General features: G+C 46.1%; 1 protein-coding gene, 1 non-coding gene and 4 pseudogenes across 2 annotated transcripts; 3 read left to right on the plus strand and 3 right to left on the minus strand.

Annotated features, from left to right (window-relative positions):
• The first annotated feature begins 2,999 nt into the window (after window positions 1–2,999).
• LOC138930767 (olfactory receptor 10R2-like) lies at window positions 3,000–4,958 on the plus strand (annotated as a pseudogene).
• Window positions 4,959–9,544: 4,586 nt separating this feature from the next.
• On the minus strand, window positions 9,545–13,313 carry LOC138929968 (synaptophysin-like protein 1; annotated as a pseudogene).
• A 27,988-nt stretch (window positions 13,314–41,301) lies between these two features.
• LOC138930338 (protein PRRC2B-like) lies at window positions 41,302–64,427 on the minus strand (annotated as a pseudogene).
• Window positions 42,697–42,782, minus strand: LOC138438460 (small nucleolar RNA SNORD62). Its single transcript, XR_011256388.2, has one exon. It is a non-coding gene; the product is annotated as a small nucleolar RNA SNORD62 (small nucleolar RNA).
• A 15,344-nt stretch (window positions 64,428–79,771) lies between the features above and the next one.
• On the plus strand, window positions 79,772–84,656 carry LOC138930768 (histone-lysine N-methyltransferase PRDM7-like; annotated as a pseudogene).
• Window positions 84,657–92,572: 7,916 nt separating this feature from the next.
• On the plus strand, window positions 92,573–94,068 carry LOC138930339 (small integral membrane protein 13). The gene has a single exon (XM_070290365.1). It carries the CDS (start codon window positions 92,581–92,583, stop codon window positions 92,842–92,844), a length of 264 nt encoding a protein of 87 aa, XP_070146466.1. The 5' UTR covers window positions 92,573–92,580; the 3' UTR covers window positions 92,845–94,068.
• The last annotated feature ends 50,111 nt before the right edge of the window (window positions 94,069–144,179 follow it).

Genomic DNA, 144,179 nt, shown 5'->3' on the forward strand with positions numbered 1-144,179 from the left:
CACTGTTTATAATAGCCAGGACATGGAAACAACCTAGATGTCCATCAGCAGATGAATGGATAAGAAAGCTGTGGTACATATACACAATGGAGTATTACTCAGCCGTTAAAAATAATACATTTGAATCAGTTCTGATGAGATGGATGAAACTGGAGCTGATTATACAGAGTGAAGTAAGCCAGAAAGAAAAACACCAATACAGTATACTAACACATATATATGGAATTTAGAAAGATGGCAATGATGACCCTGTATGCAAGACAGCAAAAAAAGACACAGATGTGTATAATGGACTTTTGGACTCAGAGGGAGAGGGAGAGGGTGGGATGATTTGGGAGAATGGCATTGAAACATGTATACTATCATGTAAGAATCGAATCACCAGTCTATGTCCAATGCAGGATACAGCATGCTTGGGGCTGGTGCACGGGGATGACCCAGAGGGATGTTGTGGGGAGGGAGGTGGGAGGGGGGTTCATGTTTGGGATCGCATGTACACCCATGGTGTATTCATGTCAATGTATGGCAAAACCAATACAGTATTGTAAAGTAAAATAAAGTAAAAATAAAAATTTAAAATAAAACAAAGCAGTTCCCAAAGGCCTGCAGTCCTGTCATGGGAAAAAAAAGAGTGCCAGTGACTGGGTGTGGCAAAGCCAGAGCCAAGGGTCTGAGTCCAAGGAAGAGAAGTGAGAACCCAGAAATATGGCCTCACTCAGACTGTTGGCAGAGAGGGAAGCTGGGCTGGGCTGTGCACTCTACCAGGCAGGGACTTAGTGTGGTTTTCCAGGAAGAGCTGGTGGCGGGGCTGGGAGCAGGGAAGGCACCATCTAGGGAAGACTTCATGATCACCTGCTCTGCACTGACAAGTGGGCAAACAGCCCTCCAGGGACCCGTCCAAATTAGAGACTCTAGATGCTCTTTGGATCAATTAAAAAAAAAAAAAAAAAGAACAGTCAGTGTAACAGGCAAGTGTCTGAAAAACTAGCATGACAAGCACTGTAGATAGCCAAGCAAAACTACTGGCAAGATGGCTTTTCAGGTTTCAGTGGACCTAATACAGTGGCCCCAGTCGAAATGGTACCTAAGTGAGCTCCTGTCCTTGAAGTGACACCTCCATTTCCACGAGGCCTTTAACTCCTGTTCATTTTCAATGTCTTGGTTCTCTAATTGTTCAGCAATCTTATTCTCTCTTCTTCTGTGAGAAAGGGATGCACAGGAAGAAATCAAAGGCTAAACACAAGCCTTCCTACTTGAAATATGGGTCCTACTAGGGGAATAAAGAAGAAAACATGTCTCCCAAAGTCCCAGAAGGTGCCTGGTTCTTCCCACATTCAGGACACAAACCAGCTAAAGCCACTGTCATGTGAGTTCTTGTCCCTGTGAGTTCTTGTCCCTATTTCTGTCCTGTTAGCTTCCCCTTGACCGGGCCCACCTCTTTGCCTTCTGTTCTTCTCACTCTACATCCTCCCCAGACAATCATGAGCTCCACACGCCCAGTATGTCAAAGATTCCCTGATCTCACTTTACATGACCTCCAGCATATATTTTGGGTACGTACTCCATGTCCACTTGGTCCTAACTGTACAGGATGCAGAAATGAGCAACAAGCTTTTAGTCAACAATTCTTTATCAATAATACTAATATGTGCCAGCTGCTATTTGTGAGGCTAACTATGGCATCATCCTTGCCATCATGGATCTCACAGGCTGTTGGGGTAGCCAGAAAAAGAATCCAAGAATTACAAGACTCAGTGGTGAATAATATGGTTGAGGAAGCCTGGAGCACTGTGGGAAGCTAGGGGGGCAATTAAGTCAGCCCAGGGCTCAGAAAAGGGTGACATATAAGTTGGGGCAGCTGAAACAGGAGAAGTAGAAACTCCTGCTGGTGATGCTTCTTCCTCTCTGGATATCCTGTTCACAGGATGCAGGATTTTGGGAGTTTGGGGGAGTGGTAAGGTAGGGACAACATAGCCGATGCACAAAGTCAAAGTGTCTTTAAGATCAACTCACTGGACCTTACATTCTACAGGAATTCCCTATAGTGCCAATGACGCTGTCGGCCCAGTGTTTAAACCTAAGTTTAAGTAACACCCGATTCAGCCCCTTTCATTTTGTGATGAGGCTTCTGACTTCAGAAGTTGAGAGTATTCAGGATCACATGGTGCAAGATGACAACTAGAACTTAGATCCCTTGGCTCCTAGCTGAATGCAGTTTATCTTGGTTGTAAATTAAAATGGCCATATTTCCACAGCATTACTGGAATTCTGGGGACTGCCTTCTAATCCTGTTTAAAAATGACAGAGGAAACCTGTCACACTGCTTCATAGCATCACTTTATATTTTAAAATGCTTATTAGCTGGCTTCCCCGGTAGTTCAGCTGGTAAAGAATCCACCTGCAATGCAGGAGACTCCAGTTTGATTCCTGGGTGGGGAAGATCTGCTGGAGAAGGAATAGGCTACCCACTCCAGTATTCTTGGGCTTCCCTGGTGGCCCAGCTGGTAAAGAATCTGCCTGTAGTGCAGGAGATCTCGGTTTGGTCCCTGGGTTGGGAAGATCCCCTGGACAAGAGAAAAGCTACCCACTCCAGTATTCTGGCCTGGAGAATTCCATGGACTGTGCAGTCCATGGGGTCACAAAGAGTTGGACACAACTGAGCCACTTTCACTTTAAAGTAACAACCTCAGTTCCCAATCCCTTCAATGAGACAACCCTTCAAAATGTAGCCAGAAGGAGGACTATCAATATTGTCTATTAAAAACTACTTCATACATAGATTTTACTCATCTTGGTTCATTTCTGTAATAACAGGCAAAGTGATGTCACATCAGAGTGAGCATGCCTTTGCTCTCAGTGAACAGAAGGCAGAAGTCCAAAAGCTCATAGAATGAGGACAACGGCCATCTATGGAAAGGACTCCAGGGGCTCCCATGACTTATTGGATTGCTAGAAAGCTGACTTTTCCAGCCCAAGAGCTCTATAAATGAGAATATAGGATGGTCCTACTGCAGAGAAACCTCACCTTAAGCTCTGAGTTTATTATCTTGGGCTTTGGGGATCTGGCTGACCTACAAATCTTCATTTTTGGACTCTTTCTAATCATGCATCTTGTCACCCTAGCAGGACACATGACTATTGTGCTTATCACCCTCTTTGACTCATACCTCCAGACTCCCACATATTTCTTCCTCCACAACCTGTCCACCATTGAAATCTGCTATATATTGGTCATCGTCCCCAACATGCTGGCCAATTTCATGTCCGGGAGCCAGTGGATGCCCTTCCTGGGCTGTGCCCTGCAAATGCATCTCTTCATTTCACTGGGTGGAGCAGTGTTTCCTCCTGGCCGTAATGGCCTATGACCAATTTGTGGCCATCTGCAAGCCCTTTCACTACACACTCATTGTCACCAGGATTGTGCGTGTGCAGATGCTGGCTCTAGCATGCATCAGCAGCTTTGCACTCTCACTCACCCTCACCAAACTCATATTCCTCCTGCCCTTTTGTCAGTCCCACAAGATCAATCATTTCTTCTGTGACATCTCTGCTGTGCTATTCCTGACCTGCTCAGACACACAGGCCAATGAGATTGCAGTCTTCCTTGTTTGCCTGCTCATCCTGTTGATACCCTTCCTGCTGATCCTGCTCTTCTATGGGTTCATTATCACTGCCATCCTCAGAATCCACTCAGCTGAGGGCAGGAGCAAAGCCTTCTCCACCTGTGCTGGGCTGGTCTCCCTTCTGCACTACGGCTGTGCAATATTCACCTACATTCGCCCCAGATCATGCTACACCCCAGAACAGGACAAAACTGTGTCCTTAATCTACACCAACGTCACTCCCATGCTTTACCTTATGACCTATAGTCAGAGGAATAAGGAAGTCAAGGGTGCCCTCAAGAGACTCCTGGAGAGACATGACCAGACCAGGTGGTGGTCCCATGCAGGGGGACAGGGAACTGAGGTCCACATGCAAGAGCCCGTTTGGTCATCTCACTGCACCCCTTGCAGCTCTGTGCCTCCTCCTGAGGGCTGTTCTGAGGTTCTTCAGGTGCCTGGACCTTACCGTGCCCTTTCCTGTGGTCAGAGATGGAACAAACCCTAATGCTTTCTTAGATGGGGTGGCTCTGGGGTGTTAGTGAATGTTTGGCCAAAAGACTAAAATAAAGCAAATTATTTTACTACCATGGTTACAAGCTATTACTTCATAGGAAGGAGTGATTCATCCCACCACCAAGCCTAGGAACACTCATGTGCTGTTAGAAGGGTAAGGAGGGAAAGGATCTGGGTCTTTGATGACCCTTCATTGGCCAACTCAACCACCACAATGAGTGCCTGCCTGTAGCCTTTAGGTTCAGTCAACAATACACTTGCTGACGGTTTAACCACCCCACAAAGCATTCCTCACTGAACCCCCCCAAAGTCCCCATAAGCATCCATTATTGCCAACTTTGCCTGCCCTCCTTAGTTCATGGCTCCTACCACCCCCTGATGATTCCTAGGTGATGACCCCATTTCCTGCCCCAAAGGGGCCCTCAGAGTCACCAGAGAGCACTTCTCAGTGGGAGTGGCAGATCTTGGAGGGCAGGAACCATGTGGGTAATTGTTCCTCATGTCCAGTCCTACTTGCTTCATGGCCTGTGCCAAGGCCACTGCAAGTCACTGAGAGAAGATGGAGGTAACAGGGGAAGATCCACTAAAGGCTCTGCCAAAAGAGCTGATAGACCATTGACAGTTCAGTGCTATTAATGCTGTGCAGAAAGAGAGGCCAGTGTTGTTATTCAATGGGGGTGATACTATTCCACACCTCCTAGGACTGCAACGAGGATGGCATGGGACAACACACGGAGGTGGCCTTGGCAAGCAGGGCACCACATCAGTGGTGTTGAGAACTACCACATCCTCCTGTGGTACCCCGGCCTCTCACATTGCCCTGCCCAATTCCCCAGGAGCTGAGCTTCCTTCTGTGCCCTGAGACCTGAAGAAGGTCAGAGCCTGGAGGGGCAGGGTGGGATAACATTCTGAGATCCTTGCAGGAACCCTGATGATGATTCTAGGTTGATCGAAGGAAAGGTGAGGTGATCACTAATTTCAATCTCTGTGCACATAGGACAGAAGTGAAAGAGAGAGAGAGACAGCAGCCAAGAAAACCTCTGCATTGCAACCGTACTCAGGCCCTGTGCTTCAGGGCCCTGTGACTCCCCTTTAATTAGACAAACTTAAAGAGATGCCTCTTATCTTTTCAAGAAATATTATTTCTCACCCATAAATCCTTCCTTATTTTCGAAATAATCCAGTGAAATGTTGACAAGTGTTGAAGCTGGGTGAAACATAGCTAGTTTTTTTTTTTTAATACTGTCCTCTCTCCTTGTGTGTAAATGTGAAAAGTCCATAATGAAGACTTTAGAGAAGTTAAGGTACCGACTAGTCTCCTCTGCCCAAGCAGTCCCCTTGCTGAGAAAGCCTCACCTACTGTCAGCATTCATCTCCCCTTCACTTTAAGGCACAGCTCAGATGCCTCTTAGTTCTGGACCTCTTTTTAATAACCAACTCAGTCCAGTTCATGCTTAAGACAATGGAACATCTCTGACGGGATGACAGCCTTGGGTTGCTGACCATGACCTTGCTGGGTGTGCAAGGAAGGCAGGACAGCCCCAACCCAGGTATTCATATGCATGCACACACGTACATACACATGGCCTTCAATGGGCAGGGGTGCAAAGATAGGGGGTTCCACCACTTCCAGGCAATGAAATGGGGGTCTGGCAGCACGGGGGGGGTGGCCCAGGAAGGAAGGAGAACCTCTCTTGGGTGGGACAGGATAGGGTGTGGGTCTATAGGGGTTGAGGGAGATCCTAGGTGATGTGATAATAACCCATTGACCTTCCCATTAGAGGAGGGGTTCCGAGAGAGCAGGGGTACAAGAATCTATCAGGTAAATGATGCCACACTGGTAAAAGGCAGCCTAGGGTGAGTGCCTAGGGATACTTCAGGGTATTGATTAGATGAACAGGCTTCCCGGGTGGCTCAGTGGTAAAGAATCTGCCTGCCAATGCAGGAGATGCAGGACATGTGGATTTGCTCCCTGGGTCAGGAAGATCTCCTAGGCGAGGAAATGGCAACCCACTCCAGTATTCTTGCCTGGAGAATTCTATGGACAGAGAAGCCTGGTGGATTGCAGTTCAGGGGGTTGCCAAGAGTCAGATACAACTTAATGACTGAACATGATTAGATAGATGGCAGTGGAGAGAGTAGGAGGCTGTGGAAAAAGACTGTCATTGGAACAATAAAGGAAGAAGAGCGAAGCATTGGAAAGTGGTAGAAATAGAGTGAGGTCAGCTGGGGCTGGCTGGGTCCAGGTCCTACAGGACACATGGATTTAGGTGTCTGCACTGACTTGAAGCTCAGAAATTCAAGAAAGATGTTCAGTATCTGGCAAAGAGATCCTTGCTGATTCAACAATCAACTTCCTTGAATTTATACACTCAGGCCCTATCACCACTTAGCCTTAGTCATAAAAGATAATGCCTAACCTGTTTCAAATATATTTACTCTATTCCAAACAAGTCTTCTTCTCTGATTCAAAAAGGTGCAGGCCTTGACTGATAACCACCCAGAAGTGTCTGTGCCAGGTGGGTTTGTGATGTGCTGGGCCATGTGAACACAGCCTGGTGTGGGTGCGTGGTTTCTGTGTTTACCCACACATGTGCATGTATACACATGAAGTAAAAGAGCAAAAGATGCTCGCGTGATAGTGATGAAACACTGCTGAAGCAAACTCTCACTTGTCCTCTAGAGGAACACCTGTCCAGGTGCGATGAGCATTATGCATGCAACTTAGAAAGGATTGCTTTTTGGCAGCAGCTCAAAGTGACAAAGGCAGGCAGAGCTGTGCCACCTTGCCCCCCCCCCAATGGTTAGCCCGGGCCCCAAGGCTCAGGGAGAGAGAGACATCATGATGGAGCTTCTAATTGCTTCAAGAAAAGGTGCTAATTAGCAGCACTTTCAAAGGAAACATCAACCTCAAATGATTTAAACAGGCTAACTAAAACTGGCAAAATAGGTCACTTGGGGACTAATTAAAATTTTTTCTAAATAATATCTGACTATGCTTCTTAATTTTTTTATTACAAATGTAACCCACAGTCACTGTCAGAGACAGAGAAAATATAGGCAAGTGTAGAAAAGAAAAAAAAAAGAAAAGAAAAGCAATCATCCCACTGCTAAAGATAACCATGATGAAAATGGCGGTATATGTGAGGATGAAATGACCTCTTTTGTGCTTATTACTGAGCACAATGCCTGGAACATGGTGAGTCAGTCAGTTTAGTCACTCAGTCATGTCCTACTCTTTGTGACCCCACGGACTGCAGCACACCAGGCCTCGCTGTCCAGCACCCACTCCCAGAGCTTGCTCAAACTCATGTCCATTGAGTCACTGATGCCACGCAACCATCTCACCCTCTGTCGTTTCCTTCTTCACCTGCCTTCAACCTTTCCCAGCATCAGGGCCTTTTCTAGTGAGTCAGTTCTTCACCATCAGAGGGCCAATGTATTGGAGTTTCAGCTTCAGCATCAGTCCTTCCAATGAATATTCAGGACTGATTTCCTTGAGGATTGACAGGTTTGATCTTCTCGCAGTCCAAGGGGCTCTCAGGAGTCTTCTTCAACACCACAGTTCAAAAGCATCAATTCTTCAGCACTCAGCCTTCTTTATGGTCCAACTCTCACATCTATACATGACTACTGGAAAAACCACAGTTCTGACTAAATGGACCTTTGCTGGCAAAGTAATGTCTCTGCTTTTTAATATGCTCTCTAATTTGGTCATACTGTTGATACTGTTCATGGGGTTCTCAAGGCAAGAATACTGAAGTGGCTTGCCATTCCTTTCTCCAGTGGACCACATTCTGTCAGAACTCTCCACCATGACCCTTTAGTCTTGGGAGGCTGCACACAGCATGGCTCATAGTTTCACTGAGTTAGACAAGGCTGCAGTCCATGTGATCAAATTGGCTAGTTTTCTGTGACTGTGGTTTTCAGTCTGTTTGCCCTCTAATGGAGAAGGATATGAGGCTTGTGGAAGCTTCCTGATGGGAGAGAATGACTGAGGGGGAAATTGGGTCGACTGAAAGATGAATCCCCCAGGTCAGTAGGTGCCCAATCTGCTACTGGAGATCAGTGGAGATAACTCCAGAAAGGAGGAAGAGATGGAGTCAAAGCAAAACCAACACCCAGCTGTGGATGTGACTGGTGTTGGAAGTAAAGTCCAATGCTGTAAAGAGCCATGTTGCATAGGAACCTGGAATGTTCCTATGAATAAAGGAAAACTGGAAGTGGTCAAAAAGGAGATGGCAAGAGTGAACATCGACATTTTAAGAAGTAGGGAACTAAAATGGACTAGAATTGAATTTAACTCAGATGACCTTTATATCTACTACTGTGGGCAAGAATCCCTTAAAAAATAGAGTAGCCATCACAGTCAAAAAAAAAAAAAAAAAGAGTCCAAAATGCGGTACTTGGATGCAGTCTCAAAAACGACAGAATGATCTTTGTTCATTTCCAAGACAAACCACTCAATATCACAGTAATCCAAGTCTATGCCCCGACCAGTAATGCTGAAGAAGCTGAAGTTGAATGGTTCTATGAAGACCTACAAGACCTTTTAGAACTAACACCCAAAAAAGATGTCCTTTTCATTACAGAGGACTGGAATGCAAAAGTAGGAAGTCAAGGGATACCTGGAGTAACAGGTAAATTTGGCCTTGGATTACAGAATGAAGCAGGGCAAAGGCTAACAGAGTTTTGCCAAGAGAAAGCACTGGTCATCGTAAACACCTTCTTCCAACAACACAAGAGAAGATCCAACTAGTCCATCCTAAAGGATATCAGTCCTGAATATTCATTGGAAGGACTGATGTTGAAGCTGAAATTCCAGTATTTGGCCACCTGATGTGAAGAACTGACTGATTAGAAAAGACCCTGACCCTGGGAAAGATTGAAGGTGGGAAGACAAGGGGCTAACAGAGGATGAGATGGTTGGATGGAATCCCTGACTCAATAGACATGAGTTTGAGTAAACTCCCAGAGTTGGTGATGGACAGGGAGGCCTGGCATGTTGCAGTCCATGGGGTTGCAAAGAGTCAGACATGACTGAGCAACTGAACTGAGTTTATGTTCCAGTAGAGATTTTCTTACTAGTATGATATGACAATAAAACTGTTTTCTGAGTGAAGATGTACATTAAGGCTTAAGGTGTAAACACTTTGGAGGGAAAACAATGTAGTGAAGAATTTACTGTTCATTTAAAAATGTATATCATCTCATAATAGGTCCCTGAATTTTCAAATTCACATGTGAGAATACATTTACATCTTGAATTTGTAGGAAAGGCACAAGTTTTATGTAAAAAAGCAGCAAAATTTTAAACCCATCAATTTATTGAAAAAATGATTACTTTTTTAAGAAACAAAAAATGCTTCTTAAGATGTTGACAACAGGTCATGGTATAGACACTTATTTCATAGAGTGGACTTCTCCCTTCAATTATATTCCAGTTGGAGGAGGAATCCCTCCTTGAGAAGTTGAATTATTTGATGGACTGTGAAAGCTGGTCTCCTTATACACAAACCATGCATTGTCTCCACAAAGTCTCATATTCAGAAAGCCAAAAATCTCAGATACATTTAGGGATCCCATACTAGTCAAGCCATGGCTGCACTGGTGCAGGAAGGTCTAGAGGAGCTATCCCACATTGAAGGTCAGGAAGGGCGGTGGTGAGGAGATAACCCCTCATCCAAGGTAAGGAGCAGCAGCTGCGCTTTGCTGGAGCAGCTGTGAAGAGATACCCCACGCCCAAAGGAAGAGAAACCCAAGTAAGATGGTAGGTGTTGCAAGAGGGCATCAGAGGGCAGACACACTGAAACCATACTCACAGAAAACTAGTCAATCTAATCACACTAGGTCCACAGCCTTGTCTAATTCAATGAAACTAAGCCATGCCCGTGGGGCAACCCAAGACGGGCGGGTCATAGTGGAGAGGTCTGACAGAATGTGGTCCACTGGATAAGGGAATGGCAAACCACTTCAGTATTCTTGCCTTGAGAACCCCATGAACAGTAGGAAAAGGCAAAATGATAGGATACTGAAAGAGGAACTCCCCAGGTCAGTAGGTGCCCAATATGCTACTGGAGATCAGTGGAGAAATAACTCCAGAAAGAATGAAGGGATGGAGCCAAAGCAAAAACAATACCCAGTTGTGGATATGACTGGTGAGAGAAGCAGGATCTGATGCTGTGAAGAGCAATATTGCATAGGAACCTGGAATGTCAGGTCCATGAATCAAGGCAAATTGGAAGTGGTCAAACAGGAGATGGCAAGGGTGAACGTCAACATTCTAGGAATCAGTGAACTAAAATGGACTGGAATGGGTGAATTTAACTCAGATGACCATTATATCTACTACTGTGGGCAGGAATCCCTCAGAAGAAATGGAGTAGCCATCATGGTCAACAAAAGAGTCTGAAAGGCAGTACTTGGATGCAGTCTCAAAAACGACAGAATGATCTCTGTTTGTTTCCAAGGCAAACCACTCAATATCACAGTAATCCAAGTCTATGCCCCGACTAGTAATGCTGAAGAAGCTGAAGTTGAACAGTTCTATGAAGACTACAAGACCTTTTAGAACTAACACCCCAAAAAGATGTCCTTTTCATTATAGGGGACTGGAATGCAAAAGTAGGAAGTCAAGAAACACCTGGAGTAACAGGCAAATTTGGCCTTGGGATGCGGAATGTAGCAGGGCAAAGACTAATAGAGTTTTGCCAAGAAAATGCACTGGTCATAGCAAACACCCTCTTCCAACAACACAAGAGAAGACTCTACACAAGGACATCACCAGATGGTCAACACCAAAATCAGATTGATTATATTCTTTGCAGCCAAAGATGGAGAAGGTCTACACAGTCAGCAAAAACAAGACCAGGAGCTGACTGTGGCTCAGATCATGAACTCCTTATTGCCAAATTCAGATTCAAATTGAAGAAAGTAGCGAAAACCACTAGACCATTCAGGTATGACCTAAATCAAATCCCTTATGATTATACAGTGGAAGTGACAAATAGATTTAAGGGCCTAGATCTGATAGATAGAGTGCCTGATGAACTATGGACAGAGGTTTGTGACATTGTACAGGAGACAGGGATCAAGACCATCCCCATGGAAAAGAAATGCAAAAAGCAAAATGGCTATCTGGATAGGCCTTACAAATAGCTGAGAAAAGAAGAGAAGCGAAAAGCAAAGGAGAAAAGGCAAGATATAAGCATCTGAATGCAGAGTTCCAAAGAATAGCAAGAAGAGATAAGAAAGCCTTCTTCAGCAATCAATGCAAAGAAACAGAGGAAACGAATAGATTGGGAAAACTAGAGATCTCTTCAAGAAAATCAGAGATACCAAGGGAACATTTCATGCAAAGATGGGCTCGATAAAGGACAGAAATGGTATGGACCTAACAGAAGCAGAAGATATTAAAAAGAGGTGGCAAAAATACACAGAACTGTACAAAAAGGATCTTCACAACCTGGATAATCAGGATGGTGTGATCACTCATCTAGAGCCAGACATCCTGGAATGTGAAGTCAAGTGAGCCTTAGAAAGCATCACTATGAACAAAGCTAGTGGAGGTGATGGAATTCCAGTTGAGCTATTTCAAATCCTGAAAGATGATGCTGTGAAAGTGCTGCACTCAATATGCCAGCAAATTTGGAAAACTCACCAGTGGCCACAGGACCGGAAAAGGTCACTTTTCACTCCAATCCCAAAGAAAGGCAATGCCAAAGAATGCTCAAACTACCGCATAATTGCACTCATCTCACATGCTAGTAAAGTAATGCTCAAAATTCTCCAAGCCAGGCTTCAGCAATACGTGAACCGTGAACTTCCAGATGTTCAAGGTAATTTTAGAAAAGGCAGAGGAACCAGAGATCAAATTGCCAACATCCGCCGGATCATGGAAAAAGCAAGAGAGTTCCAGAAAAACATCTATTTCTGCTTTATTGACTATGCCAAAGTCTTTGACTGTGTGGATCACAATATACTGTGGAAAATTTTGAGAGACATGGGAAAACCAGACCACCTGACCTGCCTCTTGAGAAATCTGTATGCAGGTCAGGAAGCAACAGTTAGAACTGGACATGGAACAACAGACTGGTGCCAAAGAGAAAAAGCAGTACATCAAGGCTGTATATTGTCACTCTGCTTATTTAACTTACATGCAGAGTACATCATGAGAAAAGCTGGGCTGGAAGAAACACAAGCTGGAATCAAGATTGAAGGGGGAAATATCAATAACCTCAGATATGCAGATGACATCACCCTTATGGCAGAAAGTGAAGAGGAACTAAAAAGCCTCTTGATGAAAGTGAAAGAGGAGAGTGAAAAAGTTGGCTTAAAGCTCAACATTCAGAAAACGAAGATCATGGCATCTGGTCCCATCACATCATGGGAAATAGATGGGGAAACATTGGAAACAGTGTCAGACTTTATTTTGGGGGGTTCCAAAATCACTGCAAATGGTGACCGCAGCCATGAAATTAAAAGACGCTTACTCCTTGGAAGAAAAGCTATGACCAACCTAGATAGCATATTCAAAAGCAGAGATATTACTTTGCCAACTAAGGTCCGTCTAGTCAAGGTTATGGTTTTTCCTGTGGTCATGTATGGATGTGAGAGTTGGACTGTGAAGAAGGCTGAGTGCCAAAGAATTGATGCTTTTGAACTGTGGTGTTGGAGAAAACTCTTGAGAGTCCCTTGGACTGCAAGGAGATCCAACCAGTCCATTCTGAAGGAGATCAGCCCTGGGATTTCTTTGAAAGGAATGATGCTGAAGCTGAAACTCCAGTACTTTGGCCACCTCACGCGAAGAGTTGACTCATTGGAAAAGACTCTGATGCTGTGAGGGATTGGGGGCCGGAGGAGAAGGGGTCGACAGAAGTTGAGATGGCTGGATGGCATCACGGACTCTATGGACATGAGTGAGTGAACTCCGAGTGTTGGTGATGGACAGGGAGGCCTGGCGTGCTGTGATTCATGGGGTCGCAAAGAGTCGGACACGACTGAGCGACTGAACTGAACTGAACTGAATACTAGTCACAGAGACAAAAAGACACATCACTTCATGAAGATTACAAGGCTTAAGTTCCTGGACAATATAGTGACTGGTAGCTATTTTAGTATCTTTAAGAGCTGTAACCCAAGCTGAAGTGCACACCAACCACAAAAAGTGTCAACAATAGTAACTACAAAGTCAGTCATGGAAAGCTTTCGACTATCATGATGCAGGTTTGTTTAACCAACATAGAGCAGAAGAGCAGCAATGCAGTACAGGAAGACAAAGACTACAAAAGTAACACAGAACTGTGTGGAAGAGTAATCTCCAATAAAGACGTAATTTTACCAATCGACATTATAGACATTTACACCTTGAGGTGTCTGAAACAATGCTTCATTCAAGGTGAATGGATAACTAAAAGTAGCTGGAATCATTCTAGTCTCAGGAAGAGACCCTAGAGAGTCTAGAGTTGTTCTCGTCTCTAGTCTTCAGGCACAAGACCCTTGAATTTCTGTTTTACCCTTACAACCTCCACAGGTAGCAAAGGCAAAGATAGAAGCATTCCACTCAAGTAGTTTGATGAAGCCCAGAGGCTCCTTGAGTGTGTTGAGTTTGAGCTGGAAGGAGGAGATCCTCTGAGGGAAGGAAGGAAAGCATCTTAGGACAGTGGGGTGGCAGAGGGGGACCAACCACACAGAGCTCCGCAGCCATGCTGGAAATGACATCTTTATTGCTATGTTTGCAGCAGCTTTTAGCACAGTAAGGGTGTCCCCACTGGACCCTGGCCCTCACCCAGCCCCACCCATCCAGCCCATGTCAGGGTGTGAGGGAAGGCCTCCAAGGGCCCCCTCAGCCATCTCGAGACTGGATGTGACAGACACGTGGGGTTCAGTGAACCTGCCACATGGATTTGAGATGTGGAAAGGGCATCAGCCTGAAGCTCTCATGTAGGAGCCACACCCATGCGGGTGCCCACCTCAGGTCTCTGCAGTGGTGGTGCCCATCCCAGAGGGCAGGGTGGGGGCCAGCATGAGCAGGCCAGGTAGGCAGCCCAAGATCCCCACTATAATGCATCAGTTGACCCTGCTGACTTGTGGGCAGAGGGTTATAGGGAAAGAGATATACACTTACTCCAGTCCTGCCATCACCCTTGGCTGTACCTTGCCTATTGACTTGACTCATCCAGGCCCCCAGAGAGCCACACGACTTTGTTCCTGGGAAGGGTGAACCCACGAAGGCTGTACCAGCAGAGGGCCAAGAAACTGGGGGTGTCCCAGAGGTCACTGCCCCTTCTGCAGCCCTTGGGTCCAGCCAGTCCCTCCCATGCTTCTGGGGGGCCATAGGAGGCCCACAGTCTAGAGTCCCTGTGGTCTGTGTGCCCAGAGCCCCATGACATCCCCATGACATCCCCAGTGAGTCCAACAGCAGTCCCTGCTTCCCTCCCCAGGCGAGCAGGCATAGCCCACTCTGAATCCCTGGCCTCATGCGTCCAGAGTGGGGCCCTACATATGTGCCCACACACACATACACACATGCCCATATGCATGCACCTGAACCATGCACTCTCTCTCGTGCACACACACATGTTCATGCACCTGATGACAAACTCTCACGCACACACACAGACACACTGATGTGCAACACCAGAGCATGTGCTTGCTTTCTCTTTCACACACATGCCCATGACCATGTGAAAGCACCTGCACACACATGCACATGCCTATGTGCATGCACCTCCACATACACATGCACACCCATATGTGCATGCACCTGTATACACACTGTCTCACACAGGCACACACCCATGCACTGGCACGTGTGCATGGGCACTCTCTCTCAGGCAGACACACGGACACACATGCTCACACACCCATGTGCATGTACCTGCCCATGCACTCACGCACATAGAAGCACATACACACACATGAGCTACGTGTGGGACACTAGATGGACACACTGGCCCTGACCCAGGGGTGCCCGACTCCCCTCCAGAAGTCAATGACAAGGACCTGAGCTCAGCAGGATGCTCACCCATGAGCATGCCCAGGTTGGCAGCAGTGCAGTCTTGGAGGTGCAAAGGGACCAGGGTTCACTTGGGGTTTGCAGGCTCAGACCAGAAATAGTCATGTGCACTGAGGAGTGGGGTAGGGTCTGTTTGGGCATTCGCACTGAGGAGCTGCTCCCACACTAAGGGTGTAGCGCCACCCAGAGGCCTCACGACAGCTAAGCCATTTATCAGGTTTCTGAACCTTAGGCAAGGCTGACTTAGAGGGCACAGACCACGTGGGTGTCTCTGCACGCACATTGGGGTGACACGGCACATGAACACTTGAAGCTTCAGCAGGGGATGCCCATTGTTTGTGGGAACCAATCGTGAGGTAAGACCAGGATTTGTTTGTGCAGGCGCTCTGCTGATGCTGAGTTGCCTTGCACTATAGGGCTGGGTTCTGTAGGGAGGGTTCAAGACACACGGTGGAGGAGCCACGAGGGCAGACGATGAAGATGCAGTTGCCATGGCCTTTGCAGCAGGCACAGCACGTGAGGACCATGGCATGCCATGTGGTGCTGGTGGCCGAGATGGCCCTGACGACCCAGCTGGCCCTGGTGATGCCCTGAAGTCCCTGGTGGCACTGGCGATCTGGCTGAACCCAGAGGCCCCAGCACTGTAGGAGAGTCAGATGGCATAGCCAGTGACATTCCGCAGATCCCAGGAGCACCCCACACTCCTGGGCCTGGTGGAGATGCTGCACCCGGAACCAGAGTTCTGAGTAACCGACCTCTCCAGTTGTATCCTATTCCAGGAGCCCCAGTTGGCTGGGCAGCCTTGGGGGTCAGGGTGTGGGCTAGGGGTGGTTTGGGGGGTTGCAGGTGGCAGGGCCTAAAGTGTAAGAGGAGGGTACTCTGGGGGGGGGGGGCTGGATGGTATGGGTCAGGGGTTGTCTGGCTGCCTGGGGATGATGGTGAAGAAAAGCAACCTGAAGGGATCCAGAAGGTTGGGCAGTGATATACAGGGTGTCTGGCGGTGGCCTTGTGGGAGAAGGCGGGGCTCTGTGAACAGGGAGCCTGATGAACAGGCAAAATGACTAGTGTGGATGGTGGTGAGGTAAAGCAACCTGAAGGGATCCAGAGGGTCAGGCGGTGATATCCAGGGTGTCTGATGGCAGCCTTGTGGGAGAAGGCGGTTCTCCGTGAGCAGGGAGCCTGAGGTACAGGCAAAATGACTAGTGTGGATGGTGCCTTAACCGTATCTCCACCAGCAGCCTCATTGTGCCTTTTGCATCACTCACTCAGGCAAAGATCGCCTGCAACTTCCTGTCTCAAAGTACTCCACTGCGGGCACCAGTTCAGAAGGAGCTCAGTGTTAATGGCCATCTGTTGGTTCTGTCAGTTCTAAAGGGGGCCGGGGCTAGGGAAGGCATGGTGGGTGGTGGCCAAGGCCAGTCTTGGCCCAGGAGGAGACGAATGTGGGTTAAGCCTAAAAGAAAAGTGTGGTGCTCTGGGCTTATCAGTGTGCGGGGACAGAGGGAGGATATGCTTCTCTTCTCCTCCGCGGAGACTTGAATTTCATGTTACCTCCCTTTTAGCCGATTGCCTGCTGAAGACCATGGCCTTCTCCAGACGTCCATCACCTTCTGTCTGGACCAGCTTTCCCTGGTGATGTGGACCTTGCAGCACTTTGTGGCCCCCTTTTTGCTAAGCCTCAGCACGGAAAAGGAGCTTAAACCTAGCCTATCTGCCCTAGCTTCAAGTGTCCTTCCTCAAGGCATTGCTTTCTGCAGTAATTTCACTGGGCTTCATCTTGTGCCTGTGGTGTTCCTTGGGGGCTCAGGGTCCACATAGTTTGTTTGGTGATTGTTAACTGCAGAAAGTAAAACTGAGCTGTTTCTGACTTTACTTTTACCTTCTGCACTTCCTCATACTGCATGTATCTTTCAGTAGGAGGAGAGGTTCTGCGATCCAGGTATTCAAGGAGTACAACATAAGTGAAGACACTGTAAGAAGTGGGAGAATAGTTTCCTTTGTTGTGCAGAAGCTTTTAATTTTAATTAGGTCCCATTTGTTTATTTTTGCTTTTATTTCTGATATTCTAGGAGGTGGGTCATAGAAGATCTTGCTGTGGTTTATGTTGGAGAGTGTTTTACCTATGTTTTCCTCTAGGAGTTTAATAGTTTCTGGTCTTTTATTTATATCTTTAATCCATTTTGAGTTTATTTTTGTGTATGGTGTTAGAAAGTGTTCTAGTTTCGTTCTTTTACAAGTGGTTGACCAGTTTTCCCAGCACCACTTGTTAAAGAGATTGTCTTTATGCCATTGTATATTCTTGCCTTCTTTGTTGAAGATCAGGTGTCCAGAGGTGTGTGGATTTATCTCTGGGCTTTCTATTTTGTTCCATTGATCTACATTTCTATCTTTGTGCCAGTACCATACTGTTTTGATGACTGTAACTTTGTAGTAGAGCCTGAAGTCAGGGAGGTTGATTCCTCCAGTTCCATTCTTCTTTCTCAAGATTGCTTTGGCTATTCAAGGTTTCTTGTATTTCCATACAAATTGTGAAATAATTGTTTTCTAGTTCTCTGAAAAATACCGTTGGTAGCTTGATAGGGATTGTGTTGAATCTATAGACTGCTTTGGGTACTCATTTTTACTATATTGATTCTTTTGATCCATGAACATGATATATTTCTCCATCTATTTGTGTCCTCTTTGATTTCTTTCATCAGTGTTTTATATTTTTCTATACATAGGTCTTTTGTTTCTTTAGGTAGATATATTCCTAAGTATTTTATTTTTTTCATTGCAATGGTGAATGGAATTGTTTCCTTAATTTCTGTTTCTGTTTTCTCAGTGTTAGTGTATAGGAATGCAAGGGATTTCTGTGTTAATTTTATATCCTGCAACTTTACTGTATTCATTGATTAGCTCTGGTAATTTTTTGGTGGAGTCTTTAGGGTTTTCTATGTAGAGGATCATGTCATCTGCAAATAGTGAGAATTTTACTTCTTCTATTTCAATCTGGATTCCTTTTATTCCTTTTTCTGCTCTGATTGCTGTGGCCAAAACTTCCAAAACTATGTTGAATAGTAGTGGTGAGAGTGGGCACCCTTGTCTTGTTCCTGACTTTAGGGGAAATGCTTCCAATTTTTCACAGTTGAGGATGTTTGCTGTGGGTTTGTCATATATAGCTTTTATTATGTTGAGGTATGTAATTTCTATTCCTGCTTTCTGGAGGGTTTTATCATAAATGGATGTTTAATTTTGTCAAAGCCTTTCTCTGCATCTATTGAGACAATCATATGGTTTTTATGTTTCAATTTGTTAATGTGGTGTATTACATTGATTGATTTGTGAATATTGAAGAATCTTTGCATCCCTTGAATAAAGCACACTCAGTTATGATGTATGATCTTTTTAATATGTTGTTGGATTCTGATTGCTAGAATTTTGTTAAGGATTATTGCATCTATGTTCATCAGTGATATTGGCTTGTAGTTTTCTTTTTTTGTGGCATGTTTGTCAGATTTTATTATTAGGGTGATGGTGGCCTCATAGAATGAGCTTGGAAGTTTACCTTCCTCTGCAATTTTCTGGAAGAGTTTGAATAGGATAGCTGTTCAGTTCAGTTCAGTTCAGTCGCTCAGTAGTGTCCGACCCTTTGTGACCCCATGAATCATAGCACACAGGCCTCCCTGTCCATTATCAACTCCTGGAGTTCACTCAGACTCACGTCCATTGATGTCATCCAGCCATCTCATCCTCTGTCGTCCCCTTCTCCTCCTGCCCCCAATCCCTCCCAGCATCAAAATCTTTTCCAATGAGTCAACTCTTCGCATGAGGTGGCCAAAGTACTGGAGTTTCAGCTTCAGCATCATTCCTTCCAAAGAAATCCCAGGGCTGATCTCCTTCAGAATGGACTGGTTGGATCTCCTTGCAGTCCAAGGGACTCTCAAGAGTCTTCTCCAGCACCACAGTTTAAAAGCATCAATTCTTTGGTGTTCAGTCTTCTTCATAGTCCAACTCTCACATCCATACATGACCACAGGAAAAACCATAGTCTTGACTAGACAGACCTTAGTAGGCAAAGTAATGTCTCTGCTTTTTAATATACTATCTAGGTTGGTAGTTCTCTAAATTTTTGGTAGAATTCAGCTGTGAAGCCGTCTGGTCCTGGGCTTTTGTTTTTTGGAAGATTTCTGATGACAGTTTCAATTTCCATATTTGTAATGGATCTGTTAAGATTTTCTATTTCTTCCTGATTCAATTTTGGAAAGTTGTACTTTTCTAAGAATTTGTCCATTTCTTCCAAGTTGTCCATTTTATTTGCATATAGTTGCTGATAATAGTCTCTTATGATCTTTTGTATTTCTGTATTGTCTGCTGTGATCTCTTCATTTTCATTTCTAATTTTGTTGATTTGATTTTTCTCCCTTTGTTTCTTGATGAGTCTGGTTAATGGTTTGTCAATTTTATTTAACTTCTCAAAGAACCAGCTTTTGGTTTTGTTGATTTTTGCTATGGTCTCCTATTTTTCTTTAGCATTTATTTCTGCCCTAATTTTTAAGATTTCTTTCCTTCTATGAAAAAGACACGTGTATCCCAATGTTCATCGCAGCACTGTTTATAATAGCCAGGACATGGACTCAACCTAGATCTCCATCAGCAGATAAATGGATAAGAAAGCTGTGGTACATATACATGATGGAATATTACTCAACCATTAAAAAGAATACATTTGAATCAGTTCTAATGAACTGGTTGAAACTGGAGCCTATTATACAGAGTGAAGTAAGCCAGAAAGTAAAACATCAATACAGTATACTAATGCATATATGTGTCATTTAGAAAGTTGGTAACTATAACCCTGTATGCGAGACAGCAAAAGAGACACAGATGTATTGAACAGTCTTTTGGACTCTGTGGGAGAGGGCGAGGGTAGTATGATATGTGAGAAGGGCATTGAAATATGTAAATTATCATATGTGAAATGAATCGCCAGTCCAGGTTTGAAGCATGATACAGGGTTCTTGAGGCTGGTGCACTGGGATGACCTAGAGGGATGGGATGGGGAGGGAGGTGGGAGGGGGTTCAGGATGGGAAACACATGTACACCCATGGCAGATTCAAGTCAATGTATGGCAAAACCAATACAATATTGTAAAGGAAAATAAATAAACAGAAATTTAAAAAAAAAGACTCAAACATCACCTCCACCACAGTCTTCCCAGCATCCCCAAGGAGAGGTATACTTCCTCCTGGATTTCTGGCACAGTTCTTGATTTATACCATCAGTGGGACATTTCCATGGTCTCTGTGTGTATCAGTTTATATATATTATTATTTGTTTGAGCACAATACTTCTCTGATCCCTTCATATTCATTGTGTGCCTGGAACTCACTATAGCCAATAAATGATCATGAGTGAATTTTAAAAAAAGAAGTGGGAGAATAAGAAAGTTGTGTACTGCCATTCAGTATTGATTTTGGAATATTTTCTCAGTTTTATAGTTACATTTATACATAAAATACCAGAATGTTGTTGTTTTCAGTCTCTTAAGTTGTGTCCAGTCAACTGTTTGCAACCCCATGGACTGTAGCACACCAGGCTCTGAGACACACTGTCTCCTGGAATTTGCTCAAATTCATGTCCACTGAGTTGCTGGTGCTATCTAACCATCTCATCTTCTATGGTCCCCTTCTCCTTTTGCCTTCAATCTTTTTCAGCATCATGGTCTTTTCTAATGAGTCAGCTTTTTGCATCTGCTGGCCGAAGTGTTGAAGCTTCTGCTTCAGTATCAGTCCTTCCAATGAATATTCAGGACTGATTTCCTTTGGGATTGACTGCTTTGATCTCCTTGCAGTCCAAGGCTCTCTCAAGAGTATCCTTGTATCCTGAAACCTTGATAAACTCACTAACTAATTGTAATAGCTCTTTTGTAGATCCCGTTGAACTTCCTACTTAAGACAATCATTTTGTCTGTAAATAAATGCACATTTCTTTCTTCCTTTCTAGTTTATGCATTTTAACTGATTTTTGTTAAGATGATATCTCCAACACTTTGGCCACCTGATATGAAGAGCCAACTCATTGGCAAAGACACTGATGCTGGGAAAGATTGAAGGCAGGAAGAGAAGGGAACGACAGAGGATGAGATGTTTGGATGGTATGATGACTGAATGGACATGAGTTTAAGCAAGTTCCGGGAGATGGTGAAGGACAGGGAAGCCTGGAGGGCTGCAGTCCATGGGGTCCCAAAGAGTTAGACATGACTGAGTGGCTGAACAACAACACACTGATTTCTGTCATAATGGATAAGACTTTCCTGCTTCTTTGCCTCCTGGTAATTTTAGATTGGATGTGAAGCAATATCAAATTTCCCTTCCATGCTTGATATTTTTCTATTCCTAAACTTATTCTTAAGCTTTATTCTCGAATCCTGTTAAGTTGCTTAGAAACAGTTTGATCCTTTTGATCTTACTTTTTAAGATGGGCTCTGTAGGAACAGAGCATATCTTAGTGTAGGATGAACTTCATTAACTGAAATCTTCAATGTCTGAGGAGGCTATAGCTGGAAACAGGGGCTCTTTAAAAGTTTTATTTATGAAGATTCTTTATTTTTGGCTGTGCCACGTGTTGTTAACTGTGTGCAGGTTTTCTGTACTTGGAGCCAGAGGGGGCTACTCTCTAATTGCTGTTTTCAGGTTTCTCATTACAGAGGCTTCTCTTGTAGAGGAACACGGACTCTAGATTGTGGTGAGCTCAGTAGTTGTGGCACACAAGCTTAGTTGCCCTGGGCATGTGGGATCTTCCTGGCCTGGGGATTGAACCTATGTGCCCTCAATTGGCATGCAGACTCTATACCACTGGATCACCAGGAAGCCACTGGAAGCCAAAACGAGGATGCTTATACAGTATCAGAGTGGTAGTAAAATCTGAACCCTTATACAGTATCAGAGTGGTAGTAAAATCTATCTGGACATTTGATTGGCACTTTCTATTACATTTTAAGATGCACATATCCTTTGACCCTCTTTCCTATGTATCATAGGAAAATTCTTGTATATATGAGCAAGGCAAAATCGACCACAGTATTATTTAATGCATTGTTTGGTCATTGTGAAAAATTGGTAGAATGTAAATACAGGGGGAAATGTTGAGTAAAATCCATGGTGAGTTCATCCTGCTGGAATAACATATGACAATCAGAGAGCAAACCAGATAGCTGGGAACTAATACTGAAAGAGATGAAAGCAAATTGCAGAATTCTGGGTCTGGCATATTCCTGTCTTTCAGTACATTCCAACCATATGAACATGTTGGGCAGTGCAAAGTATAACCTCCCAGAATGAGCACCCCTTAACTGCCAAAGTCATCACTGGACATTAGGGGAAAATATCAATATTTAGATTTCCACGTTGATTAAATATCTTCATAAAGAATCATGACTTTTGAAATGATTTTGCTTTGGAAAATAATGGCCTGCTCCATTTCCCCCTTGAAAAAAACACTTACTTAGAAACTTTAATTCAGCAAAGATTTGTGAGGGAACGTTGGGAAGAGGACTCCCCCAAAAGTGGATGTGGACCCCCAGAGTCAGGGGACAGAAGCTGATAAGAGGGTCTGCAGCAGGGCCCATGCTCCCATCAATGGAGAATCTTTCCTATCTCGCTTTAAAAAAATAACATTAGAAATTCATTTTGAATTTGATGAAAAGTCTATACCACCGTCGAGGACATCAATGGATTTAATCACCTGGCATCCATTTTCCTTCTCTTGGTTCTGGTATCCTCCTGTCACCCTGGGAAATCACCCCTTTCCTTTTCTCTCACCCATTATGTTTATGATAGAGTTGACTTCACCTCTGATTCCAGGAGTGGGCAGGTGGCTCAGCCAGGCCAGTCGGAACACTGCTTTCCTCCAGCTGTGTTGATATCATCCAACCAGTGACAGTTTGAGAGCTGTGGGGGAGGCAGGCTGGCAAGGGACAGAGGGGGAGCTGGAGCAAGAAGGCAGATCTCAGGGAACCAAATGCTGGATCCAGCCTTGCCTGAAGACAGAAACTACCTCTGTACTTTGTAGTTATACAGACCCAGAAATTCTCCCTTTGGCTTAAACCAAGGTGGTTTTTGTTGTTGTTGTTGATTTATTCCTTTTTTCACTTGCAATAACAAAGTATTCACTATTATTGAATTGAGGTACCACAGTTTTGTGTATTACTTAATTTTCTTGCTAAGGGATTGGCTCTTAGCTAAGAAACCACCAACCATATTGTATAAAAGGAGACAAATGAGAGTTTTTGTGGGTAAATCACCAAAGCGGGAGTGGTGAGTTTACAGGGGATGGGCAAAACCTTGAGAAAGGGCACTGGGGTCAACTCTTCCTAGACAATGCTCCCCAATCTGGCCCCGAATTGTGAAGCCAGTTCACCAGGGGGATGCGACTGTCGTCTGATTCTCCTTTCTTTAGTCAGCAAACTTGGAATCATTCAGCTACTTTCACCCCATTCATGGACTGCTGAAGCTGCTAGTTTGCTTTAATACCTGTCAGGTCTTGTAATTACTTCTTTCCAAACCCTCCAGCTGGCTCCCTCTCAGTCACAGTTGAAGCCACAGCCTTTCAGTGGCCTGAAAAGTCCTATGTGGTCCAGCCTGCATCTTTTCTGGCTTCATAACTTCTCATTTGCAGTACCACTTTTCCTAGTTGGATTGAGACACACAGGGCTCCTTGCCCTTTATGAAACATTGAGGTACATTTAAGAAAACTTGTCACAAAAATGTGTGTGTAAAAGCCATGGGAGAAATTGAAGAAGACCTAAAAACGCAGAGATAGATCACATGCATGTTCTTAAATCATGTCTGCTGAGAAAAACTGATACTGTTCAGGGCTCAATATACCCCAAACTCATCTGTAGAGTCCATCAAAATGCCAGCAATTATTTTTGTAGAAATTGATGACCTGATTTCTTAAACAAATATTTTCTTTCTTTATTTCACTACATCGAATCTTATTTGGGGAATGTGAAAACTTCACTGTGTCATGCAGGATATTTTGTTGCAGTGCACAGACACTCCAGTCACGATGCCCAGTCTCAGTAGTTGCTCCACTGCATGTAGGATCTTAGTTCTCTGACCAGAGATCAAAGCAATGTCCCCTGCATTGTAAGGCAGATTCTTTTTTTTTAAATATTCATTTGTTTGTTTGTTTATGTAATTTTGGCTGTGCTGGGTCTTTGCTGCTGCACACATGGGGTTTTTCTATTTGTGGTGAGTAGGGGCTACGCTCTAGTTGCAGCAGATAAGCTTCTCATTGCGATGACTTCTCTTGTTACAGAGCACAGGGTCTAGGTGCTCTGGCTTCAGTACTTGCAGCTGGCAGGCTCTAGAGCACAGGCTCAGGGGTTGTGGTGCTTAGGCTTAGTTGCCTTGCACCTTGTGGTCTCTTCCTGGAGCAGGGATTGAATCTGTGCCCCCTGCATTGGCAAGTAGAGTCTCAACCACTGGACAACCAGAGAAATCCCTGATGAGCTGATACTGAAATTTATGTGAGAAGAGAAGCCTGATGATAGCCCGAACAATTGTGGCTCTGCACAAAGTGAAAAGACTAACACAGCCTAATTTCATAACTTACTCTACATGTCCAGTACTGGAGCTGCAGATTCATGGGACAAGACTGACAGTCCAGAAGCATTTCCAGACATATATATGTGGTCAGTGGCTATTCGGCAGAGGAGTCTAGATAATTCAATGGAGGGGGGTTAGTCTTTTGTTGAACAAATGGTTGTGGAATATCCGTATGTGGAAAAACAAACCTCCATTGCCTTGTGTACTTACCTTCAGACACTCACAAAATTATGTTCAAACACTCAGAGCTCTACAGGCAAAAGCTAAAAGGATAAAAAATTAAGGACTCAGATGAGAACTTTGTGACCTTTCAGTAGGGAAGTCTTTCATGTATGAAGTCAATATCAATAAGTATGTAAAACAATACAAATAATATGAACCCAGACTTGATGAATCAAAAATATCGGTCAGATTATATCACTACTCTGTTGATAATTATATGAGTTTCCTGGGGCTTCCATCATAAAGTACCAAAAGGAGATGCCTTCAGACAAGAGAAATTTATTCTCTCACAGTTCAGGAGGCCAGGAGTCTGAGACTGTGGTGTTGGCAGGGCTGATTCTTTCTGGTGGCACCGAGGGAGTCAGTTCCAGGCCTCTCTCATAGCTTCTGGTGGTGGCCTTCAGCGTCTGGCCTTCTCTGCCTTGTAGACGTTTCACTCCAACTCTTCCTCTGTCTTCACACAGCCTCTGTGTGTGTGTATATTCAAATGGCTTTCTTATAAACGTAACAGTCATTGGATTGTGTCCACTGTAATGCTGTGTGACCTCAACTAAGTATAACTGCAAAACCCTAATTTCAAATCAAGTCAATCCACAGGCTCCAAGGGTTTGGACTTCAAAATCTTTTTTTTTTTTTTCTGGGTGACACAATTCAACACACGGCACCCTCCACCACCTCCCACTTCACTGTGAGCACAAGCCCTCAGCATATCCCCTGAGACCTCCACATCCACTCCCTGTCAGCTCTCAGCCCCCTGTCCTGCTGCTCTTCTCTTCACCCACTCTGTTCCAGCCACACTGGTCTCCTCATGCTCCCAAACCTCCCTCAAGTCCTCACTCAGTCTCTGCTTCACAACGAAGCTGACCCCGACCACTTGGTTGAAAATGGGAAACCACTTCTTCAAGTGCCCCCTCACCTTTCTCTTGTTGCACTTACTACCAGAGTTCTCACCATCTTCCCATGGGTTACATAGTGTAGTTGTTTTTTGGTTTCTTTTCTTCACATTTTTTATTTTTTTATTGAAGGATAATTGCTTTATAGAATTTTGTTGTTTTCTGTCAAACCCCTTCATGAATCAGCCATAGGTAGACATATATACCCTCCCTTTTGAACTTCCCTCCCATCTCCCTCCTCATCCCACCCCTCTAGGTTAATACAGAGCCCCTGTTTGAGTTTCCTGAGCCATACAGCAAATTCCCATTGGCTATCTATTTTTCACATGATTATATACGTTTCCGTGTTATTCTTTCCATACATCTGACCCTCTAATCCCCTCTCCCCATGTCCAAAACTTTAATCTCTATCTGTTTCTCAGTTGCTGCCCTGTAAATAAATTGTTCAGTACCATTTTTCTAGATCCCGTATGTGTGTGTGTATATATATATATGTACACATATGTGTGTTTATATGTACATATATATATATACACACATATATATGTTAAAATATGATATTTCTCTTTCTCTTTCTGACTTACTTCACTCTGTATAATAGGTTCTAGGTTCATCCAAATTAGAATTAGAACTGACTCAAAGGCATTCCTTTTTATTGCTGACTAATATTCCATTGTATATGTTTACCCCAATTTCTTTATCCATTTGATGGACATCTAGGTTCCTTCCATGTTCTAGCTATTGTAAATGGTTGCAATGAATGATGGGATACATGTGTCTTTTTCAATTTTGCTCTCTTCAGGGTATATGCCTAGGAGTGGGATTGCCGGGTCATATGGTGGTTTTATTCCTAGTTTTTAAAAGAATCTCCATACTGTCTTCCATAGTAGCTATATCAATTACAACAGTGCAATAGTGTTCCCTTTCTCCACACCCTCTCCAGCATTTATTGTCTGTAGCCTTTTTGATGATGGCCATTCTGACTGGTGTGAGGTGATATCTCATTGTAGTGTTGATTTGCATTTCTCTAATAATGAGTGATGTTGAGCATCTTTTCATGTGTTTGCTAGCCACCTGTATGTTTTCTTTGGAAAAGTGTCTGTTAAGGTCTTTTTTCCCACTTTTTGGTTGGGTTGTTTGTTTTTTTGGTATTGAGTTGTATGAGCTGCTTATATATTTTGTAAATTAATCCTTTGTCAGTTGTTTCATTTGTTATTATTTTCTCCCACTCTGAGGGGTGTCTTTTCAATTTGCTTAGTGTTTCCTTTGCTATGCAAAAGCTTTTAAGTTTAATCAGGTCCCACTTGCTTACTTTGTTTTTATTTCCATTACTCTAGGAGGTGGATCATAGAGGATCTTGCTTTGATTTATGTCATTGAGTGTTCTGCCTATGTTTTCCTCTAAGAGTTTTATAGTTTCTGGTCTTCCATTTAGTTCTTTAATACATTTTGAGTTTATCTTTGTGTGTGGTGTTAGGAAGTGTTCTAATTTCATTCTTTTACATGTAGCTGTCAAGTTTTCCCAGTGTCATTTATTGAAGAGGCTGTCTTTGCCCCATTGTATATTCTTACCTCCCTTGCAAAAAATAAGGTACCTATAGGTGCATGGGCTTATTTCTGGGCTTTCTATTTTGTTCCATTGGTCTATATTTCTGTTTTTGTGCCAGTACCATACTGTCTTAACAACTGTATCTTTGTAGTATAATCTGAAGTCAGGAAGGTTGATTCCACCAACTCCATTGCTTTCTCAAGAGTGCTTTGGCTACTTGGGGTCTTTTGTAATTCCATATGAATTGTGAAATTTTTTGTTCTAGTCCTGTGAATGTAAAGTAATTAACCTCCAATTAAAATAAATAAATTTATATCTAAAAAATGTCATTCATAATTTGATAGGGATTGCATTGAATCTGTAGATTGCACTTGGTAGTATAGCAATTTTCACAATATGGATTCTTCCTACCCAGGAAACATCTGTTTCTATCATCTTTGATTTCTTTCATTAGTGTCTTATAATTTTCTGTGTGCACTTCTTTTGTCTCCTTAGGTAAGTTTATTCCTAGATATTTCTTTCTGTTTCAATGATGAATGGGATTGATTCCTTAATTTCTCTTTCTAATTTTCTATTGCTAGTATATAGAAATGCAAGTGATTTCTGTGTATTGATTTTGTATCTTGCTACTTTGCTAAATTCACTGATTAGTTCTAGTAATTTTCTGATACTGTCTTTAGGATTTTCTGTGTACATTATCTTGACATCAGCAAACAGCGAGAGCTTTACTTCTTTTCTGATCTGAATTCCTTTTATTTCTTTTTCTTCTCTGATTGCTGTCACTAAGACTTCCAAAGCTATGTTGAATAATATTGGTGAAAGTGGACATCCTTGTCTTGTTCCTCATCTTAAGGGGAATGCTTTCAGTTTTTCACCATTGAGAATAATGTTTGCTTTAAGCTTATAATATATAGCCTTTATTATGTTATGGTAGGTTCCTTCTATGCCCATTTTTTGAAGAATTTTCATCATAAATGGGTGCTGAATTTTTTCAAAATCTTTTTCTACATCTACTGAGATTATCATATGGTTTTTATCTTTAAATTTGTTATTGTGGTGTATCACATTGATTTATTTGCATATTTTGAAGAATCCTTGCAACCCTAGAATAAACCCAAGTTGATCATAGTGTATGAGCTTTTTGATGTGTTGCTGAATTCTGTTTGCTAAAATTTTGTTGAGGATTTTTGCATTTATGTTCATCAGTGATACTGGCCTATAGATTTCTTTTTTGTGCTGTGCCTTCCAGGGGATGTGTGTCCCTGTCCAGGCTATCTGTGGTGGCAGCAAGGATTGTCTGATTCTCATTCCATTTAGGCTGCCACAGATCAGCTGTTTCACTCCCAGCATTAAACGTTTCTCCTCTGACTCAGATAATTGCCCTGATGTGGGGATCAGGCCCATGCATCAGTTCCCCCACCCACTGAGAGCAGTTCTAATCATACTAACACTTGTTTTTCCCCCAGTTCTTTCATCCTACTGAGTTTTGCGTGGTTCTATATACTCTTTTCTGCTGGTCAGGTACTCCTGTCTGTTCTCAGTTGGTGTTCTTCATGCACTTCTGAGTCTGAAGGTGTATTCCTGATGTATCCATGGAGAGAGATGTACTCCTTGTCCACCTACTCCTCCACCATCTGGTTCTCCCTCATTTTTTTTTCATCTCTTGACAGTCTCTCCTGGCTAGCCTGTAACCTACATAGAGACCTAGAATGGTGTCCAGCAAAAATGTTGCCCAAGTTATCAAATAAATAAAGCTACTATAAAAATTTTAAGAAAATATCCTTGTGAGTGTGGAGTGGAGGAGTACTTCCTAAACATTGTTTTCAAACCATGACAGATTAATATCAAGAATATACTGATATTTTTCATATCCTGCTGATCATCGAGAAGATAACTGCAACTGTAATTTGTAGAAATTGGCAAGGATACAAATAGGTTAGTTATAGAAGAGGAAACCCGCAAAGGTCGCAGGATATGGTAGGAGTGGAGATGGGTGCAGCCATAGCAGAGAGCAGCCAGGCATGACTGAATCCAGTGAAGCCTGCACATCCCTGAACTCCAGCGTTTCTGCACCTGAGAAACTGTGACCATTCCCCTCAGTGGGAGTTTATGAGGGTGTCCTCATGGTGTCATCTGTGGAGGTGTGAGTCAGAGCCACCTAGACGTCCCACTGACTCTCCTTCTACCCTAAGGTCAGACCCTCAGATGGGTCTGTTTAATTCATGAGTTTCCACTTGTGTATGGATGACAGCAGAAGTCAACATGCTAGACCCTTGCTCGGTGCATTCTTTGGGCTTTCCTCACCCATGTCTGACCAAAGTGTCCACACCTACTCTACTACCCATGTGAATCTGCTTCTGCCCTAACATGATTTTCTCCAGGGATTATGGTGAACCCCATTAATATCTGCTAAACCAACAACTAAAACTGTAAAAATGCCTGTTTGTGGCTCCCACTTCGTAGCACCCACAGGGGAACCTGGGATAGAGAGCTCAGTTAGTTGTCTGTAAGTGACTACGAGGCTTTACTTCCCATTTGGCTTTTGTATAGGTTCCCTAGTCCATCTCTGCACCGCTTTTTAGTCAGAGAAGCTGACCTGCTCTCTTCTCCTCCTGTTGATTTTATTTATTTATTTTTGCATGTGCTGGGTCTTCCTTGCTGCGCACAGGCTTTCTCTAGTTGTAGGGAGTGGAGGCTACTCTCTAGTTGCTGGGCACCAGATTCTCATCGTGGTGGCTTCTCTTATATTGCAGAACATGGGCTTGAGCGCACAGGCTCAGTAGTTGTGGGGCAAGGGGTCAGTTGCTCCGTGGCATGTTGGATCTTCCCTGACCAGGATTTGAAGCAGTGTCCCTTGAATTAACAGGTGGATTCTTGTCCACTGAACCCCCAGGGAAGTCCTCATCATGTTTTATCTTGCTCTGTCCTGAAGTGTAGCCACTTCTCTAACCTCTGCTTTCTTCTGGATTAAAAGTATATGTGTATATGTATGTGTGGGCACAATCTTGTCTGAGTCTTTGTGACCCACAGGCTATAGCCCACAAGTCTCCTCTGTCCACGGAATTTTCCAGGCAAGAATACTAGAGTGGCTTCCCATTTCCTTCTCCAGGGGATCTTCACCACCAGGGCTGGAACCTGTCTGTTGCATCCCTTGCTTTGGCAGGCAGATTCTTTACCACTAGCGCCACCTGTCTTTCGAAAGCCCAAAAGAAAGTGTGTGGCTTTATAAATTAGACCACCTGAATCATTTCCTCTACAAGGAGTTCACTGACACCATCCACTCATGCCTGCTGCCGGTCCTTTCCCACTCTTTTCAAACAGGTCCAGCTTAGCATCTGCAACCTTTGACACATTCCCCTTGACATCTGTTTCAACCCAAATATAAGCTTTATTACTGATGAATCTGATTGGGAACAACGTGGCCTGGGCAGCTTTTGTTGTTTTTTAGTCGCCCAGTCCTGTGTGACTCTTTGTGACCCCATGGATTGCAGCATGCCAGGCCTCCCTGTCCCTCACCATATTCTGGAGTTTGCCCAAGTTCATGTTCATTGCATCCCTGATGCCGCCCAGCCATCTCATCCCCTGACACCCTCTTCTCCTCTGCCCTCAAACTTTCCCAGTATCAGGGACTTTTCCAGTGAGTCAACTGTTCCCATAGATGACCAAAATATTGGAGCTTCTGGTTCAGCATCCATCCTTCCAGTGAATATTCGGATTGATTTCCTTTAAGATTGACTGGTTTGATCTTCCTGCTGTCCATGGGACTTTCAAGAGTCCTCTCCAGCACCACAGTTAGAAGGCACAGATTCTTTGGTGCTCTGACTTCTTTACGGCCCAAATCTCACAACCATGTGTAATCACTTGAAAGACCATAGCCTTGACTCTATGAACCTTTGCCGCAGAGTGATGTCTCTGCTTTTCAACACCCTGTCTAGTTTTGTCATCACTTTCCTGCCAAGAAGCAATCATCCTGTGATTTCATGGCTGCAGTCACCATCCACGGTGATTCTGAAGCCCAAGAAGAGAAAATCTGTCACTACTTCCACCTTTTCCCCTTCTATTTGCCATGCAGTAATGGGGCCAGATGCCATGATCTTTTTTTTTTTTAATGATCTTTGTTTTTTAAATATTTAGTCTTAAGCCAGCTCTTTCATGCTCCTCCTTCACCCTCATCAAGAGGCTCTTAAGTTCCTCTTCACTTTCTGCCATTAGAGTGGTATCATCCATGTATCTGAGGTTGTTGATGTTTCTCCCACCTATCTTGATCCTTGCTTGTAACTCATTCAGCCTGGGATTTCTCAAGATGTTCTCAGCATATAGATTAAACAAACAGGGTGACAGAAGACAGCCCTGTCATACTCCTTTCTCAATCTTGACCTACCAGTTGTTCTATATAGGGTTCTGTTTCCTTTTGACCCGCACCCAGGATTCTCAGGAGACAGGTAGTATGGTCTGCTATTCCCATCTCTCTAAGAGCGTTCCATAATTTTTCATTGTCCACACAGTCAAAGGCTTTAGCCTAGTTGAGGAACAGTATGAGATGGTTTTCTGAACTTCACTTGATTTCTATATAATCCAGTGATTTTTGGCAATTTGATGTCTAGTTTCCTCTTCCTTTTCTCAATCCAGCTTGGACATCTCGAAGTTCTTGTTTCGCACAATGTTGAAGCCGAGTATGCAAGATTTTAAGCATGACCTTACTAGCATGGGAAATGAGTGCAATTGTCTGATGGTTAGCACATTCTTTGGTACTAACTATACCCTTCTTGGCAATTGGGATGAGGATTGATCTTTTCCAGTCCCATGGTCTTGCAGATTTCCTGACATAATGAATGAAATCCTTGACGGCATCCTCCTTTAGGGATTTGCCAAGTTCTGCTGGAATTTCATCACATCCACTAGCTTTTTTAACATCAGTGCTTCTTGGGCAGCTGAACAAAGTCAATTTGTTGACCTCCCCCAGATGGCTGCCTGGGCATGGCTGCCCTGGGGGAAACATGGTCTCCAAGGACTGACCCACTTGCCCAGGCTGCTGCCTCCCACTGTCAGGTTCCTTCCCTGTCCCACTCTGATATGTGTGACAGACCCATTTTCTTTCACACAGTCTCTCACATTTACTTTCTCATGCCGAGTCAGATTATCTGTCACATGCACTCTTTCTGTAATATTCCTGCATCACTCTGTAATGCTTTGTCCATCACACGTATTCTCTCTCACACCTTATCTCTCTTAGAATGTATCTCTGACACTCTGCCACACACTCCCTCTGTCATGGTTTCTGCCTCTTTCGTCACACACTGTCCTTTTAAATTCCTGTCCCAATCACACATTCACTCTGTCACACTCACTCAAAAGCATTCGCCTGTCACGGTGGTAAACTCTCTGTGAAACTCATTCTATCATACATTCTCTTTCCTTCATAGTTCTGTCACTGTGCCACTCAAATTATTTGCCATTGTCATTATCCTTTGCAGATCTCACCATTCAGACCCAACTTAAGTCCAGTGCTTGATGGAGCACTGCAGTCATCATAGTTTTGAGACATCCAGAAACCAAAATGCACAAGACTTTTATTCACTGGTTTTGGTGAGAGATTGGGTGTGTGTGATTTGTTTGGAGGAGACCTGCATCACGGGAGACAGGACACCGACATGGCCATACTGTCTGAAAACTGACATGATGGATGAACACATGGAAAGCAGCTGAAACAGCGCGTGGACCATAGGAAGTGCCAGCTATCACTCCAGTCAAACAGCACAGGTATAGATGTGGAGTAGGCAGAGGGGGGATGTCGGTGGCTCGTGTGGCTTGGCCCCTTGCCCTCGACTGGCATCTTAGTCTAGTGAGACCCTTCTGTGGCATACATTGGAGAAATCAAAGTTGCTTTGTGAAACTAGCTTTAGGACGTGAGCCTGGAAAGCTGTCACTTGTGTCTCAGTGGCGTCTCTGTGGACACTTGGCGGGGTCCATTCCATGCCATCTGGGCGAGCACTGGAGGGGCCCGAGTGTGCAGGCACATTGCGGGCACCTGAAAGCTGCGTGGCTTTATGAGGGAGCAGAGTCCCTCCAGCCCCACGGGCTTTCCATAGCGGCCCATGGGTAGCCGGGCAGGCTGGGCAGTAACCAATCTGGTGCGAGGAGGCGCCCTGAGGCGTGTCTGCACAGGCGCACTTTTGCCGTCCTTACGCAGAAGAGGAGGGACTTCCTGCGGAGCTCAGTTTTTCTGCCAGTTGTGTTGGCGTCTGAGGGCGTCGTGTGGCAGCCATGCAGGCATCGGGTAGTGGCACAGGTGGTGCTGAAGGTGAGGGCTCAGGCCGCAGTGGTTACCGGGCCCCATTACGCCGCCGGGGTGGGCCTGGCAGAGAAAGAGCGCTGATGGAAGCTGCTAGAGCTCTTCTCCGGAGTGAGCGGGCACCAGGTGCCCCAGGACCTGGTGGAGATGTAGCACCTGTGGCTGTAAGGCCTAGACCTGGAGAGGTGGTGCTGTATCCTTTCATGGAGCTTCCCTAGGCACGGTCAGTGATATGGTGGTGGGAAACATGCCAGCCCCGTGAGGAAGGGATAGAAGGGAGCACGGGGGCAATCCAGGGCAGTAGGACTGGGCAGCCTGGCAGGGAATGGGGTTGTCAAGGCGTGAGGAGCCTGGAGGGTGGGGAAGATGGACCAAAGGGTTAGGGAGGCAGCTCAGGGTGGTCTCAGGTGGTGGTTGGAAGCATGGGCATCCTGGGGTAAAAACGGACCGCTGAGGTGTGAGGAAGCCTGAGAAACCAGCAAATTTAGTAATGGATGGTGCCTTAACCATGTCTCTCCCAGCACACTCAGAGTGCCTTTCCAGTCCCCACTGGAGGCATATTTGGCTCGCAGATCTCTGCTCCCAGATACCCAACGCCACCAAGGAATTATTCGAAAGGAATTTGTAGTGAATGGCAGTGACCTGATTGTGTCAGTTCCAGATGAGTTTGCCTTGGGGGGTGGGGGGTAGACGTCGGGTGCTGTGGTGTCAGCTCCCTCTTAAGAGTGCTATAATGGACACTGAGGGGCTTGGTATAAGGAGGGGGGCTGGTACCCTGGACTTACAGGAACAAACTCCCATTTAACCTGATTTTCCCCGGTTTTAGTAGATGGAGTGCTGAAGACCTTGCTTTCATCCGACTTTCCATCAACCCGTTCCTCGATCAGCTTTTCCAAAACCTAGGCTGAGGAAAGGAGCTGAAGCCTAACCTTGTGTCCTCTACTCGGCAGCGATAGGGAATTCATACTCAAGAGTCATTGCCACTTTGTTATTTGAGTCTAAGTTTTTGCCTGTAGTGGCCTTTGGTCTCTCTTGGTTCACTTGTTTTGTTTCCCTGCTGCTTGAGGAGTGGGATGCTTCACTGTTTATTATAGCAGAAAATAAAGCTAAGCTACTTTATGTGCCTCAGTTTCTTTTCAGCTAATGCGCTTCTAGATTTAAAAAAAAAAATTTATATTTGTTCTTGTGTTAGAGGGAAGGTTCTGAAATTCAGTTATTCCAGTAGGACAAGGTAATTCAAAACTAATTAGGAAAATGAAATTAGAGCCCTATGTTCAGCACTAAATATGGTCAATATTAAACAATATTTTCTAGTTGTACTTGAGCATTAAATTTATAAAAGCATGTAATATTCATTTAAGTCACTCAGTCGTGTCCAACTCTTTGGGACCCCATGGACTGCAGCACGTCAGGCCTCCTTGTCCATCACCAACTCCCTGAGCCTGCTCAAACTCATGCCCATCGAGTTGGTGATGCCATCCAACCATCTCATCCTCAGTCATCCCCTCTTGTCTTCTATCAAGTTTAGCATTAAAGATTTTCCTGATTTTTTTAATTTAATATACTACCTTTTCCACTTCCTAAAAGCTCTTCAAAAATGTGTTATTGAATAGATATAAGATGCATCATAATGTAATTATTGGGAACTTCCCAAGCAGTCCAGTGGTTAAGACTTTGCACTTCCAGTGCAAGGGCTGCAGTTTCAATCCCTGGTAGCAGAACTAAGACCCCACATGCTATGTGGCGTGGCCAAAAAATTAAAATCGGGTTATTAAATAAAAACAACAGCAATAATAATGTAATTATTGAACATTTAAGTTGTTTACAATTTTTTCATTACTGTGGTTAATGATTCAGTGGAATTCGTGTATATAATTCTTTCCATTAATGGTTATTTCCTTAAAGTTTTAACATATTCCAAAAGTTAGAAATATTGACCTAAATGATTCTCTATTCCTTTTTTAAGACTCTTGATCACAGGGAATTCTGTCGTGGTCCAGTGGTCAGGACTCCAGGCTTCCACTGCAGGAGGCATGGCTTTGGTCCCATGGTGGGAAACTAAGATCCTACAAGCCGTGAAATGCAACAAAACAAAACAAAAGAGAGAAAACAGACTCTCCTCAAAAAAAGAAAAAAAAGACTCTTGATCACAATTTCTTTTCAGAAAATATATCTACTACCAGATTTCTGGTTGCCCAACATCTTTGTCACAACTGGCTTGATTTCCTACTAAAATAAAAAACTTAGTTTGTATGAGGAGACAAAACATCTAGGCACACTAAAATAAAAATTTTGTGGCCAACTGTACTTATTTCAAGTCAGTGAAGAAAAGTGCTGGGACAATTAGTTAAGTGATTGCGTGTGGGGAGTTAGCTGTCTCTTCATGTATCTTTTATCCTATAATCTTGCTAAATTTGATTAGTTCTTGTCAATATTTTGTAGGTTCCATTTGATTTTCTGCATAGGCAATCATGTTGTCTGCGGATAGTTTTACTTTTTCCTTTCCAATTGAGATGCCTTTTATCAATTGATTTCTCTCCTCATAATGGTTTGGATATTTCTCATTCTTGGCATACTCTTTTCCTTGGGTGCTGGGTGTATTTTTCCCTAGGTATATTCCACAACTTTTAAAAATGTAATCTTATTTACTTACTTAGAAACACTTTGATCCTGTTGAGTCTTGCCTTAAGGGTTGATCAGTGGGAGTTTGAGACAAGATCCCTTTGAGTACTGTATATGATGTCACCTGAATGGCAAGTTTCTGCTATGGCTCCAGCAGACTCTCTGGAGAGAGAGGTTTTCTCTCATGCAGGGTTCTCTCCTCCCTCTGCCGCCCTCTCCTCTCTGGTCTGCCACCTGCCAGCTCCAACAGCCTCTGCTCTGCGATCCCCCCTCGACATCCAGGGGGCCGGCAGGACATGCCCTTGGCAGTCTGTGTAGACAGCAAACTGGGGCAGCTGCACAGCTTGTTTCTTCCATGTCTCAGCTCCCAAAGATCACTGCTTATCCTCCCTGGCCTGATGCCCAGTTTTTTTACAGCCTGAGCTTCATATATTTTGGCCGGTTTTAAAGGGATCTTTGAGGCCAGTGGCGGGGCAGAGCCGCTCCTGTTCCTCCATAAGCATGAACAGAGTCTGCCGTGACAGAACCCAGAGAGCTCTGCCCCTGTGGGCTGGAGGGAGGCAGGTGCTGCTGCTGGGGATGGTGGCAATGGTGTTAAAGCACCTCTAGTGGTTACAGTGATCCTTCCTTTCAAAATGTAAGCCAGATATGTCTCCCCTGTTCAGTTCCCTTCACTGGCTTTATTCTCACTCAGAATATAAGCCAGAGGTCCTTATAATGACAATAAAGGCCCCACATTCTCATCTGTGAATCCCCATTACCTCTGTACCCCCTCTGCTATGCTCACTCTTGTTCACTCCATGCCGACCACACTGGCTTCTTGGCTGTACCCTCAACATTTCAGGTTTTTTGAGGGATTAGTGCTTTTGCATAGTCTGTTCTCCCTGCCTTGACTTAATTCTCAAATATAGCTCCTGGCCACCTCCGTCATCTCCGAGTCTGCCCATGTCTCATCTTCTCACCTGCCTTCCTCCTGCGACCACCCTCCTGACAGCCCGGTGGGCAGTCAATCGTCTTCATGCTGTTGTTTCCCACACCGCTCAACCCCTTCTATAATACAGTATAATTTACAAATTTGTTTTACTTCCTGCCTCTTCCCGATAGAGGTAACCACTATTCTAACTTCTATCACCATAGAGTGTGAAAATGAATTAAAAGTCATATTGAAGAACAAAAACAAAAGTGGAAATATTTAAAATTTCAAGACAGATATAAAACAATTAGGTTGTGTTATTTTGTGTGAAAGTAAACAGAGGCTAAAACTCATTGAAATAAGAGGTTTTGACCATGAGAACACAGTGCTGGACAGAAGTAAATGAAGGGACACGTCCCATGGATTTCCCTGCCTTCCCCACAGAGGTCTCCCAGGAAGCGATGTCTGTGTGTGGTGCCAGAGTGGGGTCGGGTTCACGACTGGCCTTGTGGAGTTCCAGTGACTGGCAGCCTTGATTGGAAAGGCCACCCTGTCCCTTAGGCTCTCCAATGCCCCATCTGCCATCAGTGAGGTGCCTATGTGGGAGGGGCCTGTGCCTCAGCTCTGCTCTCTCCCATTGGGCCCCATGCTCCAGACTGCATAGTGCCACTCTGTATCAGAAAATAAAAACTAAATTTATAAAAACAAATGGCACAATTAAAGAAATTATTAATGCAATTTAAGATCAAAGAAAATAAAGTAGAAAGCTGGAAACTTAGGGAGGTGCCTGGTGGAGTAAGAGGCCAAAGCTCAAGGGGCCTGGGCTCAGAGACCTTCAGGTTAGGTTTCCTGGCCCTTGCTTCTCAGGTTAGCCTTGTGGGCCAACATACCCTTCTTTAGATTGGGGGCTTGGTCTGGAGTGTCAGGAAAAACCATTTGTGGTCTTTGACCAGGGTGAGGAAGTTCACATGGCTTTCCCTCCTTTCTCTCAGCACCAGGATTCCCCTTGGCTGTGGGGTCTGTGTCTTTTGCTTGGTTCCCTGAAACCCAAACCCTGGCTACTCTGGTTGTGTCTGCCTTACATCGTGGCCTAGAGACACTGCTGACCCGGCACCCAGGGCAGCTGGGAGCATCAGCCATGGGGAAAAGAGGGGTGAGGAACAAGAGACCCCTGCTGTGGGGAGGCAGGCTGGGTGCTGTTGCCTTCTAATGTCAGTATTGAAGGTCACCTTATCTGTGGTATCTGGCTGGGCCGTTGATTTTACTGTCAACTACTGATGCAAGTTTCTGAACCAGAAAAAAAGCCATCGTTTGGGTGACCAGAAACAGTGCTTGTTACAGCCACCTGCTGAATGGCTTGCAGTGAAGTAACATGGATGTGGGGCATTCCATGTGCGTCAGGTTAGGCCTGTTGTACTTGAAAACAGCATGAAAGTCTATTTTCAACACTCAGCCTTCAAAACATGTTCTGAGTTTTTATCAGAGGTCAGTACTTAAAACAAATAAGAGGACACTTAGGTCATGATTCTTCCTTATGACCTTTATTAATGCCAGCAATGAAATAGTAAAAACACAATGAATTTTTCAAAATGGCACGATTTTGTCCCATTCACAGGCTCCAGGGATTAGGACTTCAACATCTTTTTCTGGGGGACACAATCCAACCCACAGCCACCCTCCACTACCTCCCACTTCACTCTGAGCACAAGCCCTCAGCATGTGCCCTGAGGCCTCCACATCCAGGTCCTGTCAGCTCTCGGCCCCCTGTCCTGCTGCTCTCCTCTTCACCCACTCTGCTCCAGCCACACTGGTCTCACAATCCCAAACCTGCCTCAAGTCTTCACTCCATCTCTGCTTCACAACAAAGCCAACCCTGACCACCCAGTTGAAAATGGAAAAACACTCCTCTCTAAGCACTCCCTCTCTTTTCTCCTGCTGCATTTCTGGCCAGACATCTCATCACCTTTCCACAGGTTACACTGTGCAGGTTTTTTCTCATTTCTTGACAGTCTCTCCAAGCTGGACTGGAACCTCCACGGAGGCCTGGAAAAGTGTCCAGCAAAAACTGTTCCTTGAGTTACTGAATAAATAAAGCTACTATAGAAACTGTAAGAAAATATCCTTGTGAGCTAGGAGTGGGGAAGTACTTCTAAATGTTGTTTTAAGCCCATAACAGATTAAATCAAGAATATACTAATATATTCAATATCCTGCTGAGCATCAAGAATATAACTACAATTCTGATTTGTGGAAATGGGCAAAGGATACAAATATGCTAGTTACAGAAGAGAAAACCCACAAAGTTCGCGGAATATGGTAGGAGTGGAGATGGGCGCAGCATGCCAGGGAGCAGCCTGGCAAGATTGAATCCAGTGAAGCCTGCACATCCCTGAACTCCAGCATTTCTGCTCCTAGGAAACTGTGACCAGTCCCCTAAGTGGGGGTATATGAAGGTGTCCTCACGGTGTCGCCTGTGGAGGCGGGAGTCAGAGCCACCTAAACGACCCACTGACTCTCCTTCTGCTCTAATGTCAGACCCTCAGGTGGGCCTGGTTAATTCATGAGCTTCCACTTGTGGTATGGAGGACAACAGAAGCCAACACGCTAGACCTTTGCTTGGTACATTCTTCGTTCTTTGGGCTTTCCTCACACATGTCTGACCAGAGTGTCCACACCTACTGTACGTACCCATGTGACTCTGGTTCTGCCCTGACATGTTTTTCTCCAGGGATGATGGCGAAAACCTATTAATATCTGCTAAACCTACAACTAAAACTGTAACAACGTCTGCTCTTGGCTCCCCATTTATAGCACCGAGAGGGGAGCCTGGGACAAAGAGCTCATTTAGTTGTCTGTAAGCGACTGTGAGGTTTTACTTTCCACGTGGCTTTTGAACATGATCCCTAGCCCAGCTCAGCACTGCCCTTTACTCGGAGAAGCTGGCCTGCTCTCCTCTCATCATGTTGACTTTAATTATATATTTTGGCCTGTGCTTAGTGTTTGTTGATGCGCATGTGCTTTCTCTAGTTGTGGCCAGTGGCATCTACATTCTAGTTGCTGAGCACAGGTTTCTCATCATGGTGGCTTCTCTGATTGCAGAACATGGGCTCTAGAGCACAGCCTCATTAGTTGCAGAGCATGGGCTCAGTTGCTCTGTGGCATGTTGGATCTTCCCAGACCAGGCATCAAAGCAGTATCCTTTGCATTGACAGGTGGATTTCTGTCCAGGGAACCCCCAGGGAAGTCCTCCTCATGTTTTATCTTGCTCTGTCCTGAACTGTAACCACTCCTCTAACCTCTGCTTTCTCCTGGATTAAAAGTGTATATATGTGTGTGTGCTCAATTGCGTCTGACTCTTTGCTACCCATGAACTGGACCCTGCCTGGCTCCTCTGTCCACGGAATTTTCCAGGCAAGAATACTGGAATGGGTTCCCATTTCCTTCTCCAGGGGATCTTCCCCACCCAGGGATTGAAACTGTGTCCATTGCTTCTCTTGCATTGGCAGGCGGATTCTGTATCACTAGCTCCACCTGTCTTTTGAAAGCCCCAAAGAAAGTATCTGTGAAAGCCAGAAGGATGGTCGGGTCAGGTAAGCGGCTGAACTGGTTGTTCTCACCTCAGACCACAGAGCACTCTCTCCCACATGAGCTGTCGGCTTAGCCCCAGGGTTTCTGACTCAGAGGCCTGGGATGGGGCCTGGGAACCTGCATTTACAACAAGCTCCTAGATGCTGCTGCTGCTAGTCTAGGGACCCCAGTTTGAAGATCACCAGATTAAGCAGACACACAGGCTGTACAAGGCACAGGAAAACCTGTGTGAAGCCAAAAGCACAGGACAGACACATTGAGAGAGCAGGCCAAGGGCAGCAAAGAGGGAAAGCAGAGAGGGAGGCAGGAGGACACAGGGACAAAAGACAAGGCTGGGCCCATGGTCTCTAACACACCACAGCTCACCCTCTACCCCCACCCCCATCCCCCATGGACATGCTCACAACAACAGGTGGACAAGGGAACATCCCCACAGGCTGTGAAGGCTAGAACCCCTGGGGGCAAGCCGCAAAGACCCCCCCCCAAACCCAGGTATCTCACCTGAAGGGCTGTAAGGAGCTGAAGATCTCCTGAGACTGGGAGACGGGCAGCCCTCCCCTCTGTCCCAGCTGGGCTTGAGCTTGCAGAGACGTGGGAAGGGAAATTGGGATCTGCTGGGCAGTGGCAGCCTGCAAACAGAGAGGCAGATGGGTCACCACACTGCCTTGCAAGCTGTTTCTCACACCCCATCACTGACACCCCTTCACCTCCACTCTGGTCTTTCTCCCTGAGGCATCCAACACTGCCCACAAAGCAAACTCAACACAGCCTACCTACACTTCCTTCCTTCTCAGGAGAGAGCAGAGAACTGGCAGCAAGCAACCCCAAACCAGCACTACAACCATCCCTACACTGGACCCTGCACAGTGGGACAAATGAGCCCGAGCTCCACCCCCAACAGAGGTGGGTTCAGAAACAGAACAGTGGATGGAAAACACCATGGACAGAGGAATACATGTGGTATGACCCAGTTATGAGACCTTGCAGAACCAAAAGACATAATGTTTAAGAATACTCTCTGAAAAGATCAGGACAGGCCATGTCCTCTGCCCCTGGGGCAGCCCTTCACCCTGGGCTCTGCAGGTACAGGGGTTGGTGGGCACAGGATCCCCTGTGGAAGGCCCAACAGCAGCTTCAGGAGGGAGAGTCCCCCACACGCGGCCCCTGGCAGCACAGCAGTGTGCCCACTATGCATGAACACAGACACCTGCTCACTTCTACAACTACCTCTTTCTAACGCATCCATGCCTGGGAGTCTAGGCCTTTCTTCTCTTCATCAGAAGGATACCAGATCCCAAAGAGAATTCTGATTCAGTAAATTGCCTGGCTAGGGTGCAGGAGGGAGAGCATCAAGAAAGGAAAGCTAGGCAGTCCAGAGCACTCAGCTCCATCCCTCCCTCCTCGGCTCTCACATTTTCACTCAGGAAACACTGACTGGCTGCCATAACATGCCAGATACGCTGGCAGTAATGTGAGGGGTGCAAAACATGAGACAGGCCGTGAACAGGTACATGAAGCAGCCAATCACGCCCTGTGCTGCAGCCTCCCCTCTATTCCTGGGTCACCTGTCTCCCTGGCATCACCTGTTGGTAACTCTGCTGCTGAGGTATGGTCTGAGGAATCAGCCAGGGCTGCCTCACAAACACATGGCCATCCAGGTAGAGGTGTCAGATGGCTGCCTGTAACAGAATTCGAGGCAGGGGAACAGGATCCAGTCTCACTGTCCCAGAAGGTCCTCCAAAGCAGTGAGGGGAGGGAACATGGCAGAGTTGGCCCTGGGCTCCTGTGCAGCCCAGAGCCCAGGGGGGAGGGGCCACTGCAGCCAGCCTTCCCCTCTCACCCACCACCCCACACACCCAGGAAGGGCTCGGTTATAAAGGAGGCTGCCATCGTCTCTGAGTCACGGTCTTCTTCATCTCCCTGCTATTGAGTCCACAGTGGAGAGTCAGAAGGATCTGCTGGAATCATATCACTGAAACACTGGCAGCTGGGCCCCCTGAATCCCCACAGGCTCCTTTGGCCACTGACACCGTGATGAGGACAGTGACCATTGGGGTAAAACTGGCTCCTGCTTATTGAGGCTCAGTTGATACAAACCCTTCCTGGATGTGAGCTCATCTCATCAGCGTGGTGACCCCACATGGGGCCATCACGACCCTGTGCTATTTCACAGAGTAAAGGGCAAGGCTCAGACAACTGCTCATGTGACAGAGTCTCTGCTGGGACATCTCTGCAGGAGGCGAGAGAGCCCTGCGGAGGTCACAGAGTCCTGTTGCCTCCCAGGGTCAGAAGCTGAAAGCAGCAAGTGACAGAGACCGGAGCACATAGGAACCCATGGCCCCCAGCCAAGAACACTCTCCTTAGGTCAAGGGGGGGTGAGGCCTGAGGGCTACAAACCCATGTTTCCCTCAAGGGAATGGAGAAGGATCCCTGAACTGGACCAGGGGAGAGGTAACTGGAAGGGTTGCATAAGGTGCAACCGAGGCCCTGGGCACAGGGGGCATGGAGACTCCACTGAAGGAGCTATAGCTGACCCCGCTGGAGGCCCCCCACCCCCTGCCAGAGGATGGCGGCTGCAGGCCTGAGCTGGTGCCTCCTGGCGAGCTCTGCTCCAGCAAGCTGGGCAAGTTTTCCCAAGCCTTGTGCACAGACTCCATCTTTGGATGCCAGGAGGTGGGGGGAGATGGAAGTTACCGGCTGGAAGGCAGCAGGTGGCACAAAGCTAAGTCCAGGAGTGGAAGGAAGGGGTTCCTTGAGTGGGGGTCTGCTTGCTCTTGCCCCCTCACAAGCCAGGCCCCGAGTTACCTTCAGAGTGAGGTTGGCAGTGGGGAAGGACATGTTGGAGAGGCTGATGGCTCTCTGGATGTGGTGGTAATGCTGCAGGATGGGGATGCTGGGGGGTGAGCCCAGCCTAGAGGGAAGGACACAGTGGGACACCTGAAGCGGGGGGGGTCCACACCTGCTCCTGCCCGGACCCAGCCTTCCAGCAGGGCTGCTGTGTTTCAGCAACAGAAGCACAGCTATCGGCCTGCACGCAGGCCCCACTGCATGGCATGGAGGTCCCAGTTCCTGTCTCAACCCCTTCCCCCAAACTGTGAAAAATAAGCCCTGGAAAGATGCTCAGAAATACAACTTTAGACCCTCTTCCTGAAGTGTCCCGTGCCTACCTGCAGGTCATGGGGTTTCTGGGAAACCACAGAGTAAAGAAACTTGTTTACTTAAATTAGTGCAGCATTCTCAAACATGCATGACCGTGGAACCCGGAAAGTTTTGAATCAGAAAGTGTCAGATACACCAGACCTTAGTGAAAGGTCAGGGCAAGGTCAGGATGAAAGGTCAGGGTGAGGTCAGGATGAAAGGTCAGGGCAAGGTCAGGCATGTCGGGACATGTCCCGGCAGAGGGCGCTGCAGACAAGCCCTGGAGACGGGCCGGCAACCAAGCCGACCAATCAGGAGCCGACACGAAGCCCTTGCCGTCCAATCAGGAACCGACACGGAGCCCTTGGACACCAATCACCGCTGAGCCCGAGTTTTCTTCCTTATATGGGAGCCCCTGCCCGGGCTATAAAACCCTTCCCCACCCTCACAGACTCCGCAGACTCCCTTTACCCCCGCAGACTCCCTTTACCCCACAGACTCCCTTTGCTTCGCAGACCTCCCTCGCTCCCTTGCTTACCCGCCCCGGGAGTTCTGCCCGAGAGCGACCACCCAATAAAAGGCCCTGATCAATGGTCTATAGGGGTGGCTCCTTCTTCCCACGGCGTTTCTTACATCTGGCGCCCAACATGGGGCTCGAGGTGAGGGCTTCCGGCACTCGCCGTAGAGGCCCCCTCGAGCTCCACCACCGTGGTAGCCGCCCCAGACCCAGGCGGCTGACCAACCCCCCAGATGGCAGGATACGGGGTAAGTCCCTTCGGCTTTGGAGCCCGCCCTCCCTGGCGACCACTTCCTAGGACCCAGTAATGGGTGCGCACTTACTGGGCCCTCCCGGTCACCAGCTCGTGAGGGAGACGTCCCGAACGGCTGTACGGACCCTCCGGCTTCGGCCTTCCTCAGTCCCTCAGCAAAGGAGGAAGACGTTCTGAACGGCTGTGCGGATCCCCGGCTTCCCTTGGCACCCGAAGACGTTCGGGCAGCGGGGGTTAGTCTCCGTTTGGTGATCGCCATGGGATCGACGGCCTCCAAACCCGATCCCCAATATTCCACCCCCTTAGAGGGCCTGCTGGCTAACCTGTGGACCCTAAAACTAAAGGGATACATCCGCCATATTGGCTCACAATGGCCAGCCACAGGGACATTTGACTTTGACGTCCTCTGAGATTTAGATAACTACTGCCAGAGAACAGGAAAATGGTCAGAGGCCCCCTATGTTCAGGCCTTTTGGGCGTTGCGCTCTCGCCCCACCCTGTGCACCACATGCACTCCCCGCCAAATCCTGCTTATCCTGGCTCCCCCTATTCCACCCTCCCGGGCCAAACCAGCTCCTCCCATCTCTGAGTCCTCTGCTTTCCTTGTTCCCCCGGAAGATCTGGTGGCCCCTCCTCCCTATACCTCTCCCACGGCCCTTACCCCTTCCACTCCGGTTTCTGCTACCTCTCCCTCCACTCCAGACTCTCCTACCTCCGCTCCCGCCCCCGAGACTCCACCACCGGTCCCGGATCCTCCGGCCCTTAACCCTATCTTGTGTCCTCCTCTTCCCCCCGTCACTCCCTCCCCTTCCCCGGTTAGCTCCCACACTCGCTCCCACAGCAACCCTCCGGGAGCCTCCCTTCCCCCTCCCCCAGCCCCGCTACTCCTTCTCTGACAAGTAGCCGGAGCTGAGGGTCTAGCCCAAGTCCATGTCCCCTTCTCCCTCCAAGACTTAGCACAGATTGAGGCCAAACTGGGTTCCTTCTCCTCCAACCCCGCTCAGTACATCAAGCAGTTTACTGACCCGCGCCTACACCTTGACATGGCAGGACATGTATGTCATCCTGGGGTCTACCACCACCCCCGAGGAGAGGCAGGCCATCTGGACGGCAGCCAAGGCTCAGGCCGACCAGCGGCACTATGCCAACCCCTCCCCCGAGCGCCCCCCAGGGGCTCAGGCGGTTCCTGACACTGACCCTGATTGGAACTACCAGGAGAGGGGTGGCGGCCAGCTGCGAGTACGCTATATGATCGAGTGTATCCTCAACGGGATGGAAACGTCCTCTCACAAGGTTGTAAACCTCCTCAAACTAGATGAGGTGACCCAGGGGCCCGACGAAAACCCAGCCATGTTCCTTAATCGGCTGACCGAGGCCCTCGTCCAATACACCAGGCTATCACCTGAGTTCCCTATCAGGGCGGCCACCTTAGCCAATCGTTTTATTTCCCAGTCTGCCCCCGATATCCAGAAAAAGTTGGCCAAGGCCGAGGACGGCCCTCAGACCCCTATCCGAGACCTGGTAAAAATGGCTTTTAAGGTCTACCATGCCCGCGAGGAAACTGCTGAGGCCAGCCGAAAGGCAAGGCTCAAGCAAAAGGCCGAATTTCAGGCAAGCCTCCTAAACCAGCAAACCCAGGCCTTGGTAGCGGCCCTGCGGCCGGCAGCGGGCTCGGGGCCCCAAAACCCCCCTCTGGGGGTCTGCTTCAGGTGCGGCCAAGAAGGGCACTGGGCCAGGATGTGCCCCAATCCACGACCTCCTTCCAAGCCATGCCTGTTGTGCAAACGACGAGGACACTGGGCTAGTGACTGTCCCCAGGCCTCTCGGGCCTCGACCTCTAGGGGCTGGGGACCAGAGCGCCCCAGGGAGACCTCCTGCCCTCCTTCGGCTTTGGAGCTGCTGAACTTCGACAGTGACTGATGCCGCCCAGACTCGGGGACCCCAATAACCCAAGCCGAGCCCAGGGTAACGCTCCAGGTAGCGGGTAAGTCCATCAATTTCCTACCTATTCGGCCCTTTCCTCTTTCGGAGGCATTTTACGTCGGTTTCGGTTATGGGCATTGACGGCCAACCCTCGTGTCCGCTCCAAACCCAACCACTATCCTGTCGGTTAGATTCCTGTCTATTTACCCACTCCTTTCTGGTCATCCCCTCCTGCCCTACTCCTCTTTTGGGAAGAGATATACTGGCTAAGCTGAAGGCCACTCTTCAGTTAGCTCCAGGGTCGGCTCCCACATCAGGGGCCTTCCTAATGCTACTGGTTGACCCTCCAACCCCTTCTGTTAATCCTGAGGTCTGGGACACCCGAGTCCCGGGTGGCTCGGCACCACCCTCTAGTCCTCATCCAGCTAAGGGGCCCCACCTGTTTCCCAGCCCGGTCCCAGTTTCCTTTGTCTACTCGCAACCTCAGAGGGCTAAAGCCCATCATCGACCGTCTCATGGGACAGGGTCTCCTGGTCCCCACGACCTCCCCCTGTAACACGCCCATTCTCCCTGTTCAGAAGGCTTCAGGAGACTACCGGCTAGTGCAGGATCTCCGCCTGATCAACGCGGCGGTGATCCCTGCCCATCCACTTGTCCCTAACCCCTACACCCTCCTTTCTTCCATACCTCCTCAGACCTCCCATTTCACAGGGATGCCTTTTTACCATCCCACTTCACCCACATGCCCAGACATCGAACCTACCGCTATCTGCTGGTCTTGGTGGACACCTTTTCAGGATGGGTTGAGGCCTTCCCCACAGCCCGGGAGACGGCAGCGGCAGTGGCGGAGGTCTTGACGGCCCATCTCATTCCCAGATTTGGGTTGCCAAATTCTCTCCAGTCTGACAATGGGCCTGCATTTATCTCGCAGATCTCTCAGCAGGTGGCTGCGGCCCTAGGTATTGGCTGTCATCTTCACATCCCCTATCGGCCCCAATCATGAGGCAAGGTAGAGCGGGTGAACGGCATCATCAAGACACATCTGACCAAGACAGCCGCAGTTCTGAGGCAAGCCTGTCTTGGGTCGACCTCCTTCCTCTGGCGCTCACTCGCATTCGCACCACACCACACTCCAAAACAGGTTTGACCCCTTTTGAACTGCTCTACGGCAGGCCCTATCTCCTGACTCACCTCCCCGAGAGAGAGGCTCCCCCACTCGCGGGATACCTCCCCCTCTTCTCCCTCCTACTATCCTTGCTGAGGGAACACGCAGACCGGGTCCTGCCGCAACCGACAGACGACGCAGGGCCCACCCGGCCTCTAGCACCAGGAGATCAGGTACTGCTGAAAACCCTGAGTCCCCGCCCACTACAGCCTCGCTGGACGGGACCCCATACTGTAATCCTCACCACGCCTACAGCTGCCAAACTCCTAGTACACGAGCCCTGGTACCACCTGACCCAACTTAGACAAGCTCCCCCAGGTCTCCCAGAAACAGGGATGGCCCCGGGAAGACATTAGGGAGAGCAACTGAGAGAGAGGACAGAAGGAGTAGGACAAAGAGGAAGGGAGACGAGGGAAGGAGAGAACAAGGGGGAAGAGAGCAAGAGTAGAGAGGAAGTGAGAGAAAGCAAAAGAAAGTCAGAGAAAGGAAAGAGAAGAGTTGAAGAGTGAAAAGAAGAGAAGGCAAAAGAAAGTAGGAAAGAGAGATAGAGTGGCGGAGAAAGGGGAAGGAAGGAAGAAGGATAAAGACTGAAACTGAAAGAGTGAGAGACGAGAGACAGAAAGGAATTAGAGAGTGTGACAGAAGGGAAAGGAAAGAGAAAAGAGAGACAGAATCGAAGGAAAAGAGAGAGATGGAGAGAATCCGAAGGATTGGTCCCCCACTCTTTGACTGTCCCTAGCCCTCACGTACCTGACCACCTGCTTCCTACTCCTGGAGTGCTATTCCCTTGGGACACCCTGACCTGGTTACCAGCTCCATCCTCACGGAACCGCCGAGGCTGGTTATCCACCACACCCCTTTTCACCCCAACCTCGGAACAATGTGGGGCTCTCTACTCTGGGTTGTTCTGGGGGATACTGGGGGGTCCTGGAGGAAGGGGGACACACCAACCAAAACCCCCACCAGTCCTTTCAGATCACTTGGGTGCTCCGGAATGGACTGACTGGCGAGGTACTCAATTTGACCACTAGAATTCACCCCCCTAATACATGGTGGCCAGATCTGTATTTCAACCTCAAAGACCTTATAAAGACTTCTTGGTCAGCGACCCGGACCAGAAACTTTGGGTTCTGGGCATGTCCGGGACACCTAAAGACACATAATTGGGAGACTTGTGGAGGACTGCAACATTATTTCTGTTGGTCCTAGAGCTGTGTCACCTCCAATGATGGGAGATGGAGATGGGAGGTCGGGAACCGGGACCTAGTCAATTTCTCGTTTGTCCGACCCTATCGCGGGATTGCTCAGGTGAAAGTAATGCTCAACCAGGAAGCGGCTAAACTGGAGAGGTCTTGGGTATCCGGGCTATCATGGGGCTTCCAACTCTATGCTGAGTGGTTTGAAGCAAAGCCAGGGGGAATTCTGGTTGTTAGTCAGACAATAGAACCTGTTCAGGCCCATGCTGTGGGGCCCAACCAGGTTATTGCACCTCCCCGCCCCTCACCACGGGGGACAAACGCCACAAATGTTTTGACTTCACCTACCCTCACACCCTCCATTCAGCTGACCCGGACTGACCCGCTAGAGACCCAGGAACCCCTGTGGGCCTTAGTCAAAGAAACTTACAAGGCCCTCAACCACTCCAATCCTAACGCGACCCAATCCTGCTGGCTCTGCTACACCCTACATCCACCTTACTACGAGGCCGTGGGCTTAAATGCTACCTACAACTTATCCATTCTGTCCAACCCACCGCAGTGTTCTTGGGGAGACCGCAAGGTGGGCCTTACCATGAGAGAAGTATGGGGTTCGGGGACCTGCTTAGGCACGGTCCCTACGGATAAACAAACCTTGTGCTCCCAGACTGGCGATGATACCAACTTTGCCAATAAGACCTACGTCATACCTGACACTGGGGGATGGTGGGTGTGCTCACAGACTGGGCTAACGCCCTGTCTCCACTTGGCTGTCTTCAACCAGAGCAGGGAATTCTGTGTCATGGTAGCGGTAGTGCCCAAGATTACATACCATCCAGAAGAGGTCCTCTACAACTTTTGGGACCAAAACACCCCAGCTCCTAGACATAAGAGGGAGCCCGTTACAGCTATTACCCTGGCAACGCTGTTCGCCCTGGGAGCAGCTGGGACAGGCATGGGCATTGCTTCCCTGACCACACAACATCAGGGCTTCATCACCCTGAGGGCCGCAATTGACGAAGACATCACCCACATAGAAAAGTCCATGACGGCCCTAGAAAAGTCCCTGACTTCCCTTTCCGAAGTGGTATTACAAAACCGCAGAGGACTAGACCTGGTCTTTTTGCAGCAGGGGGGCCTCTGTGCAGCCCTCAGAGAAGAATGCTGTTTCTACGCTGATCATACTGGGGTGGTTCGTGAGTCCATGGCTAAAGTAAGAGAGGGATTAGAGCGCAGGAGGAGAGAGAGGGAGGCTCAGCAGGGCTGGTTCGAATCCTGGTTCCAGAGCTTCCAGAGCTCCCCTTGACTGACAACTTTGCTATCTTCCCTAGTGGGACCGATCATCATTCTCCTGCTGCTCCTGACTTTCGGGCCCTGTATCCCAAACAAGCTTTTGGCCTTCATCAAACAACGGCTCGACATGATCCAGCTGATGGTACACCGACAACAGTACCAAGGGCTTCCAACAAGCACTCCATGGCAAGATTAACGGCAGACGCCCCCTGTCATCCTGGCCGTACCCTACCACTTGTCGCCCCTGTTCAGTAGGAAGTAGCCAGAGAGAGTCTGCGCCCCTTGTCCTATATCAAAAAGGCCGGGATGAAAGGTCAGGGCAAGGTCAGGATGAAAGGTCAGGGCGAGGTCAGGACGAAAGGTCAGGGCGAGGTCAGGATGAAAGGTCAGGGCGAGGTCAGGCATGTCAGGACATGTCCCGGCAGAGGGCGCTGCAGACAAGCCCCGGAGACGGGCCGGCAACCAAGCCGACCAATCAGGAGCCGACACGAAGCCCTCGCTGTCCAATCAGGAACCGACATGGAGCCCTTGGACACCAATCACCGCTGAGCCCGCATTTTCTTCCTTATATGGGAGCCCCTGCCTGGGCTATAAAACCCTTCCCCACCCTCACAGACTCCGCAGACTCCCTTTACCCCGCAGACTCCCTTTGCTTCACAGACCCCCCCTTGCTCCCTTGCTTACCCGCCCCCGGGAGTTCTGCCCGAGAGCGACCGCCCAATAAAAGGCCCTGATCAACGGTCTATAGGGGTGGCTCCTTCTTCCCGCGGCGTTTCTTACACTTAGGAGTTACACCACTCCATTTTAAGTTCACAAAATCAGGGCGTGGAACAACTTGCCACGGGTGTGTAACTAGCTAGAGACCACCAAGACACAAACTAACCCTCCCAACCCCAGGGCCACATTGACAAAGCTCACTTCACCCAGGGCCTGCTGGCAAAGGGACCACAAAGCTGGGCAACAGAAGCATAGATTTACGTTACTGGCCAATGTGTCCTGAAGTCTGACAACTGGAATCCCCCCCAGAGGCAGAGCCGGGTTGCAAGCTGAAATCAGAGTCCTGTAAAAAAAAGGGGGGGGGGAACAAAACCCACAGAAATCACCCTGGCTCGCCCTCTGGCAGAGACACACATGAAGTAGACCCATAGCCTTAGCAACCAAAAAAAAAAAAAAATACAGTATGGGACTTCCTTGGTGGTCCAGGAGCTAAGACTCCAGGATCCCAATGCAGGGGGCCTGACGACCCCTGGTCAGGGAATTAGATGCCACAACTCAGATCAAAGACTCCATGTGACACAGCTAAGACCTAGCACAGTCACATAAGTAAATATTTAAAAATAAATAAAGCAGTATTCACCATGTGAACAAAATGGCCAGCTGTTTCCTGACAGCTCCCAAGCAAGGCGGCCATCCCCTTCTTTGCCTGACTTCCTGCTTGGTCTGAGAGCTTGCCTGGCGTTGGCAGGGAGACAGAGGACCAGCCCATAGCAGTGGCTCGCCCACAACACCACCCCACAACATCCCTTGCAGTGTTGCCAGCACCTACCACCCTGCTCCTCCAGGAAAGGCCCCTCCTTCCTCTCCAAGCACCAAAAAGAGGGGTTAGGGAAGTGGGTAAAAGAAACATTTCAAGCCTCACCGTCGGACTGACTCCAAATTCAATGGGTGGCACCAGCAGCACAGAACCCACATGAATCTCCACCCTGTTAACAGGGAGAACCATAGCCCCCTGCAGCCGTTTGCCCCCTCCAAGCCCTTTTTCAGAGAGCACTCATTGCCAATGGGTCCCAGTCTGTGCTCCTTGCTCTGTCCCGAACCTTGTTCTGAATCCTTGACAGAAAAGCAAAAAGGAGTGACACACAGCCTGGAGTGACCCTGACCTCTAGCTTCCAAGGAACCTGGAGCCAGAAAAGAAGACAAACCAGCCGTTCTGCCTAGCCTGGCCCCTGAGAGCCGGGCTCCAGATTACCTTTGGCTCTGACTGCTTTTGAGTTTGCTCCTTGTGGCTATTGGCCTTGGGCTCCAGGCCAGGCCCACTTGCGTCCTCGGGCTTCAGGGTGCCACATGGGGAGCTGCGCTGTGAGGAGGTCGCTGAGGACTCTCAGGACTCAGTGCTCAGGTCAACACCACTGTCTCCCTGGCTGCTGTTAAAGCCCTGCTATGCAGGAGAAGGCAATGGCACCCCACTCCAGTACTCTTGCCTGGAAAATCCCATGGACGGAGGAGCCTGGTAGGCTGCAGTCCATGGGGTCGCACAGAGTTGGACATGACTGAAGCGACTTAGCAGCAGCAGCAGCATGCAGGACACACAGCCAGTCAGCAACTGAGTCCTGCAGAGCGAGACCTGGGGCATGACATGTCTCCTGGCCGGAGTCCGAGATCACAGGTACATGTGGGCCCCTGCACTGTGAGCATGACCAGACGCCAAGGACCCAGGGTGGGTACTCCCTGGCCATCCCATCCTGGCACCTCCCCCAGACCTGAAAGCAAGACTGGAGACCAGTGATGAGCCAGGCTCACCACTTGGCCAGGGAGAGCATGAGCGGGCCACTAGGACGGCCCTGGACAGTGAGCAGATGCTTGGTGCCTGGGGGCCACTCACCTCAGCAGAGCCAGGCTTGGTGCTGGTGAAGGCAGTGGCAGCTTTGGTCCAGGAGTCACTGGTCGAAGCCTGAAGGGGGAGGGCTGCGAGGAGAAAGACAGAGTCAGGATATCAGAGGAACAACCAAGCTAGAAACATGGCCCCGGGCAGCTCACACAAACTCAAGTCTCCAAACCACCTCCATCCTCAGTCAGACACCTTCACTCGACTTCCCAGCATCCCCAGAAACATTTCCATAAATGAACTTCCCATGAATTCATGGATGAGGAGCTCCCGGAAAACATGCCAGCAACTTCTCACTCACAGGGATTAGAATTCTTTATCACTACCTCTGCTGTGGTAAAGCTTTTTTCACATAAGCCAACTATTTATTTCTACAAATTGGCACCTCCCTACAAGTCTTTGAATGAGTTAAAGACTTATTACTCAACTGTTGTTAGCTCAACCATTCTTGAGAATCCAACAAAAGTCACAGACCCTGTGTGTGTGCAGAAAACCTCCTGAGCTCTTTTCCAAGATCCAGAGCCCTTCTGAAGCCATCCACACACCCCTGGTCTGAGCAACCACAAGACACTGCACAATCCAGGAGCAAAAGCCTTGATAGCCAAGGGCGACTCCTGAGTTGGTCCACTTGCTTGACCATCCTGGCAGGTACATATCTTTGGACATTTGCACTGTGACACCCACCACTCTCACAAAACCAAACTGACTGATACCAAAGTTTACTGAAAGACTACTGTACTTTCAATCAGAGTTGACTACTTCCCAATATTACATTGAAATGTTTAGAATCAAGGTTTTAATCAGAAACATGAAGACAGGCCGTGTGGTAAAACTAAGAGAACCAGGCTCAGAACCCAGGGTTCTGTCATGTGGCTCCAGGGTTGTCACTCACTCTGGAAGTCTCAGCTGCTTTGAATAAAAGAGCTAGAAATGGATGATTTCACCAAGTTCCCACTGCCTGCTCTGCAGGGCCTTGTCTAAAGCAGGAACTCAAGAAGAATCTGCTCAATTAAAATGGTTTCCTATTTTAAAATGAAAGATTACCAGAAAAATACCATTGGATAAGAAATTCTTTTAACTTTAGGGAAACAGAGATTTTCTACAAATTAAGGGCCACCCTAGTCTGGTTTCAAGTCTAACATTTGGGGAGGGGTTAACAGAAGCTTCCTTCTGGCAAGGAAAGGGCGCACAGCATAGATGGTAAAGCTCTGGACTCCTGTTCTCTGGACTCTCTGTCGTCTGCTGTTTGCCCTCAAGGTAAGAAGAAAGGATAGCTGATGTGGGCGAAAATCAAGCCAACTACTGAGCGACATCAGCCAAGTGGGGTGGGAACCACTCTTTCCCATCACCAGATGTGGAATGCTCTGCTCACCACCACACTTCATGCAGGGAAATTCTCACACTGTTTAGAGGCTGCAGCGGCACGTGGCGCTCAGATGGCATTAATCCCAGACGCAGCAGAGGAAGCCAGGAAACAGGCAATGGTGTGTCTATGCTCATGGCCCCAAGGCAGAATCCTCCCTGAGAAGGGCCGCAAGCCTGGGAGGCAGCCCGAGCCTTGGGGTCCGAACACAAGCTCCTACCCTGACTGCTGCTCTCCCAGATCTCTGTGCCCAGGCTGCTGCCAGGCATAGGCCTGTCGCCCTGCTCCAGATACAGGTTGTTCTGCTTCTTCGCAAACTGAGAGGAATTCGAGAGAAAAGACTTTGGCTTTTGACAGGAACCTATGGAAAAGAAGGTGATGGGGTCCAGCCTCGATGGCAGACGTGAAAAATGAGCTCCCCCCAAGAGGACGACCCTGGGCTCCAAAACCACACCTGAAAACTGCTCCAGAGAATTTACAAACCATCGGTTAAAACCTCCACCATGCGGGAACTGCAGTGCCAACCAAACCACCCCTGGAAGTGCCCAGTGGGCTGTGATCTGAGACCACAGTAGAAGGAGGCTGGACTTCAGGGGCTAACAGAGGTCTACGTCCTGCTCAGCCCATTTCAGCTGGTGTCAACAAGGACCAGTCACCCTCTGAGAGCAGGGAAATCATACCATCTACCCCAGGGAGCACAGGGACAATGGACTCTGAGAGGCAGTGCCTGGGAGGCAGAGCCTGGCTTGTAGCATGCCATTCTTCCTCTCTCAGCCCAGGCAGAATTCAGAACATTCTGACTCTGCAGGCTACAAATCTCTGCATCCCAGCCCCCTTGCATCATGCCCCATACCTGGAGGGCTTGCTCCTTCTTTTGCCTCTCCTCCTCCAGCAGGCGGTGCTGCTTCTTGGTCAGGATCTCAATGAAGTCTTTGCCCACCAGAGCCCACCTTACTCTCCTCCCCAGGGCTGTATCCACAATTTTCAATGATGGCATCTGAACCAAGATTCACAAGGAAGGGCAATGGTTCCTTTTACTGCAAGCTAAGAATAACCTAACCCTACAGACACCTAAATATAAGCATTGAGTCAACTCAAAAGGCCAGGAGTTTAGCTGGCTTGGGCCTCAGCATATTCACTATCACCAGGGTCTAGGAAACCCAGAGAGGATTTCTACACCTTTCTCATAACCTTTTAATGCACTGTTATCTCGAACCAAACAGGCTACAGTGAAGAAAACAGGCCTCAGAGACCAACACACCTGAGGCCCAGCTCCACTCCTAACCAGCTGTGTGACCCTGGACATACCACTTAACTTCTCTGGGCCTCAGCTTCCCATCTTTAAAACTGGGACACTGCAGGGCTGTTATGGGGGTGCAGCAGGGCTGTGAGCAACATGAGGGCATGAATCCTTTCTGTTTTGCTCTTAATCCAGTACATGCTCAGAACCTAAGATATTCAGTGAAAGGACAAAATCAGCAACCCATGGCAGTGGCCATGACCCACCTCATTTTGCCTGGATCCTTCTTCCCCTGAAGATTTGAGCTGATACCCATGTCCGTAGTTCAGGTCAAATGGTTTCACGGTCTCTCTCTGCTCTCCTGACCTCTGGGTGACCAGCTTGGCCTCCTTCTCTGCCTTCTCACAGGGGGCTTCGGTGACACCAGAGGCAGCACAGGCTGCCCACTCTAGCGTGTAGTGGCCGCTCCCACTGCCGCAGCCAAGACCTCCAGGAAAGGCCTCGTCTGGGGACCTAGAGAGGAAGGAGGATCTTGTCAGCTCAGAAATGGCTCAAGAAGAAGCCGCATATGTGCACAGCACACACACAAGCTCAGCCCGTCTGTCATTTCCTCCTGATGTCCCCTCCACCCAGAGGAAGGGGTGGCTGGTGACATGCTGTTGTGAGCCTGTGGGGAAGCTGCCCCAGAGCACTGCTCCTGCAAAGCCCATGGGGAAGCTGCTCTGTCCTCACCCCCTCCCCCAGCTAGTACTCCTATCCTTTCTCTTTGCCTAGTAACCCAGTAGAGCTACAGAAAAGAGATAAGGGGTGAGACTTAGAACTGGGCCACAGAGGGAGCCCAGGCCTCGCTCACTGCCAGTCCCCTGGGGCAGAAACCAGAAGTAAAGCCAGGTCTTGTCATCTGGGGCCTAGAAAGCATCTCTAGATCCACACCTACAAGAATCCACATTCTCCTGTGGCATCTTGTGAACTACAGGCAAGGCCTCTGTGCCCTGAACTCTTGAGGAGGCCGGGAAGTGGGAAAATTGTCTTCTTTGGCACCTGGGTGGGGCCTGAGCAGCATCAGGGATGTGGGCTGCATGAGCTCTGCCCCTATCCTGATCGCAGGCCAGCTGTGGGCAGTGAGCAGATGCCGAGCACAGGGCACCCACCCCAAAGCCTTGGGTTTGAGTGCCCCAAGGCACTCTTGGGGCCTAAGCAGCCACCCATGGCCCCTGCTTACTGCCTGGATATCACCAAATGTGTGTGGGGTAATCCCCAGAGTGGGGTTGCTTGTCTTTTGTGGAGAAGCAAAGGCTCTCAGGGAAGATCTCTCTCTGCAGGGCCAGGAGACCAGCAATGCCCCAGTGAAGAAACAGCCTGGCAGCAATCGGGGGCTGAGAAGTATGGTGAACCGACAAGTGCTCACCAGGTGCCATACACAGAGAGCAACCACAACCCTGTGGTGGTGGCCCCTTGGCTGGACTCGGAGGAGACATATGGAGACTGAACTCTTGAGACCGGTACTGGAACAGCAACTTCAGGGGGACTACCCGGATGGTGACTCTAGTCTCAGTTCTGAAGCCACAGTAATATGCCACAAGAGTAGACAGCAGGGTGAGAGCCAATGATGGAGGTGCTCACACATGATAGCCTTGGCGGGCGGTCACCCCTGGAACACTATGAGAGGGAAGGAGTTGGGGCAGGCCCTGACACATGGCAGGACAACATGCGTGAGGTGCTGCTGGAAAACACCGCTAACAGAACCATAGCAACAGAAAAGGACCCAAGACTCTGCTTCTGGTTTTCCTTTTGGCTTTCAAAGACATCCCGTTCTGATGACTCTCATAGTGGGAAGAAGTGTCACCGCCACCTAGCCCAACAGACTTCTCCCCAAACCCTCCTGGCTCCAGCTTCCGGCTCAGGCTGTCCACCAGGGGTCTCTGGCCCAAGAAGGTCCGCTTGGCCAGCTCCTTCTTCTCACCTGCGCTTACCCCAGGGGTCGCCATCAGCCTGGGAGTCCAGCTCAGGCTGTCCCTCCACTCCCGCCTCTCGCTGAAGTCGCTGCTCTCAGGGGACTTTCAGCCCATGCCGATGTTCCTGTCCCCAGGGTAGGGACTGGGATGGCCTGGCCACTGGTTGGCCAGCAGGGGTGGCTCATCCTTTGGCCCCCACGGGTCCTGGGCCTCCCATTCCCGTCAGAGTTGGTGGAAGTGGCAGGGCTTGTCCTGGTGCGGAGGCCGCCTTTGCCTGAAGGGCCAGTTTTCGGCATTTTCAGAATCTGCTGCTGGTCATCTTGGAAGAAGGCCCTCTTGGCTTCCACACAGCCATTCTTGAAGCCCCGGGAGCCCAAGGCATCAGGGCGTCTATAGGTGTCTGGGATGTAGTCTCTGTCTAAGGGCCACCGGGCCCCACATGCAGGCTCCTTCCAGGAGGCACCAGGACCCCGACTCAATCAAGGGGCCACCTCCTTCGCTGCAAAGTTTCTCTGGCCGTACACACAGTTGCTCAGCCACAGGGGCAGGGCACGCCTGAAGGCCTGGGGGCCTCAGTTATTGGCCTCAGGCCCACCGTTGTCCTTGGGGTGCATCCTGCCAGACCAGCAGGACTCCCTGAAGTCGCCCTTCCTTCCCGTGGCCTCCTCCCACTCTGGGAGCATGCCCTTATCCCCGGACTCAGTGCCTCGCTGCTGCTGCTGCCACTTGGAAAGCTCTTCCTACTCAGAGTCCTTGCTGTGGGTCTCGCTGGTGAACCTCCACTGGGGCTTGTCCTGGGGGAAGTCATCCAGTGGCTCAAACTCCTGCAGACCTCAGCCCTGGCCACTCCTCTGGCTTCCACTGTAGAGGCCCAGCACCCCGAAGATGCCACCCCTCCACAGGCTGCTACCAGTGGGCTGTCAGTGGAAGGTCAACCCTCAGAACCCATGGCTATGGCTGCGGGCTGACCCCCGGGCCCCAAAGCCTTGCTTCTCATCAATGAAGATCCAGTTATTCCTCCTGGTCATGAGTGGGTGGCTGGACTCCCTGAAGGATCTGGCCTCTGGGGCCCCACCAGGGTTGTTCTCCCCCTCGGGATGGCTGGCCTTATGGTCCGAGCTGGAACAGACTGAGCCCTGGTCCTCTGAGGTGGCTGGGCCCACACTGGCCAGCACGGGGTCATTCTTTTGGTCCTCGTCCTCAGCCACTTCATGGACAGGCCCCATCTCCTGGGACAGCTGGGTGCTCCCTTCTGCCAGCTCACCTTACTTTCACAGGAATGAGCCATAACACATGCACTCAACCCCACCCCGTGGCCCTGCCCCAAGGTTCTGTGGGATTTGCCTCTGACCCCAGGATTCCTCCTGGGCCTTCAGTCACCATCAGAGCCTCTCACATGAAAGCACCCAACCATCCTCGTCTCACTCTCCTTCCCCAGAGCACACTGGTCCATCCCAAGGCACCCCTTCCCTGAGGGCAGTGTCTCCCAGGACAGGGCCTCCTCCCAGAGTTCATCTCACTGAGGACTGAGATTCCTCCTTCAGCTGCAGGGCAGCAGGACCAAACAATGCCTCACCTGACATGCACGCCCATGGCCAAATTGTCGCTGGATTTCAGGTGGGTCAGCGAGTAGCCCTTGCTCTGCAAGGCCATGTAACCCTAGGGGCTCCACACAGGGGCGGGATCAATGGCAGTCACCTTCCTTTCCAGCAGCGGGGCACACAGCACTGGTCCTCAGCATAACAGCCGGTCCCACTGAGGGAATCCAGGGGCTTTATGGATTTCATCAATCCTGAAGGAAGCAATCAGCCAATCATTCACCTCATTCAGCAAGCCATGGGCCGCCCACAGGCCCAGAGGAGACAAGCTGCCCTGACCATCATGCAGATGCAGCACCCCACCTGCTTCACTCACAGAACCTCTGAAGGCACACAACACAATCTGAAAGGCCTGTTCAAAGACCTTGGAGGTCCAATCTTAGTTCCCAATGAAGAGTCCCTATGTTGAAGCGAAGAGTCCCTGTGTTCAAGAGTATAAGAAACTGGCAAATGGAAACAGGACACAACCAACTAGAGAGCTCATGGCTGGTGGCAGAAAGCTAAGGGGTCAGGCAGCTAGCAGTGGGAGATGCCCGAGGGTCTTTTGCACAGACACAGGAAAGATGAGCTACACTCCAGGAAGTCCACACACACCAAGGAGCCAGCATCTGTTTGCCTCCAAACCCTGCAAGAAGATTCGGAAAGGGGTCTGGGCTTCAGCTCTGCTTGTTTCTGCCCCTGAGTTTACAGTGATATACCACATTCTATCCAGGGAAGGGGAGAAGGGAGACACAGATGACACTCAACTTTTAACTTGCCCAAGGAGACAGGGATACACTGACATCTCAGTCCAATCAGATACAAATCAGCCGGGGAGACAGCACCCCCCACCAGGGCCCGTCTGTACACTTCTTCCTGATGGGATGCTGTAGACAACAGTAAAGGTCTCCCATTGGGCCAGAGTCTGTGTAGAAAAGAGGGTCTGATTTTTCAGATACTTCACAAAGCTAATTACTGGCTGCCAATGTTTTTGTGCCCATTTTTAAAGCTGAGATAATCTGATCAGGAAAATGGTTCTGCATCAGGCCAGTAGTTTCAGTTTTGGAGTGCTCTGTCCAAATGTGATCAATATATGACTCCAGCACAAAGGTAGTCTGAGTCATGTGGTGGTGAGGACCCTCTCTGGAATCCTAAAATTACACACCAGTTACTAAGTATTGATTACGAGGTATGCAGAACTGTTCAGCACTACACAGACCTATTTTTGGCAATATGGCAGCTCATATTACCTGAAAAAAACCTCTTGTCACAAAAACGCTGGACAAAACATATTACACATTTCACTTGCAGAGCTCTGCTCCCCCAAAACCAGGAAACTCCCAGGGAGCTGAAACCACAGCCATGGGTAAGAGCCATGGGCCAGAGGCATGAGCAAGGGCTCCCTAGAGGGGAACCAGGGACACATCTGTCAGATGCAGAAATCTATAGGTGTGCTCCTAAACACCGACCCCTCACCCTCCTGACAAGAGATGGGGCTTCTCTGCACAAGGCAGAGAGCTATAGCTGAGGTGCTGCTTACACAAAGACCCTCAAAGGGCTATGTGTTCAATTTTAAGACAAAAAAAAAACCTCATGCTCTTTAGGAGAGGGAGATGACTGAGCTAGTGTCCTAGCCAGGGCCAGGGCAGGGAAAACAGTCCCCTGTGAGGAATTCATGGCCACATGCCAGCTTTCATGCAGGCTTGGGGGCAGCAGAGTGGAGTTCAGATTTACACTCCTAGAATTCTCCAGAAACTTCCTGAGGTACAATAAAAGGTAGTTCTAGGCGGGCAGAGGAAAACATAGAGCCACCCTGGAAGGATACACTGTCAAAGAAAGCTACACAGAATCCCCAAGGTAAGAATAGCTCTGCTGGAAATGAACTCATGAGTCAAAACCCCCAGAACATTGCAGGGAAAGCAATCCACCACAAGTCCACAGCAAGTTCATAGGATCGTGCACTGTCCCCAAGAACTTCAAACAGATCAAAATGTTAAACACCAGAGAATTACTGTTTACATTATTAAAAGCATAAAAGAAAGAATTGAAAACTCACAAAAATGCAAGACACAAGAATAAAAATCTGAGGGGAAAAGTCTAGTAATAAAAATACAGTCACTGAAATTAAAAACCCCCTGGACAGTAAAAACAAATAAAAACAGCAGATTAGACACAGTTGGAGATAACATGGAATTAGAAAATATTTCTAAGCATTTTCCCAGAAGGTACCACATAAATCAGCTCTCATATATTCAAGAGACTTGGAGGCAAAGTGAGAAGTATCATGATGCAGATATTTGTATAGCACAATAAGTACAAATAATCTAAGTGGATGACCTAGGAAGAAAGGATACAAGAATGAAAAAAGGGAAATAGTTAGCATGATAATTATAAGAGAAACTCCCAGAAGGGATGAAAGCCATACAACCTTAGATTTGAGCACCATGAATTTTAAGCAGAATAAAGTAAGGATAGATATAGATACATGCTTAGACACAGCAGTTTGAGAAAGAACTACAGGAGACCAAAGACAGAGAGATCTTAAAGTAACACAAACCAGATACAGGAGCCACAAGAAAAGGAATACTATCTTCACAGTCCTAAAAGAAAGTAACTGCAAACCTAGAGTTCTATACCAGCTACACTATTGTTCAAGAGAAAGGCAGTCGTAGGTGAAAAATAGTGCTCAGTCGTTCAGTCGTGTCGAACTCTTTGTGGCCCCATGGACTATAGCCAGTCAGGCTCCTCTGTCTATGGGATTTCACAGGCAAGAATACTGGAGAGGGGTACCATTTTCTCATCCAGGGGATCTTCTAGACCCAGGAATGGAATCCATGTCTCCTGCATTTTCAGGTGAATTCTTTACTACTGGCACCACCTGGGAAGCCCATGAGAAGAATATGTATTGCCAAAAAAGTTTCCTAGAGGCCTTGACAGAATGTACCTTCTGAAAAAATTAAATGGAACCCAGATGGAAGGATAAGCAGCAAAGAAACTAGTGAACATACAGGCAGATCTGAACAAGCATAGACTGAATAAAAGAACAAAGATAATAATTTGGTAAGAATCAAAACAAGGGAAAAATTAAAATTCCAGACAAAAATTACAAGACTCATGAATTAGAGCTCAGGTTCAGGGTAAATTGATAAGCCTTTGTTAAGTCAAGGCTGCTTGTTAGAATTTAACCTAACCACTCACAGTAGAAACAGAATGTAGAAGGAAAACAAACAAAAAGAATCAGAAAACTTGACACTCCCTCCCTCAATCCAAGGGGAACAACTTTGGCAACTAAAGTCACAGATGCTCAATGTGGGTACCTTAAATGTACAAAGATATTCTCCTCCAAAAAGGGCTCAGGCTGACAATAAAAAGTTAGGGAAAAAAGATACCACACGAAGACTAATTGAAAGAAAATTGGAATGAAATTATGATCAGATAAAGTAGACATTAAAGGTAGAAAACCCAAGTAACAAATGTGCTATACAAAGATATAAGAAACAAGATGCAGTCATCCCAAGCCTATACACTTCCAGGCAGGTAAAACAACAACTGACAGGTTTATAGCATTTGACAAATTCACAATCATAGTGGAAAATGTTCACACACCTCTTAGTAACTTATCAAAGGGATAAAAAAGTGTGATGATATTTGTATAGCACAGTTAGCAAGCACAATTTAACAGACCATGTCCAATAGGAGAATACATTCTTTTCAAGCCCCTGAGTGAAGTTTGATCTGCCACTTGTTAAAAATAAAGTTTTACTGGAAAGCAACCACACCCATTCACTTACTATTGTCTGTAGCTGTTTCTGTTCTACAACAGCAAAACTGGAGTAGCGAGTTCATTGACTAAACTATTTATTATCTGGTATTAATAGAAAATAATTATGACTGCTGGTCTATATCATACAGACCATGATATATGACCAAAAGGCAGCCACAGTAGAAATTAGCATCATATGGGTGATATTAAAACTCTGTATTTGGAAATTTTACAACGTACCATTAAAAATCACTCAAAATCAGACTAATATTTAGAACTGAACAATAATAAAAATGTTATTTTAAAATTCAGTGGTTCATAAACTCAGGTGAGACATAAATACATCAGAAAACTCAGAAACTAGTGATCTAATTAAGCATCCAACATAATTGGATAAATAACAAAATAATTTCAGTGGAAAAAATGAGGGGAGGCAGAAATTAATGAAATAAAAACCAAATAAAAGACAGGAATTGAGAACCTCAAAAGATACATTTTTAAAAATGACATTTAAAAAATGACATTTGACAAACCTTGGGAAAGACTAATCAAGGAAAAGAAAGAACACAAAGAACACTAAAGAATGGAAAGAGGGACAAAACTACATGGCAGAGATACGAAAATTAATTAAGAATATTTATGATTCATAATCTTAAAGTCTCTTCCTAACAATTCTTTGGGAGAGGTACTATTATACCCTCACTTTGCAAACAAGGAAGTTAAAGCTCAGAATGGATATGTGAGTTGCAAAGAGGTCATACTGGAATCCTGGTGGGGTCTGTCTGCCTCCCAAGGCAACGCCCTTGACCACACCACATATCCTGGCCTTCCACCGCACCTTGGTGATTACCCGAGGAATGCAGGGCCTAGGGGTAGAAATCCACTGGGGCCTGAGTGGGCGGGATCCATGGGTCCATGTAGAAGCCCAGTATCTGGGGGTGGTGCGGGTAGAAGGTGTGCTACGGGTGGGATGGCAGAGGGTATACTGGCTGCCAGTGCTGCATCTTGTACAGCTGCTCCTGGCAGAGACAGAGACCTGGCTGCACAGGTGCTGCAGAGCAGACAGTCTGCGGTGCACGCACATACACTCTTCCAGGAAAAACCCACCCAGACAGAAGACCAGAGGGGGGAGGCCCCAGTGTATGCATGACAACGTTCAGGCTCAGGCCCTCTCCCAGGACGGATGCATGGTCATGCCATTGTCACATGGGACCCTGGGGCTCCCCCACTACACACAGTAGCTTGGATGCTCACACAGATCAAAGGCTCTCTTGGTGCTGACACGTGACCAGCACACCTCCAAGAGAAACTCTCCCCAATGCTCCTCCCCGCTCCCAGCCCCCACTGCCTCTTCAATCCACTCTCCACACTCCGATGCCCTGACCATGGCGGGAGTCTTCCTGGGTTCTCCACAGCTCTCCATCTAACAGCTGGAATCCCACAGGGATCTACAGGGTTCTGCAGGTCCTGACCCAACTGCCTCTCCAGCATAACCTCCCATGACTGCCCTGGTCTCCAGTCCACATACCTGCCTGCCCACCTGCTTCAGGCCTTGGAAACATGCTAGGCCATCTCTTCCCTGGGCCCCAAACCCACTCACCCACACCCCTCCTTCAGGTTTCAGCCTAAAGAGCACTTCCTTTGGGAAGCCTGACACAGGTTCTAAGAAAGATCAGGTCCCCTGTTCTCGGCTCTCACTGCACTGGTGTTTCTCCTGTGGTTTCTCCTGTGGCCTCCCTCCCTACATCAGGAGATTGTGTGCCAAGTTCACTGCAGTCCACTCACCTGTACCACTGGATGTGGTGCAGAAAAAGTTCATTGCATAAATGGATGAACATAACACATCGATAGAGTATTAAAACTCAAGGACCTAGACCTAGTGAGGGTTCATTTCAGACCCTGGTCCACAGCACCCCTGGGGCTTCCCTCACAAGTGCATCCTGAACCAGCATCCTGGCTGGACATAGGTGCCATCAAACAAGCAGGACAGCTGACCTAGCACATCCTATCTTACCAGCCTGCCGGCTCAACTCCAGCCTGCGCTGGGTTCCCTGGGTGGCTCACCGGTGCTCACAGCACCTCTTAGGAGCACTTGACACTCAGTAAGCAGAGCTCTCCCAGGATCTGCCCACAGCTCTTCCTCCTGTTTAGACCCCAGGTCCCCAGGGGAAGCTGACCAGTCTGTTTGCCAGACTCCCTCAGGCTACTGTGGCACGTTCAGACTTCCTCCTACTCTTCAGGAAGGATTTACCTGTCACTGCCCATCCCTACCTTCCCAAGAAGACTTCCCTAGAGCAGCTGGTATGACTGTGTCTGGCTGGAGTGACTCCAGAGATCTCTCCAGTCGGCAATAAATCTTCACCAAACCAAGGAGTGAGCATGGTGCCTGCTTACAGTACAAAACTACAACAGCACAATGAATGTACATAACTCTCTAGAACACAGGCCACAGTGGGCCTCTGGAATGCTTCCTAAGAACCCAAGAAAAATAGGGTCTGGGGAGAAGGTTGTAAAGGCATCTTTAAAAAATTCTGGGGAAAGGTGGAAACTTTGACCTGTTTCCTCAGGGCACCCACACTTTGGAACATTTTTGTTAGGTAGTTAGAATAGGAAAAAGGAGTCCAGAATGGTGGTGGCTAAAAGACAAGGAAGGGAAAAGCCCATGAAATAGAACAAAGGAAGGTCTGAGGACCAGAGTGAGGATCTCAGGTAGAACAAAGAGCACTCCTGGCTTGCCCAATTTACACAGGGCAGGCCCAGGGGAAGCAAAAACATACAAAACAAGGAGCCAAAGGCTGGGGGTCGTGCTCTCTCCTGCATGCTCTCTCTCTTTCTCTTTCTCTCTCTCTCTCTCTCTCTCTCTCTCTCTCTCTCTCTCTCTCTCTCTCTCTCTCTCTCTCTCTCTCTCTTCTCTTCACGTCTTTTGGCTCAGCATGCTCTCATGCCTCCAGGATGTACTTTCCTTTTATTTTCTAAATAAAACTGAGCTGTAACACAGAGCTGTTAACTCTGATCTGTCTGAGAGCTATAACACAGTTTGTCCCAGAGCTGTGACATGCCAAGGGCTTTAAGGTCCATCACTTCAAAATTTTGTTGTAAGGAGACAGAACTCCCCTGACTTCCCTGCTGTCTCAGATGGTAAAGTGTCTGCCTACAATGCGGGAGACCAGGGTTCAATCCTTGGGTTGGGAAGATCTCCGGGAGAAGGAAATGGCAACCCACTTCAGTATTCTTGCCTGGAAAATCCCATGGACAGAGGAGCCTGGGGTCGCAAAGAGTTGGACATGACTGAGCACTTTCTTTTCTGACAATTTTTGACTGCTAACAATAATTTACCAGACTTCCCTGGGGGTCCAGTGTTTAAGAATACACCTTTCAATGCAGGAGATGTGGATTTGATCCCTGGTCAGGGAACTAAGATCCCACATGCCACAGGGCACCTAAGCCCATGCTCTGCAACCGGAGAAGCTGATGTGCCACCACAGGGACCCAGCACAGCCAAAACAGAGAGAGAAAGACTCAATATTTTAAAAACATTGAGGGAACACCAAGAAAGATACTACTGGACTGCTTATAAACTAGTCTACCTGCATCGAAGAACCCCTCACTGCCATGCAGAATGTCAGGGCGTCATTCCTTCTGCTTCACACTGACCTGTCCAATGCCCCACACAGCTAGATAAGCAGCACTGTTAGGACCAGAATCTAAAGCTGTTTGACACGAAACCTACAAACCTCTGCCCTTAAGTCAAAGCCAACATGCCTCTCTAGTGCTCTCCACACAGCCCCCAGGCCTCTTTCTCCTGTGGAGACTCCAGGGTGGGATTGCTGTCAGTGTGAAGAGTAGCCACGTTGTATAACTCTGAATGAAAAAACCACTCAGACACCACCGACCATTCATTTCAACACTAGACAACCTGGCCCGTAAACTACCAACAATGGTTTTCATTCAGAGGATGAATTACCTGGAGAAATGAAAGGCCGGGGCTGATCTCCAAGGCTCCCACTCTCCACCTCCTTGCTGGCAACTGGGGTACAGGAGGGTGCATGTTGTTTGCTTTAATTGAAGGGGCCTGGGAGATGGAGGGGCAGGTCTGTTTACCATATGGGCTAAGCATCTCCTGTTTACCTGCTGCTGCTGGTGCTGGAACCTGCAGGGAGTGACTTTTGCTACTTGCTGAATGCCTGCTCAGGGGACCCAGCCTCCCTGGGTCCCTCCTCACTGCTGCCGCTCTTAGCCACTGCTGGAGGAGCTGTGGGGGTGTCTTCTGAAAATGTGCTGGTGGTCTCCTGAGCAGAGAACTCAGGGGAGCCTACAGAACAAGTAAGTGGACAAGCGGCCAGGTGAGCTCATGGAAGCTTGGCTGAGTGAGTATTGAATGGCAAATGCTTTTTCTTGTTGGCATATACTTTCCACTGCTAAACTATTTGCATCCCCAAACCTCGGCACTGGGCTAACACTTCCTATGCCCAAACTCAAAGACTCCCCCGGCCCCCCACCATCACAGATGAGAAAATGAAGGGTGGAGAGATCAGCTGAATTGCCTGAAGTCGCATGGTCAGGAGTAGAGCTGGGATGTAATTCCAGGTGGGAGAGAGAGTCTATTAAAATGGACCCAGCACAACAGAGCAGTTGGGGCCTCAATGAGAGACCATGTGCCCCCACCTCCACCCATAGCCATGTGAGTCAGGCTGGCCAGGCAGCCCCTCTGAGGATGACAGCCACACCTACGCCATGGGGCTTCTGTGAGCATTAAGTGGGCCAGTCCACAGAGTGCACTTCAAACGGAACGCTCCCCACAGTCCCTGAGACTGTGCCCCTTGGAATCCCCTGCTGTCTTCCCCATCCCAGCATTGCATTCTTTTTTCCAGCTTTATTATAATTGATGTTTGCATTCTTAAGAAATCTACTGCAGAGAGCAAACACCAGTGCAAAGCCTGGGGTTGACAGCAGCTTCCCAGAGGAATGCTGATGGGCAGGGCGGGTGTAAAGGAGCAGGGGACACACCCCACACCCAGACCCACTCTGCACCCTGCTGTCCACTCCCTGACTCTCTACTTCCCCCTCAGTGAGTCCCTACTCTGGGCCCAGGCTTCACTTAGACGTCAGTGACACGACATGACATTTACAGAAGGACCAGAGTCTGAGTTCCTTGGCCAGAAGGGCACAGACGACCACCAGGTCACCGGTACGCCCTCCATCTTAGAAGCTTTCAGTGACTAAAACTATCATCTGGCCCATGAGGTTTCAAAGTGATTATATATAAAAACAAACAACATCAACAAAAAAAAAAAACACATCTCTAAAAATATCTCTTTGAGGTATTTTATCTACTTTTGAGTCTCTCGTTGATTGTTAGTTACTAGACAACCACCAGGGTGCCAATGATGCAGTGTGAAAACCTCTCAATTCTGGGAAGATTTCTCACTGATTTGCAGGAAGTGAGGCTGCAGGCAGAATATGCAGCAGTACAAAGGATGGGCCGGGTCCCTGGACCTCAGGCGCTGGAAGTCTAATGACATATGACTGGCAGAAAAACAGACAACTTCTTGTTTTGAGCGATAGCTACACAGATGAATGTAACTGTCAAAAGTCATCAGACATAAAAAACCAAGATCTGTGACTTTTCTTATATTTCAGTTGTTATCGTTCAGTCGCTAAGTCTTGTATGACTCTTCTGCAACCCCGTGGACTATAAGGTTCAAGAAAAAGGCTGCCACTGGTTTAGAATAGTGCTCAGTCACTCAGTTGTGTCCGACTCTTTGCGGCCCTATGGACTGTAGCCCACCAGGCTCCTCTGGCCATAAGTATTTCCCAAGCAAGAATACTGGAGTGAGTTGCCATTTCCTTTTCCATGGGATAGTCCCGACCCAGGGATCAAACCCATGTCTCCTGCATTGGCAGGTGGGCTCTTTACCAGTGAGAAGCCAGGGAAGCCCTTTATGTAAAGTACCCCTCCATAAAAGCAGTAACTAACAGTGACTGTAGACAGTGACTTTTCTCCTAAAAACTAACTTGTCATAATCCAGAAACAATTACTACAAGATTATAAATGTCTAATTTAGAGGCACAAAGGTAATTTTTACATAATATAATTGGGGCAAAGTGTGTACTCTCCTGTGTTGCCACGACTGCTGCCATCTGTCCAGGCACCGACGGTAATGCCCATGTACTGTCTCACTGCGAGATTCCACCAAGACACATCTCACCCCCTGGTGCTCAGGATACCTTGCAGATGATCCCTAAGGCACACCCCGATTATTCCCTTCAGAATTTCCCGGAAATGAAATACCAGAATCAAAGGGTATGTGAATATCATCAAGACTACAGGTGTGCCTTTCAAAACTGCCTGAAGTGAGCTATCATCTTATAAACTAAATGTTCTGTAAAACATTTAAGCTATGACAATCTTTTCCAAAATTTGGATTCATGAAATGATAAGAGATTTTATCTTTGTCCAGTCTAGATAATAATAAAAACACTCAAGATAATTCAGTGTTCTTAGGATTAGATGGCTGGATGGTATCACTGACTTGATGAACACGAGTCTGAGTGAACCCTGGGAGTTGGTGATGGGCAGGGAAGCTGGGCGTGCTATGATTCATAGGGTCGCAAAGAGTTGGACATGACTGAACGACTGAACTGAACTGAACTGAACTGATGCACAGATCAAAGTAAGAAAAAAAAAACCTTCTTTTGAATACTTAGCAATCAAATATGTGAATGAAATCTGAGTTAATTGCAAGATAATTTATAAGAGCTGTACTGTGTGTATTTTCACTTTTGTGTCCCCTGTACTGAGCACAGTGCTTAGTGTGATATATGATATGTGCTCAGCACAAAAGACTCAAGATAAAGGGCATTTCCACTTTAGAGGAAGGTGTGGAACAGGAGTCCTTTATATAGCAAAGTGCACTGAAAATGACAAGTCTGCCAAGTTTATTTAAATTAATGCCTTCCCCTCCACAGCTCTGCCCTTCCTGCTCAGTTCCATCCCAAAGTCACGCAATGTGGCAGAACCAGGCCGTCACCTGGTGCTGGGGGGTCAGACAGCTCAGGGCAGGTGGTCAGAGCCCTCAGGGCAGGTGAGCAGGGTGTTCACATGGAGACGCGGCTGATTAGGAAGGTAAAACCCAATCAAGTGGGGTGAGGAAGGAACTTCTAGAAGAGAGGGCTCAGCAGGGAAATTTAGGGCCTCCAGGAGAGGGCGAGCTGACATCTGAGGGGCTGAGGAGGGCACTTGTGCAAGGCAGACTGTGAGGGTAGAAATACGGAGACTAGGGAGATAATGGGAAACAGCCAGAATGAAGAGTATGTGTGTGTGTGTCTCACATGTGTGTGTTTCTCACAAACATACATTCTCTAACTCTGTGTGTGTGTGTCTGTGTGAGTGTCGCTCTCCCACTTGTGCGTGTGTCTCTCTCTCCAATACATACATTCCCTAACTGTCTAGGGAAAAGGCCAGAAGCAGTGGCACTCCTGGTGCCCATGTACTGGTTTATAAGTGTCATTAAAGGCTGACTCCAAGGCCAACGTTAGGTAAGGACAAAATGAGCTTGGAAAAGCTTGTTCTACCAGAAAGCAAGGAATCCCTCAAAAAATAATAGAGCCATGTGAAAAGCACAAGGCTGCAAGCCTGAAGCTCCCAAACCAAAGACAGCCTGAACATCCAAAGAAACAATTAATATTAATTAATTAATAAAAATTAATTAATTAACTAAAAATTTGACGAGAAACAGGATATTCATAGTCTTAAAGTAACTATCTGCAAAACTGCTATCAATTACGAATCTGAAGTGCATGTGAAAGCTCCATGTTGTGAAACCCAGTAGCTACCACCTCAATCCTGAGATCAAAGTAAGGCTGTCACAGCAGGCAGAGAGGGACCAGGTTCACTCATGTGGGAGCAATGAGAAGAGTCAATGCCAGTTCTGAGAGACTCTAGCCAAAAAAGGGAAGCCTTGAACCTTACCACAAGGAAGCTCCAGACAAACCCGACTTGAGGCACACTGCACAAAGCAGTTGGCTTCTGATCTTCAGAGCTTCAACCTCAGGAAAGTTAAGCAAAGGCTGAGGGACGCTGAAGGACGCCTGACCCTGACCCAGATTCCTGTGCATCAAGACCATCAACTGGACAGTGGGGACAGTGGGACAGGGTCTGAGGACAAGATGGCAGTGGTATGTCAATGCTAGCTTCTAGACTTGACTGTGCTTACCTAAGAGGCGTCCTGTGGTGACAGAGCCTGATCAGACTAGCAACTTACTCTTCAAATAGCTCAGGAAAAAATATTATGTGTATTACACCAAGTTTTCTGTAAGTTTGTGACTGCTCTTGAAATCTGAAAAGAATAATTTGTAACTCTAAAAAACAAGAGGGACTTCCTTGGGACTTCCCTGGAGGTCCAGTTGTTAATACTCTGCACTTCCAATGCAGGGGGCTGGAGTTCAGTCTCTGGGCAGGGAACTAGATCCTACATGCTGCACAGTGCATTCAAAAAATAAACAAACAAACAAAAAAGGAGGGAGGTTCAAGAGTGAGGGGACATATATATACCTATGATTGATTCAGAAATAGGGAAAAAAAAAACAAGACAATACTGTAAAGCAAATATCCTCCAATTTAAAATAGCTTAGAAAAAGAGAGAGAGAAATGTCCACTTAGAATTTTTTCAGAAAACCGACCAGCCCACTGAACTCAGTGAAACCTAATTGAATGTCTATCTGAAAGAGTCAGACTCTGTAGTGACCAGGTACACACCACATTGAGTCCCCAAGCTGGCCACTACTCAGTGTTCTCTGAGCAGGCTGAGACTCCTCCTGCACTCCCCTACCCGTGATGGGCTCCTGAAAATTCCCTGGCTCCAACCCTTCCTGTTCATTGTAAATGCACAAAACAGCCTTTCAGGTGACCTGCTGGAGTCTCTGCCTTGGATCTCTGGTCAACTGAACTTGGAAAGGGCTTGTGTGTGTACTCACACACATGCCTGTCCCCCACCTAAGTGGGCACAGAATCCCCCCCACTCCCCTGTGCCCATGGGACCTGGTAGTCAGGGCCTGAAGCCCAAGTGTGCAGCTTCCTGGAAGGCAGCTCAGGTTCTGGCACCTTCTGGATGACACAGGCCATGCTTCCTGTTTCACTTCAGTATTTTCCTTCCTCTTGGGTGCACTTGGCATCAGCACCGTCTGCAGAGCTCAAGGACAACTGCCGCTGCCTCCTGGGGTCCCAACTGTTCCTAGAAGGAATCACAAAGTGCTGGTTTTCCTGGTTGGCCCAGGCACAGTCTCATCTTCCCGGTCAGACCATTAGGAATTCTAAAATTAGCTTCTACAAACCGATTTCCTTCATAAAAGATCCACCCCACACCCCCTTTAGGAGTGAGAAGACATGCCCCAAGCACCTACACAGCAACCACTTTACCAGTCACTCAGGCGTGTCACTCTTTGGGACTCAATGGTTGGCAGCACTCCAAGCCTCCCTGTCCATCACCAACCCCCAGAGTCCATACAAAATCATGTCCATTGAGTCAGTAATGCCATCCAACCATCTCATCCTCTGTTGTCCCCTTCTCCTCCTGCCCTCAGTCTTTCCGAGCATAAATGGTCTTTTCAAATGAGGTAGCTCTTCGCATCAGGTGGCCAAAGTATTGGAGTCTCAGCTTCAACATCAGTCCTTCCAATGAACACACAGGACTGATCTCCTTTAGGATGGACTGGTTGGATCCCCTTGCAGTCCAAGGGACTCTCAAGAGTCTTCTCCAACACCACAGTTCAAAAGCATCAATTCTTCGGTGCTAAATTTTCTTTATACCCCAACTCTCACATCCATAAATGACTACTGGAAAAACCATAGCCTTGACTAGACGGACCTTTGTTGACAAAGTAATGTCTCTGCTTTTTAATATGCTGTCTATGTTGGTCTTAACTTTTCTTCCAAGGAGCAAATGTCTTTTAATTTCATGGCTGCAATCAACATTCGCAGTGATTTCGGAGCCAAAAAAAATAAATAAATAAATAAAGTCAGCCACTGTTTCCACTGTTTCCCCATCTATTTGCCATGAAGTGATGGGACTGGATGCCATGATCTTACTTTTCTGAATGTTGAGCTTTAAGCCAACTTTTTCACTCTCCTCTTTCACTTTCATCAAGAGGCTCTTCAGTTCTTCTTCACTTTCTGTCATAAGGGTGCTGTCATCTGCATATCTGAGGTTATTGATATTTCTCCCGGCAATCTTGTTTCTAGCTTGTACTTCCTCCAGCCCAGTGCTTCTCATGATGCCCTCTGCATAGAAGTTAAATAATCAGGATGACAATATGCAGCCTTAAAGTACTCCTTTTCCTATTTGGAACCAGTGTGTTGTTCCATGTCCGGTTCTAACTGTTGCTTCCTGACCTGCATACAGGTTTCTCTTTACCAAGTCAGCCCTAAACACAGAGCTCCAGGCAGGATGCCTCACACCCATTTCTTCATCTACTGCAAAAACAAACAAAGAAAAACTCCTCTACTTCCTCCATTTTAAATGATTGGTTACTGAGCCTCCAGGATGTTCGGAAGCTGTTCACAAGAAACAGCTAGCAGAGTTGAACCCAGGACTCCCACTGCAGGGCTTTCTGTCTATGCCAAAGCCCCATCCCTTTGCTGAACAAATGTCCCTCACAACAGCAGAAGGTGGTTTGCTGTGTGATGCACTAGAAAGAGCAAGAGGAGCAATGCACACACTGCATGGAGGAGGAGGAGACAGATGCCCAAGAGAGGCTATGGGAAGGCTCACTGAGTAGTGCTCACTTTAAAAGGCTGCAGTATAAACAAAGGCTCTGCGACAAAACACATGTGCATCTACTCGCACCTCTTCGACTGCAAAAGCGGTGCCCAAAATCCCAGCATGAGTACAGAGAAAGCCAGGGAATCAGGCCTAGCTAATAGATCTGCTCCTGTGTGCATGTGCACATGCACACACACAAGCGCGAATGCTCCAGAGGTAGACAGAGATGAGGCAGGTGAGGAGGGTCAGGAGACCAGAGACAGGGCAGCGACTGCCAGTGCCTCCTGACAGCACACCAAGAGATGTGGTGACCACAAAAGGTCCCTTTCCCTTCCAGGAAAGACCTGAGTCTATCGAAGACAATGAATAAGACACCAGTTGAGGGTGACAGGGAAGGAGGGACCAGCCGGCCAGGCTCTGGATGGTACAGGAAAGAAAGAATGTGGGTCCCACTGGCCCCTAAGACCCTGTAGCAGGTCAGTGCACTATGGACAAGGGCCAGCCTCATTGAATGGTTAGGCCCTGTCCATTCAGGACACCCTCTCTGGACTCCAGGTGGAGGTGCTGCTGCCCCCAGTGCCCACCTGGGTCTCAGAAGGTGGAAGAGACACTGGGTTGTCCTTTCCACCTCCTGCCCAGAGAATGACAAAGGCCAATTCCCAAAAGTCAGAGCAGGGTGCGCAGAGTGACTGCTTGGGTCTCACAGGGTCCCTGTGAAGAGGGGTTTACTCCTGACTGGATCCTTCTTGGCTGGTTCTCTTTCTGTGTTGTCGTCACATCAAATCTCACAAGGACAAGGCAGTCCAGGTGCCCACAACATCACTCTCCCAGTGATGTGCAAACAACTCTCCTTATTTATTATGGGCAGGGAGACAGGGTGGCTAGCGTGATGTTCCCCTGAACCAGAAAAGAGACACCCTAGATTGTGTCTCTTCTACCGCCTGAGACCCAGGGCATTGGGGGCAGAGCACCTTCACCTGGGGTACGGAGAGGGTGTGCTGATGGACAGAGCCTAACTGTCCAGTGTGGCTTCAGGGCGTATGGGCAAGAGGGACACTAACTCCTTTATAAATATTTCACACAACCACTGAGTTCCTTTCGGGTTTTGGTTTCAGACCTTTTCGATATGGTCCATTTTCAGAGACTTTATTGAATTTGTTACAATATTGCTTCAGTTTTATGTTTTGATTTTTTGACTGCAAGGCATGTGGGATTGTTCCCAAATCCAAGCTCCCTCTGCTTGTCTCACAACAGGCCAATAAATCAGAGGCAAGGTGCTGAGGCCTGGAATACGAATTTACTTGGAAAGCTGTCAGACTGAGAAGATAGCAGACTAATATCTCAAAGAAACCATCTTGTAAGGGTCTGGATGCCAGTTCTTTTATAGAACACAGAGCTGGGGAAGTGATAAAATAAAGTAAAAAGGCCCTTATTCTGGCAAATATCTCCTGGAATGGCCAGTCTCGGGAGGAGATGTGTTACTTTCTCCCTTCCTGTAGCCATCCACAAGTGGACAGGTCCTGAACAAAGGCAGACGGTCAGAGTTTCCTGAGGCAAGCCATTATGTATGGACAGTATCCCTGTAGTATACAAACCAACAGGAAACAAAGGTTAAAGTAAAACATTCAACGTGGAGTCAGATTTTGTTCTTCCCTGTAACAATTCCCCAGGGTCAGTGTCCATTCCACAATCTTATGGAGAAAGGGGTGATAACTGTTCTAATTTCTCCATGAGTTACATCTTTTGGGGTGTGCCCACCACTGGTGCCAGTGTTCTGAAAGTCTCTACTTCATATGTTTAAACATAAAAATATTTATAACATAAGTGTTGACAGTTATGTTTTATTCAGTAAGAATCTTTTAGGAATTCAAACCCAGAAGGTAGCATCTAAAGTTAAGGAATTTAGCACTTTTCTATGTATGCGAAGATGCACCAGCCATCTCAATGAAATCGTTCCCTTTGATGTACACCTTACCCCCTGGGACCAGTATCCTGTCTTCTTCCCGAGTTTCCTCAGGAATCACCTTGGAAGTGGCTGCAGTCTGATGGCTGGTAGAGAGCAGGTATTCTTCTCCTTCCCTAGTTTCTTCAGGGCTCACCATGAGAAATGGCTGCAGTCTGATGGCTGATAGAAAGCACATATTGTTTTCCTTCCCGAGTTTCCTTAGGGCTTACTGTGGGGGGTATCTGCACTTTGATGGCTGCTAGAAAGCAGGTATTCTTCTTTCCCGAGTTTCCTCAGGGCTTACTGTGGTGAGTGGCTGCAGTTTGATACCTTCTAGAGAGTAAGAGGGGAACCTGGGTCCCCATTGAGATCATCTCAGCAGAGACAGCAAGCACATCCTGTGACTCCAGACAGTCTTCCAATGTTCAGAGTCAGCGTTCAGCCTGCAGGATCCACAGCCATCAGCTCTGCACTTAGTTGCTATGTAGCCCTGAAATCTACACTGCAGGAGGTCCTCTAAAGGTGGCATCCTTTTAAGCAAACTCTCAGTCACATCCTCCAAGCCCAACCCAGCCCCAGCTTTACTGAGAGGGTCTCACTGGGGATGCAAGTTCCCCCTCCTGTACTCCCACATTCCAGTCACCATCTGCAGTGATTTTGGAGCCCAAAAAAATAAAGTCTGACACTGTTTCCACTGTTTCCCCATCTATTTCCCATGAAGTGATGGGACCAGATGCCATGATCTTCGTTTTCTGAATGTTGATCTTTTTTTTTTTTTTTAGTTTTTTATTTTTTAAATTTTAAAATCTTTAATTCTTACATGCATTCCCAAACATGAACCCCCCTCCCACCTCCCTCCCCATAACATCTTTCTGGGTCATCCCCATGCACCAGCCCCAAGCATGCTGCATCCTGCGTCAGACATAGACTGGCGATTCAATTCACATGATAGTATACATGTTAGAATGTCATTCTCCCAAATCATCCCACCCTCTCCCTCTCCCTCTGAGTCCAAAAGTCCGTTATACACATCTGTGTCTCTTTCCCTGTCTTGCATACAGGGTCGTCATTGCCATCTTCCTAAATTCCATATATATGTGTTAGTATACTGTATTGGTGTTTTTCTTTCTGGCTTACCTCACTCTGTATAATCGGCTCCAGTTTCATCCATCTCATCAGACCTGATTCAAATGAATTCTTTTTAATGGCTGAGTAATACTCCATTGTGAATGTTGATCTTTAAGCCAACTTTTCCACTCTCCTCTTTCACTTTCATCAAGAGGCTTTTTAGTTCCTCTTCACTTTCTGCCCTAAGGGTGGTGTCATCTGCATATCTGAGGTTATTGATAGCCCCAAATCTCATCAGCTTTGAAGAACCTGGGTCCTAACCTGAAGGGAGCTCGCATCTTGTCAGCTTCAGGGACTACAAGTCCCTTCGTCGGCAGAAATACCAAATCCCCTAATGCTGTGAATCTCAAATACCTAGAGTAACCCCAGTTCCCCTCAGCCTGAAACACCCTAAAGATAGCACCTGCAGAGAGACCAAATTTCCTTTACCTTGGATAATTTTTAAAAATTCAAACTTAGCTCTTGACTATGGCTTTTAAAAAATTAAATAGGATTGTTTTCTTATTTTCCTTTCTGGAATGTTCATTGTTCATGCATGGAAAGACATTTGAATATTGATTTTGTACTGTGCAACTTTCTGTGCAGGTGTTTTTGTGTGTGTGGAATTTTAAAGATTTTCTGCATGTAAAATCATGTCCTCTGTGAACAGACATAATTTTACTTCTTTCTTTCCAAATGGTAGCCTTTGGTTTCCTTTTCTAATCTAGTGACCTTCCTAGGACTTCTAATATTATGTTGAATAGAAGTGTTGAGAACGGGCATCCTTGCCTTTTTTTTCTTGACCTTAGAAGTTTTCAGCTTTTCATTGATGACTGTGATGTTAGAGATAGACTTTTCATATTGACCTTTATTATACTGCAGTCACTTCATTCTATTTCTATTTTGTTGAGTATTTTTGTCATGAAAGCCTAGTAAATTTGTTAGATACTTCATGGACATCAGAGGAAGCACAGATGAAGTTTCATATATATATATATATTTTTTTTTTAAGAAAAGTACGTAATGCTCCCAGTAGAAGCATAGCAGTTGATGATACAGAAATCACTTCCCATTCCTCCTTTGCTTATCCTTGTCCTTGTCACTCTGGCTCAGAATTCTGTGTCCTTAATTAGAATGCCCAGAGTTTGGAAACATTTAACAACCAAAACACTGTTTCTCATCATTTTCTAGGTAATCCTTCTCGGATGGCCTTCAGAGTGGAGCACAGTAAACATCAGAAGGTATTTCCCAAATCCTGTTGACAAAAAAGACTCCTCATGGATCCAGTCACAGGTGAGAAAAGGAGAAAGCACAGAGATCCTGGAGACTGCTGCCTTCCTATCCCAAATCTTTAGCACAATGTCTGATATCATCACCATCTTTATAGTTAGTAAGAACAGCGACAGTAGTAGCCTGTTCTATTTGTTACATTATTTACACAATATTTCAGACTTTCAGCATTTTATGTGAATAAACTTACTTAAACCTTAAAACAATCCTACAGTACCTATAAGTATGTATATAGCTATCACCATTATAGATCAAGAAACTGAGGTTAAAAAAAAATGTTTGATTATGTATCACTGGTAGTGCAATCTAATCCAAAGCACCTTCTCTAAACCCCTTACAAACTGGTTAAAATTTTCATAGCTCAGTAAAGTTTATTGATATATCTTATTCATACATCTTTATATCATTCATCTGAGAGATGTTTTCAACCTCAGTTCTTTTGTGCTGTGCTAGTTAGGGATGTGCTAAGACATCTGACTAAGGGAAGTTTAAGGTCATGTTGGGCAGTCTGTAGAGTGGGGAGTCCAAGATGAAGAAGCTTAAGGACATGTTGGAGAATTTGTAGAGTGGATGGTCCAAGACAATGAAGCGTAAGGACATTTTGGGCACTTTTTAGAGTGGATGGTCCAAGGTGAAGAAGCTTAAGGGCATGCTGAGCAGTTTGTAGAGTGGACAGTCCAAAATGAAGAAGCTTAAGGACATGTTGGGCAGTTTGTAGAGTCAATGGTCCAAGATGAAGAAGGCGACATGATCCCTACCTCAGAGACTCCCGCTCCAATAAGAGGAAGTAACTCACAGCTGTGACAGACCTCAGGTTTATGACTCAAAAACAACAAATAAGAAAATAACTGAAGGACTTCACATAGGTTACCTGCTTTTGAGTAGAAACTCATCATCTGGACATTCTTATAGGGGGAAGTAACAAGTCCTTCCTCTGAGCTCTAAATCAGCAACTCTTCTATTTGGAATCACTTGTTCAGCCTGCCCCTGTGTTGTGAGCTTTGAGAGCGTAGCCCATACCCATTAATTCTCAGAAGTCCAGGCCCAGCTCAAAGCCCCTGAGGGCCCCATGAATGTTTTGTGAATGACTGACTCCACATTTAAACATTCATGTAGGAATAAGAAGGTCAAGGAATGCTGAAGATAGTATTTGTGAGCTGAACTTCAAATATAGAGGCAGTTGAGGGGATATATTAATGGCAAGGGTGTACGCTCAAATTCATACTGTATAAATAGCTCACACAATGATTTGTTGAATGTTATTAAATTTCATGTCCACTATAACATTAAAAATTAGAATGTATACCAATTTATGGATCAGGAAACTGAGGAGGACCAGCTAGTCATACAGCCTTCTTCAAGCAGAATTGATGAGGCCAGTTACTTTAATTCAAACATTGTCTCTAAGACATGGCAACCTGCAATGTTCAACTCATTTTCTTTATTGTCTAAATGTGTTTCTGCCGATTGTCTTTTCTCAATCTCACTGCTTTGTCAGCTTATTTTCCAGATATGTTTTGTCCCCTCTGTAATTTTCCATAGTTCCTCATCCATCAAAGGTCCACTAATTAATAGAAAAACCCCCAGATTGTTTTATGAGCCCATACCCTCTTCTTTCCTTGACCTCCAGCTATTCTCCCTGCCTTGCTCTCACATTTATGCAGAAAGCTGAAGGGAAAGAACCTTAAGATATGAATTCAAGTTTTGATTCAGTACCCACTTAGGTCCTTGTTTTACACTCCAGTGTTCAGACCCCCCTCCTCCAGGTATTTCCAAGAATTGTCAAAGTATTAACTAAAGTCATGCATGTGAAAACACTTCATACAGTCCTAAAGAACTAAAGAAATGCATTTTGCCTTTTACTCACATGCAAGGGAATGTTCAGGGGACCATCAAGTAAGGTGTCTAGTTTGAAGAAATTGCCAGGAGCAGCAAAATTGCTGAAGACAAGTGGCTCTGAGTGGGCTCAGAAACCAGTGTCCCCTCCCCGAGAAACAAGGACCCCTGGACAGCACTCCAGGCAAAAAGTCAGTAACAGAAAATTTGGGGAGTTGCTCTAATTAGTTCCTCTAATCCCTGTATAAAAGATAGTAAGTATGGCCTAGGTGTGTGGTGTGAACTTTGGGTAGGCATAGGTTTAAGGTGGACTGATCTGAGACATGAAGTTAGCACTGGGGCCTGAGGAAAATTTTATACATTTTCTGAGGTCCTGATTGTTCATCTGTAAAGTGAAGATAAGGATACATAACTCATACAGTGTTTGAAAGCATTAAATTAAATGTAAAACTGCTGACACATACAAGTAGTTCAATAAATCCAGCTGTGATAATAGGGACCACACTTTGTTAGTGTTTATGCCCAGACCTCTTTCAATGCCTTATGTGTCATGTGCCCTTTAACATTTATTTACTCAGTAGATGTGTCAGTGAACTATTTCCTAAGTAAGAAGATTGGGAAGTAAATCCTACTAACAAGAAGTGCAGGAAGTTAACACTGAACTGGGCATCTATGGTCAGTGTGGAGCCTCAGTCTCCTGAACCAGTAGTTAAAGACAGAACAAACAAAGTATAGACAAGGGACTTCCTGGTGGTTAAGTGGTTAAGACTCCAGGCTTCCACTGCAAGAGGTGTGGGTTCCATTCCTGGTCAGGGAACTAAGATCCCACAAGCCATGCAGCATGGCCAATAAATAAATAATGTAACATTAAAACAAAAACTACAAAAGTAAAAGTTTGAAAAATAAATATAAAAAATTTTGACAAAGTGTATAGATGGACAAGGAGGAGATCTCACAGTTTCTGATAAAACAGTGACTAGCTCTCCAGACCCCACCAGCCTTGCTTAGCTTCTGTTCTCCATCTTAGAACTCAGAAGAAATGAGACTGGAGTGAAGAGGCACAATCTACGAGAAAGGGCCATGTGTACCAAGAGGTCAGTGAGCCCCAGGATGACAGCTGCCTCTGTGAGTGACCCCACTGGCCCACTCACGGAGAAGGCCTTGGTCCAATAACCTCACTTCACCATTTTGTGCTCCAATCATCCCCTTCCTCTATGACATGGGGTACAGGATCGAGGCCAAATGACGTGAGTGCCCCAGTTCTTTCTGAAGGTCTTTACAACAAGCAGCATCACTATACCTCTCCCCATCCCTATTGCTCTCACCTCCAGATTGTTAGGAGTGTCAGAACTTTTTCATCGACAGCTGTGCCCCCAACCTTTGTAAAGGACTCTGCAGTGGAAAAGGCGCATGCCAACCACTCAGCCCTCACTCTGCCCCCTGGGTTAAATATCAGACTGTCAGGCATCCCTGAGGCTGGGCTTGGAGTGTGGAATGACATGTCTGATCTGCCTCTGGGCCTGCACTCTGGCCCCTAGAAGGGCCAGATCACAGACCATGAAGAGGCCGCCAACAGTGGATACTCCTGGCTTGTGAGAAATAACCCTCTTTCCCTGTCCTCTGGCTTCTAATCGTTTGTGTGTGGTGGTGGGAGGGGTACTTCATGTCAACATGTGAGGACACGGATGATGATGACATGGTTGGCAGTGACATGGTCAGCCCTGTGTACTGTGTGCACTGGGCATGAACACAGGACTTCTATCTAAAGATCAGAAGAAGGTGGGAGACAGCGGTACAGGCATACAGAAGTGACTCCTCACTTGTGGAGCCCTTGCCTTCAATGTGCCAATAGACTCAGACTTAAAATGATGATTAAGGAGCTTACCATGTGGTCTGACTGGCAGCTGAATCCATGCAGGCTGAAGAGCAGAATGACAGCACAGGGAAATAGTTCTTCTATTACTTCCACCAAAAAAAAAAAAAAAGAATAAAGTAAAAGAGAGAAGAAAGCTTGTATCCCTTTTCTGACACTCAGATCACCAAAGGGAGAAATTGCTATGAGTATGTGGATGGAAAGGACACGTGTTTGGCCAACTAGGTGAGGTGAGTGCAGTGAGTCTGCAGTTGCTGCTGTTGCTCCTCCCTCAAGTCCACACCCCTTTCCTTCTCAATCTGTCTCCCTCAATAGCTTTGACATCTTCTTTCATCTTTCCCCTCTATATCATGCTCTTTCATTTCAAAATACATTAGAAAGAAAGAAAAATATAGCATGTGCCCTCAACATATAAGTCTATACACTCAACAAAATGGAGGTACTTGAAAACAACTTGAGGAGTCTAGATTCACAAAGGACACTTTAACTCACTTGACACTTACCAAACACTCTATGCCCCAGTGTAGACGATGAACTTCATTACTGAAGCAAACCACACAACCCATGTTCTTTTGGAGAACATACTGAAGATAGACATTAACCAATTAATTTTAGGAATAGTAACCTTAATTTTTCCATTTTTGAATAACTGCACAGTGCCAGGATAACCTAACACGGGAGACCTTGAGTCCACATGGGCAACAACCTCCCCAGGCTCAGTTCCAGTGAGAAGTGGGCCCTGACGTCTGGAAAAGAATGAGGGGCAGAATGACCATGAGCATGGCCGTTCTCTGAGGGCCTCTCCTTTCATCAGGGCAGGCAGAAAGTGAATAAACGATTACTGTTCTGTGTCTCAAGCTATGTCAGAGCACTCTCCAAGTTTCCATGGGAGGGAGTGGGCAAGTGAATAGGACCCTGGATACACATGGGGAGATTGGAGAAAAGCCTCGGAGAGAAGGCAGGCTGGGGTGAGTGCTGAGGGGTTCATGCTAGCCTAGGAGCACCAAGTCCTGTGGAATGAAAGAGAACTTAATTTACAGTTTAGAGGAGCTGGAGGTCACCAGTCTTATGGAGAGTCCAGGTGGACACAAGTCTGGAACTAGGCTCTGGAAAATGGCTAATTAGGTAAGGAGAGAAAAGCATTCCAGCCAGGAAGAGGACAGGAAACAGGATCTGGAAATAGGAATTCACACACCATGGTCAAAGGTGTGAACAGAAGGTCCCCATGAGGGGTGGTGGGAGCCATCATGGCCTCAGAGCCTGAAGGCAAGGAGCTGGGCATGGCCCGACAGTGGCAGGGACTTGTCACCTGTGGTTTCTTTCCTTTTCCCGGCCTCGACCTCAGGTATGTGAACTGTGCCCAACACTATGAGGAGGAGAACCTAGTGACTTTGCAGTATCACGGGCAGATCTTCTACCAAACCTGCCAGGTGGTCATGCTGGGCTGTGAGCTGCTGGTCTGGTATGGGGACATTTATGGTGAGGAACTTGGCATCAAGTGTGACAGCAGGGGGAAGAGTGAGCTCGCAGCTGGGAGAGGTGAGGACCACCCCTCTTCCAGTGTCCCACTCCATCCTGGGGAGTTTCCCTGGTCCAATTCTGAAGCATAGTACAATCCAGTCTCAAGTCAGTCAAGTTGCGATTAAAATGCCTCAGAATTTGATTCATTTCATATGACTTATGAAAACTATTTATTTTAAAATGTTAGTTCTAATTTTCAGTATTTCATGCAAAAAATATGTAACATTACCTTCTGCCGAAAGGCTTAGAAGCTAAAAGTAAGTTTTTGCCAGGATCCAGCCCCGGTGGATCCAGGGAATTCAAAGCGGGGATGGCGTTGGCGAGGAAAACTTATTTATTTATTAATATAAGATTAGATTAGGAAGAAATAGTATAGTAGGAAAATTAAGTGGAGAAAGAAGGCTGAATAACTTGGTTTATGTGGGAAGCCAATAAAGTTCCAGACAAGGAGCTTGCACCATCTACGTTAGGCCACCGGCGTCCTCTTGAATATCGGGGGGTGCCCCACCTTGGGCTCCCCCTCATGTGGATCTTAAAAGCCGGGACAAGTAAGTATACATGGTGAGCCTCCATGCCCCAGATGGGAATTCAGCCAGAAATTAGAGAGGAAACACGGGGGAAACCAGTCCAGCGACTGGCCCCATCCTCTATTGTTCAGAAGGCCTTTTATACTTTTGATAAAACATGGAGATCAATGGGTAACACAAAGTTATGCAGCATTAGCAGCCCAGACTCTTATCAAAACCAGGCTTTTCTCTCTGCATATCTAGTTGTATACACAAGTCTTAGGTAATTTACATCATCTTCCGGCCAAAAGGGCCAATTAACATTTTACAGCCTTTTTTCTGATAAGGGTTTGTCAACCAGAAGACTTATTTGTGTTGATCTTCCCAAAGTCTGGTGCCACTCTCAGAAAGCACTAAATAAAGTTACATTCTTACATAGCAAGGACACAAGAGGAGTGCAGTGATATATAACAAAGAGAAAAGTAATTAACTCAAAAGTCTAGTGTTGCTAATATCAAAACTATTATATATCTTTTTCCATATCCAGTTTACATTGATTAACATCCTCCCAGGTGCCTAAAAGATAAAGAATATGGAGGCCTGGCAGCAATCATTGAGTCAACAGTGAAAACCTGTCACCAATATGATTTTTAGCTCTTTAGAAAAGGCTCTGTATCTTTAAGATGCTTTAAGCTTTGTGCCTCTCACGGTTGGGGGGCTGTAAGCAATTCACAAGCTGTAAGAGGTCTGGGCAACCTGTTAGGCAAGCTAGAGAGCTATCAGAGGGGTTTAACTGAAACATCCCTTTCAAATGCAGAAGACTAAAGCCCTGATTTGACTTTTTCCAGAGAATATCAGAAGAGTGGAAAAGCAGGCAGATTCTTATTTTTGGGGGGGGTGGATGCTCAGGAAATTCCAGGGGGAACCCCTGAAGCTTGATCACATCCTTGCTTTTTGTCAGGCTTCCTTCCTCATGACCTTGTCATGGGCAGGATTCCTCACACTGGCTCCCGGCAAGTTTTCTAGCACCTACCAGATCTCCCACCTTTACCTGTTTCTTCATTACATCTACATTTCTAAGTTACATGTGTACAGTGATTTGCGTTCAGTTACTGTTTCAGCTTGTTGTCATGTGAGTTCATATTCTGTACCAGACAGGGCTCCACACACTGAAACAGACAGAACCTCTGCCTTGGGGCAGCATGGGCTTCATACCAGACAGGGACTGGTGCTCTGAGGAAAACCAGTGCAGGAAAAGTGCCTTGAATCAGCATGAGCAGAGGGTCGGGTATGGCGTAGGATGGTGGGCCAGGGTCTCTGCAGAGATAACACCTCTGGGAAAGGATTCCAGGCAGGGGAGCAGCCAGTGCTGCAGCCCCAGGGCCAGGAAGAGAGGCCATGCCAGTGGTCGTAGGAGGAAGCACACAGGGAGAGGAAGGAGGCTGGATGGAACACAGAAGCTTCAGCACCCGTGTCCATGTGCAGGCCCCAGGGGTCTTCCTGGGTGAGACCAAACAACCATGCAACTTTCCGCTGCAAGCAGCATATTCTTTGTGCTAAGATGATGCTTTGGTTCATTTGGGGCGAGATTCAGAAGCAGGGAGTCTCCTTAGAGGTCAATTCATTGCCACACATGAGGGGAGAGTGGGCTGGCTGAAGATGCATGGGAGTGAGGGTGTGAGGAGTCTGGCTGAAGATGTATTTTTAACCAGGGCTTCCTAGTGCATGTTAAATGGACTAAGACTGAATGAAATAAATGAGCCTGCATTCACCCAGCACATGGTCTCTGAGAGGTCTATGACAGACTAGAGTGCCCCAAGCCCATGATCACACAGCAGCTGGCCTCTGAGAGGTCGATTACAGACCAGAGTGACCACAAGCCTGCATTCACCCAGCGGATGGCCTCTGAGAGGTCTGTGACAGGTCAGTGACCACAAGGCTGCATTCACCCAATGGACAGCCCCTGAGAGGTCTATGACAGACCAGAGTAACCACGAGCCTGCATTCCCACAGCAGACAGCCTCTGAGAGATCTGTGACAGGCCAGAGCAAACACGAACCTCCACTCACCCAGGAGATGGCCTCTGAGAGGCCTATGACACACCAAAGTGAACATGAGTCTTCACTCACCCAGTGGATGGACTCTGAGAGGTCTGTGACAGGTCAGAGTGACCACAAGCCTGCAATCACCCATCTTCTTAATGTCCCAGCCTTAAGGAGAGTGTTTGCCCAGCGGTTAGTGGTGTGAACAGGCATGTAAACTTTTTAGAGCACATGACGCACCAGGGGATGATTAAAGTAAGCAGGACAAACTCCGATGATTGGGGTCCTCAAGACCAAATCCATCAAGGAAAGACCCCATGAAAAGAGCCACCCTTTGAAGCAAAGTGAATTGAAGTCACTGAGTCTCCAGCCCCGGGAGTGTGGGTTCAGCTGAGCAGGTGACAGACACTCCCCAGCTCAGCTGGATGATAGCCAGGGACTTCCCTACTATCCAGAAGAAGTTTGATCCAAGTCTAAAGACTTCACAGGGGGCTACCCAACCACTTCACATGTGGGACCTCAATTCTTGGCTGGGGAGGTTGAAGAGGGGGTGCACTCAGAGTTCCTGGTCCCCTCGGGCATTTGTCACTCAGGCCCACCATCCCTGCCTTCCTGGGGACCACCATCTCTGCCATGTCTGTCACCATCTATTCCATTCCCCCTTCCAAGAAAAGCTGAGATGTGGATAACAGTGCTGGCAAGACCCATGCAGGCAGGATCTCTGTCCCCCTACTCTTTTTCAAAGTTTACATGTTTCAAAGTTGGTGGTAAGGCAGGGAAGACTGGGGGATTTGGTCACCAGAGCATGAGGGCCCATGACAGCACTGCCTTAACCTGTGTCTCCAAGACCCAGGGTTCATGTCTGAGTCACACTTGTGAGGAGTTTGCTCTCTGCAGGCAGCACAGCATTGGTGTCCCCACAGGCCAAGCTCTGACAGAGCTGTGGGCTTGGCTGGGGAGCTGGGGATGCTCAGTACAGGACAGACGGTACCAGGGTTAGAGCACTGTGTGGGAAGTCTCTGTGAGTGGTTGAGAAAGGCTGGAGCCACAACTGCCCCTGCTTGGAGGACATGGATGTTCACCTGAGGGACCAGAGAGGACCCCACGCCCCCAACAATGGCCGCAGAGGCCAGGCTAGCAGCACACTGCCAGAACAAAGTTGACCCAGGTCACCAGGCAGGATGTGTACTGGGCAGTGGCAGCAAAGATGCCAGGCTACATGCAGGCCCAGAGACCCTGGGCAGGCACAGACGGCCTCAGACTAGGTCAGGACCCAGAAGACAAGATCAGGGGGCTCCTGGATAAGGGAGGGTTGGGGTCTCCTGGCACACTGCAGACCTGGGCCAACTTGTACTGCAGGTACTTGATGGTGCTATTCTTAGATTCCAGAATGTCTGAGGAGAGGAAGGTGTCAGGGAACCATGGCCTGGCTCCACTGCAGGGACATCCACACAGGAAGGACTGGTGTGGGAAGGCCTTGGAGCGAGACACCAGTGTTTGTTCACCCCCAGACCCCGAGGGGACCCAGCCTCAGGGCTAGCTGCCTCAGGTCACCGAGCTGGCCAGGACCCCAAAGCCAGGCCTGGCCACACTAGAAACCCCTGTCCACATCACCCACTCTTTCTATGACATCTCCCATGTCAGAGGGCAAGGGGACAAGGCCCAGCTCCGGGCAAGGTCTCTGACAGGTGCAGTCTGGCCTTCCAGCTCCTGGGACCCAAGGCCTAGTCTGTCCCTTTCTGGCAGCGCCCAGTGACCGGGAGAGCCTGGCCCAGGGTAATGGCACACACCACCACAGACACACCAGGGAACAGATACTCAGCCTGTGCCCAGGAGTGCCTCCCAGGGAAGCCTTCCCAGCACCCGCCACACAGGCCACCGTGGGCCTTCCACTCCTGCCTTGGCCTCTTCCAGCTCATCTTAGTGTCTAGGCAGATCGGGGCCATGGCCATGGCCTTGGCTAAGAGGCCAAGCTGCAGCAGGCAGTGGACTCGGACTAGGATGGCTGGAAGGCCAGGGAGGGGCTGGGGAGACCTTCAAGACACTGCAGCCAGGAAACCATGGCTCCACATGGGCTTGGGTTCTCTGGCCAGGAAACCATGACCAACCCTTCCTGAGGCTGACTGAGGGTCCGTCTCTCAGTAAGGAGGAACAGAATCCCCAACTGCAGCCCCCAAGGCCAACCTCCAGCTGGCGGGATATGAGGGTTAGGGCCGAGGGTTCCAGGTTAGAGGCCAGCACCTCGCTGAACAGCACCTCCTCCTTCTAAAGGGCAGCAGCCTGCGCCTACACCTTGAGCTCTAGGACGAGGTTCCTGAAGCCCACCTGATGCTGTACCTGCGGGATGGCCATGGTGACCTTCCAGGGACCCTTTCTTCCTTCATTCTACATAAACACAGAAATCTGTATCTCTAAACTAGAAATGTGTAACTCTAAGAGAGCATCCACAGAAATAATATTTCACTGTATACAGAAAACCTGAATCTCACATGCCTAATCCACAAGGGCCTGATAATCAGCTATCTGTTGATTTCTAGGGCAAAAGTCTAACAAAGGTTATAGATGTCCCATAGATTCATCATATCTGAATCAGCTGGCTGTATGCTAACAACAGTCACAGCACTGCAAATAAACTATACTACAACATAGCACAGGCATGATATTAAAGAGAAGGAAAGAAAACCAGTGCCTACTTTATTCCCTCAGCCTCCCTGACTGGGGCTGCTACCCTATCCCTGGAGCCTAACCAGGCTTGGGTCTTACAGCTCAACTGGGGTGGGTTCAAGAGAGCCTGGTAGGGTGCCCAGCATTGAACCTTTTTTAAATGTTTACTGTCTGCTTTGTTCTGGCTTGGACCAGACTCCCCAGCAGGATCCAGGCCTCCAGGGACTTGGGAACAAATATTACTAAGCCCCCACATGCCCTGGTGTTGGACATTCCAGCTCAAGTCTCCTTCCCAGCAAAGTGTCACCCCTCATTTTAAATGGAACATATCTTCCATGAAGTTGTGATGCTGTGTGTTGGAAATACAACTGAAAGTTTTGGGATAAACGTGATGATTATGGAACGTTTAATCCAGCTTTCTATGAAACACCAGTGACGACAATATCTTACATTTGTTTCACACTTTAGTTTATATGAGGTTTTTGTTTGTAGTCTTTTCAGTGCTGCTTCCTAATAACCAATTTCACAGGTTTCTCAAGAAATCCTCTGGGCTCCTTCTTCAGCCTTCTGGTCTGGCCTCTGGCCCTGGGACCTACATAGGTCCCTCAGCTCCTTGGAGCCAGATTAACCCCAGTCTTTTGGTCAAAATTTCCAGAGTTGTAATGAGTCATTAGGAGCACTCCAACCCTCCCACACACCCACAGACAGCTGTGTCTAGAACCCAGCAAGTACCACAGTCTAGACCCCAGCAGTCCTGGCAAATGTGGGGCATGACAGACAGATGGCAGGAAGAAGGGGTGCTGGGCAGTGTCCATGGCCAGGCCTGGGAGCTGTGGTTCCTGACCAGACCTCGCATAAACCCAAAGCTTTCTGACACTCATCCCATCCTGGTGGGCTTTCCAATCCCTCTGTCCTCAGAGGTCTCTGCCCATGTGCTCTTTCCTCAAACCTGGCTTTTTTTTTGGGGGGGGGTGCTGGGAAATCCCATGGATAGAGGAGCCTGGTGGGCCACAGTCCACAGGATCACAAAGAGACTGACATGACTTATCAACTACTCAACAATAACAAGTAAATGGGAAAGCGAAGGAAGGTTAAAAAGAGAGAGAGAGAATATAAAGCAATGAAATATCCTGGCACTGTCTTTAGAAGGTAACTGAAGACCTGCCCGTCGAAACTTTCAGATGAACACACAGTTGGAAACTGTACTGTGTTCCTACATCCTACCATACACATTCCTGCTATTAATCTGACAGCAAAGACTTGTGAAATAACAATAATTATCGTCATGATAATCAAATCTCTGCTATTCATGACTATACTCTTCATTTTCAACACGTATTTATTGAATATTTAATTGGTGTGAGGCATTCTCTAGGGGCTTCCCTAGAGGCTCAGACAGAAAAGGAATCTGCCTGCAATGCAAGGGACCTGGCTTTAATCCCTTGGTGGGGAAGATCCCCTGGAGAAGGAAATGGCTGATGGCTAATGACTCCAGGACTTTCAATCACTACAGAACTCCCAGCCCCATAGAACATTAATGTGTGAGTGCCCTCCCTAAGGCTTCCACCTCCACACTAAGACTAAGCCACACCCAAAAGCCAGCAAGCTGTAGTGCCAAACACCCTTCGCTTATCCTTCAACCAAATAGGGGCACAAATTTGTACATTGGAAGACAGGCTGCCCAAAGCTATACTGAACCCAAAGACACCCCAAACCACACTACCAGACCCAGCCACTGCCCTTCAGAAAGACAAGATCTAGCTTCACCCACCAGAACACAAATACAAATCCCCCAACCAGGAAACTTTCACAAGGCATTGGTCCAATCCCACTCAGGGGAGGCAGACTCCGTAGTTAAGACCTACAGCCTTTTAAGCTGCAAAAAAGAGATATCAAACAAAGAAATTAAACAAAATGAAATGACAAAGAAACATCCAGCAGATTAAGGAACATGGTTAAAACCCACAGGATTGAACAACTGAACAGGAAACAGGAAACAAGAAAATTCTTTTCTTTACCTGGAAAAGAATTCAGAAGAATGACAGTAGAGATGATCCTAACTTTTGGAAATAAAATGGAGGCATGGATAGACTAGAGACACAGATTGAGAAGATGCAAGAAATGTTCAACAAGGACCTTGAAGAATTAAAGAATAAACAATCAGCAATGAAGAATGGAATAACTGAGATTAAAAACCACTGAAGAAACCATATTTGAAAAAGACACATTCATCCTAATATTCATTGCAGCACTATTTACAATAGCTAAGACATGGAAGCAACCTAGATGTCCATCGACAGATGAATGGATAAAGAAGCTGTGGTACATATATACAATGGAATATTATTCAGCCATAAAAAGAATGCATTTGAGTCAGTGCTAATGAGGGAGATGAACATACAGCCTATTAAAGAGAGTGAAGCAAGTTAGAAAGAGAAAAACAAATATCATATATTAACACATATATAGGGAATCTAGAAAATGGCACTGATGAACCTATCTGCAGGGCAACAATGGAAACACACACATAGAGAACAGAATTATGGAAAAAAGGTGGGAGGAGGAAGAAAATGGTGAGAAGAGCATGGAAATATATACACTGCCATATGTAAAATAGATGGCCAGTGGGAAATTGCTTTATAATTCAGGGAACTCAAAATGGGATCTGTGACAACCAAGAGGGGTAGAATAGGATGAGAGGTGGGAAGGAGGTTCAAGAGGGAGGGTCATATGTACACCTATGGCTGATTATCATGTGGATGCATGGCAGAAACACAATATTGTTAAGCAAGTATCCTTCTACTAAAAATAAAGGGAAAAAAAAAAACACCCTGGAGCAAATCAACACAGTATCTGAGGCAGAGGAACGGATAAGTGAGCTGGAAGATGGAATGGTTGAAATGACTGAACTAGAATATAATAAAGAAAAAAGAATAAAAAGGAATGAGGACAGTCTCCGAGACCTACAGGACAACATTAAATATAACAACATTCAAATCTTCTTCTTGTCAGAAGAAGACAAAAGGAAAGGCCACGAGGAAATATTTCAGGAGATTAAAGTTGAAAAGTCTAAAATGGGAAGGGAAATAGCCACCAACGTCCACAAAGCCCAGAGAGTCCTGCATAGGATAAACCCAACGAGAAACATGGCAAGACATCAAACTTACAAAAACACAAAAACCAGCAAAGGAAAAACAACAAATAACACACAAGGGGATCCCTATAAGGCTAACAGCTGATCTTTCAATACAAACTCTTCAGGCCAGAAGGGAATGGCAGAACATACTTAAGAGATGAGTGGGAAATGCCTACAACCCAGATTACTCTATCCAAAAAGGATCTCATTCAGACTCAAAGGAAAAATCAAAAGCTTTACAGACAAGCAAAAGCTAGGAGAATTCTCTGCCACAAAACTAGCTCTTCCACAAATGCTAAAGGAACTTCTCTTGTTAGGAAACACAAAAAAGAGGCCTACAAAAACAAACGCAAAACAATAAAGTAAATGGTAACAGGATCATACACATCAGTAATTCCCTTAAATGTAAATGAACTAAGTGCTCCAACTAAAACATACAAACTGGCTGAACAGATACAAAAACAAGACCCCTATATATCCTCTCTACAATAAACCCACCTGAGACTGAGGGAAGCATACAGACTGAAAGTGAGGGGCTGGAAAAAGATATTCCATGCAAATGGAAATCAAAAGAAAGTGGGATTAACAATATTCATATGAGACAGAGTAGACTTTAAACTAAAGATCAAGGAGGCAGAGAATCGCTGCGGACGCCGCGGGGAGACGTTACCTGCCGTCCGCGAGGGGGGCCGAAGGACCCTCGGGTGGGCGACCGCGAGGGTCAGGCGGCCGCCGCACGCTCCTGTGCTCACCCTCGGTCCGCCTCAGGGGCTTGCGGCGTCCGCCATGGAAGCACATCCGGCCGCCTCCGGGGTCTCCCGGAGCCGCGTCCCCGGGTCCCTGGAGCGATGAGCGAGTAGCGGCGCCCCCACTCTCCGCCTCCCGCCCGACATCGGTCGGCTGCCCTGAGAGGGACCGCGCAGGCCGGCCCCCGGCCGCGGGGCCGCCCCCGCGCCGCCCCGCCCCGTCCCGTCCCACCTCCCGGGGCGCTGCCGGCGGGTGGGGGCGGGGGGCGTCCGCCGCTCATGCCGCCCCGGCCGCTGAAGCCCCGGCCGCGCCGCCCTCCCGCCTGCCCGCCCGCGCCCGCCACCGCCCCGCCGCCCCCAAGATGTGGCACAACGTGGGGCTGACCCTGCTGGTGTTTGTGGCCACGCTGCTGATCGTGCTGCTGCTGATGGTGTGCGGTTGGTATTTTGTTTGGCATCTTTTTTTGTCAAAATTCAAGTTTCTTCGGGAACTGGTGGGAGACACCGGATCCCAGGAGGGAGACCGTGAGCCTTCAGGATCTGAGACCGAAGAAGATGCTTCACCGTCTCCGCACAGGATCAGGTCTGCTCGCCAGAGGAGGGCCCCTGCCGATGAAGGCCACTGAGCCAGCCGGTCCTGTGATGGCGAATGACCAAGGGTTCTGGGAGTCTCTCTGTAATGACGGGGCTTTGCAGTTTGCTAAAGGAGTGAAGAACATTCATTCTTGGATTCTAAGTCCAATTCAAAAAATGATTTACATGTAAGCCATATGCAAATAAAGGGAAGTTCAACCAAATCGAACCATTGCAGATTTCATCGTTAAGATAATTTTTGCTTGTATGCTTAAACATATATACTTTTTCTTTAACCCTTGGGCTTCTTTTCTTGCACTGGTGTTAATCTGATAAATATTACAGGCTTGAAAATCCATATTTTATTAATGTTAGTTCTGCGTCATGTTTCCCCTCCCCCCTCCCACCCCCACATCATGCCTTGTCTGAAATTGGGATATATCTCGCGGTTACAGTCAACCAGGCAACAGTCGTGATGTAATTACCCTCGTCTGGGCACGTGTGGACCTCAGGCTTGTCATAGCACCATTACTGATTGTTGGTATCAAATGTGTCAGGTTTAACTGGCTTTTAAAAATGTCTTCAAAAAGATTACACTATGATTCAGCCTTGAAACGAAAAGTCATCGTGTATGCAGAAAAGCACGGCAACAGAGCAGCAGGGCGTGCGTTCCACATCAGCGAGGCAAACATCCGTCGCTGGAGGAGCGACCGAAACTCCATATTTTCTTGTAAAGCCACCACAAAGTGCTTTACGGGACCTAAGAAAGGAAGATACCCGCAGGTAGACGAGGGTGTGCTACATTTTGTCAGTGAGACACGTGCAAAAGGACTGCCCGTCACACGCCAAGCAATGCAGCTGAAGGCCGGAGAAATTGCCAAAGCCCTCGGAATAGATGAAGCGAAGTTCAAAGCCACCAGAGGCTGGTGTGATCGATTCATGCGTCGAGCAGGACTGTCCTTGAGGCGTCAGACCTCATTGCGTCCAAAGCTTTCCACTGACGTTAACCAGCTGGCAGTGCCCGAGCGCCATTTAAAGCGGTGCTCTATCACCAGGGGGCTTGACGATGCCCAGGGGGGTGTGGTCTGGAGGAACGCAGACGCCCATCTGAATGATTCTGAAGAGTTAGACTCAGACTACGACGTTATAGTCATCACTTAACCAACTTATTTCATCATGCACTTCCTGGACGTGAGCACAAGGTTGATCTGATAAATACCTGTTTGAAAGCTCTGTTTGAGTAAATCAGAAAACTAGGCATTCTGCAGAATACAAAAGCATCGTGTCATAGTTGAATCGCCTGTGTCTTTTCTTAGTGATATTTATGGTGCATCTTACCGGTGATGGTATCTTAGGTTAGGGGGGAAAAAATAGTCTGTAAATTTATTTTTATTCCTAGGATAGCAACTATTTATTGGGGAACTTAATTCTGACTCTTACCATATCGTTAAAATAATTATCCTCTGAGACATATTTTGGAGCATCCTGTTCACGATTCTAGAATAGAAATGTGGGAATCTGGGCTCTGTCCTCTTCCTTCAGGAAGGGTAGGCTTCATTACTCCTTGCACATGGGAGGACTTCCTGCTCAAGGCATGTGCTGAGGAGAAAATACTTCTTCACAGACAGCAGTTCAGTGACAAGGCCTCTGAGGCGCTAGGTATTGAGAGAGCGGGTGAAAATGCCTGCTTTACTGTAAAGTGATTCCTGCCATGTTCCCTTGTTTGTCTTCACTGAACTTTGGACTCAGTGTTTCCTGGGGAAGAGAGCTATGCATTAAAGAACTTTCCCATTTAGTGTTGCCTGCTTTGCTGGTGCATGGGAATGACCCAGAGAGATGTTGTGGGGAGGGAGGTGGGAGGGGGGGTCATGTTTGGGAACGCATGTAAGAATTAAAGATTTTAAAATTTAAAAAAAAATTAAAAAAAATAAAATTAAAAAAAAGAAAGTGAATTGCAAAGCCAACTTACTTTATTAATCTTAAGTTCTTTCTATTTTAAACGTTTGTTTCTCAAGAACTAGTCATTACAGAATATCGCCTCTGTTTCATGACTGTGTAACTTTGTTTGATACCTCATACTCCACGCTGATAGTTTTATTAACAGTTCATCTGCTCTGCCCCGAATTGATGAACACCTGTGCTGTCATTGTGGCCCTTTGCATGTACTAAAAGGGAATTTACAGAGTTTAACTTTACTTTTCAATATTTGCTAAGGGGAGCGGTCCCCAGCAGCTCAGAGCGGGGCACCGTCTTTGTTTCCTTACTGGATACACTTTTTTCTCTATGTGACTATATTGTTCAAGCATTCATTTTAATGCTTTTGTACTAGCTAAATATCACATTAAAGTGCTCATCAGGTAGGGGAAAACCTCATGCTTCTTGGTGCTGGGAGGATATTTGAATTGGATTTTTTGCAGGCTGATATTTGGAGCTATGGATTCTGCTTTGTAGTGAATGTCTTAGGTTAGATAATAGTTGCTGACCAACTTTTTTAGTAGCTGGAAGGCTTCCTATTGTGTCAGTATTAAGAGTGATGGCCAACATAACCGCTAAAATATTCAAGGGTCATCCACAAATTAACCCATGAAAAGATATACATGTTGGTATTATTTATTAATATTTATGCTTTTATGAATGTCTTTAAAAATAGAATTTTAAGAAATATTCTGCTTAGCTTGCTTGGGAAATATGCCCAGAGCATATTAATAGCTCACACTCTGCCATGTTTTAACTCTTACGAAAGTAAAAAGAAGTAGCTGCTGCCATATGAAAATTCTACAAACTGATTTCTTTGTTTGAAACATTTTTTCCCCCATGCACCTCTTTTCCTAATAGACTCACCATAGCACATATTTCTAAGGCCACGGAGAGAGGCAAGAGAAATAGTTAACACAGAGTTACTTGTGTGATACAGGGTTTTTGTTTTTCCTGTTTTAGTGCTTTTGTAGCTGAACTTGCAGAGCTCATCATAAGTGCATTTTCAGTTTCTTAGTGGTCTGTGGTTGATGTTGAAGCTTGGAGGGTTCTGAGCATGAAAAAAAAAAAAAACCAAGTATTAGTCTTGTCTGAATGCTCTCAGACAGTGATGGTGACCTCGGACGCCCTCGTTGGAGGATGAATTCTAAAATGAGAAGACTCTAGTGGGTGCTTTCATTTCTATCCAACCAACCACTTACAAATCGTTTTTCTTCTTTTGCTTCTGAAACTTCTGTGAAAATTGCGTATATCAGATTTATTGGTAGCATTGCTCTGATTTCAAGGCCAAAAGACACTAAATATTTGTGTGATGCTGTTAAAGTTTTTAAGATTTACATTCACCCAGGGGCTCTCTGTAGTGATGTTTTCGTGGTGGGAACAACGTTTTGTGGTGGATAGCCAATGTACATGCTGATCCATTTCTTTAGATGTTATCAGATTTAAAAACAACTTCAACCTGTCATTTTAACTGAAAGTTGGGAATATAGTAGGTAATGGTTTCACAAAATAGGGCATTTTAAACCAAAATGTGTTGAAAGATTTGAAAGTAGTGCATTTTTACTTTTTAGAGTTCCATGCTGCAGTATTTTTAAATTCAGTTTTTCTTAAAAGCTATGTTTTAATGTAACATGTAACCAGTGTAACATTAGCTTTTGACTGGTAAACTTGAAGTGCTTTTATATTTCAGGTTGACTTTAAAAAGCCAATGAGCAGTACTCAAAGGTTATGGGTTCTTAAGCAATTAATGGAGTAGTATTTTGATATGGAGTCTAAAATGAAAGCACCTTGTATTGTCTGCTTTTAAAGTATTCTATAGTTTTTAACTTAAAGCGTAAAGAGAAACATTTTATCTTATATTAATAAAAATTAACATTTTTCACTTATTAATGTACATGTATCCCTTGCTTTATGACCAGTGTTTATTACCCTTTAAATTCTATGCATAACCATTCACCAAATAGTGCTGCTCTGGTTTCTTGAAGGAAACGTTCTGTGCTACGCTATGGTATATTGTCATCTTGCTGCTTGACAAATAGGTTTATAAGAAATTAGAACTGTGTGTGTTCATAATGCCTTTGTATAACGAGATGAGGAGTCCGTGTAAATGTTATTCACTGTAAAACAGTTACTAGCTGTTAAAACTGGTCAACACTATGTCTAAAGCTTCTGTGGTTTGTCTGTATGATGTCACTTTACAAAGAATAAATTAAAGTGAAAAAAAAAGATCAAGACACAAAGAAGGACACTACATAATGATCAAAGATCAATCCAAGAAAATATAAAAATTCAAAATATATATGCACCCAACATAGGAGCATCTCAATACATAAGGCAAATACTAACAACTATTAAAGGAGAAATCGACAGTAACACAAAGATACTTCAGTTTAGTTCAGTTCAGTCACTCAGTCGTGTCCGACTCCTGTGACCCCATGAACCGCAGCACACCAGGCCTCCCTGATCATCAACAACTCCCAGAGTTCACCCAAACACATGTCCATTGAGTCAGTGATGCCATCCAACCATCTCATCCTCTGTCATCCCCTTCTTCTCCTGCCCTCAATCTTTCCCAGCATCAGGGTTTTTCAAATGATTCATCTCCTTTAGGATGGACTGGTTGGATCTCTTTGCAGTTCAAGGGACTCTCAAGCTTCTTCTCCAATACCACAGTTCAAAAGCATCAGTTCTTTAGTGCTCAGCTTTCTTTATAATCCAACTCTCACATCCATACATAACTACTGGAAAAAACATAGCCTTGACGAGACGGACCTTTGTTGGCAAAGTAATGTCTCTACTTTTTAATATGCTGTCAGGTTGGTCATAAGTTTCCTTCCAGGAGTAAGCATTGAGGAGGCGGTCCTAAGATGGCGGAGGAATAGGACGGGGAGACCACTTTCTCCCCCACAAATTCATCAAAAGAACATTTAAACCCTGAGTAAATTCCACAAAACAACTTCTGAATGCTGGCAGAGGACATCAGGCACCCAGAAAAGTAGCCCATTGTCTTCGAAAAGAGGTAGGAAAAAATAAAAAAGACAAAAAGAGAGACAAAAGAGTTAGGTACGCAGCTCTGTCTCAGGAAGGGAGTCTTAAAAAGTGAGAAGCTTCCAAACACCAGGAAACACTCTCACTGCTGAGTCTATGGCGAGCCTTGAAAGTACAGAGGGCAACATAACAGGGAGGAAAATAAATAAATAATTAAAACCCACAGATTACGAGCCCAACAGCAACTCCCCCAGTGGAGAAGCAGCGCAGACACCTGCATCCACCACTAGCAAGTAGGGGCTGAGCAGGGAGGCGCGGGCTGCATTGCTTAGAGTAAGTATTGGGCCCGAATGCCCTGAGGGTAATCAGAGCAAACTAACTTGGGCTAGCAAACCAGACTGTGGGATAGCAACCACACGAAAAGCTCTAACATAAGACACTGCCAGGACCTCGCACAGAACAAAGGACGGAACAGAATTAGCCAGCTGCAGACCATCCCCCTCCAGTGACAGGCAGCCAGAGCCGGAAGGGCCAGAAGGGCCAGAAGTGGGCAATCGTAGCCCCAGAGAGACATTATCTACCAACTGCAAGCAGGCTTCTTTGCTAAGACTTCTTGGGGTTCTGAACAATCATCATCCGCCTGAGAAGGTGCACCAGTTGTATACCCAGAAAACTGAGCAGCAGGGACGGGAGAGGCGATAAGTCGCAGCGACCGTGCTCGCCAAACACCTGAGCTATTCAGACCTGGGAAGGGCACAAAACGCAGGCCCAACCAAGTCTGCACCTCTGAGGACTACCTGAGTGCCTGAACCTGAGCGGCTTAGACCTGGGAGGTGCATGCAGCCCAGGGCCAGCCTCGGACGGTTCCCAGCAGAGCAACCTAGAGCCTGAGCTGTGAGCACCGTGAGTGAGGGCAGGCCCAGTGTGGCTGAGACACTGCAAGCACACGCCAGTGTTATTTGTTTGCAGTGTCCCTCCCTCCTCACAGCACGACTGAACAAGTGAGCCTTAAAAAAGTGTCCACCACCGCCACCCTTGTGTCAGGGCGGAAATCAGACACTGAAGAGACCAGCAAACAGAAGAAGCTAAAACAGAGGGGACCACCTTGGAAGTGACAGGTGTAATAGATTAAAACCCTGTCTTAAGTACCAACGACATAGGAAAGGGCCTATAGATCTTGAGAAATATAAGCCAGACCAAGGAACTATCCAAAAATGAACTGACCCCACACTGCCCACAAAACCACCAGAGAAAGTCCTAGATATATCTTTACTATTTTTATGATCATTCTTTTTTTTCTTTTTTTAACTTTTTTTAAATTTTTAAGTCCTCTATTACTCCTTTAATTTTCATTTCTATAACCTACTATTACTTTTCAAAAAAAGACCCTATTTTTAAAGCAAACTTCATATATATTTTTAAAATAATTTTTGTGACTTTGTTTTTTTTTTCTTGTTCTTCTTTTCTTTAATATTGTATTTTTTGAAAATCCAACCTGTACTCTAGATTTTTAATCTTTGCTTTTTGATATTTGTTATCAATTTTGTACCCTTAAAAACCCAATCTTCAGTACCCATTTTTACTTGGGAGCAAGATTACTAGCTTGACTGCTCTCCTCTCCTTTGGACTCTCCTTTTTCTCCATCAGGTCGCCTCTGTCTCCTTCCTCCCCCTTCTCTTCTCTACCCAACTCTGTGAATCTCTGTGTATTCCAGATGGTGCAGAACACTTAGGGAACTGATTACTGGCTGGATCTGTCTCTCTCCTTTTCATTCTCCCCTTTTATCCTCCTGACCACCTCTGTCTCCTTCCTCTCTCTTCTCTTCTCTTCTCTTCTCTTCTCTGTATAACTCCGTGAACATCTCTGAGCGGTCCAGACTGTGGAGCACACATAAGGAAGTGATTACTGACTAGCTTGCTCTTTCCTCTTTTGATTCCACCTCACCTCATTCGGGTCACCTCTAACTCCTTCCTCCCACTTCTCTTCTCCATGTAACTCTGTGAACCTCTCTGGGTGTCCCTCACTGTGGAGAAACTTTTCATCTTTAACTTAAATATTTTATCAATGGTGCTGTATAGATGGAGAAGTCTTGAGACTACTGTAAAAATAAGACTGAAAACCAGAAGCAGGAGGCTTAAGTCCAAATCCTGAGAACATCAGAGAACTCCTGACTCCAGAGAATATTAATTGATAGGAGCTCATCAAATGCCTCCATACCTACACTGAAACCAAGCACCACCCAAGGGCCAACAAGTTCCAGAGCAAGACATACCATGCAAATTCTCAAGCAATGCAGAAACACAGCCCTGAGCTTCAATATACAGGCTGCCCAAAGTTACTCCAAAACCAATGACATCTCATAACTCATTACTGGACACTTCATTGCACTCCAGAGAGAAGAAATCCAGCTCCACCCACCAGAACACCGACACAAGCTTCCCTAACCAAGAAACCTTGACAAGCCACTGATACAACCCCACCCAAAGTGAGGAAACTCCACGATAAAGAGAACTCCACAAACTGCAAGAATACAGAAAGGCCACCCCAAACGCAGCAATATAAACAAAGTGAAGAGACAGAGGAATACCCAATAGGTAAAGGAACAGGATAAATGCCCACCAAACCAAACCAAAGAGGAAGAGATAGGGAATCTACCTGATAAAGAATTCCAAATAATGATAGTGAAAATGATCCAAAATCTTGAAATAAAAATGGAATCACAGATAAATAGCCTGGAGACAAGGATTGAGAAGATGCAAGAAAGGTTTAACAAGGACCTAGAAGAAATAAAAAAGAGTCAATATATAACGAATAATGCAATAATGAGATCCAAAACACTCTGGAGGCAACAAATAATAGAATATTGGAGGCAGAAGATAGAATTAGTGAAATAGAAGCTAGAATAATAGAAATAAATGAATCAGAGAGGAAAAAAGAAAGACAAAAAGAAAGACCATGAGAAAATCCTTGAGGAGATAATAGTTGAAAACTTCCCTAAAATGGGGAAGGAAATAATCACCCAAGTCCAAGAAACCCAGAGAATTCCAAACAGGATAAACCCAAGGCGAAACACCCCAAGACACATATTAATCAAATTAACAAAGATCAAACACAAAGAACAAATATTAAAAGCAGCAACAGAAAAACAACAAATAACACACAAGGGGATTCCCATAAGGATAACAGCTGATCTTTCAATAGAAACGCTTCAGGCCAGGAGGGAATGGCAAGACATACTTAAAGTGCTGAAAGAAAATAACCTACAGCCCAGATTACTGTATCCAGCAAGGATCTCATTCAAATATGAAGGAGAAATCAAAAGCTTTACAGACAAGCAAAAGCTGAGAGAATTCAGCACCACCAAACCAGCTCTCCAACAAATGCTAAAGGATCTTCTCTATACAGGAAACACAAAAAGAGTGTATAAACCCAAACCCAAAACAATAAAGTAAATGGCAACTGGATCATACTTATCAATAATTCCCTTAAACGTAAATGGGTTGAATGCCCCGACCAAAAGGCAAAGACTCGCTGAATGGATACAAAAACAAGACCCCTATATATGCTGCCTACAAGAGACTTACCTCAAATCAAGAGACACATACAGACTGAAAGTGAAGGGCTGGAAAAAGATATTCCACGCAAATAGAGACTAAAAGAAAGAAGGAGTAGCAATACTCATATCAGATAAAATAGACTTTGAAATAAAGGCTGTGAAAAGAGACAAAGAAGGACACTACATCATGATCAAAGGGTCAAACCAAGAAGAAGATATAACAATTATAAATATATATGCACCCAACATAGGAGCACCACAATATGTAAGACAAATGCTAACAAGTATGAAAGAGGAAATTAACAATAACACAATAATAGTGGGAGACTTTAATACCCCACTCACATCTATGGACAGAAAAACTAAACAGAAAATTAACAAAGAAATGCAAACTTTAAATGATACAATAGACCAGTTAGACCTAATTGATATCTATAGGACATTTCACCCCAAAACAATGAATTTCACCTTTTTTCTCAAGTGCTCACGGAACCTTCTCCAGGATAGATCACATCCTGGGCCATAAATCTAACCTTGATAAATTCAAAAAAATTGAAATCATTCCAAGCATCTTTTCTGACCATAATGCATTAAGATTAGATCTCAATTACAGGAGAAAAACTATTAAAAATTCCAACATATGGAGGCGACATTCTAGGAATCAGTGAACTAAAATGGACTGGAATGGGTGAATTTAACTCAGATGACCATTATATCTACTACTGCGGGCGGGAATCCCTCAGAAGAAATGGAGTAGCCATCATGGTCAACAAAAGAGTCTGAAAGGCAATACTTGGATGCAATCTCAAAAATGACAGAATGATCTCTGTTCGTCTCCAAGGCAAACCATTCCAAGTCTATGCCCCAACCTGTAACGCTGAAGAAACTGAAGTTGAACGGTTTTATGAAGACCTAGAAGACCTTTTAGAACTAACACCCAAAAAAGATGTCCTTTTCATTATAGGGGACTGGAATACAAAAGTAGGAAGTCAAGAAACACCTGGAATAACAGGTAAATTTGCCCTTGGAATGCGGAATGAAGCAGGACAAATACTAATAGAGTTTTGCCAAGAAAATGCACTGGTCATAGCAAACACCCTCTTCCAACAACACAAGAGAAGATTCTACACATGGACATCACCAGATGGTCAACATCGAAATCAGATTGATTATATTCTTTGCAGCCAAAGATGGAGAAGCTCTATACAGTCAGCAAAAACAAGACCAGGAGCTGACTGTGGCTCAGATCATGAACTCCTTATTACCAAATTCAGACTCAAATTGAAGAAAGTAGGGAAAACCACTAGACCATTCACATATGACCTAAATCAAATCCCTTATGATTATACAGTGGAAGTGAGAAATAGATTTAAGGGCCTAGATCTGATAGATAGAGTGCCTGATGAACTATGGAAAGAGGTTTGTGACATTGTACAGGAGACAGGGATCAAGACCATCCCCATGGAAAAGAAATGCAAAAAAGCAAAATGGCTGTCTGGGGAGGCCTTACAAATAGCTGTGAAAAGAAGAGAGGTGAAAAGCAAAGGAAAAAAGAAAGATATAAGCATCTGAATGCAGAGTTCCAAAGAAAAGCAAGAAGAGATAAGAAAGCCTTCTTCAGTGATCAATGCAAAGAAATAGAGGAAAAGAAGAGAATGGGAAAGACTAGAGATCTCTTCAAGAAAATTAGAGATATCAAGGGAACATTTCATGCAAAGATGGGCTCGATAAAGGACAGAAATGCTATGGACCTAACAGAAGCAGAAGATATTAAGAAGAGGTGGCAAGAATACACAGAAGAACTGTACAAAAAAGATCTTCAAGACCCAGATAATCATGATGATGTGATCACTAATCTAGAGCCAGACATCTTGGAATGTGAAGTCAAGTGGGCCTTAGAAAGCATCACTATGAACAAAGCTAGTGGAGGTGATGGAATTCCAGTTGAGCTGTTTCAAATCCTGAAAGATGATGCTGTGAAAGTGCTGTACTCAATACGCCAGCAAATTTGGAAAACTCAGCAGTGGCCACAGGACCGGAAAAGGTCACTTTTCATTCCAATTCCAAAGAAAGGCAATGCCAAAGAATGCTCAAACTATTGCACAATTGCACTCATCTCACATGCTAGTAAAGTAATGCTCAAAATTCTCCAAGCCAGGCTTCAGCAATACGTGAACCGTGAACTTCCAGATGTTCAAGCTGCTTTTAGAAAAGGCAGAGGAACCAGAGATCAAATTGCCAACATCCAATGGATCATGGAAAAAGCAAAAGAGTTCCAGAAAAACATCTATTTCTGCTTTATTGACTATGCCGAAGCCTTTGACTGTGTGGATCACAATAAACTGGAAAATTCTGAAAGAGATGGGAATACCAGACCACCTGACCTGCCTCTTGAGAAACCTATATGCAAGTCAGGAAGCAACAGTTAGAACTGGACATGGAACACCAGACTGGTTCCAAATAGGAAAAGGAGTACGTCAAGGCTGTATATTGTCACCCTGCTTATTTAACTTATATGCAGAGTACATCATGAGAAACGCTGGACTGGAAGAAATACAAGCTGGAATCAAGATTGCCGGGAGAAATATCAATAATCTCAGATATGTAGATGACACCACCCTTATGGCAGAAAGTGAAGAGGAACTCACGAGCCTCTTGATGAAAGTGAAAGAGGAGAGTGAAAAAGTTGGCTTAAAGCTCAACATTCAGAAAAGGAAGATCATGGCATCCGGTCCCATCACTTCATGGGAAATAGATGGGGAAACAGTGGAAACAGTGTCAGACTTTATTTTCGGGGGCTCCAAAATCACTGCAGATGGTGATTGCAGCCATGAAATTAAAAGACGCTTACTCCTTGGAAGAAAAGTTATGACCAACCTAGATAGCCTATTCAAAAGCAGAGACATTACTTTGCCGACTAAGGTCCGTCTAGTCAAGGCTATGGTTTTTCCTGTGGTCATGTATGGATGTGAAAGTTGGACTGTAAAGAAGGCTGAGTGCCGAAGTATTGATGCTTTTGAACTGTGGTGTTGGAGAAGACTCTTGAGAGTCCCTTGGACTGTAAGGAGATCCATCCAGTCCATTCTGAAAGAGATCAACCCTGGGATTTCTTTGGAAGGACTGATGCTAAAGCTGAAACTCCAGTACTTTGGCCACCTCATGTGAAGAGTTGACTCATTGGAAAAGACTCTGATGCTGGGAGGGATTGGGGGCAGGAGGAGAAGAGGACGACAGAGGATGAGATGGCTGGATGGCATCACGGACTCGATGGACGTGAGTCTGAGTGAACTCCAGGAGATGGTGATGGACAGGGAGGCCTGGCGTGCTGCGATTTGTGGGGTCGCAAAGAGTCAGACACGACTGAGCGACTGAACTGACTGAACTGACAATACTACAAAGCTCCAGTTACTGAGACAGTATGGTACTGGCACAAAAATAGAAATATAGACCAAGGGAACAAAATAGAAAGCCTGGAGATAAATCCACACACCTATGGTCACCTTATCTTTGACAAAGGAGACAAAAGTATACAATGGAGAAAAGACAGTCCCTTCAGTGAGCGGTGCTGGGAAACTTGGCAGCTACCTGTGAAAGAATGAAATTAGAACACTTTCTAAAACCATACAAAAAAGTAAGCTCAGAATGGATTAAAGATTTAAATGTAAGAGCAGAAACTATAAAACTCTTAGAGGAAAACATAGACAAAACACTCTGACATCAATGATAGCAAGATCCTCTACAACCCATCTCCTAGGATAATGAAAATAAAAATGAAAATAAACAAATGGAACCTAAGTAACTTAAAAGTTTTTGTACAACAAAGGAAACTACAAGCAAGATGAAAAGACAGCCCTTAGTATGGGAGAAAACAATAGCAAATGAAACAACTGACAAAAAACTGATCTCCAAAATATACAAGCAGCTCATGCAGCTCAATAACAGAAAAACAAACAATCCAATCAACAAGCGGACAGAAAACCTAAATAGACACTTCTCCAAAGAAGACATGCAGATGGCTAAAAAGTACATGAAAAGATGGTCAACACTGCTCATTATTAGATAAATGCAAATCAAAACTATAGAGAGGTGCCATCCAACAGAGGTCAGAATGGCCATCATCAAAATGTCCACAAAAAAATAAATGCTAGAGAGAGTGTGAAGAAAGGGGAATCCTTTTGCAGTCTTGGTGGGAATACAGATTGATACAGCCATTATGGAGAACAGTATGGAGATTCCTTCAAAAACTAGGAAGAAAACTACCATATGATACAGCAATGCTACTATTGCACATGTTCCCTGAGGAAACCATAACTGAAAAGGACACATGTACCTCATGGTTCACTGCAGCAGCATTTACAATAGCTAGAACATGGAAGCGACCTAGTGGTCCGTCAACAGATGAATGGACATTTGAGTCACTGCTAATGAGGTAGATGAACCTAGAGGCTACTACACAAAGTGATGTAAATCATAAAGAAAAAGACAAATATTGTATTAGCATATATACAGGGAATCTAGGAAAATGGCACTGATGAACCTACTTGCAGGGCAGCAATGGAGATGCAGACATAGAGATATAGAGATGCATTCAAGTGCAGAAAGGAGAGGGTGGGATGAATTGAGAGATTAGCATGGAAACACATACACTACCACATGTAAAGTAGATAGCCAATGGGAATTTGCTTTATGACACAGGAACCCCAATTTGTGACACCTAGAGGGGTAGGATGGGGAAGAAGGTGGGAGGGAGGTTTTTAAGAGGGAGGGGACGTGTGTATACCTATGGCTGATTCATGTTGATGTATAGCAGAAACCATCAAAATAATGTGAAGTAATTATCCTCCAAGTAAAAATGAAATAAAACTCTGTTAAAAAAAAAAAAAAGGTACAGAGTACATTCCACTTACTGCTTTCTGGATCTATTCCAAGCTACACTGCATCAACCACTAGGAGAATAAGAAATCTCAAGAGAACACCTCATAATGGCTTTGCAAAGTGCACATTAGAGTAAATAAACAGACCAATACATGGCACTAATGTAGTGTCAGGACTGAACTCCACAGGCTTTCCCAAGGGCTTGCCGGGTCAGACCCACTAAACCTCCCTGAACAAGGAGCAAGGCATGGAGCCAAGGCATGGAACTTCCTAAGGCTAATGCAAGTCACCTCAAAAATAGTTTTGATGCTCTCAGTTAGAAAATGAGAGTCAGAGCGACATGCTGCTAATTAATACTCACTTCACACACACATAAAGCTAGTCTCTCATTTACAAAGGGCAAGGGGTCAAGCAGAAAAATCAAACCCACTTCTGACAGCTTACAGTGAACAATATCGAATTCATGACCTCTGAAGATGATTTAACTTTGGGACCAGGGATGAGGCTTGATCACTCAAGAGCTTTTGAGTAGGAGAGTTTCATTAAAGTAAGAAAAAGGACAGAGAAAGCTTCTGACATAGACATCAGAAGGATGATGGAGAATGCCCCCTTGCTAGTGTTAGCAAGGGAGTTGTATACTTTTTTAATTAGTTATTACAATAAATCAAAAGAATGTCTCAAGGTTATAAAGATCTTACTAGACCCACTCCCATAATTTACATTTTCAGATAACAGGATTAGCCAGAAGGTTTTCAGGAAGAAGAAACTGTCCTCAAGCAGGATATATTGTTGTTATATAATCCCTAATACAGAGTTTAAACTGAGTTGTTTGTTGTGTATCATCAGTTCCAGGCTTAAAGAAAATAACATTTTATGTGTCAAAGATTAAGGAATGCAGAGGAAAAAAAAAAGTTTGTCCTTTCCTCCTCCTTGAGAACTCCAGACCCATATCTGGGCTTTGAGAGCCCCAGATCCTGTTCTCCTCTTCGGGGAACCTGGACTTCTTATCAAGCTGGTTATGAATTGACTCTCTCACTACCAAGTATATGCCTCCTCCCTGACTGATCATTAACCTGCTCACCGACCCACCAGCCAAGCACAGCTCAACTCTGTCACTTAGGAACACACAGATTAGTTCCACCAGGGCTTCATCCATGCAAGGTGAGCACACAGACCACTCCACCTCCATCCATGCTAGGTCAGCACTCAGACCACTCCATCTCCATCCATGCTAGGTCAGCACACAGACCACTTGACCTCCATCCGTGCCAGGTCAGAACACAGACCACCCCAGCTTCATCCATGCCAGATCAGCACACAGACAAAATCATGTCTATCCATGCCAGGTCAGCACACAGATTACTGCACCTCTATCCATGCAAGGTTAGCTCACAGACCACCCCACCTCCATAGATGTCCAGTCGGGACACAGACCACCCCACCTTCAGCTATGCCAAGTCAGCACACAGACCACTGCACCTCCATCCATGCTAGGTCAGTACACAGACAACTCAACATCCCTGGATGCCTGGCCAGGACAAAGACCACCCCACCTCCATTTATGCCAGGTCAGCACACAGTCCACCCCACCTCCGTCCATGCCAGGTCACCACTCAGAGCACCCCACCTCCATCTATGCCAGGTCAGCACACAGACCACTCGACCTCCATCCATGCCAGGACAGCACACAGACCACCCCCGCTCCAACCATCCCAGGACACCACTTAGATGACCCAACCTCCATCCATGTCAATTGAGCACCCAGACCACCCCACTTCCATCCATGCCAGGTCAGCACACATACAACCCCACCTCCATCCATACCAGGTCAGCACACAGACCACCTCACCTCCATCCATGCCAGGTCCGCATCCAGACCACCCCCGCTCCATCCATGCCATGTCAACACTCTGACCACCCCACCTCCATCCATGCCAGGTGAGCACACAGACCACCCCACCTCCATCCAACAAGGTCATCTCACAGAGCACTGCACCACTATGCCTCTGACTGATAAGAGGCTTCTGGAAGCTCCCTCATGGGAGAAACTGACTGTAGGGAAAACAGGGCCTTGTTCTGATACACAGGGCCATGCTTAGTAAATCTTTAATCCAAAGTGACAAAATGGCAGAGTAGAAGGACACGTGCTCATCTTCTCCTGTGAGATCTCCAAAATACAACTCGCTGCTGAACAACCATCAACAGGAGAATGTTGGATCCCACCAAAAAAGATACCCCATGTCCAAGTGCAAAGGAGAAGCCCCAGCAAGACAGTAGGAGGGGTAAAACAGGGTTTAGAATCAAATCCCATACCTGCCAGAGACACTCAGAGTGCTCAAACAAAACCTTGTGTGACCAGGAGACCCCACAGAGACTGACCAGACCTGCCTTTGAGTGTTTGAGCATCTCCTGTGGAGGTACGGATCAGCAGTGGTGCACAGGCAGGGGCTCTGGGTGCAGGAGACCTGGGTGTGGCATAAGTCCTCTTCGAGGAGGTCACCATTAACCCCATCATAGAGACCCTGAGCAGACAACCCACAAAGTGCAGAACAATTACAACAAAGAAATTCTTGCACTCCTAAGAAAGTTCTAGGACCCACAGCAGATTTCCCAACCTGGGGATCAGGCAAAGGGACTGAGAACCTCCAGGGAATTAGACTTTGGAGGCCAGTGGGATTTGATTACAGAACTGCCACAGGACTGGGGAAACAGACTCTTGGAGGGCACAAACAGAATCTTGTGTGCACCAGGACCCAGGAGAAAGGAGCAGTGTCCCCAAAAGAGACTAACTCAGACTTGCCCGTGAGAGTCCATGAGTCTCTGGCAGAGGCGTGGGTTCGTGGTGGCCTGCTGAAGGGTCGGGGGCACTGAGTGAATGCAGTGCATGCATGGGATCTTTGGAAGGAGGTCGCCATTGTCTTCATTACCTCCACAATACTTTGGTCTCAGGTGAAACAACAGGGAAAGCCATAGCCCTGCCCATCAAAGAAAGCGATGTTGACAGGCATTCAATATTCACAAGGTCCAAGGGTTTCTAAGTAAACAATAACTGATCTCCTGGAGTCTCCTGGTGGGGGCGGGTCATCAAAAAAGAATTCATAACTACGTAGACTGCCACAAAGCCAATTTTAACAGGTACCTTTAACTCACACATTAAAAAAAAAATCACGTGAAAAGATGTCAACATTGCTAAGTATTAGGGAAGGGCCTACCGTCTCACCTCACACGACCAATCAGAATGGTGACCGTCAAGCAGTCTACGAAGGTTAAATCCACCACATGCCATGAAGGCAAGGGACCCCTCCACCTCCATTGCTGTAAATGAAAATAGGTGAAAGCCACTATGGAGGAGAGTGTGGACATGCATCAACAATGAAAATGAGAGTGAAATTAGAATATCCCTCAAACCATACACAAAAATAAACTTCAAAAAAGATAAAGATCTAAATGTAGGACAGATACTATGCAAATTTGAGGACAATATAGGAGGTGCAAGCTGTAACCCCCGTGCAGAAGGGGTCATAGTCATCACATGTCTATTCTTTCCTCTTGGGCTACTGGGTTCTGCCGCCTCCCAGACAAGCTACCACATGTTGACAGAATATTTTACTGTGTTTTAAAATTATTTACTAAGCCAAGTTTTATTTCCAAAAGTAAATCAAAAGGTTCAAAGGTCAGTCAGTCAGTCAGTTCAGTCGATCAGTCGTGTCCGACTCTTTGCGACCCCATGAATCGCAGCACACCAGGCCTCCCTGTCCATCACCAACTCCGGGAGTTCACTCAAACTCATGTTCATCGCGTCAGTGATGCCATCCAGCCATCCCATCTTCTGTGCTCCCCTCCTCCTCCTGCCCCCAATCCCTCCCAGCATCAGGGTCTTTTCCAGTGAGTCAACTTTTCACATGAGGTGGCCAAAGTACTGGAGTTTCAGCTTTAGCATCAGTCTTTCCAAAGAACACCCAGGGCTGATCTCCTTTAGAATGGACAGGTTGGATCTCCTTACAGTCCAAGGGACTCTCAAGAGTCTTCTCCAACACCACAGTGCAAAAGCATCAATTCTTCGGCGCTCAGCTTTCTTCACAGTCCAACTCTCACATCCATACATGACCACAGGAAAAACCACAACCTTGACTAGATGGACCTTTGATGGCAAAGTAATGTCTCTGCTTTTCAATATGCTATCTAGGTTGGTCATAACTTTCCTTCCAAGGAGTAAGCGTCTTTTAATTTCATGGCTGCAATCACCATCTGCAGTGATTTTGGAACCACCCCAAAATAAATTCTGACACTGTTTCCCCTGTTTCCCCATCTATTTCTCATGAAGTGATGGGACCAGATACCATGATCTTCGTGTTCTGAATGTTGAGCTTTAAGCCAACTTTTTCACTCTCCTCTTTCACTTTCATCAAGAGGCTTGTGAGTTCCTCTTCACTTTCTGCCATAAGGGTGGTGTCATCTGCATATCTGAGGTTATTGATATTTCTCCTGGCAATCTTGATTCCAGCTTGTGCTTCTTCCAGCCCAGCGTTTCTCATGATCTACTCTGCATATAAGTTAAATAAGCAGGGTGACAATATACAGCCTTGATGTACTCCTTTTCCTATTTGGAACCAGTCTGGTGTTCCATGTCCAGTTCTAACTGTTGCTTCCTGACTTGCATATAGGTTTCTCAAGAGGCAGGTTAGGTGGTCTTGTATTCCCATCTCTTTCAGAATTTTCCACAGTTTATTGTGATCCACACAGTCAAAGGCTTTGGCATAGTCAGTAAAGCAGAAATAGATGTTTTTCTGGAACTCTCTTGCTTTTTCGATGATCCAGCGGATGTTGGCAATTTGGTCTCTGGTTCGTCTGCCTTTCCTAAAACCAGCTTGAACATCTGGAAGTTCACGGTCCACATATTGCTGAAGCCTGGCTTGGAGAATTTTGAGCATTACTTTACTAGCATGTGAGATGAGTGCAGTTGTGCAGTAGTTTGAGCATTCTTTTGCATCGCCTTTCTTTGGGATTGGAATGAAAACTGACCTTTTTCAGTTCTGTGGCCACTACTGAGTTTTCCAAATTTGCTGGCATATTGTTCAAAGGTAGAAAGCCTTAAAGAAGAATCAACAGAAGCCCTTCTCCCACCCAGGTGCCCCATCTTTCCATATCACAGAAAAGTGAAAGTGTTATTTGCTCAGTCGTGTGGGACTCTTTGCGACCGCATGAACTACAGCCCACCAGGCTCCTCTGTCCATGGGATTTTCCAGGCAAGAATATTGGAGTGGGTTGCCATTTCCTTCTCCAGGGGATCTTCCCAACCCAGGGATCCAACCTGGGGTCTCCTGCATTCCAGGCAGATTCTTTACTGTCTGAGCCACCAGGGAAGCCCAGATCTGCATCAAATGTCCTCACAAAATATGTACCTTTCTATTTCGTCCCTCCCTTCCTTCCTTTTATGCTTCCCTCCAGAGATTTTTTTTTAATAATACACATACAACATTTTCTAGAAACATATTTTCTCTCATCCTGATTTTTCACACAAATGGTAAAATACTCTATGTATTATTCTACACTTTTTTCCCTTAAGAGTATGACCTGGAGAGCTTGCTTGCCAGATCCGTAGAAAACTGCATTTTCTCCTTCTAACCAAACAGCATTTCATTAGAGCACCATTGTTTGCTGGACATTTCAAGTGGCTGCTTCCAATCTTTTGCAATTACAATGTGGCAGTGAGTAATCTAGTGCCACACAGCTATAACAGGTATCACTTGCAGGGTGATTGCCCCACGGTGGAACTGCCAGGTCAGAGGATATCAGGCTGGTACTGATAGGCTGTGCCAGTCTGCCCTCCATAAGGGCTATGCTAACTTTAATTTAAATAACCTCTGTCGTTCCTGTTAATTAAAAACAAATACATTCAATTTCCTTAAGAATATTTCAACCTCACACAAACAGAGCCTACAGAGGGCAAAGAACCACTGTGGACAACCCAGTGAACAGTCTCCATAAAGCCTCTGGAAGGACCTTGTTTAGGTCTGAAAGACCTTGTCACATTCTCCCCACCCACCCCTCTCTGCTTGTCTGGTTCCCTCCATCTCACCCTCCAGGCTGGAGCTGCACGTCCCCTGCCACAACAACTGACTGACATCCCCACTGGAGATGGAGGAAGGGGCAAGCATTCATCTGCATGGCAACTCGACCCAGAAGGGCCTGTGCTCAGGGCATCAGAGCAGCCAGGCGTGCAGGGCAGTTGGTGCGTGGAGCTGGTGTCTACCCTCAACCATGATACATGAGACCTGGCAAGGCCTTGGCCAGCAGGGATGCGCAGAAGACAGAGGCAATGCCAGGACAGGGCTGAGGGTAAAGATGGTGGGCTGTGCTGGTTACAAAGAAAGGGAAGCTGTGATCTCGCCACTTATACTTCTGTCCCTCTCCTTCCAGCTCTGGGTGCTGCCTGGCACCGTCTATGCATCATGCTGGAAATATGCACCTAACACTGGAAAACCAAGAGAGTTCAGAGAGAAATATGGATGTTTGGTTCCTCGCAAAAACACCTGCTGACCCTGGGCCCACAGACACAAGGGAGCCAGTTTCCCCGGTCCCACCACCTCCTGGCAACTGTACCCTGGCCTGCCTTGGAGCCATCTCAGCATGCTGCTCAGCACTGACCTAAAGCTCTGGACACATTCTCCTCCCACAGGCCCTCCATCATCCCTGGGCTGAACAGCCATCTGAGTGTCCCCCTGTCAGGTGGGACACCATGGCAACAAACTCCACGTAACCTCTGCCTGGCCTGGTGCCACAGTCAAAAAGCAAGCAGCTCAGGTCCCAGGGCTGCTGATTTACAAACCCAGGCCACAAGCCTGGGTGACCCATGTGACACCCCCCATGTGACACCTTGCCCCACGAGGGAGGAGGCAGCAGCTCATTCAACCAGGGTGTGCAGGGCCAGCACTGGGGTCTCCTCCCCACACCTAGGGGACTGTCTTTAGTGATAATATTCAATGAGACGAGAGAGCTGACGTGGTCTGCAGAATCAGCACCTCCCCGCCAAGCAAAGGTAGTACCACACTCAGCTAGGAGAGTCCACAAAGCTTCAGGCTGAAGACTGCCTGGACTGAACCTGGACAGTCCAGAAAAGGTACCCATTCCACCCACAATCCATTGTGATGCCACATACACACTTCCCACCTTCATGGCCTGCTGACTTTCCATTCAGCTCTGCCCATGACTTTGGTCCTCCAGGAGCTGAATTTATATTCTGAAAGAAGGAAGGAAATGAGAACAGGGCCAGCCCAGTGGGCTGCTGTCCATGCCCCAAACATGTCGGAGCAAGGTGCCCTGAGGCTACACTGCTGTACCCACTACCACCAGCCAGGCAGGACCCAACCGCACATGCTTGCCGCATAGCCTTCCACTCAGGAAGCACCCTGGACTCAGGAACCACTGGCCACATGAAAGATGCAGAGAAGGCCAGAGGGAAAGCAGCCAACCCAGGGTCAAACCCTGGAACATGTGCCCCCACAGAGCTCCTTCGTCTTGCTCCAGGGACAAGACAAAACCCCAACTCTAGTGTGTGCCTTAAAAACTGTGCCACTGCAAAGAGAATGCATGCGTGGGAAAGTGGGCATGCCCGCTGTGTTGCTGACTAGCCCAGCATCACTTTCCATGGCTACTGTCATACTCCAAGGCCCGACTCTACAAGCCCAGCCTTGTGTTCCCCCCCTCATCTGGGCTCGCCAGCTCAGCACACCTTTGCCAAAAGCTCTTTACATGCAGGCCAGGTGCCAGGCACACTGGAGTCACCTGGGTTAGACATCCAGCTAGGGAGGGAGTACCCGGATTTGTCCCCACCCTGCCTGAGTCCAAAGCCCCTTCAAATCCCCAACCACTGAGCTCATCTGCCTCTCCCAGCAATATGCCTTAACAACTGAAGGTAAAGATACACAAAACTGAGCTGACACAGCAGAACGTCTTATCACTCACTGGACTGCATCCCAGATCAAATAATTCCCTCCTCCCATCCTCCCCCACACTGCCACCTCCACACACACTCAGGGCAGACGGTGGTCTCTCTAGCCTCCAAGGCAGAGCTGACCAGGAGCAACCCATTTATCAAAGACTTGCCCTGAGTAGCCTGGAATGCCCACAGGCCCTGATGGGGCTGAACAGATGGGGGTGGTGGGGGCGACCAGATCAGGAGGCAGAGGCTGTGGGTCACTGCATTCCCACACTCACCCCTTGGGGTCTGCAGTCACAAGACCCCTGGCCCTCACCCACCAAGTGCACTAAACTGGAAGGTAAGACCTACGGAGGAAGGCTTAATTACTATGTCAAGTCAAACTGCCTCTGAGATGAGGTTTCAAAGTTGGCAAATACTGGGGGTCTCTTCCTCTCACCATCTGTGCAGGACAGGAAAGCTAGGAAGTGCCAGACAGAGGGGCCACGGGCTGACTCCAGGACAGGGCCTGACCCAACCCCCAACAGTCCCACAGCACCCGTTCTCCCCAGGAGGCCAGGTCCTGCATGACGGGGACACATTGAGCTCATCTCTAACAGGCTCGCAGATCCAGCCCTGACGTAGAGCCAGGGCTGCAGAAACAACCAAGGCCCCTTAACTGCACTCAGTTTCAAATCTGGGCAAGAGACACAAACTCCATGCTACCCACTAATCCACAGGTCCAGTGGACTTAGGCCGGTGAACATGGAGTCTCACACACGTGGATTTTTTTCTTCTTTTCCTTTGATTTAAAAGCGCAGTTCAGTGTTGGCTGGAGGAGGGTGTCCCTCTGGCAAAGCTGTGAACTTTTCCCACAGAGTGGTTCTTTTCTAGAGAGCCATCGAGTGCCCAATATCTGTCCAGATTTCTAGCTACCAGCTGCTGGCCTCTGTAACCCACAGACGCTGACGGACCAAGTACAATACAAGCTCTTGATTAAATCATGCCTTTCTGTTTAGAGCAGGGTCGGAAATGCATCGACAAATGAAGAATTAGAGCTCATAAGTCCACAAAGCGTATTTTGAGAAACACTAGTCCCCAAAGATAGTCTACTAAAAGACATTTCCAAGGACAAGTAAATTTGGGGACTGCAGTCCACAACGTCCTGTCCCTGGAGACCCACAGGACACATCAGCATACTGAAGACACAGAGAGAAAGTCTGACACTAATAAAACTCAGTGAAGGTGCCTGCTCTGTTTTGTTTTCCAAACTCACCAGACTGTTGAGCCTCCTGTGGCCTAACACTTGCTGTCTCCTTACGTCCCCGATCTAGCATGCAGCTGCCCAGGTGACTCACCTCGAGCTAAGCCAACAGGAATCCAACTAGGCATCTACATTATATCCTGAATCTGGGGTCTTTTATGAAAGACCCTCTTCAGGTTGGCCTCTGGAACAAACAGATCACGCAGAGTCACCCTTTTCGGGGACAGGGTCCCCAGCACTTGCCTCCTGACTGAACAACTGTGTCGGCCTCTGCAAATTGGAGACAGATTTCTGCAAACCTGGCTGTGGCAGCAACTCTGGGGGCTGAGAGACCATCACACTGGAACTGGACAAAGGCAAGACACACGTGAGGATCAGACAGGCCATGGCCACTGGGTCCCTCCACATTCTGACCTCATCTGGCAGATAAAAATACCTCCCCCTGGCAGACACCTAGGCTGGCCAAGAGAATGAGAAACTGGACATGTGAAGTCTGCTCACTGACCCCTAACAGGACGGCCAGTCCTATGCCTTCCTTCACAGCCTTCTGCTTGCAAAGACTGAAAGCTCACTGTGAACAACAAAGGGCCAAAAAACAAAATGACGGAGGATCTGCCATGCGTATGGCTACAACAGTGGGTGGAAGGGGCCCCAATTCTCACTCCTGACCAAGGATTCACAGCTCCTCGGGCCAACCACTCTGAAACAGGAGACTTTTTTTAAAACCTTCTTTTGGTTTATGAAAAAAATATATATGTTAAAGGTAAAAATAAATACATACAGCACAGAATGTGTCACCATCTCGTCCTTCAGAGAGAAACTCAAGCAGATCTTTTTCTACACACGTAAGCATAGTATTTTTTAAACACAAGTGGACTAACACCACACATACACCTCAGTAACTTGTGTTTTACTCAATATTGACATCTTTCAATGACAACACACGTGGATCCACCACTTTCTTCTAATGACACAGGTGGATGGCCCAGAATGTGCCAATCTCCAGATTCTCTTCCATGACAGATAAAACCACAAGGAACTTTTCTGTGGACTTCTCTGTGCACACTGTGTGTGAGTAGTCCCGCAATCTAAGGTTTCAGAAGCAGGACAGCTGGATTGAAAGACATTTTAAAGTTTACAAGATTCTGTGGGGCTGCCCTCCAGCAAAGGTGCCTTATTTTTTTGAGTGATCAACACAAAAGGGTTCTGAAGGAAGGTTTCTGCCGACTTGCAGATGTCTGGTCACACTTTGTTTTCAACCTTCTACCTGACAAGCTTCAAGGAGGACAGTGATTGCCTGGCCAAAATTCCACCCAGTGCTGGCAGTTCATCTATGCGAATCCAAGGTTTACTCAACTCAGTCATCATCATGGGTGAAGGAAAGGGACGCTCCTCTCACATCACCTTCTACCTGAAATAGACGCTTCCATGTGACATCACTTCTGGGTTCTCCAAACACAGAGTCCCAGCAGGTGAGATCCCCGCACTTGGCCACCTCCCTGACCACCAGGGAGGGAGCAGCAGAGATGCAGCACTGGCATCTGGTACTGCCAGAAACATTATTCACCTCTTGCTGGCAAACAAGCTTCAGCACACCAGCCTCGTTCAAGTTGCCTGATGCTATGCCGATGGTGTGTTAAGACAGGATAGAAGGAGAGAGCAAGGTTTTGTCCTTTCTCTACAACTAGCAGTAGCAGAGGCATCTCACTGCTTACACGGAAACATGTAGCATCAGTTTCATTAGAGGCTGCAGTGTCTATGATTGACAGGAATGATGACAATAACACTGACATCTGCCACCCACCAGGCCCTGTGCCAGGCCCTGTGCCAAGCACATGATCATGTCCTCTCATCCATTTCCTGTAGACGCCCCTGGAGCCAAGGGTTATTTGTACTTCACAGGAGGACACTGATGGTCAGAAGTCAATGGTTTCCCAGCTTCCACAAAGCTAATAAACAGCCTGGCTAGAAATCACACAGTAGTGTCTGATTCTAAAAGTCACACTATACCATGAATCATGATGATCCCTACACAGACTGTTAGGAAATGTTTACAATTTTTATTACTGATCAATCACCTGGCTGAATTATCTGTTCATTCTCTACATCTTGTCTGAAGGAACTGCAGGAAGCTTTGGGCCATTTTCAATTAGAGAAAAGGACCCTGGTTGGCAGGCCATGATCTGGACCACCTTTACTTTCTGGGTCCAGAGTATCAGCAGCCGGACCTCAGGGACACAGGGCACAAAGGTGGACGAGGCCAGACTGCTCCATTTCCATTGTCTTCACACGGCCTCTATGTGTGTTCACATGGCTTTCTTATAAACATACCAGTCATTGGATTACGGCCACCATAAACAGTGCGACCTCATCTTAACTAATCACATCTGCAAAACCCTAATTCCAAATCAAGTCACATCCACAGGTTCCAGGGGTTGGGACGTCAACATCTTTTTCGGGGGGACACAATCCAACCCACAGCTACCTTCCACCACCTCCCACTTCACTCTGAGCCCTCAGCATGCCCTCAGCATGTCCCCTGAGGCCTACACATCCAGTCCGTGTCAGCTCTTAGGCCCTGTCCTGCTGCTCTCCTCTTCACCCACTCTGCTCCAGCCACACTGGTCTCCTCACCCTCCCAACTCTCCCTCCAGTCTTCACTCAGTCTCTGCTTCACAATGAAGCCGACCCCAACCACGCAGTTAAAAATGGAAAACCACTCCTCCAAGTGCTCCCTCTCTGTCCTCCTGCTGCACATCTGACCAGAGATCAAACCACCTTCCCATAGGCTACCTAGTGTATCTGTTTTTTCATTTCTTGACAGTCTCCCCTGGCTGGAATGGAACCTCCACGCAGGACTGGAAAGGTGTCCAGCAAAAAATGTTTCTTGAGTTACTGAATAAATAGAACTACTATACAAAATGTAATAAAATATCCTTGTAAGCTAGGAGTGGGGAAGTACTTCCTAAATATTGTTTTAAGCCCATAACAGACTAATATTAAGAATATATCAATATTTTTAATAATTTGCTGATCATCAAGAAGATAACTGTAATTCCGAGTTGTGGAAATGTGAAAAGAATACAAACAGGCTAGTTATAGAAGAGGAGACCCTCAAAGGTCGCAGGATACGGTAGGAGTGGAGATGGGTGCTGAATGCCTGGGACCAGGGTGGCATGACCGAATCCAGCGAAGCCTGGAAATCCCTGAACTGCAGCATTCATGCCCTGGGAAACTGTGACCAGTCCTCTCAGTGGGGGTTTATAAGGGTGTCCTCATAGTGTCATCTGTGGAGGTGGGAGTCAGAGCCACATAGAGGTACCACTGACTCTCCTTCTGCCCTATGTCTGACCTTCAGGTGGGTCTGGTTAATTCATGAGCTTCCTCTTGTGGGATGGCTGACAACAGAAATCAACACGCTAGACCCATGCTCGGTATGTTCTTTGGGCTTTCCTCGCACATGTCTGACCAGAGTGTCCACACCTACTCTACATACCCATGTGAGTCTGGTTCTGCCCTGACATGGTTTTTCTCCAGGGATGATGGTGAAAACCTATTCAGTTCAGTTCAGTCACTCAGCTGTGTCCCACTCTTTGTGACCCCATGAATTGCAGCACACCAGGCCTCCCTGTCCATCACCAATTCCCGGAGTTCACTCAGACTCACGTCCATCGAGTCAATGATGCCATCCAGCCATCTCATCCTCTGTTGTCCCCTTCTCTTCCTGCCCCCAATCCCTCACAGCATCAGAGTCTTTTCCAATGAGTCAACTCTTTGCATGAGGTGGCCAAAGTACTGGAGTTTCAGCTTTAGCATCAGTCCTTCCAAAGAACACCCAGGACTGATCTCCTTTAGAATGGACTGGTTGGATCTCCTTGCAGTCCAAGGGACTCTCAAGCGTCTTCTCCAGCACCACAGTTCAAAAGCATCAATTCTTCAGTGCTCAACTTTCTTCACAGTCCAACTCTCACATCCATACATGACCACAGGAAAAACCATAAACTTGACTAGATGGACTTTGTTGGCAAAGTAATGTCTCTGCTTTTCAATATGCTATCTAGGTTGGTCATAACTCTCCTTCCAAGGAGTAAGCGTCTTTTAATTTCATGGCTGCAGTCACCATCTGCAGTGATTTTGGAGCCCCCCAAAATAAAGTCTGACACTGTTTCCACTGCTTCCCCATCTATTTCCCATGAAGTGATGGGACCAGATGCCATGATCTTCATTTTCTGAATGTTGAGCTTTAAGCCAACTTTTTCACTCTCCTCTTTCACTTTCATCAAGAGGCTTTTGAGTTCCTCTTCACTTTCTGCAATAAGGGTGGTGTCATGAAAACCTATTAATATCTGTTAAACCTACAACTAAAACCATAACAACGTCTGCTTACGGCTCCCCCTTTGTAGCACCCACAGGGGAGCCTGAGACAGAGAGCTCATTTAGTCGCCTGTAAGTGACTGCGAGGCTTTACTTCCCACTTGGCTTTTGAACAGGATCCCCAGTCCAGCTCCCAACTGCCTTTTACTCAGAGAAGCTGGCCTGCTCTCCTCTCATCACATTGACTTTATTTATATATTTTTGTCTGTGCTTAGTGTTTGTTGATAAACACGGGCTTTCCCTAGCTGCGGCCAGTGGCGTCTACACTCTATAGCTGTTGAGCACAGGCTTCTCATCATGGTGGTTTCTCTGATTGAAGAACATGGGATCTAGAGGATAGGCCTAGTAGTTGTGGGGCATAGGCTCAGTTGCTCCATGGCGTGTTTGTTCTTCCCAGACGAGGCATCAAACCACGTCCCTTGTATTGACAGGTGGATTTCAGTCCACTGAACCCTCAGGGAAGTTCTCCTCATGATTTATCTCACTCTGTCCTGAACTGTAACCACTTCTCTAACCTCTGCTTTCTCCTGGATTAAAAGTATATGTGTATATGTGTGTATGGGCTCAATGGTGTCTGACTCTTTGCAACCCGTGGACTCTAGCCCACAAGGCTCCTCTCTCCATGGAATTTTCCAGGCAGGAATACTGGAGTGGCTTTCCATTTCCTTCTCCAAGGGATCTGAGCCACCCAGGGACTAAACCTGTGTCTGTTGCCTCTGTTGTGTTGGCAGGCGGGTTCTTTACCACTAACGCCACCTGTCTTTTGAAAGTCCTAATGAAAGTGTGTGGCTTTACAAATTGGACCACCTAAATCATTTCCTCTACAAGGAGTTCACTAACACCATCCACTCACGCCTGCTGTAAGAGGACTCTCCTGCAAGGGGGTGGGGCTCAGGGGCCAGATTGAAGTACAACCCCTGATGCAGTCACCTCCCATGGCACCAGCAATCTCTCGCAGATGCACCCCACACCCAAGAAGTGCTGCCCCAGCCCCGTTGTCTCCCCTGGCTGTACCTTGCCTGTTGACTTGACCCCCTTCCAGACACTGAAGTAGACCAGCACCCAGCAGGCCAGCAGAAACAGGGTCACCTCCCAGTTGAGGACCCCTGGCAACTCCAGCGCTCCAGAGAGCCTCAAGTCTGTTCCTGGAGACAGAAAGCCCATGAGCATTGTGCAAGCAGAGGGCAAGAGACTGGGCAGTGTCCAGGGGCACATGGTCCTTCCCTCAGCCATTGAGTCTAGCCAGTTCCTCCTGTGCTTCTGAGGGGCCCGGGGCATGCCCACAGCCTGGAGTCCCTGCAGTCTGTGCACCCGGACCCCCAGGTGGCCCTGTCCCATACCATCCCCAGTGGGCCCAACAGCAGTCCCCACTTCCCTCCCCAGGCGGGCAGGCACAGGCCACTCTGCATCCCTGGTCGCAGGACTCCAGGGCCGGGTCCCAGTGCACACCCATGTATGTACCTTTCTGCCAGCTGACTGCTGAAGATGGCTGCCAGCTCCAAATTTCCATTATCTCCTGTCTCAAGCAGCTTTTTCTGCTGCTTGGGATCAACCAACCAACTACAGGGTACTTCGTGCCACTGGTTATCCCTAAGCCTAGGCCAAGAAAGAGGGCCTAAGATTAACTTAGGCAGAGCATCCTTCCCCAGGGCATTGATTCCTACACTGGTTGCTGATTTATTATGGGGGCCTGTTTGCTTATATTGGCCTTTGGGCACTCTTGGCCCTGTTGTTTTCTTCTGGCTGGAGGAGGAGGGTGTTTCAATATGTCTTATAGCAAAAAATAAAGCTGAACTATAATTCTGTGTTGAATATATTTGCAAATACTGTGCCTCCACATTTGCTGCTTCTGTCCTTGGTTTCAAGGGAAGGTTCTGGGTTTCACATACTCTAGTAGTACAGTGTAATTGAAAACAATTTAAGAAATGTAAGAAAATTAAAATGTATTATGTCTTGTTATTCAGCATTAACTGCTGTCAGTATTTTGAAACATTTTCTTAGTTTTAAAGTGCCTTTTATATATAACAATAATTAATTTTTGCAAGGTCAGGATTAACTTTCTCATGAATTATTTTCATTTAACATATAAGCTTTTTTTCTAAAATTTCTTCAAAAACAAATACTTGGATACATAAAAGAAGTTCTATAATATGTGTTAAACACTTAATGTTTCCATTTTTCCCTATTAATGATTCAGTGCAATTCTTTTGTATAAGCCTCTGTCTGAGGGGTTATGTCCTCAAGATAGACTGCAAAGGGTAGAATAACTGAGTTAAAAATTCACTTTTCTACTGATTTTTTTAAAGTCTATTCATCTACAGCAGGTAGTTGCTACTCAAAATTATGCCCTCCCACCAGAATTCTAGTTTGCCAACCACCTTTAACCAGTAGGTCTACTTCCTCTCAAAGTAAAAAACTTAGCTTGCAGAAGGTCAAACAACTCAGTAACACTAGAACTGTAACTTTACAGCCTACTGATCTTGTTTCAGATCAAAGTAGGAAAGTTTAGGGACAATTAGTTAAGTCTTTGGGGGACGATTAAGCTCCTTCCAATGTTTAGTGTTTCCTGCTACCTCACCAAATTTGCTAATAGTTTTACTAATTCTGTGAGCTACATCATATTTTCTACATATATGATCAGGTTATACATATTCCCATGCCCTCCAAAAAGGTTGCATCGATTTGACTCCAACCAATTGGGTATGAAAGTGTCCATTTTTGTACTGCCTACCCTGAATTTGTCAGCTTGTTGTTTAGTCGCTAAACTGTACCCAACTCTTTTGCAATGCTATGGACTGTAGCCCACCAGGCTCCTCTGTCTATGTCCGTGGGGTTTTCCAGGCAAGAATAATGGAGTGAGTTGCCATTTCCTTTTTCAGGGAATCTTCCCAAACTAGGGATCAAACTCACGTCTACTGCTTGGCAGGCAGATTCTTTATTTTACCACTGAGCCACCTGGGAAGCCCATTTTAAGCTTGCTGCTAAGTCGCTTCAGTCGTGTCCGACTCTGTGCGACCCCATAGACGGAAGCCCACCAGGCTCCCCCATCCCTGGGATTCTCCAGGCAAGAACACTGGAGTGGGTTGCCATTTCCTTCTCCAATGCAGGAAAGTGAAAAGTGAAACGGAAGTCGCTCAGTCGTGTCTGACTCTTAGCAACCCCATGGACTGCAGCCTACCAGGCTCCTCCATCCATGGGATTTTCCAGGCAAGAGTACTGGAGTGGGGTGCCATTGCCTTCTCCGATTTTCAGCTTAGCATGGCATAATAAAATAATAATAAAGTATCCCCAGCCTAGGTTGTTTGAGGGCTTTCCTGGTACCTCAGCTGGTAAAGAATCCACTGGCAATGCAGGAGACCCCAGTTCCATTCCTGGGTTGGGAAGATTCCCTTGAGAAGGGATAGGCTACCCACTCCAGTATTCTCGGGCTTCCCTGGTGGCTCAGACAGTAAAGAATCCGCCTGCAATGCAGGGGACCTGGGTTCCATCCCTGGGTTGGAGAGATCCCCTGAAGGAGGGCATGGGAACCTACTTCAATATTCTTGCCTGGAGAATACCTGTGGACAGAGGAACCTGGCAGGCTACAGTCCATGGGGTCGCAAAGAGTCGGACAGGATTGTGCGAGTAATCACAGCACATTAGGAACAATGTTTGTGAACAAACTTGCTGATTTAGATGAAAATAACAAATTCCTTGAATGACACAAATTCCCAAAACTAACTCAAGAAGAAATTGGAAAACCTTAATACCCCTAAATCTATCAAAGATATGGAACAGAAAACTCCAGGCCCATGTGACTTAACTAGTGAAATATTTAAACTTAACTAACGAAATATTTAAAGGAGGAATATCACCAATCCTACACAAATTCTGTCAGAAAGTAGAGGAGGGGAAACACTTCTCAAACCATTTTATGAGGCCAGTCTTACAAAATACCAAAACCATATGAAGATATTGCAAGAAAAGAAAACCATCGACCAATATCCTTCATTAAGTTAAGCACAAAAAATGAAATGTTAGCAAATTCAATCCAGAAATATATAAATCATTATGACCAAATGAGATCTATCCCAATAATGAAAGATTGGTTGTGCATTAAACAACCAGTGTTATCCATCATATTAAGAAAACACAGGAGAAAAACCATATGATCATTTCGATAGATGCCAGAAAAGCATTTGACAATATTCAACAATGACTATGATAAAAACTGTCAGAAAACTAGAACTACAGACTTCCTTAATCTGATCAAGGTAATCTACAAAACTCTTACAGCTAACATGATAATGCAGGAAAATCTAATCCTTCCGCTTGGGGTGGGGGAAGGCTGCTGGCCTGGGATTTGGAGGGACACCTAGAGGTCTATCCAGCCAGGGGGTGGGCATCAAGGGGCTGGATTGAAGTGCCTGCCCCCTCCTAGGGCAGTGGCCCTGATCCAGTCACCTACTGTGGCACCAGCGGTTCCCTGGCATATGCACCCCACGCCCAAGCAGTGCTGCCCTAGCCCCGTGGTCACCCACCATGGGGGGGGGGGTACTTGTTGACTTGATTCCCTCCCATACACAGAATTAGACTAGCACCCAGCAGGCCAGCACACACCTCCCAGTTGAGGGCCCCTGGCACCTCCAGCCACAAGACTTTGTTCCTGAGGAGGGAAAGCCCATGAGAGTTGTGCCAGCAGAGGGCCAAGAGACTGGGGATGTCTTGGGGGACATTGCCCTTCCCATAGCCCTTTAATCCAGCCAGTACTACCACTGCTTCTGGGGGGCCTGATGTAAGTCCCCAGCCTAGAGTCCCTGCAGTCTGTGTGCCTGGAGCCCCAGGCAGCCCAGCCCCATGCCATCCCCAGTGAGTGCAACAGCAGTCCCCGCTTCCCTCCCCAGGTGGGCAGGCACAGCCCTCTCCGCATCCCTAGTCTCAGGACTCCGGAGCCGGGTCGCCCCACTCCCATGTGAAGCCACCTGTGCAAGCACACACACACAGATACCCATGTGCATTCCTCTGACCTGTGCTCTCTCTTTCATGCACACACACTCCCATATACATGCACCTGACCACACACTCCCTGCTGCACTCACATGCATGCCCATGTGCAAGCACCTGAGCATGTGCTCGCTCTGCCTCTCTCAGACACACACACACACATGCCTATGTGCATGTACCTGTGAATGTGCTCTTTCTCACACACACGCATATGCCTATGTGCATGCACCTGTGCACACGCTCTCTCTCTTAAACACACATGCATGCACACACCTATGTACATGCAGCTGTGCAGGCACTCTCTCTCTCACACACACACATGCCCATGAGCAGGCACCTGTGCACAGGCACTCTCTCTTGGCACACACACAGACATGCATGCTCACACACCCATGTGCATGCACCTGACCACATGCTTCTCCTACCCACATATACATGCCCATGTGCAAACACCTACACAAATAGACATGCACACACCTATGTGCATGAATCTGTGCACGTGCTCTGTCTCATAAACACAGCCATTCACACACCCATGTGCATGCACCTACCCATGTGTTCACGCACACAGATGCACCTACACACACGTGACCTACATGTGGGACACCAGAGGGAGAGACTGGCCCTGACCCAGGGGTGCCCGACTCCCTTCCAGAAGTCAATGACAAGGATCCACACTCAGCAGGATGGTCACCTGTGAGCGACGCCAGGTTGGCAGCAGTGCAGTCTTGAAAGTGCACAGGAACAGGGGCTCACTTGGGGTTTGCAGGCTTGGACTGGAAACACGTGCCCTGAGGAGTGGGGCAGGGTCTGTTTGAGCATGCGCACTGAGGAACTGCCCCCACACCAAAGGGTGGAGCGCCACCCAGAGGCCTCATGGCTGAGCTGTTTACCAGGTTTCCGTGTCTGAGGCAGGGCTGACTTAGAGGGCCCAGAACACGTGAGTGTGTGCCCATGCACACTGGGGCTACATGGTGCGTGAACGAGTGAAACTTCAGCAGGGCACCCATTGTTGGTGGGAACCCATCGTGAGGCAGGACCAAGGTGCGTGTGAGCAGCCGCTCTGCCGATGCTGAGCTGCAAATCTGACCACAGGGCTGGTATCTGTAGGGATAGTTCAGTCTTTCCCACCGCAGAGGGAGGGGAGAGCGGTTCAAGATAGAGTCTGAGGTACACAGTGGAGGAGTCACAAGGGCAGCCAATGAAGAGGCAGGTGCCGTGGCCTTTGCAGCAGGCACAGCACATGGTGGCCATGGTGATCTGGGTGGTGCTGGTGGCCAGGATGGCCCTCGTGACCCAGCTGGCCCTGGTGATGCCATCAGTCCTGGAGTCCCTGGCGACCCTGGTGACCTGGCCAGTCCCAGAGGCCCCAGCACTGTAGGAGAGTCAGGTGGCACAACCAGTGCCATTCCACAGATCCCAGGACCACCCCAAGCACCAGGGCCTGGTGGAGATGCTGCACCCAGAGCCGGAGTTCTGAGTAACCTGAGCCCTCTGCTGCTGCTGCTGCTGCTGCTAAGTCGCTATTCCAGGAGCCCTGGTGGGCCTGGTGGCCACGGGGGTAGGAGTGTGGGCTAGGGGTGGTTTGGAGGGTTGCAGGTGGTCGGGACTAAACTGTAGGAGGAGGGTATTCTGGGGGGTTGCAGGGTATGGGTCAGGGGTGGTCTGGCTGCCAGGGGAAGGTAGTGAAGAAAAGCAACCTGAAGGGATCCAGAGGGTTGGGCGGTGATATCCAGGATGTCCAGTGGGGGCCTTGTCAGAGAAGGCAGGTCTCCGTGAGCAGGGAGCCTGACATACAGGCTAAATGACTAGTGTGGATGATGGTGAGGAAAAGCAACCTGAAGGGATCCAGAGGGTCGGGGCACTGATATCCAGGGTATCCTCAGGGTATAGGCTGGGAAGTTCGGACAGCCTAGGCAGCGTCCTTGTGGGAGAAGGCGGGTCTCATTGTGCAGGGAGCCTGATGTACAGGCAAAATGAGAAATGCGGATGTTGCCTTAACCATATCTCCACCAGCAGCCTCACTGTGCCTTTTCTCATTGCTCACAGAGGTGAAGATTGTCCACCTCTTCCTGTCTCGAAGTACTCTACTGCGAGGGCAGATTCGGAAGGAGCTCAATGTTAATGGATGCTTGTTGGTTCTGTCAGTTCTAAAGGGGGCCGGGGCAGGGGAGGGGTAGTGGGTGGTGACCAATTTCAGCTCAGGAGGAGCAATAACGGAGGGTTAAGCCTAGAGGAGAAGTGTGGTGCTCTGGGCTTGTCAGTGTGCAGGGACAGAGGGAAGACATGCTCCTCATCTTCCTTCTCGGTGGGAACTTGAATTTCATTTTCCCTCCCTATTAACCAATTGACTGCTGAAGACCTTGGCCTGCTCCAGACGTCCATCAGCTTTTGTCTGTCTGGAGCAGCTTTCCCTGGTGATCTGGACCTTGAAGCACGTGGTGCCCACCCTTTTTGCTAAGTCTCAGCTCAGAAGAAGGGCTTAAGCCTAGGCTATGTGCCCTAGCTTCAAGTGTCCTTCCCCAGGGCATTGCTTTCTGCAGTAGTTGGATCAGGCTTCATGTTGTGCCTGTGGTGTTGCTTGGGGGCTCAGGGTTCACATAGCTTGTGTGGTGATTGTTAACTGCAGAAAATAAAACTGAGCTACTGTGCTGTCTCTGACTTTACTTTTACCTTCTGCACTTCCTCATACTGCATTTGTCTTCTGGGCAGAGGGGAGGTTCTGAAATCCAGATATTCAAGGAGTACAACATAAGTGAAGACAATGTAAGAACTGGGAGAATAAGAAAGTTGTGTACTGCCATTCAGTTTTGATTTTGGAATATTTTCTCACATTTATAGTTATATATAAACTACCAGAATGTTGTTGCTGTTCAGTCTCTTAAGTGTGTTTAGTCAACTCGTTGAGACCCCATAGACTGTAGCACACCAGACTCTGTGTCCCCACTGTCTCCTGGAATTGGCTCATATTCATGTCCATTGAGTTGGTGGTGCTATCTAGCCATCTCATCTTCTGTGGTCCCCTTCTCCTTTTGCCTTCAATCTTTTCCAGCATCAGCGTCTTTTTCAGCGAGTCAGCTTTTCACATCTGCTGGCCGAAATGTTGATGCTTTGGCTTCAGCATCAGTCCTTCCAATGAATATTCAGGACTGATTTCCTTTAGAATGGACTGGTTTTATGTCCTTGCAGTCCAAGGTACTCTCAAGAGTATCCTTGTATCCTGAGACCTTGCTAAACTCACTGATAATTAATTGTAATAGTTCTTTTGTAGATCCCATTGAACTTCCTACTTAGACAATCATTTTGTCTGTAAATAAATGCACATTTATTTCTTCCTTTCCAATTGATGCATTTTAACTGAGTTCTATTAAAATGAAATCTCCAACACTTTGGTGACCTGATACAAAGAGCCAGCTCAATGGCAAAGACCCTGATGCTGGGGCAGATTGAAGGCAGGAGGAGAAGGGAAGGACACAGGATGGGATGGTTGGATGGCATGACAACTCAATGGACATGAGTTTGAGCAAGTTCTGGGACTTGGTGAAGGATGGGGAAGCCTGCCCTGCTGCAGTCCATGTGGTTGCAAATAGACATGACTGAGCATCTGAATGACATCAACACACTGATTTCTGTTATAATGCGTTGGATTTTCCTGCTTCTTAGCTTCCTGGTAATGTTAGATTGGATGAGAAGCAATATCCAATTTCCCTTGCATGCTTTATATTTTTCTATTCTTAAACCTATTCTTGGGCTTTATTCTGGAATCCTGTTAAGTTGCTTGGAATCAGTTTGTTTCTTTTGGGTCTTACTTTTTAAGATTGCCTCCGCAGGATCAGCGGAGAACTTCGTGTAGGATGAACTTAATTAACTGAAATCTTCAATGTCCGAGAAGGCTATAGCTGGAAACAGGGACTCTTTTTAAAAGTTTCATTTATGAAAATTCTTTATTTTTGGCTGTGCTGCCTCTTGTTTACTGTGTGCAGGTTTTCTGTACTTGAAGGCAGTGGTGGCTACTCTCTAATTCTTGTTCTCAGGCTTCTCATTGCAGAGGCTTCTCTTGTCGAGAAGCAGGGACTCTAGATAGTGGTGAGCTCAGTTGTTTTGGCACACGAGCGTAGTTGCCCTGGGCATATGGGATCTTCCTAGCCCAGGGATCGAACCCATGTGCCCTGGATTGGCAGGCAGACTCTTTACCACTGGACCACCAGGGAAGCCAAAACAAGGACCCTTATACAGTATCAGAGTGGTAGTAAAATCTATCTGGACATTTGATTGGCACTTTCTATAAAATTTTTAGGTGTACATATCCACTGATCCACTTTTGGGATCTATCATAGGAAAATTGTTGTATATGTGCACAAAACATAATCAACCACAGTATTAACACAGTGTGACTGCATCTTAACTAATTATATCTGCAAAACCTTATTTCCAAATCAAGTCACATCCATAGGCTCCAGGGGCTGGGACATCAACATCTTTTTTGGGGAGACACAATCCAACCCACAGTCACCCTCCACCACCTCCCACTTCACTCTGAGCACAAGCCCTCAGCATGTCCCCTGAGGCCTACACATCCAGTCCCTGTCAGCTCTCGGCCCCCTGTCTTGCTGCTCTCCTCTTCACCCACTCTGCTTCAGCCACACTGGTTTCCTCATGCTCCCAAACCTCCCTGGAGTCTTCACTCCGTCTCTGCTTCACAACAAAGCCAACCCCAACCACCCGGTTAAAAATGGAAAACCACTCTTCCAAGCACTCCCTCTCCTTTTTCTTGCTGCACATCCTACCAGAGTTCTCACCATTTTCCCATAGGTTACATAGTGTAGTTGGTTTTTGTTTCTTTTGTTTTCACACTTTTCAAAATTTTATTTTTTTCTTAAACAATAATTGCTTTATATAATGCTTTTGTTTTCTATTGAACCTCAACATGAATCAGCCATATGTGTACATATATCCCCTCCCTTTGGAACTTCCTTCCCATCTCCCTCTGCATCCCACACCACAGGTTGATACAGAGCCCCTGTTTGAGTTTCCTGGGCCATACAGCAAATTCCCATTGGCTATCTATTTTACATACAGTAATGTAAGTTACCATGTTACTCTTTCCACACATCTCACCCTCTCCTCTCCTCTCCCCATGTCCACAACTCTATTCTCTATATCCGTTTCTCCATTGCTACCCTGTAAGTAAACTCTTCAGTACCATTTTTCTAGATTCCATATATATACATCAGAATACAATATTTCTCTTTCTCTTTCTGACTTACTTCACTCTGTATAGTAGGTTCTAGGTTCATCCACCAAATTAGAACTGACTCAAAGGCATTCTTTTTAATGACTGAGTAATATTCCATTGTGTATATTTACCACAATTTCTTTATCCATTCATCTGTTGATGGACATCTAGGTTCCTTCCATGTTCTAGCTATTGTAAATGGTGCTGCAGTGAACAATGGGGTACATGTGTCTTTTTCAGTTTTGGTTTCTTCAGGGTATATGCCTAGGAGTGGGATTTCTGGGTCATATGGTGGTTTTATTCCTAGTTTTTTAAAGGAATCTCCATACCGTCTTCCACAGTAGCTGTATCAATTTACATTCCCACCAACAGTGCAAAAGCATTCTCTTTTCTCCACACCCTCTTCAACATTTATTGTCTGTAGACTTTTTGATGATGGCCATTCTGACTGGTGTGAGGTGATATCTCATTGTAGTGTTGATTTGCTTTTCTCTGATAATGAGCACTGTTGAGCATCTTTTCATGTGTTTATTAGCCATCTGTATGTCTTCTTTGGAGAAATGTTTGTTAAGATCTTTCCCCACTTTTTGATTGGGTTGTTTGTTTTTCTGTTATTGAGTTGTATGAGCTGCTTATATATTTTGGAAATTAATCCTTTGTTAGTTGTTTCATTTGTTATTATTGTCTCCCATTCTGAGGGTTGCCTTTTATCCTTGCTTAGTGTTTCCTTTGCTGTGCAGAAGCTTTTAAGATTAATAAGTTCCCACTTGTTTACTTTGTTTTTATTTCCATTTCTCTAGGAGGTAGGTCATAGAGGATCTTGCTTTGATTTATGTCATTGAGTATATTGCTTATGTTTTCCTCTAAGAGTTTTATAGTTTCTGGTCTTCCGTTTAGGTCTTGAATCCATTTTGAGTTTATCTTAGTGTGTGGTGTTAGGAAGTGTTCTAATTTCATTCTTTTATATGTAGCTGTCCAGTTTATCCAGCAACATTTATTGAAGAGGCTGTCTTTGCCCCATTGTATATTCTTGACTCCTTTGTCAAAAATAAGGTACCCATAGGTGCATGGGTTTATATCTGGGCTTTCTATCATGTTACATTAGTCTATATTTTTATTTTTGTGCCAGTACCCTACTGTCTTGATGACTGTAGCTTTGTAGTATAATCTGAAATCAAGAATGTTGATTCCTGCAGCTCCATCCTTCTTTCTCAAGACTGCTTTGGCTACTTGGGGTCTTTTGTGTTTCCATATGAATTGTGAATTTTTTTGTTCTAGTTCTGTGAAAAATGTCATTGGTAATTTGATAGGGATCACATTGAATCTGTAGATTGTGTTTGGTAGTATAGTATAGCCATTTTCACAATATGGATTCTTCCTACCCAGGAACATGGAATATCTCTCCATCTGTTTATGTCATCTTTGATTTCTTTCATTAGTGTCTTAAAATTTTCTGTGTACAGTTCTTTTGTCTCCTTAGATAGGTCTATTCCTAGATATTTAATTCTTTCTGTTGCAATGGAGAATGGGATTGATTCCTTAATTTCTCTTTGTGATTATTCATTGTTAGTATATAGAAATGCAAGTGATTTCTGTTTATTGATTTTGTATCTTGCTACTTTGCTAAATTCACTGATTAGTTCTGACACTATCTTTAGGGTTTTCTATGACACTATCATGTCATCAGCAAGCAGTGAGAGCTTTACTTCTTTTACAATCTGGATTCCTTTTATTTCTTTATCTTCTCTGATTCCTGTAGCTTGGACTTCCAGAACTATGTTGAATAATAGTCATGAAAGTGGGCACCTTTGTCTTGTTCCTGATCTTAGGGGGAATGCTTTCAGTTTTTCACCATTGAAAGTATCTCTGACACTCTGCCACACACTCCCTCTGCAGCCAAGTCTCTTCCTGTCACATGCTGTCCTTTTAAATCCCTGTCCCAATCACACATTCCCTCTGTCACACTCACTCAGAAGCATTCACCTGTCACATGCATTATTCGTCATTGTTATTATGCTTTGCAGATCTCACCATTCAGACCCAACTTAAGTCCAGTGCCTGATGGAGCACTACAGTCATCATAGTTTTGAGAAACGCAGAAACCAAAATGCACAAGACTTTGAGCCACTGATGTTGGTGAATGAGTGGGTGTATGTGATTTGTTTGGAGGATACCTGCATCATCAGAGACAGGACACTGACATGGCCATACTGTCTGAAAACTGACATGATGGATGAACACATGGAAAGCAGCTGAAACAGCACATGGACCATAGGAGGTGCTAGCTATCATCTGGTCAGAGAGCACAGGTATGATGTGGAGTGGGCAGAGAGGGGACACCAGTGGGTTGAGTGGCTTGGCACCTTGTCCTCCACTCCCACCTTAGTCTAGTAAGACCCTACTGTGTCATATGTTGGAGAAATCAAAGTTGCATTGTGGAACTAGCTTTAGGCCTTGAGACTGAAAAGTCGGCATTTGTGTCTTGGTGGCGTCTCTGTGGACACTTGTTGGTGTCCATTTCATGCCTTCTGACCCAGCACTGGAGGGGCCCGTGTGCACAGGTGTATTGAGGGCACCTGAAAGGAGCATGGCTTTGTGAGCAAGCCGAGTCCCTCCAGCCCCACGGGGTCTCTATAGCGGCCCATGAGGGGAGTCTGCACAGGCACACTTTTGGCATCCTTGCACAGAAAGGGAGGGACTTCATGAGGGCCTCAGTCCCTCTGCCCCTCATGTTGGCCTCTAAGGGAGATGCGTGGCAGCCATGTAGGTGTAGGGTGGTGGCGCTGGTGGTGCAGAGGGCCGAGATGACCAGCAGAGCTCCAGAACGTGTCCTTTCCAGAGTGGTTCAGGCAGCACTGAAGGTGAGGATGGTCACCGGGACCCAAATGGCCGGGCTGGGCCTGTCAGAGGAAGAGCACTGATGAAAGCTGATAGAGCTCGTACCTGGGGTGAGTGGGCACCATATGGCCCAGGACCTGGTGGAGATGTAGCACCCTTGACTGTAAGGCCTAGACCTGGAGAGGCAGTACTGTATCCTTTTCATGGAGCCTCCCTGGGCAGGGTCAGTGGTGTGGTGGGAAAATGCCGGTAGCCTGAGGAAGGGATAGATGGGAGCATGAGGGTGATCTAGGGTAGCAGGAGTGGGCAGCCTGGCAGGAAACGGGGTTGTCAAGGCGTGAGGAGCCTGGAGGGTGGGGAAGATGGACCGAAGGTTTAGGGTGAGCACCCTCTCCCAGGTAAGCCCCCTCCTGGGTGAGCCCCCCTTCCCAGGTGATCCCCCCTCCTAGGTGAGCCCCCTCCAGTGTGAGCCCCCCTCCCAGGTAAGCCTCCTCCCAAGTAAGCCTGCTCCCAGGTGAGCCTCCTCCCAGTTGATCCCCTCTCCCAGGTAAGCCTCCCCTCGCAGGTGAGCCCACTCTTGGGTTAGCTCCCTGTCACAGGTAAGCCTCCTCCCAGGTGAGCTCACTCCCAGGTGAGACCCCCAGGTGATCTCCCCCCAGGTGAGCCTCCTCAGTTTTTGCTCAGTGAATGACATTGGCCTTCAGGAGCCACCTTCAAGGTCCCCAGAGGGGAACAGGGCCCCAAAACTGGAAGGTGGCTCCCCCATGGGGTCAAACAAGTCCCTGATGAGCCAGCCATTCTGAGCAGGTGGAGGTGGGGTTCCCCCCTCCAGTTACTGCTCAGAAACACAACATGAGTGATGCTTCTGATGATGTCAGGGGAGACCCCGGGCACTTTGTTGGGTCTGAGCCCAGGACACATGTAGACCGCTGTGTCTTCTTGGTCCTGGGGGCTGCCCCAGTGCCTTACCAGCCCCAGATGTCCCACCTCCACAGTCAGCCAGAGGCATTGCTTTCACCTGTTGTGGAGCTGCAGGCAAAGGGCAGAGGGTCACTGATCAGTGAACATGGGAGCTGAATACAGTGCATTTAGACAGAGCAGGCAACCAGCAAGTCCACCCCCCACAGAGGGGTCATCCGGAGGCCTGCCCTCTCCCCACGGGGTGCTCCCCGAGGCTGCCCTTCAGGGACCCCACTCTTCAGAGGAAGGCAAGGGGTGCTGGCCTCCCATCTGCACTGCCCTAGGCCTCAGCAGATGGGTCCGTGTTGAAGCAGGTCCAGAGCTATTCAGGATCAGGACATGTGAATAAAATTGTTTTTTAAGTTATCAAAAATATCCCATGAGTGTAATGTTATTTCCTATTCATGGTATGACACCTGTTGGGGTCCTTTAATGGACCGGGACCTGGCAGTCTGGAGGCAACGATAAGAAAGTGAAAGAGAGAAAGGGGCTGATACTCCCCGGTTTATGCAGAAAACCAATAAAGTCCTTGACACAGGACTTGCATCTCTCATGAAGGCACCAGGCGCCCTCTCAAGGTGGGGTGAAGGCACAGGGTGCCTTCTCGAGATAGTCTTAGAAGCCCAGGCAGGAGAGTGAGCAAGATGGGTCTCTGCACTCCAAGGAATCACCCAAAGAAAGGGAGAGAGAGAAAGAAGGACACGGGGACCCAAGTTCTGATGGAGCAAAGGTGCTTTAATGATTTTTCTGTGTGTATATATAGGCTGTAGTACAAGAGGTTTCTTTTGTCAATGATAAAGATCAGAAAACCAAGAGTATAACAACCATTACCAAGGGAACAAGGGATTAATAATTGCCACAAGGTCAGGAGACAATCCATATCTCAAGAAAGGGGATCGAGACTAAGCAGTTTTGTCATAAAGAGAATGTTTACTAAAGGAGACTCAAGCCTGTCTCACACAATGACCCTGGTTCCTGAGAGCAGCGTTCTGCTCCACTTGAAAAGAAACAAAGGACTTGTGAGAAACGGCACGTAGAAATCCTCCTGTTAAACATTCCCTGACAATTCCCCTTTATTTATTTATAATATTTGTAAAAAGGGTTCTGACCATTAGAGTTTGTTTAGTTTTAACAATCTTTGCATGGAGGCAATGGTAGATGACAAATATAATTGTCAAGACAATCACCAAAATCACAGTTCCAGACCCAATGCTGTGAGTAATGCTTTGAAGCCATCCACGTGGGTCTAGCCCTGATAATTGATCAGCTAGTTGTTCAGCTAAAGTTTCCAAATTAGTGAAAGAGGGCAGATTATTAGAAAAAGTTTAAAATATTTCTTTTTGTAATAATTGTACATTCAAAGAGGCATTATCATGTATGTTTTGTAAGTGAAATTTGATTCGTTCCCAGTTATAGGCATTATTATTGAAATGAACAAGCAGCAGCAATACAAAATTGAGTCGAACTCTAATCACATTTTAACATTACCTGTTTTTGTACATCTGTTAATTGATCTCCAACCCATTTGATGGCTGTTTTTAGTTCCTGTATTTCCTTTTAAATATCCTCATCTATCTGAGACTGAGTGGCTCACATAGTATGGGCATCTTTAGTCCAATTTTGAATAAGATTATGTGTTTGAATTGAGGTTTGTAAAGCAACACCAGTGACAGCAGCAGTGGTGCAAATAGCTATTAATCTCAAAACGCCACAAATCAGCCATCCAATGAATCATTTAGATCACTGGAGCAGTTGAGTAAGTAATTGGGAAGCAAGCCTAGACATGGGACCTTCTTCCTAGGGCCATTGGAGATTTATTAGTAACCATAGATTATGCTGAAATTGAAGAATCAAAAGGGAGTCATTTCTCAAGGAAATAGAGGATTTAAGACAAGTATATAATTTACAATTTATGCAAGTTACAGAACATAAAGTCTTATTGAATTGTAAGTTTCTTATAGCTACAATAAAAGGAAGTGGAACATAGGCTTGTATAAAATATGATTGATTATAGCAAAAGAAATAATTGCTATGACTACAACTAGTCCCTGTGAAATGTCCAGTCCAAGTCCCAAGTTCCTTGATGCTTGCAGCAAGTTTCCAAGTGTCCCATTGCTTAGGCCTAATCTGTTTATCAAGAATGATTAAAGGATGAGGGGGGCCATTCCACCATCAAGCCATCCAAGAAGTCCTCTGTCATGGTAATGCTCCATTGTAGTATTAGTAACCTTCTATGTTGGTTAAGTTATATAATCATATATAGTGTTGTAATATCATCTGAGCAGTTAGATAACCATATACCATGGGGACCCCAATCAACAATTGTATGATTAGCCATAAACATTGATTTTCTTTATTTGGTTTGACATTTGTCCCAATCAACAGGAATATATTTAAAGTTCTTATTGGTAAACCCTTTGCATAGTGTTTCTTTGTTCTTTAAATCTTTCCCTAAAGTTTTAGTAATATAAACATGGTTCATGGACAAAGAAAGGGTAGTAAATAATCCAAGCAGTGTCCAAAAGTACTCTCTTAGAGGCAGGGTGAAAGTCCAAGTTTGTCGGCTAACATTTATGCATAATTCTGTTGGGCCCATTTACAAAGAAAGGACTTCATAACCTAGAGAGATATTAATTAGTTTTTCTTCTTCTTCCGGATGAGAGGGCCCCTCCAAGTTCCAAGGAGGGGGCATATGTGTTGAGTCATTAGTGGATAAGATTGGTCTTATATCTGTCCATTTTATAACCTACAATAAAAAAGGAAGGTTAGGGAGGTTAAGCCCAATAAGTGTGATCAATCAAGCCAGCCTGAGCAGGGAAAACAAAAGCAAGCAAAACAAGCATAGCCAAGAAAAATATTTTCAGGATTCTGAGGCATTCCCTGTTGAGAAATCAGATTTTCAGTTTGATTAGTAAGGGTTTTTATCTGTCCCCAAGTAGGGAGATCATAAGGTCGATGACATTGAGTGTGGTGTTTTTTGGAAATCTTTAAAGTCGCCATGGCTTGTATTAGAATTTCTTCTTCCTGAGGTTTTTGTTGTATCACCTCTAGTCTGAATGATGGGGGGCCCCTTAAGTTGAATCTTCTGAAGAGGAAGTCATATAAGTTTGTTGGATCCATCTGGAGAAATAGAAGCATATCCCTTTCCCTGTAGGATTAGTTTCTCAGATTTTCATAGATTAGTTAACCCATCTTGATATCAAATGGGCAAAGGAAGGAAGGTGTCCTTTAATGTTTCAAAATGTTTTTCTGCTTTTGTCAAAATATCTTCTTGCAGTAAGTTTAAAAAATTTAAAGCAAATAAAGCTATTTTAACAATAGTTATAGAAAGAAAGGAAAGCGATAATGATGAAAACATTCCTAGGAAATATTTCAGTCTAAAAATAATCATCTAGAGATCTGTTTGGGTATTGGTAGATAATGTCACCTGAGAGGACATCTGAGAAGATTTTATTTTAAATTGACCTTGACTCTTGACTACTTAAACCTTTCTTGTTGAATATTGTTTCCATGAATTTATTTCTGTGTCAAAGGTATGAGTCATCATCTTGTTCAGCCAATGCTATTGTTCTTCTTTTTCATATATGTAAATCAAATAGACCCAATTTTGGTTTTAAGTTAACTTCTTGGTCTTTGGGTATTTTGGAATTGACAACATTGATGTTGTTAGAGGTAGGTTTTTCTGATTGATACAGTTTATGCCTCATGTTTAACAGATGGGACAGTCAGTGGCTTAAAGCAAGCCTTTGTAAATATATGTACCCATTTAAAAAATATTTTTTCATTAGGCCCAGGTTTGGTGGCATAGTCTGTCTAATGTTATCAGTTCCAACCAAGCAATGTGTCAGTAAGTAAGTAAGTTTGCCTTAATTTCCATGAGGTACTATAGTCTTATTGTCATCATTAACTAACCATGAAAATTTGGCTATGGTTTTGAAATAATGGGTTTATTTCTTCCTCATTTAGCATATATGTTTTTTCTGATATTAAAAAAAATGGAATCTGACTGTGTTTTAAGTGGTTTGTGTTATTTGGGGCAAAGGATTAGGAGCAAACATTCAAATATTTTTTCTTAAGTGAAATTATTGAAAAGCTGATGCAGAACTACTTGATAAATGAAATGTTCATATCCAAATATATTTGACCTTGTCCTTGGAAAAGAAATGCAGCCTGGTAGTTGTTGAATCTCTCTGTTCAGTATGTCAAGGAAGATGATTATACTTTCAAGACAGACCTGAAAAGAAGGTGAATATTTTGCACTTTTGATATATTTAAGGAACAAATAACTTATCTGACAAATGGTGTCCTTTTTATGTTGTTTTTCTTTTGTATTGTGAAACAGGCACTGAAGTTGATATTATTTTGTTTTAAGAATCTTATAGACTGGAAATAGGAATAAAGCTATATTAACAGTAGTTATAGGCTTAAAAAATATATTGCGTCAGAATCTAGTAAAGTCTGCTTTGGATAAGGAAGATAAAAGTGTTCCTGTGTATTTTTATTTATTTAATATTCTATTTGTAGTTACAGTGTGTAATGTGTTTGTTTAATTATGTCTTGTATTTGTGGATTATAAGGAATGTCTGTATTCCGTTTACTAGAGAATGAATGTAAAAATTGTTTGAATTTGTTTATAAATATAGGTAGGGCCATTGTCTGTTTTTATAGAATTAGGTATTCTCATTATTGTAAAGTAAGCTAATAGGTGGGTTATAACATATTGTGTAGTTTCACCTTGGAGAGGTGTGGTCCGTATAAAAGAAGAATTTGTATCGATTGAGACTTGTAAGAAGGAAGAGGAAGAAAGTTCAGGGCAATGAGTTATATCAATTTGTCATAAAACTTTCTTTCATTTGTCATAAACCTTTTTTATATTTTTGTATTCATCATTTTATTTGCCATTTCTTATATCTTTTTATTAAAAGCATATATCTTACTTTTCTTTAGCAACTATGAAGTGTCTTGTATGTTAGCATTTTATAGATTGGTGAATATATTTATTATTATATCATATTATATATTATAATGCCAGAGTCCAGCCCCAGCAGATCCAGGGAATTTGAAGCAGGGACAGAGTCGGCATCTGAGGAATTAATTGCTTAATTAAAGATATGGAGGGAGATTAGAAAGAAATAGTGTAGTAGGAAAATAAGTGGAGAAAAGATGCTGAATAACTTGGCTTACACAGAAAACCAATAAAGTTCCAAGACAAGGAACTTGCACTGTCTATGTAGGCCACTGGCGCCTGCTTGAATAGCGGAGGGTGCCTTGCCTTGGGCTCCCTCTCTTGTGGGTCTTAGAAGCCAGGGCAAATAAGTAGACTTGGTGAGCCTCCACGCTCCAGATGGGAATTCAGCCAGAAAAGGGAGAAAAGAACAACATGAGGGAGCCAAGCATTGGTGCCAGACCCACAACTTTATTTTCAAAAGCAGCTTATATACCTCAAATTGTACATAAAGAAATAATGGAATATGCAGAGTTATGCAGGGGCAGCAGTCCTGACCCTTGCTGAGACCAGGCTTTCTTTTTGCATACCTTCCCGTATATAAAAGGTCTCACGTGGTTTACATTATCTTCTGGCCAAGAGGCCTGTTAAAATTTTTACGGCTCTCTCCCTAGATAAGTGTCTTATCAACCAGAAAACTCATTTTCCCCTGAAGTGTTTTTCCTTAATCTTTATCACCCTTAAAATACTAAACAAAGTTACATTCCTGTAGAACAAAGGTGCAGTGGGTTATAACAAAGAAAGTACTTAACTTAAAGATCTAATGTTGCTAATACCAGGGCTACTACCTGTTTTTTCTATATACCAACTATATCTACAAATTAAAGATATGAAAACTTGGCAGCAAGTATTGGCTCAACAAATGAAACCCTTAATCAGTCCTATTCTAATGATTCTGACTCCTCAGAAGCCCCTACATTCCTAGGATGTTTTAAGCTTCCTGTGCCTCTCATGGTCGGGAGGCCACAAACAATCACATGCACAGCTGTAAGAGTCCAGCAGGCAGGCTAGAAAGCCATCAGAGGGGTTTTTGGATTAAAACACTCGTATTATGCCCAGGAGATTTATTATCTAAAAGCTCTGAATTAACTTTTTCCAGAAAAAGGTGATGGGGGGACAGCCCCCTGTTAATGTCAGAAGAGTAGGTGGAAAGCATAACACAGTAAAGCAGGCAGACTCTGGTTTTGGGGGTAGATGCTCGGGAACAGGGCGTCTCCTGAGGCTCGATCCCTCCTTTGCATATGCTGAGCCTCCTTCCTCATGACCTTTGCCACAGGCGGAGTTCCTCACGCTGGCTCCCAGCATCATAATATATATATTTATTTTTACATAAATATATTTTTTTATTTATTTGTATTTATTAATACTTTAAAATCTCTTTAGTTTTTCTGTAAGAAAAAATTTTTTGTAAGAGAAAGTTAATGTTCAGTGATTAATGTTTTAAAATCTTACTTCATTTGGAAATGACCTAGCTATTTAATAAACTTTTATTATTTAGTTTAGTATAACTCCAGAAACTTGTTACCCCAATCTTAAGAGATTATTTTAGATTATAATAATAGATTATTCTATTAAAATATAATTATTTTAAGTTTATTTAAAAGTTTTCATCTTATTTATATATGTATATATGTATATATATATATATATAAAGTTACCCTTTTGTTGACAAATTTAGTTTACCTTAAACCTAGGCATAATAAAAGTATTAAATAATGTTGATGACTTAAGACATGTCTTAATTAGATTAGCAAAGAAGTGAATTTAAATAGAGCTCATTAACTTCATATTATTCAAAAACAAAGACATATATTGAGACATAGATAATATTAGATAGATAGACATAGTTTTCCTCTTGAAATTTAAAATATCTTTTTGTTTTATTTTTTAATTTATATTTTTTATTTTTTGAGTTCCACCAATTCGTTTATGGCTGGAGTCCTAGATAGAGCGAGCTTTGTATCCCAAGGACATGATGAGAGTTAACTTTGGGTGTTTTCTTAGGCCTGTTTTTGTTTCCCAGGCAGAATTGGAGCTCCAAAAAAGTATTTTAAGAAGTTAACCTTTTCCTAACTGCACGTGTAAAAGGAACCGGTTTTGCAATTTCAAAAAAGATTTTATTTTAATCAGTTTTCTCTGCAGTCTAAAGAATATCATGGCCATTCAGTGTCAAAAATATCATTTCTCCTTTTTGTAGCTACAGTATATTATTAGTGATATATGCAGAAGGGAATTGCTGTCACATAGGAAGTAAAGCCTTGGCTATAAAATTTTGACAAATAGGATTGTTAAGCATATCTTGAGGTAACATAGTCTTTTGAAATCTTTTATGAGTCCCCATATGATTAGGATAAGGGAGAGAGAAAGTGAATCTTTCCCAGTCTAAAAGGTGTAGAGGTATATTTAAAAAGCAATCTTGCAAACCAGTAACAATAATGTGCCAATTTTGAGGAATAGTAGTAGGTGATGGGACCCCTGGTTGTAATGTATCCATAGGTTTCATAGATGCATTAACTTTTCTAAGGTCTGTTAAGAGACACCATTTGTTAGATTTCTTTCTTATAACAAAAATAAGAGAGTTCCAAGAAGAGCAAGATTCCTCAATATGTTTCAATTCTAATTGTGTGTCTATAAGTTCTTTAGTAATTTGTAATTTTTCTTTGGTAAGGGGCCATTGCTCTGTCCAAATAGGCTCATTGTTCTTCTCAGTTATTTTAATAATTGCTTTGTTTGTTAAATGAGCAGTGGCCCCTAGGAAAAATGTGGAATGTATATCTGAGTTCGCCATTGCATAGGTAAGTCTCTTTCTATTAAATTAAGGGATGCATTTATCATATAAGGTCTTAATGTTGTAGGCTGGCCTTTTGGGCTTTCATATGGGTAGATTTGAATATTTTGATAAATTTCTGGTACTTTGGTTTGAGGAATTTCTGCAATTTTGTAAGAGATTTTTTTGTATAGGCCAGGATTTGGGCCATAAGTGTTTGGAAATAATAGTAATATCAGATCCAGTGTCGAGGAGACCAGGAAATCTTTTATCATTAATTTTGATATTTACATTTGGTCAAGCATATTCAGATACCAATGGTGTCCATAAGGATTGTTTTTTATCTATATTGTAGAACCTATTTGTCCATACATTATTAGAGGAGTTAATAGAAATGTAAGGCAAAAGAAGTAATTAAGCAATTGTGTCCCCCTTTTTGAATTGCCATAGAATCTGAGATGACATCATAATTTGAATTTCTCCTTTATAATTTAAATCAATTATTCCAGGGTGGACAGTAATTCCTTTAGAACCCAAACTAGATTGGCCAAATAAAAGACTGAAGTTTTGTGGGGGCAGGGGTCCAAAAAGTCCAGTAGGTATTCTAAAAGGGACTGCTTGAGGATAAAGGAAAAAATCATTTAGGGCTGGTATATCGACAGCAGCACTGCCAGATGTTGAGGGTTTGAGAAAAAAGATAGAATTTATCCCTGATTTTTGTTGTAGGGGACCTCGGGGGAGTTTGGAGTCCCCTGTTTGGAGTTTCTTGGAATAGGTTTTCCTTCAACATCAAATTTAGATTTACAATCTTTGGCTCAATGCATTCCTCTACGGTGGTGAGGGCAAATTCTTGGAGGTTTTTTATCAGCCTTCTTAGGGCAGTCCCTTTTTAAATGGTTTTTATCTCCACATGCAAAGCATCCTTCATTTCCCTTTTTAAAGGTAATAGCCATTGTTTCAGCTAGCATTTGCATCTTTTGAGTTTCTGATGCTAGATTGTGACAAGCCTTCAAATAATCAATAATAGTCCCAGTCTTACAAATTGCAGCGACAGCTCTTTGACATTCTTGATTTGCATTCTCATAAGCAAGTAATTTCTCTAGCTGTTTCTTGGTTTCTTCTCCGATTATAGTACAGGAAATAGCAGTTTCTAATCTAGCTTAAAAAATTAGTATAGAGACTTTTGGAGTTGCACCTGTTGGCAGGGGAAGAACATTTGGAGCAGCCGGGGCAGGGCTAGTAAGAAAATTTTGAAATATTTTATGTTGTTTTAACTGAGCCTTTCGTAAAGTTTTGTCATCTAATTCATATTCATGCAATAAATGTTCTGTCTGTTGTCAAATATTAGGAGGGTTAGAATTTACCTTGAAATGGCCAGAATTCAATTGGAATATTTTTTTCCTTGCTTGGTGGCTCGTTCAACATTTTCTTTGATCTGGTGCCAAATTTCTAAATCAAAACTGCCTTTATCAGGGAACCAAGAATTACATTTAACCAGTGTTTGAAAGTAAGCCTCTATTCATTGGCGTGAAACCAAAAGTCCCTGAGCTTCAAACAAATGGTGATATAAAGAAATGATGGGGCTTTCCTGCCATATAACCTGTGTCTTAGTACTTACTGACCTCAAGAGGTCCCGACCTCAATAGGTCCTGAGTCCCTCAGCCATTTGACCCATGTCTTAATACTTACTGACCTCAATAGGTCTTGACCTCAATAGGTCCTGACCTCAATAGGTCCTGAGTCCCTCAGCCATTTGACCCATATCTTAATACTTACCGACCTCAATAGGTCCTGAGTCCCTCCGAATGCCACATACACCAGTGTCCTTGTTGGGGCGCCACTTGTTGGGGTCCTTTAATGGACCGGGACCTGGCAGTCTGGAGGCAACGATAAGAAAGTGAAAGAGAGAAAGGGGCTGATACTCCCCGGTTTATGCAGAAAACCAACAAAGTCCTTGACACAGAACTTGCATCTCTCACGAAGGCACCGGGCGCCCTCTCAAGGTGGGGTGAAGGCACAGGGTGCCTTCTCGAGATAGTCTTAGAAGCCCAGGCAGGAGAGTGAGCAAGATGGGTCTCTGCACTCCAAGGAATCACCCAAAGAAAGAGAGAGAAAGAGAAAGAAAGAAAGGACATGGGGACCCAAGCTCTGATGGAGCAAAGATGCTTTCATGATTTTTCTGTGTGTATATATAGGCTGTAGTACAAGAGGTTTCTTTCATCAATGATAAAGATCAGAAAACCAAGAGTATAACAACCATTACCAAGGGAACAAGGGATTAATAATTGCCACAAGGTCAGAAGACAATCCATATCTCAAGAAAGGGGATCGAGACTAAGCAGTTTTGTCATAAAGAGAATGTTTACTAAAGGAGACTCAAGCCTGTCTCACACAATGACCCTGGTTCCTGGGAGCAGTGTTCTGCTCCACTTGAAAAGAAACAAATGACTTGTGAGAAACAGCACGTAAGAATCCTCCTGTTAAACATTCCCCGACAGACACCAAAGGTAATCTCCGAGGTAAAATTCCAAGAATGCCCCAGATGGAATAGCCTTCATGGGGCAGGCTCCAAGGCTGGGTGCCCACTAGTCACCCAGAAGGAAGCATGTCCACCCAGCAGGCTCATCCCCAGGGACCCTCAGCCCCCACT

The sequence above is a fragment of the Ovis canadensis genome, chromosome X, assembly GCF_042477335.2.
Source record: "Ovis canadensis isolate MfBH-ARS-UI-01 breed Bighorn chromosome X, ARS-UI_OviCan_v2, whole genome shotgun sequence".
In the NCBI taxonomy this organism is placed as follows: domain Eukaryota; kingdom Metazoa; phylum Chordata; class Mammalia; order Artiodactyla; family Bovidae; genus Ovis; species Ovis canadensis.

Bases quoted from the DNA above. Each gene is read 5' to 3' on its own strand.
- LOC138930339 (XM_070290365.1), top strand. From the start codon at position 92,581: ATGTGGCACAACGTGGGGCTGACCCTGCTGGTGTTTGTGGCCACGCTG.